Raw genomic sequence first — 125,294 nt, 5'->3', positions numbered from 1 at the left:
ATTCCTGTCAAGACCATCTTCCTTACTCTCTACACCAGCTTACTGTACACTTGGAGTATTTGTACATCTGTATAATTTCAATGAATTTAAGGGCTTTGATAATTAAAAATCTGCAAAATTAAATTAACTAATTAAAAATAATTTAAAAATCACAAAATATCATCTGCATATAGTAACAATTTATATTCCAGTTCAGATCCACCCATCCCCTGGTTATCTCCAGTTTGTCTTCTTGAACATGCCAGGGTCCCAAAATTTAATTTAAATTAAATATTTGGTGTTTAAATTAAATACTAAAGGAGATAAAGAGCATCCTTGCCACATTCCAAACTGCATTTTGATTACAGGAGAATTAATCCCATTTGTAATACCTGAGAATACAGACTGGAATAATAACTTTTATCTAAAAAACAGTCTATAGGCAATCCAAACTTTTTCATTGCTTGCACCCACAACTTATTTTCACACATCTTCAAGCTGCCAAGGTTGAGAAACACTGCTCTAATGCCAAACAATATCAAGGCAAAGTTTTTTCTCATGATTCCTTTAATCTCTGGCTATGTAATTTGTCTAAGTCCCTCTGTAACAGCTTGCTCATGCCTTCCCCAAGGTCAGTTTTAATTTCTTTACAACCTGGCAGTCTCTGCTTTTAAGTACCAAATTTATAATATCCTCCAGTATCCAAAATCTTTTGTTCAACAACAAAACTAGAAAATAAGTTAATTAAAGTAACTATTTCTCTGACAAATTTTGATTTGTATTTTATATATAAATGTGGTAAATCCAATGTCTAATCAAAATTATTTAAATCTTTATTTAAAAGGCATTTAAAATGGCTTTTCCTCAGGGAGAGTATGGGTTTCTTGCTTAAAAAGCCCTTCAAACATCATTATCTTCAATATATAAAAAATCCTTATCTGCTTATCTATGCCTCTCCTTTAACAGTCCATGTCACACATGTTCTTGTCATTAAAAAAAATTCCTGGAGTGGTGATTGAAATAAATCGAGGGTCTACAATACACATTTTCAAGTATTCATAAAACTGAAAGTCATCTTCGTTATCATTTGGGTGACTTTGGGCTAGTCATACTTTCTTACCCAATCTACTTCACTGGGTTGTTGTTTTGGAAAAGATAGGAGACAGGAGCATTTCATATACCACCTTAAAGTTACACAAATGAAAGGGGAATACAAATCTAATGAAATAATAATATTTTATCCTGCCTTTTTATATATTTTGGTCAACTCAAGGTGGCAAACACACTTAATGCTTCCACCTCCTATTCTCCCAGCAACAACCCTGGGAGGTGAGTTGGGCTGAGAGAGAGTGACTGGCCCAAAGTCCCCCAGCCAGCTTTCATGCTTAAAGGAGGCCTAGCACTCACAGTCTCCTGGTTTCTAGGCCAGCACCTTAAAGACAAACTAGGGGTGAGAAAACAGAGTGGGGAGGAAAGGATTAAAGTGATGAACATACAACACTGTGGATTTGGTTCCAGGCTCTTACGAGAAATGGAAACATCGTTTTCCCCAGATTTTCAATTTACATGTATAATTGGGTGAACAGTATGACTGTGACAGGAACTGAAGCCTTACTCTTCCCCCTATTTTGTTGTATAAAGATATGCAAAAGGGCTGACGAATAAGTGGGATAAGCTTAATGCTGATGGGGACCCATTCAGAAAGTCTCACATACATAATTATTTTAACTTCAGAGTTTAAAGGTTGCCATTACAATCACACTGGAAGGGTGCCTTTTTCAGTTCTGTTTCCAACAATAGCTTCCTGCTTTATTTGCCAGCCTGTGTGGAAAGAGATTTTGCCCTTTATCTTTTGTAGCTCAATAGAAAACCATCTAACTAAGCATAAAGTTTTCCAGCAGAATGTTACAGGGTTGGCAAAAGCTGTAATTACAATACTCTTTGTTAATTTTTAAACTGTAAGAATACTATTCTTTACATGATACAGCGGCCTTATGTCACAGGGCTTGTGCCACAAAGAGTTCAAAGTACTCAGATTACTTTTAATATATGGCTCTTCCAAGTGCATGCTAGTGCATACTTTTCTTGATTTGGGCTGGATGAGAGACAGCAAGCTGAAATTAAATGGAAGCAAAATGAAGGTGCTGCTAGTATGTAAAAAACAGTTGAGATTCAGCCTGCTTTAGATACTAGTGATAAAGTTCTAGGATACTGATTATATCACTGGATGGTAAGGAGTAGAAGAGTTGGGTGTCATTGACATACTGAGAGTTTCTCAGTCAAAGAATTGAATGACTTTCCCCCATCCATTTGTGTAGATGCTAAACAGCACGGGAGACAAAATGGAAGCCTGTAGGACATTATAGATCAACAGTCTAGATGTAGAACAGAAGCTCCCCAACACCACCTTCTGGATGTAGCGTGGTAGGAAACATTGGAGTCACTATAAAACACTCTCCCTAAGGATCAATCTAGCCAGAAAGATTCCATGGATGATGGTATTTGTTGAAAGCTCCCAAGAAATCCAGGAAAACTACCAAGGCCCCACTCCCCCCTCATCAGTTTCTGGCATAGGTCACCTGCTAAGGTACCAAAGCAGTTTAATATTATATATCAGCCAAGAGCCTCTGAAGTAGATTAAAAAAAAAGATATAACTCAGATGTGTCTGGAGCTGCAAGGCTATTTCTCTGTCAGTAATGGAATATTTGAGACTGGCCTACAATTATACAAAACTCCTGAATCAAGGGAAGGTATCATCAACATAAGTTTTTGGTACCTTGGTGTAGTGGTTAAGGCACCAGGTTAGAAACTGGGAGGCTGTGGGTTCTAATCCCACCTTGGGCACAAAGCCAGCTGGGTGACCTTGGGCCAGTCCCTCAGCCCCAGGAAGGAGGCAATGGCAAACCACTTCCAAAAAACCTTGCCAAGAAAATTGCAGGGACTAATCCATGCAGTTGCCAGGAGTTAAAAACTGACTCAAAGGCATACACATACACACAGGTAGAAGGGAACACATCCTGGTCATCTCTCTTAACTCGGGGGCCAGTTCCATCTTTAGCAGACTTAGTGAGCCAGGAGCAGATGAGAGCTGTCATCTCTCATATATCCTGTCCATATCTAAAAGAATCACAATAGGACAAGCTATTGCCAAGTTTACATCCTCATGAATTCCTCCAATACTGAGTTCAAATCAAGATGGATCCGATCATCTGATCTGATCAATTTTAATACATTGACAATTTATTACTAAATTAATTTATATGGCTGTCCAACTTGCAAATACAACTCTGAATGGCTAATACACATAAAAACTATTAACAAAGAGTAAAGCGTACAGTGGTCTAGAAGGGTAAACCTGGACAAAACAATCAATGAAAACCTGTCAGTGGCCATCTAAATTCCCAGCCCCCAAACCATGGAACACATCCCAGTCTTCAATGTTTTATATTTAATCCAGGGGGATATAGTGTTCCAGAGGGCATGTGCTGCGGCAGAAAAAGCATGCTTCCTAGGCCCCATTAGAGTGCTTTCTTTAATTGAGGGAATCCAGAGTGCACTGTCTTGTCAGTCTTAGTGGGATGGGTAAAAGCAACTGGGGGGGAGGCGGTCCCGCAAATAATCTAGCTTCATGCCATGGAGGGCTTTATAGGTGACAACCAGCACCTTGAAGTCTACCAGGAAGCACACTGGGAGGTAATGCAGCTCACAGGGTCAACATGTAACATGAATGTACCTAGGTGCACCTGTAACGATCTGTGCCACTGCATTTTGGACCAGCTGCAGTGTCTGGATGGTCTTCAAGGGCAGCCCCATGTAGAGTGTGTTGCAGTAATCCACTCGATATGGACAGAGTAATAGATATGATAGAAACTCTATGACAGAATGATAGAAACTCTTACAATGAGCCACCAAAAATAACTGCTCTTCACTCCACATCTTTGTCAAGCAACTGCATGGTACCAAAAAGAATCCCATGGGTGGTGACAAATTTAATGGATAAATAAATAAATAATCCCATCCTCTTCTCTACAGATAACAGTGAAGTGGGAGAAATAACCCCCCTTTGACTTAACACAATGTATGAATCCAGCCACTGACTGGTTTCACTTAATATGGTAAAACATTATAGTACTGTATTTGCTTAACTATGATTTATGGAATAAATCCACAATTGCCCATTCACATAATGAACCGCAAGCCATGCCTTACAAACCAGTAGCTTGGTTCACCCATTGCATTAATCCAAAACCAATAAACCACATTATTATTTAATGCAATAGACAAAGCTACACATGGTGGCTTATTTAAAAAAATGGTTTAAACAAACCATGACTTGGAGTTATATGTATACTCAGCTACTGAATTATTTGGACTTACTTCCAAATGTGTCTACAATTACTTTAAAGGCTAAATATTGTCTGTAAAGGTATAGTTTTCCGCAGCTGCTCTGAAACTCAATTCCAGTGAACGAAGCAGGGGAAACGTCGGAATAAACACGCCCAAGATTAGCTAGGGAAAAAAAAAGGAGCAGAAAATGGTACTTCTGTTTTAAAGATGTGAGTTAGAACCTGTGCAGTCCTACCACGAAATGCCTTGATAGTAATAGGATTGACTTCCAAGTAAACGTGTATTTGCTTGAAAGACGTTTTATTTTACTATTCTTTTTCCTTTGATGTCTACAGCACCCGTCCACGTGTTCAGACCATAGTTCCCAGAATTCGCAGCCAGCACAGGAAAGGCTGCTGAAAAGTGTGCTTGCAGAACTACAATACGAAGCACACTAAAAATACAGCCCTAAACATATCTATTTGATAGGGCATTCTAACAATGCACTGAAATGCATTATTAGAATATTGAAATTGGGGGGAGGGAGCTTATTTTGCAACTGAGTATGTGTAGAAAGAGGTTACATTATCGCCTCTCCCTTCCGAAAGACGACGAATCTTCGAATTAAGGCACGGGATCAGACGGTCTCCCGAAAGGCCTATTTCGCTCAGAACGCGTAGCAATGAGGGCGGGACTATTACGGTGGCCGAAATAGGTCGCTGTGTTCCGGATTGGCGGCGGGTAGAATGATCGTTATTTGCTGGCGGCACTGAGGTTGGCGGGCGATTTCAGCATGGCGGCCACCATAGACGCTTGCGTCTCTGCTCCACGGGAGGGATGCTGGCCTGAAGGCTCAGGCGCCGAAAGCGGGTTTATTCGCGCCGTCTTGGCGTTGCCTGCCAAACCGAATACTACTGTGAGGTTCTTCGAGCGCGGCGACTACTACACGGTGCATGGCGAAGATGCAAAGCTGGCGGCGGCGGAGGTCTTCAAGACACGAGCGATCATTCGGATGCTGGGCGCAGGTTGAGCTGAGGGGTTTTCGCGGCTTCTTCTTGGCGGGCTTACAGTAGCAGGGTTGGGTTGCTCGAGGGTGTGGTAACCCCGCTGCTGGAGTTCCCTATTTTTTTCTTCTTAGCGCTGCAGTAGCCGCCATACTTCGCTCATGCCGGCGAGCGAAACGCTCAGTCTAATTTCAGGTGGCGCTCGGAAAGACTTCTGTAGAGCTGCTAGCAATCAGTGTAGGCTGACCTTCTCAATTACAATCCCCATCTGTTCTATCTAGCAAGCCTGGGGTGGAATTTTTAGTCCCACGTGTCTGGTTGAGTACCAGACTGAGGAAAGTTAGTCTCAAAGATACCTCTCAAATCCAGTTGCTGGAGAGGAAGAGGAAGAAGGTGCCTTGTGTTCCAGAGTGGGATCGCTCCAGCACTGCTTTTAGAATTGCTGACTCTGAGTGTTTACAGAAGAGATTTTACCTGCCTTGTTGATGGATGATGATAATGATCCATAATGATTTATAGTCTAAACGTTGTCGTCTTCCATGTACAATATAAATGTCCTTTCTCACCACTTCATCTTTTTTTTTCTTTTCAGATTATCTATTAAAGACAAATATAAAGTAGCTGCACAGAGTAATATTTTGACTGAGAGGGCTAGGCTAGAAGCGGGCTGTTTAGAAGTACCTTGGTACTTGCAATCGTAGGGGTTGAAACTCTACAAAAACTTCTAGTCAGATTTTATTTATTTACAGAAAATGTATCAGCTGCCCACATGGTAGATTTAATATAAAACACAATAAAGAGAGTAGGGCTGTATTGAAAAGAACAAAACCAAGTTTCTGTATCACCCTGTTCAACTATCTCAAACCAAATTTATTTATTAGATTGTATCCCACCTTTGTTTTGTACAACTCAAGGTGGCAAGTCAGTGAGTTCCTCTTGGGCTGAAAGAGAATGTTTGGCTCAAAGTCACCTAGCTGGCTTCTGTGCCTAAGAGAGGACTAGGACATCTGCTCTCCTGGTTTTTAGTCCAGCACTTTAAGCAGTACATCAGGAGTACAAAATGATACAAATTGGAGTTGTAATAACATCCAGAGTGCCAGATATATCCAGCCTTTTTACAATTAATGTTCTGATTTATGGCTGATTAAGTCTGTCCTAGTTCTAGATCAGGAAGAAACTTTTGTTAACTTTTGCATATCAAACTTTTATCAAAGAGAGAGGGGTAGACCAGAGTGCATGTGTTCTTTCTGGACATTTGGCATTCCTACAGATAAAAGTTTTTAGTGCTTTAGGAAGACTTCAAATGATACCAATAACTGCAAAATAAGTATTGAAAAGCCTGCAAAAATGCATGTTAAAAAATTAAATAAGAACAGTTAACTTGTTTACACTTGTATTGATTGAATAGGGAATCAAGGCACTATAATGATTAGGGAGGAGAAACTCTTATTCAGGTTCATCCCTGATTAAATAGTTAATTATTGTTAATGAGCATTATCAGATGCATAGAAATAAAAATGGTTAATTATAAATGAATACATGGCTTAGACGGTAGCTATTTGAGGGACCACCTGTCTCCCATAATGTCTCTATAGTGTCAAGTTGTCCTGTACATTCCAAAAGTTGGCTTGCTCTGGGTCCTGTGAATTAGGCAATACCATCTAGCGGGACTGAGGAAATGGACATTTTCTGTTCCAGCTTCTGCCCTTTAGAACAGCATCCCTCCAGAGATTCATGCAGCCCCATCTTGCCCAACTTTAAGTGATATTTTAAAAACCATTCTTTTTTCCAGGCCTTGAGTTGAGGTGTTGGGTGGTCCCCTCTCTTTTGATAGGGGCTGAAGAGGCCATATTGTCCCTCAGATGTTGGATATAAGGCTGTTCAATTCTACAGTGACTCTGAGTACTGTACTGTAAAAACAAAGACCAAATGCCAGGAAAAAACAGCCATTAAAACACAAACATTCAGAACTTACCACCCTCTTTAACCCAAGGGCTGCAGAAAGAGCCAGATTTTCAGAACTGTTTTAAATGGTGGGGTGGGGGTGGGGGAGATGTATCTCAGGAGTGATGGTGTTCCAGAATGCAGGTGCTGCTACAGAGAAGGCATGCTTCCTAATGAGTGTATGGACGAAAATACCTCTGTTTGTCTAGTTTCTATGTTGTTAGACTAAACTTTCTTTTTTTACTAAAGCAAAATACAAAAATTAAGTAAAAAAAATCTCTTAGCACTTATAGAAGTATTTCTTAGTACGCTTATTCCTATCCAAGGTTGTGGGCTTTTAGTTGCATGGTCAGTCCAAATAAAGCCCCATAGAACACAGTAGAAATGGGTTTCAGTACAGTGTGGGAGTTGGGCCTGGGTCTACTCCAGGCAATGATGAAGAGCTTGTGGCTCTTAATCTACAAAGTCTGAACCTGACCTTATGTCTTCAGGGGTCCCAGTTGCCTTAGTCCTTTCATCTCACTTTGAAAGGATCATTCGGGACTCCAAGGCTCTCAGAACGTTCTAAAACAATGTTTTCACTTTCATTACATTTCTGGCATATGTCCAGCTATAGGTTTTGTGGTCCTTTCTGATCATATTTTTACCTTGTTTGTCCCCTTTATTGGCCTAGTCTACTCATTCTTAACCCATCTGTTCTCCTTATTTGGTATTAACTTTGCCTCCTTCATCCTGTTCTACTTCAATAGGTATTAGTCAAGGCCTAGTTTCTGTATGAACCCTGAACTCTTTGGTATACAAGCCTCAATTCTTAGCTTTTCAATTATATGCATATCAGAGGGTATACTTCTCACATCATCCCTTAGGCAAGGTTACAGTAGCAAAGTAATATGCACATAATAGTAGTCTCCGATAAAATAGTGCAGGTAGTCCTTGCTTACTGACCACTCGTTCAGCGACTGTTCAGAGTTACAACGGTGCTGAAAAAGATTTATGACTGTTCCTCAAAGTTGCGGTTGTTGCAGCATCCCCGTGGTCACATGATAGCAATTCTGGTGCTTGGCAACTGGTGCACATTTATGATGGTTGCAGCATCCTGCAGTCATGTGATTGCCATTTGTGACCTTCACAGCCAGCTTCCGACAGTCAGTGGAGAAGCTGGGAGGAAGTCGCAAGATGTGGTCACATGATGTCGTGCTTAACTGCCCATGGAGATTCTCTTAACAACAGCAGCCGGAACTGACATCATTGGGCATGGTCACATGACATTTCACTTTATAACCAGGTTGCTTAGTGATGGAGTTGTTGGTCCCAGTTGCGGTCAGTAAGTGAGGTCTACCTGTATCTCTAGCAGTACTGAGTTCTTGAAGTTTTGGCTGGTATCTATCCAGAATGGAGGGTTGAATTTCTGGAAGAATAAATATTGATAGCCATGTCTGAGCTATAATCTGACATCCTGTAACCTAATTTAAATATGTTTGACTTCGGCAGGGATTTTTTATGTTCCTTACTTCCCAATCAAAACCAGTAAGATTTAACAATGCTTATCTCGATCTAATAACTTTTAATTGTGTGTCAAACATGTTCCTTCAAGGTTTTTCTCATCTTTTAGGAACTCAGAAACTTGAGAGTGTTGCACTCAGCAAGATGAATTTTGAATCTTTTTTGCGAAATCTGCTTCTGGTTCGTCAGTACAGGGCTGAGGTATACAAGAACAAGGCAGGAAACAAATCCACCAAAGAGACTGAGTGGTATTTGGCCTACAAGGTATGTGATCATTGTGTTCAGAAATGTATATATTGCGCTGATTACAAATCTGTAAGTATTTTTCAATCTTTTATTGACAATTAAATTCAAACTTGTGCAATTGCAGATGTTTCTGTTAGGACAGCCCAGCCTAATGTTATATTCTATAGATCTGGTGAATAAAACTCTGTCATGGATGACATCTAGGGGCTCCAAGGTTGAGGAAAATTGCATTAAGGGGAATGTTCAGTTCTTTAACTGTTAGAGGTACTTTTCTATATGTTGGCAATGTTACTTCAGAATATTACTCCAAATAAAAATAATAAATTACTCCAAGTAAAAATTTATTCATGCATTCTATTTAACATATGGAAGAGAAGCCAGGTTAGAAAATTTCCATTGCGTAGCTCTTTTTGTTGTGTAGAACATTATTTGTACAAAGAGCTATTCAGTCATGAGAGCCCCCTTCAGCAGTCTTAAGAAGTTCAGCCCAAATACAGGTTTATGACTTCAGTGAGAACTAAACTTGGGATTTTGCTATTTATTTAATAACATAACAATGTCCTGTTAATATTGCAACACAATAAAATAATGGCAAAATCAAAATATTTCTTTAAACAATCCAAAGTAATATTAAAACTATTTAAAAACCAACAAAGACCCAGCAAGCAATTTAGTTTTACTGTGTAATAAAACTTAATAACCATGGAACTTACCCAACATTTCTCAGAAAGATTTTCCTAGTTGAGATGCTGCTACAGAAGGGGCCTATTTTGTATATCCATTTGTCTAAGTTCATTTATTACCCTAGGGGTGGGGCACAAAAGACTGTCAGATGAGAAACGTAGATTTCTCCAACTCGGTTCCCTGTAGATGCTGGATGTGATATGCATAATTCATTGGTTATACTGAACAGAGATTATGGGAGTTATCTAATACATCTAGAAGCACCAAATTAGGGACAGTGGAATGGGTTCTGGGTTTCAAGGCATTTTTCCAGTCCTTGGCACTACAGAGCATCTAAGTTCCAATCTAGATACTGTGTTATGAAATGTACTATCAATAACAGGAGCAGTCGGGTTTATTTTTCTTGTAAAAAGTCAAACTGTTTGCTTTTATCTATAATTAGATGAAAAGGCCAAAGGAGATGGAAGACTGTGTGGAAATCAGTTCGTGGGAAGTAGTTGATAAAATTGGCCAGATAACTTGCCTGATCAATTTTTAGTTTTGTTTTTATTTATGCATAAGAGTTCAGGCACTGTATTTAAATATTTATAGTTGTATGTTTTATCACATCAGAATAATGAATAAGGAATCAGAAATCTTGTAAATATTCCATAAATACTATCCCAGTAATGTTACCTTATGGTGTGACTCATTGGATTGATCTAGATTTGCCAGCTGAGCAAAAAACTTACAGCTCCAAATTCTGACTGCTAATTGGATGGTGACAATTGGCAAAAAAGGAATATTTTTCTCCTAGTTAGCCCATTACCCCATTCTTTCCTAAGAGGAAATAAATTGATAACAATTTGGCTTCATCTAAAATTTGGGAAATGGGCTCTTTTTCAGAGTCCTTTGCACAGTGTCTGCAAGCAACAGCTGCAGGAATCTCCCAACAATTACTTTTCTCTCCTGTGGGCAAGGGATGGGGAGGATGTTGGCTGCAATTGATGGCTGGTGGTGAAACTCATGTCCCTAATTTTGAGCAAAAGGCTGCACAGTTCTTCTTTCTCTGCTTAGTATCCTTGGAAAAACTAGGATGGTATAAAGTACATTAACCTTAAGACTGGGAGGAGAGTGGGAAAACTTCCGAAATTGAATAAAGTTATAGACTTGAAATATATATTTTTCTAGTCTAGCAGTTCTTCTCTTTGGGAAAGATAGGGAGAGAGAGAGCTGATGTGATAGTAGTACTCTTGATTGGCAGCCTCTGTAACATTGTATCAAATAATTTAAATCCACTTGAACCTTTTGATAGTTTCATTGCCATGTTGTATGAAATTTAATTCCTTCTAATTCTGTGTTATTCTTTTCTCAAATAGGGTTCTCCAGGTAACCTTGCTCAGTTTGAGGATGTTCTTTTTGGTAACCATGATATGTCCTCTTCAGTTGGTGTTGTGGCCATTAAGCTATCCTCAGTTGATGGACAGAAAGTTATTGGAGTAGGATTTGTAGATTCATTGGCAAGAAAACTAGAAGTATCTGAATTTGCAGATAATGATCAGTTTTCCAACCTTGAAGCACTGTTGATCCAGATGGGGCCAAAGGAATGCGTGCTACCTGTTGGAGAGACTGCGGGAGATATGGAGAAACTGAGGCAGGTAAGCCATAGAAATTCTGAAACCGTAGACATTGTTTACGTGAACTTAAAACTGGGGTAGAAGAGGGAGCAGCTCATTAATAATTGTGGAGGCAATGGCAAACCACCCCGCTATAGTCTGCCAAGGAAACGTTGCAAAAGCGGTGTCCCCCCAGAGGGTCAGACATGACTTGGTGCTTGCACAGGGGATCTTTCATTTTCACCTTTTTAGTGCTCTCTTAATAATCATTGATAATTATTTTTGAGTAGGTCTGCATCTGCAAGCTCTAATTAGCTTAACCAATGGATTAATTAACTAAAGCTTCACTTGAGTTGGTGACTGTAATCACTCATCATGCTAAGCTATGGCGTGGTTATCTATGCTTTTGGGTTCGCATAACATGTAAAGTAAAACAGGAATCTCACTGTAGATTAGTGCAACATATGAACCCAGCCATTAGCTAGGCTTATGCTTATTGGGCATGGTATTTATTTGCCTAAGGCTGGAAAAAAAACACTTTTCAGGAGCTGTTAAGACTTAACCATTCTGAAGGTCTTCCAAACACATAGAAGTATTTTAGTATCAGGAGTCAGGAAGGTAAAACAAATCCTGGTCACAGAACCAAAAAGATGACACAAGCACATTTTCAGAGATCAGAGTAGAATTGAAAGTTTCCAGGTTCAAGGAAGATAAATGAAGGCTGAACAACAGAACCAAGGCATTGGTTTCTGCAATGCCAGTTAACTGGAAAGGCAAATATTTAAATTGATACTGAGTCTTAAGGCAATCCCCATATTGTGCAACTGATAATATATTAATCTGCAGGAGTATTCCTGGAACTGCAGATCATCTTGTAAGTAGGCATGGTGTTTCTGGGCTTTCATTCCTTTGGAGGATAAACTCATCCTGTCCATTAAGATTAGGTCTATATTCACTGTAGTATCTTGGCCTGGTATTCTTTTCCAGTGGGAAAACTAAATATATAGATACCTCTTGGGTCTGATCTTCTACTGGTGCTCCTTTTCCTTTGGAAGAAGAGTCCTGTAGGAAAAGTATCTGGCCCCAAGCATGATAGTTTGAACTAGTAGACCTTGCTTAATGACTGCCCTGTTTAGCGACCATCCAAAGTTAGGATGGCACGGAAGAAGTAACTTTATGACTGGTCCTCGCATTTACAACCGTCGCAGTGTCCCTGCAGTCATGGGATCGAGATTCAGGCACTTTGCAACTGGCGGGCATTTACGACTGTTGCTGTGTTCCACAGTTATGTGATTGCCATTTGTGCATGTCATAGCCAGCTTCCAACAAGCAGAGTCAATGGAGAAGCCAGCAGTTAAATCGAAAGTCGAGATCACGTGAAGTCTCACTTAATGACTGTGGGTGATTCGCTTTATGATTGCGGCAGAAGTGATGGTTTATGTCTGGTGCAGTCACATGATTTTCTGCTTAGCGATGGAGTTGCCAGTCCCAATTGTGGTAGTTAAGCAAGGACTATCTGTATGTGGTGTCTCACTGTGGTTTTTTATTGATATAAAAAATGATGTAATGCTTCAGTGCCACTCCTGAAAACTATTAGATGATCAGAGAGCTCTAGTCTTTGCCATTACTGTTTGCATCTCTATCCATACCTTAAGGGTTCTTCTTTTTCTTTGTGGGTCAGTTTAGGTCTGAAATTCAGTCTTGACACAATGGGCTCCTGTTGTGATTCACTATTTTCTGAATTCTGTGCAGCAGCCTTTTCAATCTGATGCTCTCCTGATAAATACAGTACATTGTGTCAGACACACAATTTATTAATGGATATATCATCAACTCACTGAAATAAAATCAAACCTTACATTTTTTTCTGCATGTATTAAAGCCTCACAAAATTAAATTCAGATCTTCACTCATACTGCTAGCAATAGTTCAGTGTACAGTATTTATTCAACTTGAAATAAGGAGCAGATGGCAAGCATGTGGCTTCTCATTGGTCTCACCTTGCAAGTTGATCTACCCCAAACCCGGATCGTGTTATGATATTGAAGTAATAATTGATTATATGTGTGAGACTATGTCTGAATGAATGTGGTGAGCTGTTCCTTTTTTCCCCCTTCAGCTTTAAAAGCTACATCTGATCAGTAGTACTTTGACAGTCTCATTATGAAGCAGCATGATTATATGTGACAGTGATTGATTGATTGATTATGTGCCATTCAGTTGATGTTGACTCTTAGCAATCACCTAGATTTTCTCCAGGACTCTCTGGATATATGACAGTGAAAATTCTTAAAAATAAAAGTAGTGAAACTTCACTTAGGAAACTACTGGATTTCATAGTGCAAGTGGGGGAGGGCCGGATCAATCTATGTCAACAAAATAGAGTTTGGTAGCACCTTCAGGACTAACAACTTTATTGATCCAATTCATAGAAGGGTTTGCTATTATAGGACCTTAAATGCAGAGAGTTAAAAGGACAAGGTGGAGGAAAAAACACAATAGGTTTGTATAATAGCAGAAATTGAGAGGAGAGGACTGGGTGTTACCTTATGAATTGGTAAATGAGACATTTCAGTCTTCCAAGTCACTCCATCGCTAATTTCACTGATCTCAGCAATGGTGAAACAATGAAACTGCCAGTACAATAGAATTACAAATACATTAGAAAATTCTAATCTATTACAGAAGTCTTGAAAAAGGACAATGAGTTCTTAATCCACTACATTTGTTAATTAGTAAAATAATGCCTCCACCTTCCTCTCAGAGCTTTTTTTCACACACTACTGTTTTGCAAACCCATTTTCTTCTAACCTTATTTTTCTTCCTTCTCTCCTTTTAATTCTATTTAAAGTCCTGTAATTCCAAACCCAATCTATGTATCTGATGAAGTGAGTTCCTGCTCGCAAAGCTTATGCCTCGATAAAGCTGGCGAGTTTTTAAACTCTGTGTCTATTTTATTGTGTACAATTAACAATACTTTACCCTGTAACCAGAAAGAAGATTATTCCTAATCATTTTGTTTGTAAAGGTGGTTCAAAGGGGAGGAATCCTGATCACAGATAGGAAAAAGAGTGAATTTTCAACAAAAGATACTGTTCAAGATCTCGACCGCTTGCTGCAGTCAAAAAGGAAGGAGCATGTATCTAGTGCAGCATTACCTGAAATGGATAAGCAGGTGAGTGAGTTGGGAGTGGACGTGTGCCATGAATCAAAGGAGTGTGTGTCAGTTTTAGACAGATAACAGCTGGCTTCAGTGACATTGTATCCCTTGCATCCTTCACTAATTCCCACAATCCTTCATCCATCAGAAACAAATTAATCATGCTTTAGATTTATATTCATTTCTTTGCCGTGTGCATGTAATGAATGCTTAAATCATGTATTCAAAACAAGCAGATTTTTTCCAAGCAGAACTTCACCAGTCACCATTCTCATTATTGGGTCTCTGAATGGCTCAGTCACTTTCTCTCCTTCCTTCTTTTGTTCCCACTCGTTTATTTATGTCACCTAACTTTGTTCAGGTGGTCCTCATTTAGCAACCGCAGTTGGTTCTGGCGAAATGGTCACTAAGCTATATGGTCATTAAGCAAACCACGTGGGAGAGAGAGAGGAAATGAGACAGATGCTACAAAGATCCCTTGTTGCCGTCTCATTTAGATAAAGTTTTGTTGTGCAGCAATGCCAGCATTACTCTCACTAGCATGTGTTGTTGTCTGGTGCAGAAATTTGGTCGTAAGGGCATGCATTGGTCGGAAAATGATTTTTTGCTACCTTTTACTACTGTTTATTCCTGTGGTATTTGCGAACAGTTGCTTAATGAGGCCACTGCTAAATGAGGACTACCTGTAATTTTTTCCTCTTGGATTGCATTCATAATATATGCATGTTACATTTCAGTGAATTATGATAATGGAAAATCTTATTAAGTGATCAGTGAGCTGTTGGTTAAATTTCTGTCAGGTGATGAATCACAAAAATAACAGTGTACTTTGTAGATTATGTATGTGTTCATTTTAAAACTGCAGCCTACAAGAGAAGGGAGGAATGCTGCTTTTGGGAGCATAATTTCATAAATGCTCAAATATATGTTTTTCTTTCTAGACACAAACATAAAATTTGCTCCTTAAGCAGCATTCATTAATCACTGTCAATCTAAATGAAAAGTTCTAAATGAATGAAATGCTGCAAACCTTTTCCCCAAGCCTTTCCAAAATTTTGCAGCCTGCTATTTGACTGTTATAGGAACTCTTTATCGGCTGTTGTTAATACATAATGGCCACTAGGAGCCATCTTTACATAAGCTTGAGAAGGAACTGGCTTAACCTGATGACACTGGAGAAATCATTTTTCTGGGAGAAGGAATATTCAAGGTAGAATTCTGTGTAGGAATTTTGGAGAAATGTTTTCAGGCAAGTTTGTACTGAGTTTGCTGAAGTTTTAAAATGATGCATACCTCTAATATTTATTGCTATAAGATGTCTTAGAGGTTTCTATATAGAGGTAGTAATGGCAAAGCAGACACACAGTTTCACATACAATGATGATGTGTTTTTCAACATCAGCCTTCCCCAATTGGGTGTCCTTAGCTATGTTGGAACTTGACTCCCACCATTCTGAGCTAGCAGAAACACTGTCCATGTTGCTGTCTGGCAATGATGGGAACTGTACTGCAGCAGATTAGGGATTAAGGAAAGCCACTCTAGAAAATACTCATCTCTATTTTTTAGGTAAAATACAAAAAGTAACTCTTGTTGAATACCATGGAAAGTTACTGTTGGTTTCCCCCTCTTTATAAAGTAATGTTTGATAATGTTTATGCACTATTTGTCAGATCTTCCTTCCCCAGTTATTTCCCCTGTCTTTTTCAAGGACCTCTGGAAAAACAGCTGTGAACTGCTTACATCTCTGAACAATAATTTAACTTTGAAAAACTGTTGTTTAAGCACAAACCTTACATTGTCTGCATTGCATCCAAATTTAGTCCCAGCAATGCACCAGTGGCCAATTGTTAGACTGAGTACATCTGTGGTTACACTTCTGTTGGATTTTTATTCTCCAGGTTGCCATCTCTTCCCTGTCTGCAGTGATTAAATATTTAGAGCTCTTAAATGATGAGTCTAATTTTGGACAATTTGAACTCACCACCTTTGACCTTAATCAGTATATGACACTGGATCATGCTGCTGTTAGAGCTCTTAACCTTTTCCAGGTAAGATATTCTAGATGGGACTTGCCCTTATCTGATTTCTATCATCACACTGAGCAATTTATGAAATCTATGAGCTATCCATTGATATGGTCATTAAGCATAGTTCAAATTTATACATACTAAGGATTATGGTAACTTGCTTAGAGTTCTCAGGTAGTTTCCCATTCAAGAAGTGTAAAAATTAGCTTGATTTTTATTTGCAAACTGTTCTCTGAGCCAAATGGATCTATGTTCCCCTTTAACGTGAATTAAGAAAAGAGCCACTTTTTTAGAGCTGATGTCCTGACTTAAGCGAAAGACCATGCTGAGATGAAGAGATTGTCTCTAGTGTTTATTAACTGCTATAGTAGACAGAAAATCCTACCAAACTGAAGAAGCATGGGAAACCCAGACAGATATACCCCAGGCAGGTCTGCTCTGAGTCTCTTTGAAGGATAGTTCAAATCCTTTAAACTATGCATGCGTTTTCCCCCCTGGATAGGGGTCCCCTCCTGCTCACCATCCATACTCATAACAGCTGATCTTCGTGGCAACACTGATGAGATGGAGAACAATAGCAACCCTAGTGTGTATTTTTCTCATATTACTTACTGCATGGGAGGAGTTGTCATCACTAGCTGGATTTTTCCATTGTGTTGTTGGATGGAAATATCCTTTCATTCATTTGGATATCTAAATTCTGTTAACAAGTTTGTAAACCTTTCAGTAAAGTAAGCACTATGGTTGAGGCTTACTTTAGCCTCATCCATCTAGCCATTTCTAGATTATAGAGAAAAATATGATAGCTTATATTGAGAGCCTCTGTCTTAAGGAAGAGCCAGTCATGGTTTTTAAAGACATCCATGTAATGGAAGACATTTGGAAGCTGCATTTTTGTATTTGCTTCGTTTGCCAAGGGGCAGAAATGCTCTACTTGTAAAAGGGAAGTATTGAGTCAGACACCTGAGTTGACACCATACTCTGGTAGCCTGAATGCTGTTGCTGCTATTGTTATCATCATTGTCATCATCAAAGATTTATATCCCACCAATTGGATCAGTTCCTTCTACAGTGGATTACAGTTTAACATTTCTATTATTAAAATACAAACAATGCTTTCAGTTTTCCAGGTGTATACCCTCTAACTCTGTTTTAGTTCAATATTTGTTTATATGCATTTAAAAAAAGTGTTTAGTCTATCAGTCTTATAAAGAGCTTGATGAGTTAAATATTGAAGCTCTGTTTTTGAATGGTGTATATCTGTATATTCTGCTGCTATCCATTTCCTACTTAAGGCATTAAACAGATTAATAATTTCACTAGGCAGTGTACAATATATTATAAAGTATATACTAAACATGCATAAACTTGATAAAGTGTGCAGATCCTAAGCTGAAAGAAAACTGGGGATTAAACTGCAAGTGCTAAATCTGAAATGGGTAGAATAGACTTTAAATGTGAAAGCATTAAAATACGAAGAGAATGCCAGAAATTGACTCAGCAAAAATGTGAAGGGAATCAACAACAACAGAAAAGGTATTGCATTATGAGGTCATCAGAAGTATAAAAGAAGAATATGTTAAGAGAATAAACATTTTACCCATTCTATATGTCTGTCATTACCTTGATTTAAGCAGAGGCTAATGATAGAAGTCACATTATGAAGTTGCTAGGGATGTTTAGAGTGGTATTGATCTTGGAATATGTACCTCTGTGGAGCCTAGTGTTTTATTTCAAAGCTCTAAGGGATTTTATTTATTTAAAGAATAGTCTGTTCTTTGACTTCCTTTCAGTTGGCTTCTTTTTAAAATGGATATAGTGTATTTTCAAATATGCATGGAAAGGAAAGACACCTATTGTCTTTTTTCCTCCTGGGATGCTGTATTTATCTCTCTGTTCTGTTTATTCTTATGATGTCTTAAGTTAGGTTAGAATTAGTCAAATTGTTGACGAATTTAATTTGTCTACTAAAAAGAAAAAAGTATTGAGATACAAAATATATAACATTCTTCTCTGTTATTCTTCCTCTTGTTTTCTGAACAGTTTAAACAAGGTCAGCAGGTGTATGTATAATATGGGAAAAAAGTTTTGTTCTGAGCTTAGAAAAATCCAATTTAGAATATTCCATTAGAAGGTTTTGTGTGTGTTGGTTTGTCTTGAAAATAAATTCAAACATTTTAGGTTTTTAGACATGGGATAATGGAATCTTAAAACAAATTTCCTGTTGTCTCCTTTTTCATGAATGACTAGAAAAGGATTTATTTTGAACTCTTTGTAATCTGAATAATAAACCACTCAAAACAGCAGAGAATAAAATAATCCATCTGTGTCCCAAAGTTAAGACAGAACTATGGGACATGGATTGCTTTGTTCTAAGCTCAGAACTTGAGTCTGGAACATTTTGTACACTCCAGTGGTCAGGGTTTTATAAAGGAAGCTTCATTTTATTAATTGATGAGCAATTCCTATGACCAACCATGGTGTCGGGTTCTTTTGAACAAGATACTGAATTCCTTAAACTGAAAAAAAATATGGTAGAAGAAGAAGAAAAGGGTAAATGAGGCCTGGTATTAGGGCTAAGAGATTTGAATTCAAACTGCGGACTGATGATAGAGTTTGCAGAGAGAATTAATTGGTAGCCAATATATGTTAAGGGATCAGATTACATATGTGGTATTTTGGGACAAAGAAGCAATGCTTTGATCACCATTTCTGAAAACATGAAGACTAGCTGTCACTCAGATTCCTCTCTTCCCTTAGGTTGAATTACATGAACATACATGCTTGTTTCTTTTTTTCCTCAGGATTCTTCAGAATTTGCCCAAGGAACACATTCACTGGCTGGATTATTAAATAAGTGCAAAACACCTCAGGGACAAAGGCTAATGAACCGGTGGATCAAACAACCACTGATGGATAAGAACAAAATAGAGGAAAGGTAGTAAATTATTTATTTATTTATATTTATATTTCAAAATTAGCTACTGCCCGTCTCACTCAGAGAGCGACTCTGGGCAGTAACTAAATAATAATGCATTTCTTCTCAGTGCTAAATTGCTTGTGCTGGCTGGGGATTCTTGGAATTGTAGTCTTGAGATGCCCATGGGACACCAGGTTGAGGAAAGCTGATCTGGAAAGTGCATTGCCCTGTTCCCACCATTTTGGGATTATATTATAATCTTGAGCCCATTTAGCCATTTAACATTTGTGCTTCAAACCACAATCATGAAATATACGTTGTACAATATTTGCAGAAGACATATGCTTAAAATATTCTGCAGCATTTTTATTCTGAATAATTTAGTGTAAGTAACTGGAGGCAGACACAGGAAATTTGGTGATTGGGTAGGGGTGTTAACGAGGGCTTTTTAGTGACAGATAATGGAGAAGTAGCCTTTACTTGGTGGTCCAGCAAAACAAAGTTTTGCCCTCTCTTTCTCTTTTCTTGGAAACAAGTTAGTTGACAGAGGCAAGATGACAAGATATATGTCAACAAGACAGAGTAGATGGTATTTGCCTGAGGTCTTAGTTTCCTCCATATTTACTGGTTACCACTGTCCTATATTATGATAAAAATAATTTGGAGTGGGGCCTGTCACTGATAGTTGAAGAAATATGAGAAGTCCAAGGTACTTTTTGACAATTAAAAAAAACAAACCCCTAATCCAGGGTGATCTGGTAAGATTGGAAAACAAGAAGACAGGGATTAGCAACTTTTGGGGTATCTGTTTCCATTATACCTGAGGGCTTTTTAAAAATAGTTTCAAATTTTTCAAATTTGCAGTATTATTAAATTTCACAAAATTTGAGTAGTATCACTCTTGGGAATACTGAAATGACATGAGACTAGGCAATCTTTGATATTTCAGCTTTTAAAGCTTTTAACATCTTTACTTAATTTTAGTGTTCCTCAACTATTCTGATGTCTTGAATAAAACACTACAATTTGCTGTCTTTTGTGATGGTGACAGCATTTCTACTATTATAACCCTATTTTAAGGCATCTTTTGTGAATCTCACTATTTCTGTAGACCAAATTTATTTTGCGCTTAGTTTAGCTCTAACCTGTTTTCTCTTACAGTACAAAGTAAGTTGCAGTCACTGAATTTTAAGAGCAATTAATAGTCTGGATCCAAACTCCTGTATAAGTCAGCTGGTTCTACTATGATATAGTATATACCAGCCTTTCTCAACCTTTTGACCCTGGAGGAACCCTTGAAATATTTTTCAGGCCTCCGGGAACCCCTGCACATTCGGGCTCAAATATACATTTCTAAAATTCTGTTTTCACTTTGTCATCATGGGGTACTGAGTGTAGATTAATGAGAAAAAAAAATGAATTTGAATGATTGTAGTATCAGGCTGCAACATAACAAAATTGAAAAAAGTGAAGGGGGTCTGAATACTTTCCAAATGTACTGTATATATATATATATATATAGAGAGAGAGAGAGAGAGAGAGAGAAACAGAGTTGATTTATAATACCAGCCTTAAAATTGACAATCTGAATTCAGTTCAAAGCTATGTCATTATTTATGGGTAAAAAAAAGCAGTTAACAGCAGTCAGTGCCTTTGCTGTATATGAATAGCCAAGGGGCTCTAACTGATGCTTCCAGTTCTGAAATAGTTTAAGTGGATTGATTAATATTCTAAGTCCGTGTGCATATGTATCAATTAATTATTGGGCAAAGGGCATTCTGAATTTAATTAGGATGTACTTTATGTATCGAGATGACATAAATGAACACTTGTATCTGAAGTATGTTGGGCATTGAATGGTTTGGAGTCTTATGGATTTGGTGTGATGACATTTACATTTTCAACCCTTTATTTCTGAAAGAGATGACTGGAGGAAATGAATATACATAGATATAATCCCTGGATTCAGAATGTTCAATATGTAAGCAGATCTGTCTGTCTACTGGGTGTGTAGTTAACAATTACTCACTTTGACAGCACCTATTATTGTGATCAGGTTTGATTACTTCATAAGATGGTAGTGAGTGTAAATGAGAGCCTGCATGCTTTGTCCTGAGCTCCTTTGGAGGGAAAAGCTGAAGGTGTGCATCCAGTGAATACATTTCACTGGAAATGTATGCTAAAATGAAAAGTACTCGAGGCTTAGTCTGTTAGTAAACAAAACAGTCTCATGTACTGACAAATATTCTATGATTCTAGCTTGGGAAGAAGGGATAAGAAAGATTCATGACTATATTCTGAAAGTATCATCCCTAGAATTTTGCCTGATTGATCTAGCTGCTGATGCTGACCTGCTTATATTGTTGCTTTGATAGCATTTTATTATGTTTTGTGCTCAGTTGTTATCTTTTATTGCATTTTTAATGTTGTGTGTTGCTTTGAGGTGCCAGGCCAGGTCTGTGAAAGAGAATAATCTGATTAACCAAGTATGAAACGATCGATATTATGCAGTTTGATTGCTCCTAGCTAATAGCATTAAGAATGTACAGTAGCTCAGTCTATAATTCTTGGAGCAAGAATGTGGAGATCCATCCACATGGAAGTTCTGTTTTGTTTCATAGTAAGAAATTTAATCTTTCTGGTTTCAAAAAAGTTAAAAAAAAGTTAAGTTAGAGCAGCAGATAAACAACAAAGACCTAAAGAAAACTCTAAATTTAAGCAATCAGCAGACTAAAGCCTTAATGGAATATGAAGTTTCTATCCATGGCAGTAGCATGCTTAATAAAGAAGGGGCAAGGAATCCTCCCAGAGCAGGGAGTTCTATATTCTGGGTTCCACAAACAAACAAAAAGGTTGTGTCATGTGTCCCTACCTTAAGAATGGATTGATCTAAACCAGGGGTTCCTAAACTTTTTGCCATCACAACTCCCTCTGGTGTAGTCTTAACGTACACACCTCTGCTAAAATCCAGACACCAAAATGAACACAAATGAACAATGAAAACAATACAATGAAACTTTGGGAAAGGAGGATTTATTATAACCGTGTAACTAACAGGTTCTTCATACCTCCCCTGGACTCTGTCTACATCTCCCAAGGGAGGTACACTTCACAGTTTGGGAAAGCTTGATCTGAACTGTCAAGTGTACTGTGCAAACTAGAAAACCCAGTGTTCCACAGTAGTTAATTGAAAAAGCTTCCCCTGTTGTATTTTATGAAACTGCCCCTGTTTCTCATCACAGTGAAGCTGGTGCCCACATCTCAAGCTTGATTATTGTAATTCAGTAAAGTGAGATTATGGACATCAAGTGATATTTTGGTGCTTTTTGCAGCAGCAAATTTTAATGTAAATACATGTGATTTCTAAACAACATTAAACTGCCCATGCTGGCTACGAAATACACCACTTAAAATGAACATAAAATTGAATGATGCCACCTGAGGTGTCTTTTAATCAATAAACAACAGGCCAGCAGAACAACTGAAGTTTAGAAACAGAATACAGGTTAGGGACCCTCATCATTGTTTTACTCCCTGCCAAATTAGAGCAATATGCAATTAGCTTTTCTACAGCATTTGGCATACCTTTGCCTTAAGTAGTAACCGCCTTGCTAAAACGGAGTGCTTTGCTTCAGTATCTCTTACAGCGTCAGGAGTGTGCATCTGACAAAAAGCTACCCTTGGCCCTTAAGCAGTATGTGGGAAGCCCCTCTCCAGAAGGAAGGTGGGGCCTGGATGAAAGAAGATTTGATTTAATATTCATCTAGTGACATGAAATATAATTAATATGATTATTCTCCCCCACATACACATATTAATAGTTTTAATACTTTTCCTCATCATATTAAAAGTTATAATTTGGCAGAATTCACCTCACATAGGACCACTTATTTTGATGGCCTTGCTGGTTAGGTGTAATTTATGGCTGCATTTGATCTTGTTCCTCCCCACAAATCTCTGGCAAATTCAAGGGCAAGATATAGTATTTACCACAGATGAAGAGTTGAAGCCATTCTGTGTTTCTCTGAAATGTAATATTAAGTAGAAACTAAACTCTTGCTCATAGAAAAAGGGTCAGACAGGTGATGACTTTAAAGTAGCCATTAAGATCAGTCTTCTGTGTAGACCTCACCCCAATACAAAATTGCATACTGCTATTTTTTCTGATGGTTGCCATAACTTCTAGTATATTCTAGTACAGTTACAAAGTGCAGATACACAACCCTTTTCAGGCTGAAGCTGCATAAGGCCTTTTAGTGACTTCCCTGGGGTCACATACAAAAAAAGCGGGGAGGGGCAGGACAAAAAGGTAATAAAATGTAACCCAGACTAAATATGATTGATCTCTTATATTTAATAACGTTTGCTTTCTGAGACTTTATTTATTTATTTACGTGATGTAGGGATGATCTGACTCCAAATGACTCTAGGCAGTTTACACTTTAAAAGCAAGAAACAGGTGATATGTGCACAAAGGAAAACAGGCATACAAACAAACCCAAAATCGTACAGGAGCTCAACAGCTTCCTTACCCCAAGGCCTGGGAGAAAAGCCAAGTTTTCAATGCCTTCCTGCACATCATCAAGATGGGAGCCCCACAGGTCTGAGGGAATGCTGTTTTGGAGGGCAGGGGCCATGTCAGAGAAGGCATGCTTCTGAGGTCCAAATCGATGACTTTATTTGATTAAAGGGACTTGGAGTGCACCCACTCTGCCAGATCTTATGGGCAATTTCATAAAGGTAATATCTATCTATCTATCTATCTATCTATCTATCTATCTATCTATCTATCAAATTTATCACTGCCCATCTCCGACCGGAGGGACTCTGGGCGGTTTACAATACAAAATATCATTGAATTCTATTAAAGGAGCTTTGCCGTAATTACTACCCCCCAGTAATTTTATTAATTTTAAAATTAATTACATATTCCTAATTGTTCTAATAATTGTATAATAATTACATTTCTAATTATGTAATTAGATATCACCATATAGTGGCAGTCTTTGGAGGCGCTCAAGGAACTGATCCCAAAGCTTTAGCAGAACAACAGGTTATGTACCTTCTTATAGGGAAATATAGTAGCTGAAACTGGGCCCCTGTAATCACCACAAGCTTCAGGTGTATAGAGCACCAGATGATAATATTAAACAATAGGCAACTGTTGGAGATTCCATGTCCAAAAATTCCTGGAACTTTGCTTTCTGACCCAAGTTTGAAGATGTCTATGATGTTGATGTAATTTCCTTATTATAGCACTTGTAAGTCTTAATCTGCACTGGAAGTAACTGGAAAGGACAGATAGGTTCCGAGCAGGGCTTTGTCCCAATGAATTACAGTACATGATTTGGCGTTAAATAGACCAGTTTAGTCTAGTGGTTAAGGCTCCAGGCTAGAAACCAGGAGACTGTGAATTCTAGTCCTGCCTTAGGCATGAAAGCCGGCTGGGTGACTTTGGGCCAGTCACTCTCTCTGTCTCCATTGTCAGGCTTGGGCAACAAGCTGAATTGGTCAATTTCTGTTGCAACCAATGGATCAACATTCGGTTGATCCAAAAAAAGCGGATCCTGCACATGTGGGAAAAATGCTAGGAAGAAAAAAAAAGATGTTATATAACTGGGGAGTAGTAATTGTGGAAAAGCTTTTTTCTTTTTTTTATGGAATTCAATGGTATTTTACCTTGTTGCAACCAATTAGAGCTGCTTGTATGTTATGACATCATTTGTTTTTATAATTACAAGAATAACTAGCCACTGTAGGCAAGATGGTGTCGCGTCGCGCGACCAGTCCTTCGTCCTTCGGTCTATGGGATTCCCTGGGGGGGAATGAGCCAACGATTCCCTCGCAAGGGTGAGGTCGAAAAAACAACGGTAGGTACAGGATTCTTTTGTGGTGAGAGACGCTACATCTCAGGAGGATGCTGGTACTGCCTCCTGCGTGCCACGCCCCCACCTCCTTTTATTCAGCAGTTCTATCAGGGCGGGGGAGTGAGTACAAAGAGAATAGGGAAATACAAGTCATGCCCTTATAAGGGAATATACAGCATTCTGAGGCTACGTGAGAGACGTGCAATCTAGCTGTGCAGTAATGGAGTCAGGTTCGTCACATTTCTACCTTTTTTATTTAATTTAGTCCTCCCCCCAGAGGGTCTGAGTCGGGGAGCCAGGGACTCTTCAGTCCAAGGAGACCCATCCCAGCTTCCTCTTCCGGGGGGTAGTGTGACTGGGGGTCCTTGTCCATATCCGATTCACTATCAGAGGACCATCCCAAGAGTGGTGTTTTCTCCATACCTACAGCAGTGACCAGGTGTTGAACAGCAATCTTTGTCTCGGATACCTCTGAGTCCAATGTATGAAGTCTCTGCTTTAAGAAGCGGAGAACGCGACCCAGCACACAGGGGCCTATGGTGCATACGAGAATCAGTAAAAGGAGGGGCCCCAACAGAGTGGACAGCAGTGTGGTTAGCCACGGAGAAATGCTAAACATATTTTGATACCATGACATGGATTGTTGGCGCTCCGATTCCCTTGCTTTTAAACGGGAATCTAGCTCTTTCATAGAGTCCAATACTACTCCTGAGTTGTCGGCATAAAAACAGCAGTCTTCCTTTAGAGCAACACACAGTCCCCCTTGTCTGAGGAACAGAAGGTCGAGACCCCTACGATTTTGCAAAACCACTTCGGATAGAGAGGTAAGGGAATCTTGTAGCGCCACAATAGATTGTTCGATGGCGCGAAGGTCAGCGTCAATGGTAGCACTAAGGTGACGCAGGTTCTGATCATTGACAACAAGGGCTGACACACCGGTGGCGGCTCCGGCCGCACCTAAGCCCAGTAGGACTGATAAAGTTACAGCAGTCACTACTTCGCGCTTAGCCTTGAGGGGGTAATGAGGGGGCTCTAGGATGGAGATAAGTTCGTCAGGGGAATAGATGGAGATTTTGGGGAGTAGGAGCACCTGAATACAAAAGGCGTTAGTTCGTAACAAGGTATCGCCATATACACATGCGGTGAGGCCAGAAGAACATGCCCAAACAGAGTTGTTCCCAGGGATGAAGTATTGCCCTGTCAATCGGGCAGAGATATTACCAGAGGCAGTGTAGAGTACACCGTAGCCACCATGGCCGATGTAACCGTTGATGTTCAAGCGATTATTTGGAAGATAGAGGGCACAGTGATCATGAGAAGAATTAAGGCAATATTGAGTATAGTTAGCAGGAACACGGCCAAGGCAGCAGCCCTGCCCTATTATAGAGGTGATAGTCAACGTGGTGTTTTGCCAGCGGCAGGAGGAGGCTGAGGTAGAGTTTCGGATAGGGTCAGGAGAACCGACTGCTTCATAGAATGGTGGAGAGGAAGACAAGCAAAGCCAACATTGAGATGTGTTAGAAGCGGTGTGAACGAGGGAAAAGGAGGAGTTAAGAAGAGAGACAAGGGGGTTTATTTGTTTGTTGAGGGGTTTAAGAAAGGTGGAGTGAATGTCGTCGGCATTGGGCCCAACAGGTGGGGACTGAGGGAGAGTGACCTGTCGTTGGATGTAGAATATGTTGCCACGATGAACCCCGGGCCATCTGGCATACATACGACCTCCCCATTTTACACCTGAGTCCCAGGCATTCCCCAGAGCTTTCCCTGCAGCAGTGAATTGTACAATAACCGGATTACATCTATTCCAACCCCCCTGTCCTGCCGCACCCTTTCTGGTTGCGGTGCACCTAATGTCCTCTCTCAACCGAGTGAGAGTGATGTAATCAGTCTTATATGGAGGGGTCCAGTCGATGTGGCCGGTGGAAACGCAGGACCAAGACTTGCAAAAATAATCTGCTAAGCCTCCGCAGTCGTGCACGTGATCAGGGCGGGTGTCATGTCCTGGACACACATACAGGGGCCACCTTTTAACGATGGAGTGGCTGGGCGCTGGGGTGCCGTCCAGCCTCCTATAGGCTGTCACTCCTAGAAGCATTTCTGCAAAGTCAAAATACAGGTTAGGGAAACAAGATGCAATTGGGCTATAACAGGAGGAGGTATTCAGGACCTGACCCAAGGCATCGCGGATTGTCCAGGTGATACTGTAAGGGCGATGCGATTCCTGGGCGTCGGATGCCAGCAGGCGTCGTCCCCGCCAACGGGCGGGCTCAGGAAGGGAGAGTTGAAACAAGGTGAGCGTAAGGCGAGATGAGGTGGCGAACCCCTTAATTAACTTTGTTATTTCACAGTGGTATTGTCCTAGATCGGTCAACTGTACGTTGGTGACAGCAAGGGTAGTTTGGCGGAAGTGATAAGTGATGGAGTAGGAATCGCCATCTTGAAGAAGGGTGTTGTCGCGGAACCAGCGCCAGAAGGTGCCTTTGCTTTTGATGGGAGAGCGCTGAAGACATTCCATGGCGTTGGATGCTGAGCTGCGGCCGATGATGGCAGGGTAGCGTAAACGATGGGTTCGAATGAGAGAGGTTGTTTTAGGGTTCGTTGTGAGGGGAGCAGAGATGGAAGAGAGATAACAGAGAAGGAGGATCAAGGAGGTGCTTGTCAGGAGGCTGCCCATGAAATGGCCGGATACAGCGAGCAGGAACCCAGAGCACTCGATCAGGAAGTTGCACAGCAGCGTAGCCTTTTCCCCAGGTGACGAGTTGCGCAGGGCCTTTCCACTCAGGGCTGGGCAGTTGCCTAAAATAAACAAGGGGACGGGAAGAGGGAACTACTGGCTTAGAGAAGTGTCGAGATGCGGCCGTAGCAGAGGGGGTACCGGTAAGATTAAGGAAATTTAAGGTAAACAAGGTGAGGTTAAGGAGATTTTGTAACATCGGGAGGTTCGGGGGGCCTAAGGCCTTTTTCCCCGTTTGCCGATCAAGGGCATTCTTTAGAGTCTGGTTAGCCCTTTCCACAATAGCCTGACCTTGGCTGTTGAATGGTATACCGAATCTGTGGGTAATGGACCACTTACGGCAAAACTCAGCAAAGGGAGTGCTGACGTAAGCAGGGCCATTGTCAGTTTTCAAAGTTTTGGGACATCCCGATGTGACGAAAGTGCGAATACAATGATTGATTACGTTTTTCGTGGCTTCTCCTCTTTGCAAAGTTGCCAGGATGAATCCCGAATAAGTATCCACAGATACATGGATGTACTTCCAAGGTGCAAAGGAGGGATAATGAGTGACATCCATCTGCCATGTGTCACAAGCTTGGACACCCCTGGGATTAACACCCTCAGGGATGCACTTTGCCTGCAAACTGCAGGTTGGACATTGTTGAAGAATGGCGGTAGCTTCTTGATATGTAATGCCAAATTGGCGCACCAAGGCCTTTCTATTTTGGTGGAAATAAGCATGGCTGTCCCCTGCTAAAAGCTGCGGAGGAAGAGGGGAAGAGGCCATAATTTTGCAAGCCTCATCTGCCATGTGGTTGCCTTCGGACAGGAAACCGGGTAGCTGTTGGTGGCTTCTAATATGCGCTACAAACAAAGGGGATGTTCTGTCCTTCAGGAAAGTTTGAAGCTGCAAAAAAAGCGTCATGAGAGAGGGGGGGGTAACAGGGGAAATATATGCATCAAACATGGCCACAGCTATTTGAGTGACATACATACTATCTAATATAACATTCAAAGGCTGTTCTGGGAAAAGAGACAAGGCTAACAGAAAAGCGGCTAATTCAGCCTGTTGGGCGGATGCTTGTGGGGCTGTTAGGCGTTTTTGCCATTTGCGATTATTTTGCCATATGCAAGCCCCTATGGTTTTGGAGCCGTCTGTAAAAACAGTGAGGGCTTCCTTGAGTGGCTGCTGAACGAACGGTGAGGTTAGTGTGAAGGGTACTGTTCGCAACAGTTGCAATCGAGGATCAGGGGGAAGATGGCATGACACCTGGCCACACCAGTCCTCCAAGGCATCCTGCAATGCAGTGGAGTTTTGTAGGAGGGGTTCCCATTGAGTAACCTTAAGGGGAATGTACAGGGTGGAAACATCCAGTCCCATTAGGGCTCTAATCCTCTTCCGGCCTTTCTCAACAAGAGAGGCCATTTGTGCTGCTCTGGTGATGATGGATGTCTTAGGTGTGTGTGGCAAGTGTAGCCATTCTAAAATATGTAGATGTTTTTTATCAGACGTTTGGACAATGATGGCAGTCAGTAATTGATGTGTTGAAAGAATGGCAAGAGAGGGTGGTTTGTCAGTGAGCGCACGGTCCACCCATTGGGTCGTAAGGGTGGCATTAACCTGTTGTAGGGCATGCAATTGTTGTTCTGTAAGGTACACCTTGTCAGCTGGATTTGTCAAACCCACTAACGCTTGGAATAAAGGTGATAACATGGGTGTAGTTAAAGCGAGGTATGCGCGGGCCCAGTTAATGACCCCCAGACATTGTTGTAATTGGACCAAAGTGGTCGGCTGGGGAAGCGTGAGCATAGGTAGAAGTGGGGCAGCTGTGGAGGCTAAAACTTTGTGGCCTAGATATTGCATTGGGTAACGAGACTGGACCTTTTCTGGTGCAACGTGTAACCCTGCCGTTGCTAGGGTGGCTAAAAGAGTAGGAAAAGTTTTTTGAACTGTCCCTTTCGGGCCCTCAGCAGCGACTAAAATGTCATCCATATAATGATACACAAGAAAATGCGGAAATTGGGATCTATAGGGTTGCAATGCTTTATCAACAAAAAATTGGCACATTGTGGGTGAGTTCAACATGCCTTGTGGGAGGACCTTCCACTGGTACCGAGCAGTAGGCTTTGAATTGTTGAGCTCCGGTACCGTAAATGCAAAAATAATTCTGTCCTTTTGTGCCAAAGGTATGGAAAAAAAACAATCCTTGAGGTCTATTACAATGAGGTCGTGCCCTTCCGGAATCAAGTTGGGGTTGGGAAGTCCACACTGCAGAGGTCCCATGGGCTGAAGGATAGTGTTGATAGCCCTAAGATCCTGTAGGAGGCGCCATTTGCCAGACTTCTTTTTGATGACAAATACCGGAGTATTGTATGGGCTGGTGGAGGTTTCGACATGGCCTTCAATTAACTGCTGCTGGACCAGGATATGTAAGGCGTCCAGTTTCTCTTTGGTGAGTGGCCATTGATCAACCCATACCGGCACAGAGGTTTTGAGAGAGAGAGAGAGAGACCCTAAAGGGTCCTGCAAAGCCATTAGGGAAGTTGAATAAAAGCGTGGAACTGTGAAAGCAAGTCACGGCCCCATAGGTTGCAGTGCAAAGGCAGGATATAAGGCTTTAGATAAGCTGTAATATTAGAATGAGCAGTCGCAGCAGAAAGCCAATGAGAGCTGACCTTAGCGGCCTGTGCTCCGCCTACTCCTTGCACCGAGGAGGCTTCGGCGAGAGGCCAGGAGGAGGGCCATTCAGCGGAACGAATGACAGAGACGTCGGCGCCGGTGTCAATCAAGCCTTCGAAAGAGCGACCATTTAGTGTGACAAGGAGGGTGGGTTTAGAGGTTTGGACTGGTTGCTGCAAGGCAAACAATGATGGCGTATCAGGAGAAGGGAGAAGTATGAGCGTGGCGACAACTGTTCCTTTATCTAAGGAAAAGCACCTATCTCCCACTCCTGCCAGAGCAATTCGTGTCAGATCTGACGAGTCATACAAGTAGGGAGCAGCAACCATTCCCTCAAGCGTGAGCGAGGAGTTGGGAATGAGCAAAGCAGGGGTAAGAGGGGGAAGGGGTTTATTCAGCGTGACAACGAGAGGAAGGGAAAGGACAGCCCCCGGATCGTCATACAAAAGATCCTCTGCCAACTCCACAGGGAAGCTGGTGATGGGTAATTCAGCCTTTGGGGCGGGGTTAGCTGACAACCCCCGATCTAGTTTCCCGAAGGCTGGTGAAGGGAGGAGTTGTTGCGACATTGCGAGGCCCAATGGTAGCCTTTGCGGCACCGGGGACAAGGAGTTTTGGGTTTGGAAGGGGGGGGCGGCCCCCTTTGAGTGGAAGGGGGCGCACCACCTCCCCCGGGTGCACGGCACTCATTCTTAAAGTGGCCCGGCTTCCCACAATTGAAGCAATTTCCATGACGAGTGACTGCGAGGGCTTCCGGGGAATGGAGCTGAGGGGAGGGGTTAGTAGAAGGCAGCGAGGTGGTAATGGCGGCAGCGAGAGCGCTCACTTTGTGAGAGGTGGTACCAACGATTCTGCAAAGTTGCAGGAAGTCTGCAAGTTTTATACCCGGTTGATTGACTGCGGGTTGCAGAATGGTCTGGCAGTCATGATTAGCGTTAGAGAAAGCAAGTTTCATTAGCAGCTCTTGTTTAGCCGTGGCATTATCAATTTGTCGGTCTAAAGCAATCTGAAGGCGACTTATGAAGGAAGCGTATGGTTCATTTGGTTCTTGCATAATTTTCAGAAACGTTTGGGTGGATTGAGAGTCGGAATCATCCACTCTTTTAAGAGCATTCATGGCGCACATGTGAATGATAGCAAAACTACGACGGGGGGAGTTCTGTTGCTGGACTAAGGTTGCGAATTGTCCCTTTCCTAATAATTGATCTGCGGTCACCCCTGCGGGAAGACCTCTTCTAATTTCTACTTCCACCCCTTTGTCGTATTCAGATTGCCACACAACGTATTGCGCCGGGGTCATAAGCATAGAAAAAAGCATTTTCCAATCATACAATAACATAACAGTGTTAGCAGTAACTAAAGAGTCTAAAACTCCCCTAGTAAAAGGAGAGTGCAAGCCGTAGGTGGTTACAGCATCTTTGATTTGTTTCAAAACTTTAAGTTCAATATTGTTATACAAATTTCCTCCCGCCGCCCCTAGGCCGATGGTCATGGGAAAGGCAGAGGGGCTCTCCATTTCCAATGAGAGGGGGGAGGAGAGGAGTTCAGTGATGGCGCCTCCGAGGGGGTGGTGTTGAGGGGAGTCGGGCGTTGGAGCTGAAGGGGGAGGAGGAACGGCTGGGTATGGAGGGGGTGGTGGTGAGGCAGCATCGAGATGGGCGGCAAGAGGGGGTGGGATTTTTGGGTCGGGAGGAGAAGGGCAAGTCTCCGGGGAAGACGGGGGAGGGTAAAGAGTGTTGATGGCCGCCATGACAGCCTTCCAGGCAGTCAGAATAGGCACGGGTGCTCGTGGGGTATCATGAAAATATTTTCCTATCCTTTCCCAAGTGGATGCTTTGAGCGACCCCTCTGAAGGATAGACAGGGCAGTGTCTCTCCATGTACAGTAGGAGTTGAGTCACCGATTTTTTTGAAATGGGAAAGATGGTCGTACCGTTAGCCTTTTGACAAGAGTTAGCCTTCTTCACTAAATCATAAAGTTCGTCCCTATGAACTGACGAAACTTTGGAGAGTGGGGAGCCCATTACTTACGATTGCAGAGCCTTTTCCAGGTGCGTAGTAACGAGAGTGAAGGCAGTGCACCTCTAGACAGAGATCACACCGTGAGACCGAAGGAATCCCGGACGAGCCCCCAGTTGTCGCGTCGCGCGACCAGTCCTTCGCCCTTCGGTCTATGGGATTCCCTGGGGGGGAATGAGCCAACGATTCCCTCGCAAGGGTGAGGTCGAAAAAACAACGGTAGGTACAGGATTCTTTTGTGGTGAGAGACGCTACATCTCAGGAGGATGCTGGTACTGCCTCCTGCGTGCCACGCCCCCACCTCCTTTTATTCAGCAGTTCTATCAGGGCGGGGGAGTGAGTACAAAGAGAATAGGGAAATACAAGTCATGCCCTTATAAGGGAATATACAGCATTCTGAGGCTACGTGAGAGACGTGCAATCTAGCTGTGCAGTAATGGAGTCAGGTTCGTCACAAGATGGCAAGACAGTTTTCTGAACTTAATTGCAAATATGTTAGAGGAGTGCAGAGTAGGTTATATTTTGGGGCATGTAGGCATATTTGGATTTCTGAGGAAGTTTTAGGAGACTGCTGGCTGCTAAAAGGGATGGTTATTCACAAAATGTAGGCCTACCATATCTGAGTTGTAAAAATCAGACAGCCAGTAAATGACAGCAAAGAATCAGAGTTTTCTGCATCTCTTTGCTAATGTTGAGTGGTTGTCTGAATGTTTACAGGCCAAATATCTATCTATCTATCTATCTATCTATCTATCTATCTATCTATCTATCTATCTATCTATCTATCTATCTATCTATCTATCTATCAAATTTCATCACTGCCCATCTCCCCCAGAGGAACTCTGGGTGGTTTACAATGAAGCTAAAAAAGATTAAAATACAATAAAAACAAGATATTTTACATAAAAATAAAAATATAAAATAGCATCCAAGATGGCGATATTAAAAGTTCTGATTCAGATTCCTAAGTACACGGGAACCACTTTAAGGCGCTAGCTACCCCCAGGATTGACTACCCCCTTCCTGCCCCAAGGAAGATGGCAGAGCCAGGTCTTTAACCCTTTCCAGAAAGCCAGGAGAGAGGGGGCTTGCCTCACCTCTGGGGGAAGAGTGTTCCGCAGGGCAGGGGCCACAGCAGAGAAGGTCTGCTTCCTGGGCCCCACCAATCAACAGTCTCTCATGGACAGGGTCTGTAACATGCCCTCTCTGGATGATTGGGAGGGGCGGTTCAATGTAATGGGGATGAGATGATCCCTCAGATAACCTGGACCCATGCCATGTAGGGCTTTAAAGGTGATAACCAACACCTTGAATTGGACCCAAAAGCAAACTGGCACCCAATGCAGCTCCCGCAGCAAAGGTGTTATATGCGCCATCTTTGGGGTACCCAAAACTGCTTTCACGGCCACATTCTGAACCAGCTGTAGCTTCCGGATACACTTCAAGGGTAGCCCCATGTACAGTGCATTGCAATAGTCTATATAGGAGATGACTAGGGCATGAATGACTGACTGGAGGGCCTCTTGATCCAGTAAATGGCATAACTGGCACATACTACGAAGTTGAGCAAAGGCCCTCCTGGCCACAACTGCCACCTCCTCTTCGAGCAGGAGTCGTGAGTCCAGGAGGACCCCCAGATTCCACACTGGGTCTGTCTGGGGCAGTGTGACCCCATCCAGAACCAGAGATGGTAAGTTCCTGGATACAGAGGAGCCCCCAACCACAACCACTTTGTCTTACCAGGGTTCAGCTGAAGCCCGTTGTTCCCCATCCAGACTCCTACAGCCTCCAGGCACCGAGAGAGGGTGGTCACAGCATCACTTACATCACCCACGACAGAGATGTGTAGTCGGGTATGATCTGCATATTGATAATACCTCATCCCATAGTGATGGATGGTCTCACCCAGCTGTTTCATGTAGATGTTAAAAAGGAGTGGGCAGAGTACTGAACCCTTTGGCACCCCACAAAGGAGGGGCCGTGGGCCAGATCTCTCGCTCCCTATCAACACCGATTGGGACCGGCCCTGGAGGAAGGTGAACCAGCACCAAACTGTGCCAACCTCCCCCAACTCCCTTAGCCGACCCAAAAGGATACCGTGGTTGATGGTATCGGAAGCCACTGAGAGGTCAAGAAGAGCAAGGATGGATACACTGCCCCTATCCTGCCAGAGATCATCCGTAAGCGTGAGCAATACTGTTTCTGCCCCATATCCAGGCCTGAAACCTGACTGGAAGGGGTCTAGATAATCTGTTTCATCTAGAATCCTCTGGAGTTGCAACGCCACTGCTTTCTCAACCACCTTCCCTAAAAAGGGAAGGTGGGAGACTGGACGAAAATTGTCCAGCACGGTGGGGTCCAGTGACGGTTTCTTGAGGAGGGGGTGTACCAGCGCCTCCTTAAAGACAGCTAGAAATACCCCCTCTCTCAAGGATGAATTCAGCATCACCTGGACCCACCCACACGTTACCTCCTGGGCTGCCTTCACTAGCCAGGAGGGACAAGGATCTAATTGACAAGTTGTGGCATTTACAGTCTGGAGGACCCTGTCCACTTCCTCAGGCCCAACAGGATCAAACTGCTCCCAGATAACCGGGTAAGTACATCCCCCAGGTATCTCCACAGACCATGCCTCATGCTTGGAATCCAACTTGGAATGGATCCGAGTGATTTTATCCTGCAGATGCCCAGGAAACTCTTCTGCACGGCCCTGAAGGTGAGTCACTGAGCGCAACTTTCCCAAAAGGGATTGAGTGACCTTAAACAGGGCCGCTGGGTGGCATTCTGCAGTTGCAGTAAGAGTGAAGAAATATTGACGTTTCGCTGCTCTTACTGCCACAAGGTAGGTCTTAATAGCGGCTGTAGCTTATGCTTGGTAGGGTTTGGTCCTTGTCTTCCTCCAGCGACACTCTAGATGTCTCTTAATCCTCTTCAGAACCCTCAGCCCCTCTGTAAACCATGGTGACATAACAATATTATGTAAGGTAGAGTGGAAAATTCTGGTTCAGAATCTGGAGATTAATGAAAGCACTATAAGTAGAAAACAAGAATGTAAATATGTTAGAGAGTAAAAAGAACAACTCATTACTGCAATGATGGAACAACATTCATCCTTTTCTCTGTTCCTTGGAATGTGTTAGCCTTTCCTTTATAGGAATGAAGGGTTTTGTTTTTTTTTTGTAAAAAATAGCTTTATTCACATTTCTTGTCTATGTTCTTTCCTCTAATTTTTTGGCTGTTAATTCTGTTGGTTAGCATCAGCATATAATTCTGTTGGTTAGCATCAGCATTGGGTTCAATGGGGTAGGAGAGGTTGCATGGGCTCAGTCCTGTCCAAGGCTCTGGTTGCCTCCCTATGCCAGGTGGCAGCCTTGGGTATAATCCCCAGCTCCCTCTGGAACCCCATTGGGTCCATCAGTCTCCGGGGGCAGACCAATCAAATGGGTCCTGCCTCTCTGCAGAGGGGGGGATCATAGGAGAAACTCAAGGCCACCAGGGTGTGATCTGACCATGACAGAGGGGACAGATGTAGCTCTTCCTTCAGATCAACTTGCCACTGCTCTGACAAGAAAACCAAGTCTGGGGTGAGGCCACTGTCCTGAGTTGGGTCCTGAATAATCTAGGACAGGCCCATGGCCGCCATGATAGCCATGAACTCCCGAGCTGCCTCCGAGGCACGCCACAGGGATGGCAGATTGAAGTCCCCTGGAACCCTAAGTCTGGGGAACTCCACCACCAACCACGAGACGGCCTCTAGGAGTTCAGGCAGGGAGGTTGCTACACAGCAGGGAGGCTGGTATAGTAGCAGCACTCCCAACCGTTCTTGGGAGCCCAACTTCAAAAACGGTTTCACAACTGGCCACTTATGGAGCAGCACTCCTGAAGGCCAGCAGAGATTCCCAGATGACCACAGCTACCCCTCCTCCCCTGCCCTGGGGTCTTGGCTGGTGCCATACGGTAAACCTGTCTGGGCATATTTCCAAAAGGGGCACCCCCTCTTCAGGGCCCAGCCGGGTTTCAGTAATGCACACGAGGTCTGCCCCCTTCTCAGTGATCAGGTCACATATGAGGGGGGCCTTGTTGTTAACCGATCTGGTGTTAAGAAGCAACAGCCAGAAGCCAGAGCCTCCATGAGTCTGCTGTTCAGGACCTGGGTCTGAGTACAGAGGGCTGGAACACACCACCAGTATCAAACACCGGGGGCATCTTCCCTGAAGATGGCCTGCCCTCTGACTCCCATCATGAGATCGCCTCCCTGTCACCACCTGAATAGCATAGTTCGCCCTAAATTCCCCAGAGCCTCCAGAGTCCCTGGTTAGGGGTCCCTCCATCTAATCATGCATCCACAGATACAGCCAATCAACCATGGGGTGCTGGTGGGCTCCCCAGACTTCAGCTCACGCTCTCAGTGCTGTTGGAACCCAACCGTCACCCTCACATCCACTGTGCCCCCTTCCCCGGCTTCTCTCACTAGTCGGCAAGGGGCACTATATCCGCTACTCCTCACCCCGTCTCTCACTCAAGGGGTGAGTGTCCTTACATACAAACATCCACTCTCGGACTTGCTTCCCTGTCTCACATCCAGGAAGGAGTACTCCACTCACTACACTGGAGGGACCCCAGTGCACCTCTGCCCTTTCTAGCCAGGCTGGGGGGGTGATCAAGTCCTCAAAACTCAGGTCTCTCCACCACCTGCTCAGTCCGCTGCGCTGTACCACAAAGTTCAGTCCTTGCTGCGCTGCTTGTCGCAGCCACTTCTTAACCCTCTCCAGGGGCTCGCTGCACCCCTTGGCTGCGACGCTGCCCAGCCTGGTCCCTCTGGGAAGCTGCCATGCCACTCTGCTGAATCGCTTCAGGGGCTCATTGTCCCAAGGAGCTCACCACCAGGCCGCTAGGCCACTTGGCTGCTTCAGGGGGTCGCTGCGCCCCTCAGCTGTCGTACTGCACTGCTCACTTGCTCCAGGGCTCCTGCCCAGCTCTTGCTGTCATGGGGGGCTCACCGGCCACCCATTGCCAGGCCACTCGTGTCTGCCGTTGTGCTCGGTTCTCCACTCTGGGGGGCTCGCCAGTCCATTCAGCTCTTTGCTCTGAGGAGCTTGTTGTCATGCTCCACTCACTGCAGTGCTTGGCTGTTAGGCCACAGACCCACTGAGGACTCACCACTGGGCCACTGCACTGCTCTGCTGCTGTGCCACGCCTTGGTTGTTTTGGGGGGCTCGCCACTGGGCTACTGGGCCACTCCTGGAGCTTGATGTGCTACTCAGCTGCCTCCCCGCAACTTGGTGCCTCTGCTCCGGAGAGCTGCACCCAGCTCTTATAAACTTTGTGTCATGAGTATGGATGGTGAGCAGGAGGAAGCCCCTATCCAGGGGGGAAAAAGCATGCGTAGTTTAGAGACTTTGAGCTGTCATTCAAAGAAACACAGAACAGACCCGCCTTGTGATTTGGGGTTATCTGTCTGGATTTTCCCACGCTGCTTCAGTTTGGTAGGATTTTCTGTCTACAATAGCAGTTAAATAAAACACTAGAGACTTTCTCCTCGTCTTGGTGTGGTCTTTGCTTAGCCAGGACACTTTGTTCTTCCACTGAGCTCCCCCTTGCCAGGCTGCTCCCATCTGCCGTGGCACTCAGCTCCTCATATTGGGGGGCTCACTGGTCCGTTCAGCTCCCTGCCGCAGGAGCTGGGACTTGCCACATCGCTCAGCCGCCGGGGCTTGCTGTGCCATGCCGCTCAGTGTTCCAGCCACTCTGGGGATTCCGTCCAGCTTCATTAGCCCCCAGTATGAACACGCCAGACATGAGGGCCAGGAGATCCTAGGAGACTGCCCCCCCAAGGCCACCCTCTGGTAAGGAGGGGGTCCACAAGGCACCTGGCAAATATATTAGGCCTAACAAAATGCTTCCATATTAAAGCAGCAGAAAGAAAGTTATGAAATGGTAGCAAGTCAGGAAAAACATTAATAAAGCCTGCCCCAATAGTAAAGTCCATGTTTTGTAGGCACTAGTTTTAAAACCTGGCATCTTCAGGTAAGAGTCCTTTGTATAACCCTGGGTTGCTGTTGCCATCCACTGTACATTGGTAATACTGAGCTCAGTAGAACAATGATCTGACTTGGTGCTTGGCAGCTTTCTATGCTAAGAGCCCTGAATTAAAAAATCATGTAGAATTGAGTTTGTACTTCCAGCGGGTTTAGTCCTGTGTAGTTATATCAACAGATACTGCCCCTGAGTGGTGCAGTGGTCTCACACTGAAGTGAATCAGAGCTGGAGCACTGGAACTTATTTCCATTTGCTGCTCTTTTCTTCCCGCACCTCTATTTTCAGATCAAATGTAGGGCATAATGATAGACTCTTGATTAGGTGTGCATTTGTTTTGAACAGTGTATGTAATCATTCTAAGTTAACAACAATATTTGAGTTTTGTTGAGTTGAGTTGCCCTAATGTGAAACACTAAATATGATAAGTTGGCAACAAAATTCTGTGCATTGTACTAAGAACACTGTTGATGCAAATGGGATGTACTGCTAACCTTTCTTAATCTACTTTTTGCATTTGGATTTTAAATGCTCTTGGTGGTTGGAAATGTCTTAAATTTTGGCTGCTTCAGAGAAAAAAATTGCATCTTTTCAGTTTTTCATATGTCTCAGGTTCCAATCTTTTAACAGAATGACCAGTTGTAAGAAATCAAAGCTATGTTCCTTAGCAGATTCAGGAAATACTATAGGGCAGCTTTCGATTATTCTGATTACTTAAGCTATACATGTACATTCTTATATTCAGCTTCTTAATGAGGGTCTGTTTGTTAAGAAATGATCTGCACTGCTCTTGTTACAAAAGTAATACAGATGAATGTTTCAGTTAATTGGAGGAACACATTAAAAATGAATACAGAACCTATTTATTTCCTTTGTTGTAACAGGAAAGTGAATATGATATTCCCCATGGCTGTTGTTTCAGTGTTTAATAATTTGCAGTAATAGATTTGCATCTCAAATTGAACTTAAAAAATGTAATCCAGAATCTACGGGAGAACTTTCTACTTTCCTAGGACATTCAGCTGCTGATATCAAAGTTGCTGTGTTTCAGCAAAAGGTCTTTACAGGGAGGCTTCAGCATGTTATCACTGAATGATTTGTAATCAGAACTCTGATTAGTTCTATCCTTATGAACTAATATTGTCACCAGAAAATGTGGCATCAGATATTGATGAATCCTGAACCAAATTAGATTGATTTGGACAAATTATGGAGATGTTCAAATTGAGTTGTCGTCGTCGTCATCATCATCATCATCATCATCATCATCATCATCATCATCATCTATTCAATTTATAAATCCACCTAATAAAAAATGACTATAGGATACAAAAATTATAAAACAAAGGAACCCAACAGAGCAATAGGAGTGCATTGGGGAAATGCACAGAAAAGGAAACTTCCAGGAACCATTCAGGCAGGATAACAAACCAACTTTTTAATGCTTTTCTGAAGGACAGCAAGGTTGGAGCCCATTGGATCCTGGGGGTGTGTGAATGTTATTTTAGATGGCAGGACTGTGACAAAGAAGGCATGACTTTGGCATATGGCATTGTTTGATTGATGTGACCCAAAGTATTCCCACATTGTCAGAATTTCACTGTAGGATGGACAAAGGCAATTAGAGAAAGGTCCTGTAAATAACAGAGCTCTGGCCATGAAGGGCTTTATAGATGACAGCCTGTCCCTTGAATTTCATCCAGAAACCAACTGGTAACCAGTGCAGCTTGCAAAGTTGTGGTGGCACATAGGCATAATTATGAGGTGTGCTCATAATTTCTTACACAGCTACATTCTGAACCAGCTATAGTTTCTGAATGATCTTCAAGGGCAGTTCAATGTAGACAGCATTCAGTAGTCCATTCAAGAGGTGGCTAAGACATGAGGGATCATGAGGAGAGTCTGTCAATCCAGGAAAGGATACAACCGGTGCATATGAGGAATATTTGCAAAAGCTTTCCTGGCCACAGCTACTATTTGCCCTTCAAATTGTTTTGCCTGAAGAAGTGCAACCCCATCAAGAACAAAAGGTGGAAACTACCCCTTCACAACCAATCCATGAATCCAGAGCCACTTGGTCTTGCTAGGATTGAGCTTGAGTCTGTTCTTCCCCATGTAGACTTTAACAGCCTTCAGGCAGTGGGACAACGCTTCAGCGACTTCACTTAGTCAAGCAGCGGTTGAAATATACAACTGAGTATCATTATCATACTGCTGATATTTGACCCATGCTGTCAGATGTGCTCTTCCAAAGGTCTCATACACATGTGAAATAGGAGAGGGGAAAGTGTCAAGCCCCGAGGAACCTTGTTGAGCAAGGGCCTAGGCTCAATTTCTCTTCCCCACCAACACTGCCTGTAAATGATTTAAGAGTTCCAGTAAAAGGGTGTGAAGACAGGCATTTTCTAAAAGGAAGCATATATCAGCTAGATGTTACAGGCAAAGTCAAGACATGAACATGCTTCGTTCAATTTTTTAGTTTTTAAAAAATTTAATATTTCTAAAGAGAAAGAATGGGCATTTCTATAGACCAGCTTGCTAATAAATATCAATAAGGTCCTTAGATATTAGAGTGAGGGTAGAGACCCAATGAAGTTTCTGAACCCCTTTTTTGTGGCTCTTCGTAGCACGATTTCTTGGCATTTTGATGTGGGAAATACATGAGTGCTGTTCTTAGATTTAAGGTGCTTCACAATTTTTAATCTGATTTATTATATTGTGAATTGCATTGGGAAGACCACAGCCTTGGAAGACAGCTCAGAAATTCAGTACAGTGAAAGAGGACAAGAGGGGAGATGTTGCTCACAGTAGAAAAACTTGGAGAAAATGGACAATTACAGTTGTGTGACCTTTATCCTCACATAACTTATTACATTATATTTGTATATACATTCCCATACGGTAGTTCAAAGTCTTGAACATATTTTGGTTTGTTGCTTATGAAATGCTATGTACTCATAAATGGTGAGGACACTAAAGTTGTGTTGAGGTTTTCCTACTACTAGATTAAGACTGCTATTGTATCAAATCATTTTGGCCAGGTGAAGGGGTTGTATTAGATTGTCTCCTCTCACGTGCTTCATGCAAATGACCTGGGGGAGGAACCCTGCCTGGACTTGTTCTCACTTCCTCTTTTTCTCTCTGCCGGCAATGTAGGCAAGCAAGGCTTGCTCCAAAGGGAGCTAAGTCCTTTAAATATGTTTTGTTTTTGTTTTGCTTTCTGTAAATAAATTATTTTTATAGAAATGCTTGGTGTATGACTTTTTTGACCTCTCCTGGGCTAAAGGCTTTCCCAGCATCTGCCAACAAGTTCAGCAATAGATTATTGGACAGAAATTCAGTGGCGATTCCGAGTATTTCATAATTAGTCCTTTGGCAGTCAGCAATGGACATCTAGGCAACTAATTAAAATTTTTGGGTTTGAGAGCCAGAGTGATACCATGTTCAGATGTTCATATGCTGTCTTTGAAAGGAGAAATTAGTGTGTAATAATGCAAGGGCAAAGGCAGAGGAGGAGTTAGCAGGAGTGATTTTAGGATGAAGTTGCAACCAGGTCAACAGAGCATTGCATGGAAGAGGGGAAGCTTTTTATAGGGTTATATGAATCTGTTTGATTTTACAGCAGTTTTGTTGGATACTCAGGGAGATTATACACACACATGTGCAGTATGCATGTGGGTACCTACCTAGATATATATGCAGTCCATGTGAATATGTATATATGTGCAACACCTAAAGCAAGAGAACACTAATGTGCTGAAGAATCTATGGTAAGACTGGCAAAATAAATGGTGCTAAATATAAAACACTAAGTCATTGTTAATATATGTGTAATGTGTATTTCATCCCTCCTTTTTGTTTTTGTTTGATGTAAGGCTGTTTCTGTGTTGCTGAATATGGAAATATTCTTTCCAGAGTAATAGTATAGTATTTAAATAGTATAGTGTTTAAGAGATTATGGTTTGTTTGTAAAATCAAGAGTCTCAATTTGTTGTATTATAAGAAACAGACGCTAGTTCCCATTACCTCTGTCACCAGTTGATTTGTGGAAGGATCGGGCAAGAAATAGGGACAATAGAGGAATTCCATTAATATTGCTGTTATTCCCATTCTGTCATTCCCATTTCTAATCATTCCCATGACTGGGGTCTGAAACTGACTTAATTATTTCAATGCAAGATATGTTCTGACATCCTTTTCCTTTAGAAAAGAAACCAATACTTTTCACTCTTTACTCTGGATAGTATATTAGTAAACATGGAACCAAGGATGGCACAATCAGAGAAAGAATTAATGATATTGATAATGAAACAAGATACATCTAAATAAAGAAGCGGTTTTGAATTATGTTCTAAATAATGGCTTATACCCAAACCCTAAGTGAAATGAAGCCCACGATGAGTGCAATGGTCTCACTCTATTCTATGTTTTCTTCCTATTTATTAAAAATGGTAATTTTTTGTATCTGGGATTTAAGTAAAGGTGTGTGGGAAATCTCTGTAGTACTACATTTTCTCATGATGATTTACATCTGCACTCAACAGATTTGTCAGTTGTCTTTGCTTATCACAGAAATGATACAATTGTGATTCTGTAAGTATAGTAGAATGCTGAAATAATTGTTATGCTTATTTTTCAGGGCTCCTAGGAAGAGATTCCAGAAATAATGCCTGTGAGATATTTTAGCACCTAGGATGTGGTTTATAAATATCAATCATTTTCAAAACAAACTCCTTATACATCTCTTTCTTGTTTTCCTTAAGTTCCAATCTCCTCCTTGTTTCCTTTTATATCTTGTTGGAATTCTCTCTAAAAGCAAAGAATCCACAGTTGCTAAGACCTGACTGTTGCCTAACAACTATTGGGCATATCTTAGAATAAGATGGTTCTCTTAGCTAACTAAAATAATATTTTCCTTTTTTTAGCATTAGAGCTGGATTTAGTTGTGATTCATGAGTATCTCTTGGATCTTGTCCATAGTTCTTTGCAATACTGCTGTCTGGCTTTATTTTCTTGTCTCGCTTTTTCCCTCCTTATTCTATGTGATGTTCCTGTAGTGAATACTGCTTTGCAATTAAATATTACCAGACTGTTGACTTCCATTTGCTGACATGGAAAGGAGAGGGAACCTTCTTTTCACTTCCAAGTTTTCAGGAAGTGTAGAGGGGAAAGAGCAGTAGTGAGCAAGCCAGAAACAGGCAAGGATATTTTTGGGAATTAGATTTGCTTCAGCCTCACAGTTGTAGATCTTGATGTTTCGAAAGCCTAGACTGAATCTATGAAAAAGACGATTGTAAGCACTTGCTATGCTACATTTGCTCTGACCAAAACAAACTTAAAAGTTTGTCCTTATACAGTACTGCAAACATTTATCAGGGTACCAGCCTTAAAAACTGTCTGCTTACCAGCAAGCACATTTTAACAAGACAATTGCACTGAACTGAAGCAACTGTTAGAAGGAATTCTTACCAGGGTTCGTCCCGAGCCTGGAATGAAAAGACGCAGGTAGTTGCTGGAACAGAGGTTGAAGGTTTATTTTCCCAAGAGCATGTACAAAGTATGCTGGTTGGAAGGTGGCCACACGTGCATCTTCTCACCAGCCCCTTATATAGGGATGTGGCCCTTTGATGGAAGAGGAGGCGAGAAGTGTTGCTTGATTCACACCTATTTGTTAGTTTCAGGGATCTCTCTCTCTCTAGGGTTTTCTGAATGAGCCTTAAAGAACAAAGGCATTCTGTCCCCTGCTATCTCTGCCAGATCGTGGGTTCTGTCTGACAGGTGTTTAGATCCTTTGATCGCTTGATATTCTAAAAGGGGAGCCCTTATGCTAAGATGTTTGTTGCCTTTCTACCTTTCCTGTGCTGATCAGTTTATGGAAGCAGGAAGCGTCTTTCAGCGTGGGTTTTGTGGAGAAGGAGAAACGGGGGGGGGGGGGGTCTTAAATTATTCTAACACAGCCAAAGCACAGTGGGCTGAGATCTGCCATCAAAGCATACATTAATTTGCTTTCCTTATTAAAAACAAAACAAAAGTTGGACTGAAAGAAAGTAAGGTATAGACACAATCCTTTTTATTGGAAGAGAAGCAATAAAATGCAGAAGTGTTCTTCTTTTCTGCTGGAGCAGGAAGAAATAAAATGTTAATGTTTGCAGCAGTGGAAGACAAATTTTCTAAAGGAAGCTGTAGAAGAGACTGTTCTTTTTTTAGAGAAAATATAATCCACTATTTGTAAGACTGACTTGTCATCCAGCAGTGGAAAGTCTTTGCTCAGTGGTGTTCTTTTAAGATCTTGGGTTTTTTTAAAATGTAAATTGCTTCATGAAGATAAAAATGGGAAGGAGAGAAATTACAAAGGGGTCAAATTTCTAGAATTCATCCTCTCTGATTCAAGTCACTGAGGTATTAGAGAAGACTGCAAGTGACATGTGTTCTTTTAATATTTTCCTTGATGCTGTATGTTGCTCTTTAGTTTTTATGGTTTCTCTTTGGTTTTATAGTATGTTCTCAAATTATATACCACCTTGAGTTGCTTTGCAGTTTAGGCACTGAAGATGTTGCCTAGTCTGGCAATGAAATGTCTGCAAGAAAAGAAGAAGGCTCAGAGAGCACCAAGGACTCCACTACCTGTAAAGTCATAAACTGGATTTTTCTAGTGACTAATACAGCTCCTATTGGTCTCTGTTCCCTGGATGTCTGAACCTCCCTCCCAAAAAAGAAGTACCCGAATTGCCTTGAGTCTCTAATAGCTATTGTTGCCCCATGTCGGTGATCAGATGTTCTGTCTCTTTAATGACCTGAATGAATCAGGAATACACAGAAACATGTTGTTCTACTGTAGAGAGCTTGTTGGACATTAATACCCCCCCCTTTTTTTGGCTAGAAATAGAATACTACTAGTGAGGATGAGAGACCTTGCTATTGAATATCTTATTAATGCCATTTGTCCCATTATGTTTCTCCATTAGGCAAAATGGAAAACAACTACAGTGTATGTTTAAATTAAAAGTGAAAACAACATTATCACACCAATGCAATGTTATTGAAGCATCGTATTAGTTAGGCAAAATCTTGCTAATGCATTGCCCACAAAAAGGTTGCTTTGGAAGAGAATTTTCAGTGCTTTGCATATGACAAGTTTTGGCTTCAATCCTTGACATTTTCAGGTAATAAACTCTGGAAGCTGTGGCCAGTCAAAATAGGCAATCCTGGCTAGAAGTGCTAGTGTCTGACTTTGTGTAAGATAGTTTCATATGTTCATATATTCACATTCTCCAATCTAATATCTGTTTGAGATGTTCCTATCTTTGGAGGGTTTTTTTTGCAGTCATCTGAATAATTCCAAGTAAGTCAATAAAGCCAAAAACTATCCACCTGTGGTTGCAGATGTATATCAGTGGTAAACAGTGTGTCTTGGAATTGCCTTTGCTGTAAACTTTAACTGACTTTTAGCAAAACCCACTGTTAGCCTAGTCTTCCTCAATCATATGAATTAACTTCACCTGAAAGGTAACCTAAAATAATAACTAAAAATAACCATAAATAACACACATGCCTGAAACTGTCAGCATATGGTACATAGAAGAACCTGTGTAGTTTAGGAGCAATCATAAAACATGAGCACTTCCTTTGTGTGCCTGTAACTACTTTTATGCAGTCCTTTCTAGGGTGGGCCTGTTGGGTCACCTGAACATGGAGCCAACAAGAAAGCAAACGATTGTAGCAGTACTTCAAGGGGAGGTAGTCAGGATGATTTACAGCTGGATGATCACCACCAGGATGGTGGACCTAAAGGCCTGTCCTTTAATGCTTAATGAACGTAGATGACTCTGACCATATTGTAGCCTTACAAATGTCTGCTGACAGGTCTCTTGTAGTGGCAGTTCCCTTGAGCAAGTGGACTGTGATGCCCTGAGGTAAATGGTTTGTTGCTAGCCGAATGGGCCATATTCAGCAACCAGAACAGTACTGATTTGAAAAATGATGTTAGCTCCATTGCCTTTGTTCCCCAAACAGGTCCTTGACAATTAAGATCATTTGTTGCAGAATTAAATGTTGATTTAATGGATGCTGACATTTGTCTTTCCCTGATCTGTGAATCATTTTTGCATTTTTAATTATTGAGTTTTAACATTTTAATTCTAGTTTGGCTCTTTATTTTAGTACTGGTTTTTTTGGGTGGCAAAATGCAGTAAGTAAACTAAATAAATACTCTTCGAACCTCATAAAACACCCTGAAGGTGATTATTGATTAAAGATAATTTCTTTATAATTAGAGAAATAATTTATGTTGCTGGGAGTTGGGCAGCATATACATTTAATACATTTATTATGATTATGATTAGAGTGTGATTTTGGGGATGCTGCAGCTGAATCTTTGGAAGGATAATTTTTTTCTTTCTCTTTGAACTTCTGTTGTTGAAATGATTTATGGGTTGTGTGCTGGTTATGCCAGTTCCTGGAGCGAGAAGGCCTCCGAACAGTCAGTCATGCCCTGGTCATCTCCTATATAGACTACTGCAATGCACTCTACATGGGGCTACCCTTGAAGAGTATCTGGAAGTGCGGGCTATTCTTGGTGCCCCTAGATCAGCACATATAACACCTTTGCTGTGCGAGCTGCACTGGGTGCCAGTTTGCTTCCGGTCCAATTCAAGGTGTTGGTTATGACCTTTAAAGCCCTACATGGCATGGGCCAGGTTACCTGAGGGACCGTCTCATCCCCATCACATTGACCCGCCCCAACCGATCATGCAGAGAGGGCATGTTACAGACCCTGTCTGTAAGAGAATTTCATCTGGCGGGGTCCAGGAAGCGGGCCTTCTCTGCAGTGGCCCCTGCCCTTTGGAATATCTTGCCCCCAGAGGTGAGGCAGGCCCCTTCACTTCCGACATTCAGGAAGGCCCTGAAGACTTGGTTCTGCCGTCTTGCTTGGGGCGGGAAGGTGGGTAGCCATTCTTGGGGGTGGCTTGTGCCTTGGAGCCCCTCCCACCAGACTGAAATCTTTAGAGCCACTTGGATTTTATATTTATTTATATTATATTTTATATTTGTAACTTGTTTTTATTTTTATGGGATTTTAACATGTATTGTTATTGTATTAATTTTATTGTAAACCGCCCAGAGTCCCTCTTTGGGGGAGATGGGCAGTAACAAAATGTGAATAATAATAATAATAATAATAATAATAATAATAATAATAATAATTTATAGTTATGGTCATTGACATCTTAGAATAGCTTTTTCCAGCCTAGAGCTCTGATTAATTTTAAGCTCCCATTTTAAAAGTTAAGTTGAAAACATGTCATGATTTTCAAAATTATGGAAGTCCCACATGCTTAACTGTCTGTTTTAAACTTATCTTACACTTAGGCTAAATTTGGTAGAGGCCTTTATGGAAGATGCAGAACTAAGACAGTCTCTTCAAGAAGATCTTCTCCGTCGCTTCCCAGACTTCAGTCGGATAGCAAAAAAATTTCAGAAGAAGGCCACTCTGCAGGACTGTTACAAAATATATCAGGCAATTAATCAGATACCTAATGTGATACAGGCACTGGAAAAAAGTGATGGTAATTTTTTTTCTTATTCTGAATGTGATGTTTCCAGGTTCATAAGCTTGAGAGGCAATCTGCAGTTGTACCCAGCTTCTAAGAGGACTCTTATAGCATTCAGGAGAATGTTTTACTACTAGCGTAGGTGGTATACACATGTGTAAAAGCTAAGCATTCAGGCTTGGGGTGCCTTATCCTCTGACATTTATATTCTTTTGTTCATTTTGATATAAGAAGAAAACAGTGTAGGCAAAATGGAAGAAACCCCAATTTTGATTATTGAACTGACTTGAAATCAGTATTATGCTATTCGGGCTGCAGCCTCTATCTCTCAAGTACAGAACAACCAAAGAACTGAAGCGATGAACTTAAAAAAATCAGTGATCAATGGAAAAAGAAAATGACAATTAAAATATGCTAATTGATGAAGTGAAACACTTGGGTAATCAGAAATTTCTAAACTGGGCAGTAAGCAAAAAACTCTGGCTAGTGTGTTCCTGAACAGGGCACCATTACTCAGGATTGTTCATCTCACTTCTGAAGTAAGAACTGCTTGGATATAACAAATTTGGTTACAACAAAGGAGAATTAGCCACACTTTTCTATGATATGTGTCAGAGCATTTTCATGAATTATGACTATTATTGCATGAACTTATTTACATATGCATATGAAGTTGCATGTATGTTCAATGAACCTGTAATTACAGTATAAGCATCTTTCCTAGAGCTGTGTTACATACAGTATGTATTTTACCAAATTAAGAGTTTTTCTTTAAAAGGGTCAGTCAATATAAGTTTCCATATGCTGAATAAAAAAGCACTCAAAAGTATACAAAAAAGCATACAAAAAGTTTGTATGATAACTCCCATTATGTGGTGTGGCATGCTAATCCCAATTATGGTAACAGAAAGAGAGAAAGACAGATTGTTAATTTGCTAAATAAAAAGTAAAGAGAACTCTAGAGTAGTAATAAAGCAGGTTTGAGAGGCTAATGTTCAAAAATTGTGATTCAGGATTGATAATGTGAGAACTAGGAAGGATAAATAAAAATAGGAGAAAAAAGAGTAAGATATATATTGGTATGTTTGCTTTAGAATAAGAGGAAGCCAAAAGATACCACTCCTTGGTTGGTCATGATAAACATTAGTTGTCTTTTGTTCAAAATGTAGTCCTCACCCTGGCTGTCTAGAAACCCTTGTGTCCACAAAGAACCAAAATTATTTGTTATAATAAAAATGGCTTTGAGCAATCTTGAAGTGGGCTGATATGGTTAGAATCCTGTTCATAGAGGAGTAGCCAATGAAGCAGTGACCAACTGATTAAATTATACATAGGGACCTGATCTAAAAACAATTTAGTTGTGAAAGTAGAAACATTTATTTGTGACCAAGAGAGCATGGGTTAGTGCAAATGGCTGAGACACTAAAAATCTTGGCATAACATCCCAAATTTCCAGCTTGTATATCAAATAAATGAATAAGCCATATAGTCAGCAGCTCCTAAGAAATGGCACGATCTTCCTGCATGAATGGAAGAGAACTCACTATGTTGTAGAGCTAGACCACATAAGAATGCTAGCTAAAGAGTCATCTCTTTATATTCTGGACTATGCTTGGTGATCCAAGGGATCAGATCTACATGGGCAAAGTGGTTTCTGGCTGAAGGTAAGTACAGAAGTTCTGGCTCTGGAAAAATCTTTCCTAAACTAAACACCATCTGGATGCATGGATTTCAACTCATGGAATTCCCTGACTAGCATGGCCATTGCTGAGAACTCTGGGAGTTGACGTCTCCACATCTGGACAGTGTCCAAATATTTCTAGTAGGAAAGGGAGACTTTCATGAGGAATGTGCTATTATCCAAGGGAGTCCTGACTATATTTTGGAATTGCTTGTTGTGGAATTTCAGTGTTGAAAAGAAAATAGATTATTCAAATTAATTGATAAGTTTCAAACAAAGGCTCAGTAACATTCAATGTCTATAGGATGGGGCAAACCAAAAATATATGTCAGCCTTGCTTTGCTTGCCTGCCATGAAGTGTTGCACATGTTTCAGATGCTAGCTGCTTTGCCAACGTGAGAGCAAACCCGTGTCAACCTAGCAGCTTCGCAGACAGAGACGATTGTTAATCACATTCCTTCACAAGAAGTTAGCACCAAGGACAAGCTGATAAGACACCTGGACTCTAATTAACTCTAAGGAACTGGGAGGAGGAAGATCAGGAGTGAGAATGGGCTGACTTGTGAGACGGGGAGACGCTTTGTAGAGGGAACGGTTTAATTTGAATGCTTTGGCACCAAAACATTATTCAGAGCTTTGCGATTGTCCTGTGTAATCGGATTTTAATAAATGAATTCTTTAAGCTTCCTAATAGACTGTCTGGAGAATTTCTAAAGTTAAGATCCTGGTACTGGGACCATCACAAAAAGCAATGAGTCCTGACACAATGGCAACCTGCCCTGAGGATGCTAACCTATCCGAGGAAGCGGTACCTTCTGTGGATCCAGCGCTGTCAAGCAACCTTGGAGAACTAACTGTACTGGATGAATTGGCAAGACAAGGAGCTCATTTTGGTAGCTGGAGGTGTCCTCTCAAAAAGGGTGAGACTTTCCCAGTTGCCTGGAACAGAGTCCCTGGTGATGATTTCTGAGACAAAGGAAACAACAGAATAGGGTAATGCTGGAAATGACTTTCTGAGGGAAAGGAGGCTTTCCCAACAGTACCCTGAAGAACTTGAGGATTTACAACAACCGATGGCGAGCATTACTACCATGATGGATTTACTGACAGATTTTACGAGGAGTGAGCTGACATCCAACATGAGAGTATTCCCTTTCCGAGGAGCTTTGACATACGAGACAAAGAGCCACAGATGAGAAGAAACCCACTGGAGAGATCTGAGTAGAGAGGATTTTAACCATCCCGTGACTGGACTACGGAGGCTGGGAGCCCAACCCAAAGCCCGATTCTCAAACCCGATTAGTGGGTTTGAACAGACCCACTAATGTGGGATTTGCAGGACAGCTGGTCACGTAAAATTGGGCACAGTGTGGAGCCAGAACCAAGCCAGCATGTAACCATGGAAAGAGGGTCCTGGTCCAAGTCTGGTGAGCAAATTGGAAAGGTGGAACATGAGGTGTCGGTGGTCAGGAGTCTCATGTCCAGTCTGCAAGGCACAGTTGAGGAGATGAGCTAACAGTTGCAGCAAATAGCCATAGCGACTATTGGCCAGAACGTGTCAAGGAGTTCGAGGGAGGAATATTCCCACGATTGACGAAGCACCACCTCTTTTGGGCCCCAACCTGCAAATTACTTACCAGGGCTGGGACAGCGAGCCTGTGGTGGAGGCTTAGGAGTATGAGAGCTGAAAGTGAAGTTTGGAGGGAATCTGAAGCAGCTGGTGTGGTGGTTCCTGAACCAGGTCCGTGGATTCATGAATGAATGGGGAAGAGACTTTCTGGATGATGAGGCTAAGATCTGGTACGTGACAGCACATTTAGAAGAGGAAGCAGCCAATTGGGCTGTGGACCTATTCAAAGCAGAGGCCCCGGAACTGGATGACTTCAATGAATTTATGTTTGTGCTTCGAACCCAATTTGAAGATCCCCTAATCGCAGTGCGGGCCAGAACCAGTTTGCAAACACTCCGACAAGGGAACCAGTCAGTATCGGAGTATGCCTCCGGGTTTAAGAAGCTAGTGGGTAAGGTGACTGATTGGCCAGAATCGCTGAAAATGGAGTATTTTAGAGCTGGCTTGAGAACTGGTGGCGCTACGGGTTAAACCGCTGAGCTGTCGATCAGAAGGTCGGCGGTTCGAAACCGCGCAGCGGGGTGAGCTCCCGTTGCTAGTCCCAGCTCCTGTTCACCTAGCAGTTCGAAAACATGCAAATGTGAGTAGATCAATAGGTACCGCTTCGGCGGGAAGGTAACGGCGTTCCGTGTCGTCATGCTGGCCACATGACCCGGAAGTGTCTACGGACAACGCCGGCTCTAACGGCTTAGAAACGGAGATGAGCACCGCCCCCTAGAGTCGAACACGACTGGACTTTACGTCAAGGGAAACCTTTACCTTTTACCTGAGAACTGAATTCTTGGAATGGTCTTTGGTGTGTGACAAGCCAAGCACCTTATGAAGGTGGATTTGCCTGGCTGGAGAAGTAGAGGAGACATGAGTGCAAATCAAGCTGCAGCAATGCCTTCATGCAGCGGAGAAGCGCATCCCCACTGCTATGGCAAGTGCAGAACAGAAGGAGACGCACCGAGCTTGGGAAAGGGAAAAGGAGCGACGTTCCTGAAGTGGAGCTTGTTTCAGATGCGGCAAGGAAGGTCATCTCATTGCTGAGTGCCCCTTAGCCCAGGGATCCCAACCCCCGGGCTGCGGACTGGTTCCGGTCGATGGCCTGTTAGGAACCAGGCCTCACAGCAGGAGGTGAGCGGTGGGCGAGCGAGCAAATTTACAGCCGGCTTGCATTACCACCTGAGCTCTGCCTCCTGTCAGAGAAAGCAAGCCCATTGGCTGCTATCTCCAAACAGTGCGAAGAAAAAAGAATAAAAGGTTGGGAAAAAGAGAAAGCGCTTGAATCATCCTGAACACCACCACCACCCCGGCTCCATGGAAAAATTGTCTTCCACGAAACCGGCCCCTGGTGCCAAAAACCACCTAGCCAAAAGCCCAAGTTACCAGCTAAAAATGTCTCCAGCACCGGTTCCCTCAGCGCTGAGCTCACGCCAGGCAAGGGGGGCGCTGAGTTTGTGCCAGTTGGATTAACAGAGGGTGGAGAGAACTCGGCAGACGAAGAATTCCAGATGCTGAGAAACTGGGATTGCCTGCCCTGAATGGCACCCAAGGGCAGGCAGCGGCAACCCAATGTAACGGGCACCCTGATCCAGTGATGAGTGGACCATGCCCCATTATGTTAGTGGGGACTAAAATCCCTACGAACTGGCAGGGGTTCAGACTACATTGGACTGATAAACTCTGGCTGTACTCGCTGTTTAATGCACCCTGCAGTAGTAACAGGATTAAGACTGGGGGTTGGCAGATTGAAAAACCCCGTAACTTTTACCCAGCTCGATGGGTTGTATGTGCAAGGCAGGCCCGTACAATTTTATACTGAAACAGTGGAGATAAGAGTGGGGACTCATACCAAGACTTTGAGATTCCTGGTAGGCCCTCTAGCACATCAATCTGTCATACTCTCCTTGTGTGGCTAAGGCAAAGGAATCCAAAAGTGGATGGGGGCCACGGGGCAATTGCAGTTCATGGATGGGGCATATGAGTGTTGGAAAGAACCTGAGCCTCCCCCAGACTTAGAAATGTTAGCTGGCATGGCAGAACTAACGAAGTCCGACCTAGCCCCAGGGGAATCTCAGATCCCGCTGCCCTATAAGGATCTAGAGGTGGTATTTGGAGAAGCTGAGTCCAATCAACTTCCCCCTCACCAAAAATCTGACTGCGCTATTAAATCGGAACCGGGGGTTTCATTACTAAACCTAAACTCTATCTGATGAGTCTGGAGGAAATAACAGCTTTAAGGGAGTTTATTGACAAAAATTTGAAGCGAGGTTTCATCTGACCTGCCTCTTCTTGGCTCTCTTATATTTATCCTTTTGTTCAAGTCACTATTCTGTAGCCACTGAGTATACTCTGTATATTATTTACTTACTGAATAGTTTTAAAATTTTCTCTCCTCTGGATTTTTTTCTCTTAATTTCTATTTGTTCCTCTGCAAATGTTAGCTTTCACTGTTAGCCCCTTGATGTCTCCATAATTTATATGGGTGATTTTGGGGGGTTATATTAGCACTTGGCAAAGTGCGTTTGATCTAGGCAAACATTTATTTAACAGCATCAGAGAAACCCCTAGATTTGAACAAAAAGCTAGATTGCCTTATAATGAATGGAGAAGGGATATTCTGTACTGATACTAATGCCTCAGTTTATGTCAGCCCTACTAGACAGACCAGACCAGAGAATCAGGGAGGCATTTGCTTGAGCTGCTTTCTGAATATTATCTTGTTTCCCAGGACTTAAAGAAGGTTTTAGCCCCCTTTGCCTAGGTAATGGTTATTGCATATTTCTGCAAAGGTCACCTCACTCATACAGCTTGTGCCTTTTGTATTGAGTGTCTGGCTGCATATGGAAGAACTCTGGAGTCTTGACTGTAATTCCTGTTAGGAGGTCTGACTAAGGCAAGTAAAACAGGCAGCTGCTTAGGGAGCTAACCTTAGAGACAGGAGAATGCTAGGGAGAGTGTGTATGTCCATCAGGGGCCATGTACTTGGTATCTAAACAAATGGTACACATTTTACTGGTAAAACAAGTGGCAGTAATATTTGATCTTAGGTAGATTTGCCTTCAAGAGCTTTGCGTTATGGAGACAATGCGATTCTCTTTGCTGAAGCAAAACAGCAACACAATTTGCCTTGATGAAGCCCTTCTTGTTTGCTCTGTGTTGACAAGAAAGAAAGAGAGAAAGAAAGAAAAGAAAGCCTTTTGCATCTGTTTGGAGGAGAAGGCTTCCTGCCTCCCCATCTTGTAGCTCCATTGACAATAATGTTACATAGACGTGTTCAGGAAATTACCAAGAGTCAAATTAAGCTTGAAATATACTTTATCTTTACTTGGGCTCACCATTCCACATTTATCAAACAGTGAAAGACTGATAGATGGGCTTCCTCAATGCAACCTTTGGTTGTACTGTTTTGCAGGGAATACTGTAAGCCCTAGGAAATATTGCTATACTAACTGAGGGACGCGGTGGCGCTGCGGGTTAAACCGCTGAACTGCCGATCGGAAGGTCGGCGGTTCGAAACCGCGCGGCGGGGTGAGCTCCCGTTGCTAGTCCCAGCTCCTGCTCACCTAGCAGTTCGAAAACATGCAAATGTGAGTAGATTAATTGGTACCGCTTCGGCGGGAAGGTAACGGCGTTCCGTGTCGTCATGCCGGCCACATGACCACGGACGGGTCCTTACGGACAACGCTGGCTCCAAGGCTTAGAAACGGAGATGAGCACCACCCCCTAGAGTCGGACATGACTGGACTTTACGTCAAGGGAAACCTTTACCTTTACCGTAACTTTTTCTGTGGGCTCTGTTACTCCTGTGATAAGGAATAGTTGGACTTACAGTGAGGTCACTTCTGGTCACTGAATGATCAATAAAGAATCTGTTAATTGTAAATTATAAGGTCCATATGGGGGAAGTCAGTTTCTATGACTAAAGGGGAGTTTCCATCTAAGGGCAGAGGAAGAAAATTTCTTTCTGTCCCAGCTTCTCACCTGAATAGGAATTATCCCTTTTCTGTTGGACTATTATCTGAACAATATGTTGCAGTAAGTTCAGATATGTACCTGTGCCATAAATGGAGTAACGTGAGTAATTTACAGTATTTACAGTGCTACACCGTGAGAACAAATTATGTGTCATGTTCACTGTTCCAGTGTTACCGTTACATCGTAACGTTTTGCATGTCATTTGGCTGATGCGTGTTTCGTCTGGGAAGGGAGGAGGATTCCATCTCGTGGGATTGTTATATGTTAGCAGCTGGATTGGAATGTGTTTGGGTTATCTCGTGTGTTCAAGGTTCCTTTCCCAGGACATCAGCAGAAATGGTTACCAGCACCGGGGGGGGGGGGGCAGTTTGCAACAGCAGGGCGAGGGGAGGGATTACGTTTGAGCGAGGGTTTTTAGTTGTATTTGGCGCGCTTTTGCTCATTCTCAGCTTTCTCTGTATTTGCATACTATCCTTTAATAAATCAGATATCATTAAGTTCCTGCTTGTGAGTCTGAGTCTATTAGGGTAGGCAATCCTTACATTATGTCTGCAGGTTTTGTGTCAAAGTTGTGAAGCAGACTCCTTGTGTAATAATAGTAATTGAAAAAACAATTTGAACTTTTCTAGCCTTTCCGTCCAAGATCCTATTTTACGAAATACAATGAAATATGGTCCAAAATATCTATATATAAATGAAATTCCATGTTGGGTTACTAAGGTAGGGTTGTATTCCAAATGACTGTATTAAAGGGTTTGATTTTGCTCGTGTTAGAAATGGATTCAGGACTCCTTATGAAAAGGAAAAAATTCTACCGAGATCAAGATTCTGGGGATCCATGAGAGTATTAAAATTCTTACTACTACTGACTATGTAGTTAAATGTATATCTTGGTAAATTACTACTTTTTTTTTTTTTGCCTTCAAGTTGTTGTTGACTCCTGGTGACTGCCTGGGCTAGTCTCTGCAGTTATTTTGGCAAGATTCAGAAGTGGTTTGTTAGTTAGTTAGTTAGTTAGTTAGTTAGTTAGTTAGTTAGTTATTTACTTACTTACTTACTTACTTACTTACTTACTTACTTACTTACTATCCCGCCTTTATTATTTTTATAAATAACTCAAGGCTGCGAACATACCTAATACTCCTTCCTCCTCCTATTTTCCCCACAACAACCCTGTGAGGTAAGTTGGGCTGAGAGAGAGTGACTGGCCCAAGGTCACCTAGCTGGCTTTCATGCCTAAGGCGGGACTAGAACTCTCAGTCTCCCAGTTTCTAGCCCAGCACCTTAACCACTTGACCAAACTGGCTCTCTTTTTTTGTCATTGTCTTCTTCGTAGGGCTTTAGAGAGAGGGACTGGCCCAAAATTACCCAGCTGGCTTCAAGCCTGAGGCAGGACTAGAACTAACGGTCTCCTAGTTCTAGTTGGTGCCTTAACCAGTACACCAAACTGGCTCTCAAGTTACTATTTAGTAAGTTGATATATAGCTACTAACCCATTTTAAAAAACCTGATACATTCATGTAGGATTGTCAGTCTATTTACTTATTGGCAATTCTTAGCTATGTGTTTTATCTTTTGGCAGGAAACAGTGATATGCTACTGGCAGCTGTATTCACAAAACCTCTTAAAGAGCTACTCTCTGATTTCTCCAATTTCCAACAGATGATTGATGAAACTTTGGACATGAATACGGTAATCTGTGAAAGTAGAATGATAATATGGTTCTATCATATATGTTCTATGTCAGTTTATAGCACAGTAGCACAATTACTCATGAATTTATATGTCAGATGTTCTGAGGAAGAAATTGCAGAGACATGATGCCATACCAGAGATGTGCAGGCTTAGATCTCTCTTTCCGGGTACTAAAGTGGGATCTGTTCAGGAGACTCAAAGGAGCATAGAGTTCATATGGGCAGACACGTTTGCAGTGCTTCTAGTTGCCATATTGATAATTCAAGATGCTTTGGTATTTGTATTACAGAACTGAATAAAAACAATAAGATCTTCCCTATCCATGGATACATGCATACATACATACCCATCATGTTGTTACCTTTCAGGTAAGCGATGTTATGCTTACCATCTCCATCATCAAGAATGATGATGATGATGACTCTTACATTCGTTTTTTCAACTAAAGCCTCTTACACTTCCACCAGCCACTCCCATACTCCAGTGGTACTCAGTGACATAATTCTTTTCACTTTTCCAGGAAACCTTTATATTCCCTTTCTTAATGTCCACTTTCTATTTATTCAGTTGGGAGAGTAGCCTATTCTCTAATATCTTTTGATTGGTGCTTTTTCTTCCTGAAGTAGCTCTATATTCACACTTACTTCTTACATCTCTTTCCTTCCATGTCTATTTTCCCCAAGATTCACTCTTGACTGGCAAAAATGGTCTGTCTCATATTCAGAACCTCTTATCACATTGTATCCTTCACTAATATTCTGTCTTTCTTCCTAAACAATCAAATCAATTCAGTTCTTTTTTTATCCGTGTGCATGCAGGAATAGACTTATGCTTAAATGATATATTTGAAATAGAGCTTTTTCTAAGGAAATACAAAGAAGTCATCATTCGTTCTTGTGTCTCTGAATGTTCCAGTAGTCTTTTCCATATTCTCTTCTCTTGTTCCCACTCGTCTATTAATGTCATATAGCAAAGCCTTTTTTTTCCTGGATTGCATGTCACAATCTTGCATATGTTATGGTTATCACCTGGTGGGCCCGTAGGTATTAACCTCTGCTGCCCATCATGACTTTGATCAATCACAGTTTTCACATAGTGCTCTTTAATACAATAAAATTACCAGGCTTACTCATACCTATGCTACATGCAGTATTCCCTGTTAATGATGAGAACAGTACTCTCAGTTCTGGCACATTTTGGTCAATATGCTACAAGAATAGTTTTATCCCAAACATGATCACACACTTCTCTGGAAGTTAGGGTTTCTAATTTAGAAGCCACTTTGCAAGTCCATGTCTTATCAGTGAAGAGGTTCATGCAGAATAGTAACAGACACTCAGAACAACAGATCAAATTGTGTAACTCAGAACCACGTGTACTAGATGGACTGTAGTACCCATTGCTTAGATTAGTAATAGTCACATGTGATAGAAAGAGCTTGTGTATTTTTGTGTGTGTGAGCGTCTGTATGTGTTAGCAATGAACAAAATTTTGCAGAGCTGATTGAATAAGCAATCTTTATTTCTGGGAAGACCCACTCAAAAAGAGATAAGGAGAAAGTCATAAGTTAAAAGCAATATTTTTTCCAATAATTTTATTAATGATTATATTATACAGATAAAACTAATTCAACTACATAATACAGAAAATACATTTACATTTTTTTATTTAAGAAAGTGCAATAAAAGAAAAAAAGGAAAAGAAGTATAGAAAAAGAAACCTCCCCTTCATTCCCAGGAAGTATAATCAACGTTAACAACTTATCACTATCTCTTAAAATACAACCAAACACCTCTTCATTTCATACCTCACCCTATTCTCTATACCGCCTTGGAAACCTCATCTCTCCGTATTAATCAGCAAAGGCCCAGTAAGGGTTGTCAGAAATAACAACGCAAGTATTACGAATTATATTTATTCTACCCAATTTGAATCCTTCTTTTCCATTTAAACAGATCCCCCTATTTCCTCTCATCAAATAATCCAAGTCCAGCGCCAGTCAAAAAACAAACATTACCAGAAATAACATCATCATCCAGTCCCAATGAAAAAGCTGTTAAACATTACCAGAAATAGCAACCCATTATTTTAACCCTGATCAAGTAAACCAATTCTGTTTTCTTCTTTCTCCCAACGATCTTTAAATTCCTCAAAGAAAGTCCTAACATCTGCCTTCTCATACTCATAGTTTCTTCCCTCAAAACTCTTGTCGTCATCTTTGTTGTCAGACCCCTTTTGTAATTCCATTGTGACAACTCCAGCAAATCCCTTCTGTAAATCCAGTAAAAGAAAATAATCCACATCGCTCTTCTGATTTATTATTTGTATAACTTTTTAATTTTTAAGTCATCATTCAATTTCATTTGTAAATCCATTATTTCCATCTCTTTCTTCCAGGCTGTAATTTTAAAATCCACCTGTAAGTCAATTTCAGTTTTATTCAGTGTGGCTTGTTCCTCTTCAATAAAATCAAACATTTCTTTTAAGCTAGCCATCTGGTGCACTCTAGTGTCCAACCTTCAAAGTTGTCTTATCAGTTTCAGAGTATAAACAGAAAAAATTTCCCATGAGAAAGGATCCTTTCAATTAACTTCAAAGTCTTAAATCAAGTCCATCTGAGCCCTTAATCCATTTAAAACTTTCTAAATCATTTAAAGATGACCATCCTTTTGCTGTATATTCCAAAAAGTACAAATCTTTAAACTTATAGTTAAACTTTTTTTGAAGGATTGAAGGAGACTCACCTAGTGATTTCAATAAACTTGCCAGTCTGAAGATTCTCAATCTTTAAAAAAAAAACAGCCAAGGGGGGGAAAAATTAAATCCAAAGTGATTAAGATACGAGCCTCAGTCAAGCTTAGTCCATATAGGCGACATTAGCGGCTATAAGCCGAATGGAATCCCGTGACTCCCAGCCAATCGCAAGCTGCCCACAAAAATGCAGTTCTTGCCAAACAAACAAACAAACAAAAAGCTAGCTGTAGGGACTACATGTGGGTAATATTGTGACTCTCTTTACTCTAGAGAGATTTCAGCAGCCCAAAGCCTGCATCTGGGCACCATTTTTGGCTGCAATGGGTTCCTTTATTTTAGAGGAACATCGGTTTGCCATAATGGCTCACCGGAAGTCAGAAGTTAAAAGAAATATTGAGTGTTTTTTGCCTCCGCTCCTATCAGATGCTTACATCAACTTTCTCCACCCTCATGCCTCAAGCTGTATTGGATATCAACTCCCATAATTTCTACCCATAATAAAATAAAACTATATCTTATTCCAGAAATATAAAGGCTTATGTTAAATCAATCAGATGATTAAAAGTTCCAAATATATTTGGATCTAAAGGGATGGTCTGTATTATCATTTTTAAAAGGTTAAATTAAGATTTTACTGTGTTATGCTGGTAAAGATATAAATAAATTATTATAGATTAGAACTCAACTCTTGAATTACTTAGGACTCTCTGTTCTTGCTCTTGCAGCTAATGTTCCCTTTTGTCCTTCCATACCTTCCAGCTAAGCTGTTTTTTCTTTAAAAGCAAACAACAAAATTGAGACAGTGATACGAAGTGGTAGAGCAGGGCATAACTTTAAATAAATGGAGCATTCTGTGCCAGGCTTTGTTAGCATTTTCACATTCATGGACAATTCACTTGTGGTTACTGGGATAGTAAACTTTCTGAAGTGTAAAAAACTAGACTCTTATGGTCAGAGATTTTATGAGCTTGAGTTTAAAACCTTTATGAATCTTTTATTCCCCTCTTTGCAGAAGGTGAAGCTACAAGTCACCATGGCAACCAAATTACTAGCCTTTGCTGAATAAATTTTCTGTGTACGGATTGAAGTTTTTAGAGCCCACCAATATGTCTCCATTATCTCTGTTATATAGACCCCCCCTTTCTTTCTGTCCCTTCAAGTCTTTTTTTTTTTTTTTGACTGCTGGCAACTGTCTGGACTAGTCCCTGCAGTTTTCTTGGCAAGGTTTTTTTTGAAGTGGTTTGCCATTGCCTTCTTCCTAGGGCTGAGAGAGAGATCAAGATCAACCAGCTGGCTTTGTGCCTAAGGCGAGACTCACAGTCTCCTGGTTTCTAGCCTGGAGCCTTAACCGCTACACCAGACTGGCTCTCATATAGATCCATTGTTAAGAATTATATTTTACAGACAGCCTTCAAGTATTGGAAGATGGCTATCAGACCAGGTCTCCCCTTAACCTTCTCTTCTTTAGGCTATGCATACCCATTTCCTTTAACCATTCTTTGTAGGATTTAGCCTCCAAGCCTCTCAGTCCTAGTTGCTCTTCTCTACACTCTTTCTAGTTCTTTAGTGTTCTAAATTTAAATTTTAAAATTCAAGAAAAGTTAACATAGTGATGTAATCAAAGCAGTCAGTTAAAACTGTGGCAAACCATTGCCCTATTAGCCATTTAATCAGCTTTGATTGTCAACAACTCCCAAAAGTCAGGGACAATTGTACTATTAGTTATCCTTATATAATGCATAATGGGCCAGATTTGAGCCAAGGAGTGTTTGCATGTGTGCTGTTGTTGAGTTAAGAGTCCCAAGAGGAAGGAGTCTATGTATCTCATAGGAAAGAGAATTGGCATGCCTTGAATTCAGTGCCTGGTGGAAAAGAAAGAGGAAGTTTTCTTACTTTACCTGGCATTGTTAATTCTTTGGAGGTATTACACTTTTCTGAGAATCTTAGGCAGTGACAGTATGGAATCAATGCAGGACTCAAAGCAAAAATAAACAAGGCTGACTGCAGTATTTATTGATTCAGTGCGTTCTGGAGGGGAAATCTGCAAAATGATTGTGGGTGCTTCGTCTACCAACAAAAGGAATGCACTAGTACTTACACATTTCAGAAAAGGGGAAGGGACTGGTGATGCATGCATACTAATGAGCAACAGATCTCTCAGGTTGCTTCCTGCCCCCTCTGCTATCTACTTCGCAGAAAGCAGTTGTCTTAGTGAAGAAAATGAACAGGTCTGTAGGACAAGGGAGGGAGTAATTTAGGGGTGCCAAATGCAGGAAGGAGGATACATTCTTCTTGGGCATCTGGCATGGGTTGATGTGGGAATGTCCAGATGAGGGTTGCCATAAGTTGGTGTGAAGAGCTAGTTTCAAGGCTGTTGTAAATTTCTTACGTCACACAATTTGATTTAACCAATTTGATTTAGCCTTTCCTACTCATCTAGAAACTTATTTTCCTTATTTTCCTCAAAATGGCATTCCATTATTCCTACCCCTGAAGAAAATGAAGGGTTTCTCTATAGGAGTCAATAGTGCAGTATGATTGTAAAGCTTCATCTTTTTTTTTTTTTTTTTGCTGCAGTTAAGGTTTGGATAGCTGTGGAAAAAAAGGCACGAAAATCCTTTTCCGGATTTCACAAGTTGCTTTTGTCATTTTTTCACAGGCTTGGGAGTGAAGGAAAAGAACTCATGGGGTGTAAGAGTTCCATCCCCTTTCAAAAATTTCCTTCCAAGTTTCTAGTAAAAGTAGGATTCTTCTATTAATATTCTCCTGTCCATTTTTCAGTGTGGCTTAGGAACTGATTGTGGAAGGCTTTCTGATTTGTTAACCAGTACATGAACTTGCAAGCCAGGAATTTCATTTAAAAACTTAATAAATGCAGAATTGGTGAATTCATTTAAAGGGCATTCCACCTTGAGAGGTAGGATCTTAAAACAGGAGAAACATGTTTTCATTTAAAATAATTTTATCTTGCTTTTTCTATTACATATCCCTCCTTTGTACTAAAAACTGCCCAGGAATGCTGAACCTCATATTATTAACATCACTGGAATCATTTTCAAGAAATAATTCCTCTCTGGCTGGGAACTCTGAATATTCTCCATCATAGTGGACTTCCAGCCATCCGTAGGACGCATTTTTGCATTCATCTTCAAAGATGCCCAGTTGTGTTGGAGCACAAGAATCCTTGCAAGCTGTGTATGTTAGCAGTAGCCTTTCTTAACTATTGCTTTTCAACAGTTAGGCTATGTGAAAGCTTCACAGCCCTAGTAGCTAACAGCCACAAAAAGATCTGTAACTTTGTCGTCTATTTAGAGCCATCTGTATTAGTGACCATCAATGCAATTTATTTATTTAATCATATTTATATGGCCACGCATCTCACGAAATGTGACTCTAGGTGGCATACAATCAAACCATAAAAAACAAGTACAAAAAATATTATTATTAAAAGGCTAGGAGGGAGTGTCAGACTTTACAAACAATGGAGCTATCTTGTGACAGTCAATTCCATAAATCAGAGATAGGCAACACATGGTCAAACTTTCAACCTTCTTCTTCCTCTTCTTGACAATTCTCCTTTTCCTACATAGGACTTTTTTATAGGGTTTATTTCTCAGTCCTTTCTCTGTCCTCTCGTTTCTAACTATTAATCAAGATTATGCTATTGAAGACTGAGCATTGCTTCTTTAACTGCTGTATTTTTCTCTGTGATGCATCACATCTCTTCCCCCTGAGACAGGCATGGTGGATTTGAAGCCTGTCTGGTTGACTGGTCCTTTGTTGTTGTCAAGGAAAAAAAATTGCATTAGCATGTTGCAACGCTTTCTTATGGAAGACTAAGAATTGAAAGGACTGTAGTGACAGGTACTATGGCATAAGCCAAGGATTTGGTGAAGTCATTTCATGGTTGGGGGATCATCTGTAACCAACTCAGTGGGAGTCTCCATAAATAATACAACAGTTATTGAACAACCCACTTGACAGTTAAGGCTTTCTTTTCAATAATGGAATGTTCAGTCATCTGAGAGGCTAGATGTTACTAGCTGCTTTTCTTTACCTAGGCATTGTGGCAAGATGTTTCTGGATGCTTTTCTTTACCTAGGCATTGTGGCAGGATGACTTCTTTATTGTACTTGAAGCATCTGTTTGAACTATAAAAAGTCATTGAAAATCTGTTGCCCAAAGGTATGCCCTTTATATAGCAAAACCGTAAGCGTTTGGAATAAAACTTCTTGCCATGGAGACTAGAGAATCTGTCTAGGGGAATTATTTTTCATCAGGTCAGTTGCTGCCATTGAAAGCTGTTCCCCCACCCCACCCCACCCCACCCCCCAATGATGTATTTACCAGTAGCTCTTGAGGAGGTCTAGGGGTTGTGATGTAGCAGGCCTATTGTACCTGATCCATACTTGGGGCATGGGATAGGTGTCAGACTTGGGAATTTGCTTTATTTTCTGGAAGTCTATCAAAATTGAAAAACTAATTCACTAAAATAAAAAATAAACTTATTAAAATAAATTTAAATTCATTAAAATAAATCTAAAAAACTAAACCCAGCTGATTCTGGGTGGGGTGTGGAATTGTCTTAGTCATACCCAATTCTTTCATTACTTTTACCACCTGAATAATTTTATGCAACTATGACAGAGTGAGGAGTTCATTACTGGCCCCTGGTTATTGAGCTGTGCACAATTCCTAATACTGCCTCTGATTTTCTCCACACTAATAACCCTGAGGATTTTCACTAGTAGTATGTGATGTCATCAATCAGCTCTGGCCCTCAAACAGTGCTACCAACTCTAGCCTCAGCATATGATTTTCTTCAGCATTATGGCAGTCCCTGACTCCTGCCCTGGACTCTTCCTTCAGATCCCTGTCCAGTTGCTATGTTAATCTTACATAAGAGAAGAAACAGCCACTTATCACTGATCAGAGTAGTTCTCCTGCTCAATGGCAGGACTGCCCGTGGGAAGCCTTAAAGGGTCTCTTTAAAACCAGGTCTGCCTCACCCAACCGGGACAGCTTGGGGTGATATAGCAGTTACTTTGGCTGTTACTTGCTGCTACTACTTTCTTGGCAAGGCAAAAAGGAGGAAAATGCAGTTCTCTTTCTGTTAATTGTCAAACATAAGGGCACGTTAGGCCCAGTATCTGGTAGGTAGACCACTTGGAGAGGCCTAGGTCTTCTGAGGCATGTTAAAACTCCACATGGTATAAATTGGCAAAATAGTTACTTAAAATATTATCTGGATGTTCTGTATCCGGGAAGACTTCAACCCACAACTTATAGTGGGCTTGGGTTCTTTTGTTCCTTTCTTTCCCCAGAGCTAGCTACTGCTCTTAGGGAAATTCAAAAGCAAAAAAGCCTTGAGTAAATTCCTCTCTCATTATTTAATCTCAAGGTCAAGGGGGTTCTTGCTCAGGGCAGTTTACTTTATAAAAGGTAGAAGGAGATTGGTCTATAGGTCAATTGTGGATGCATTCTGGGGTACCTGTTACAGGCCTCTGTTAAGTAATGATTGAGTTTATGCCTGAGCATTTGTCTCAGGACTCTTTCAGACCTGAAGCATCAGTGTTGTTGCTATGAAAAGGGGAATGGTGATTTATAAATAAAAGTTCGAATTTCTGTTGAGGACAAATTCAATTGCTGATACAGCATTGTGATTAAGAGGCTAAGATTTGATTTAGTGTAATTAAGTTACTCTACTTCATTTGCAGATGGGGAGGAGGAGTTGTAGGTCTCCACTATAATTTTTAACAAATTGCATTCTAATTTTTTTTTTTTAACGATGCAGCTTCAGATTGTTGTTTTGGTGAATGCATGGAAGGAATAATAGCTTTTCACATGAAGCAGATCCCTAGATTATTGGTGCTTCTAAATAGAGCTTTTATTGTGCAGACTTCTTGCCTTGTTCGCACAATTGAATGAGGCATTTCAAACCCTCGTTTTTCTGTTTATATTTTTTCTAAGTACTTCGTTATCTATTAAAGAAGGAAAAATGGAATATGAATATAGTAGCTTTGGAATGATAAAAATAGAAGCTCTTTAGAAGAGGGAAAGTTGAACAGAATTCCCAGAGTAGCAAGTCATAGTGGTTTTCTTTCCTAGGTAAAATGAGATGCATTACACGACAATCATTCCCTAATCCCCTGCTTCTATCATGGGTGTAAGAAAAACGGTTTGGCCTCACCTGCTGCTGTGTAATTTTCTGTGAATAAGGAATTTATGAGGGGAGATTCCAACACATGCTTTGTAGTGGTAGGAAATCATCATTTTTGCTGAAAGCTCTGATTGGCTCTTTGGCTGCAAAATTAAATGATTTTTGTGATTATTTTTCCAGACCCTTTGGATTAATGAAAGCTTTAGTCAATCTATCACATTCGTTAGCTGAGTTTGTAATATGAGTGCAAATTTTGTGGAATTTGTTTCCTAGGTGGAAAGTCACGAATACCTTGTGAAACCTTCCATTGACCCCAGCCTTGCTGAATTGAGAGAAAATATGGATAAGCTGGAAGGAAAAATGCAGGGTGTGCTGAAAACTGCAGCCAAGGAACTAAGTATGTTGGAGGGTGGGAATTATTTACCATGAAGTATTTTTAACTTTTTGTTTTCCTTTGAAGTTACTATCAATATTGACTTGCTCAATATTGACAGTGCTGCATGTCAGCCTTCTTCAGCCTGGGGATTTCTGGGAGTTGTAACCCCAGTCATCTGGAGGCACCAGGTTAGGTAAAGCTGCTGCAAATTGCTACTTTTAATCTGTTCTTGGAAAGTTGTTAGGGTTTCTTCAGTAAGACAGACAGACGTGCTTCCCACTGCTACTAATATTCACTTTGAACTTTAGTCACTTTCCAAGTTCAGTTAGTCCTTTTATTCACTGTGTACATACAGTGTATCCAATGAATACATAAGCTTTCTTAGGCATATCTGCAGTGGTCCTTGATGTGGAAAAGGTCCTTTGAAGATACAGTTCTTGAAGATTATTGTAGTATTCAAGGATGCCCATGCAGTGATGTTGTAGCTTTTCCCCCCCATCAGTTTCCTGACATATCACTTCTACTAAAAATTTAAAAACTGCAGAAACTGTGGAGTCAAATGCTCCATACTTCTGAAGTGCATCTCTTCTTAGGCTTGCTATATGATGCCAGTACATTGAGGAGTTCCACGTTATGCAGATTTGACTACTAAATTGATGTGCCTTTATAAGGATTATTATATAAAGAATAAATAGGCTGTAGAAAACAGGCATTCCTAATCTTAGGACATTTGTAATTTTGAAATGAAGAAAGGAGGGATGAAGAATATGCATTCAGTGATCTGGTAAGATTATGCTGTTGACAGACTAATTATTAATTTCCTCTGAGAGTGCTGTCCAAAGCAATTAAGTAAGTGGCCTTATTTGAGGCACCTGCATCTTATTTGTCTCAGCAAGTGGCAGCACCTACTTGTCTGAGTTTGAAGCTAAGCAGGATTGGTCCTAGTTACTCTTCCCTAGAGACTTCTAGGGAAGTTGAAAAACATCCCAGAAGAAGCCAGTGACAAATTACTTCCATACTCTACCCCCACCAATTGTTATTGTTGTTGAGATCAGTTCAAGGTTATCTTTATCCTTACCTTAACTTTACCTCCCCTTAACCAATTTGGAACATAGATTGAGGTGGGCATTTTTAGAACTGAAGCTTGCATAATTCTTGATTGTAGGCTTTTCTCACTGTGGCTTAAGGGGATTTCTAATACAAAGCATTAAGAGCTTATTTCCCTTACCACTGTTTAGGTAATGTGATGTTGCAAATTAGAAATCCCTATAGTGTTAGGAGGTCCACTAATTAAAATTCCTCTGATGGTTTTATCTGGCCAGCTTGGTGCTAGGACTTACTCCAAGCCCTATGTCTGCTCAGTTGACTTTTCAGTAAGGGACCTGGCACAATTTTGAGCAGCAAAACTCAGCCAAGAAAGAGATTTGATCACTGAGTGAGGCTAACGCAGGAGTGATTTGTGTGCTTTTATAGTGCCATAATCAGTCATACACGTTATTTCCTCTTTCCTTCCCAAATGAAAAAAGGTTTGGAAGCTGGCAAGAGTATCAAATTAGAATGCAATGCACAATTTGGACATTTTTTCAGAATTACCTACAGAGAGGAGAAGGTTTTGCGGAATAATTTGAAATATAAGATCTTGGAAACCCAGAAGAATGGGGTGAAATTTTCCAACAGGTAATATCAAAATCACAGGTCAGTTCTGTTCTTGTCTTTAGCCCTAAATAGCATCTTAAGTGTGCTGCTTGGAAAATGAACAAGAAATACAAAAAGGTGTATGTCATTGTAGTTCCTGAGAAAACAGTGGAATGTTACTGTTCAATGTGAAATGTTACAAGCATTTCTGGCTTTTTTGTTGTGTCCAGTGCATTGAAAGAGATTAATGAAGAGTATATGAAGAGCAGAAAAGAATATGAAGAAATGCAAGATGTTGTAGTTAAAGAAATAATCAATGTTGCATCGGGTAAGACTGTGTGCATTTTTTTCTAAATTCATCTCTTCTATCATACGCATTTATCAATATGTTAATATCCCCTCTTAAGCAGAACTTAATTTGGTTCAATATTTGGTGTAACAAAAAGTAATATCAGTTATAGAGTAACAAAAATGCTATTCAAGAAACAGAAGGCATATAGAAACTTCCCACAACTAATTTCTGCTGAAACACACTGTCATTCTCAGTCTCCATTCCCACCAAATTGTATCCATTCTCCTTTTAAACTAAGATAGACAGACAGACTTAAATTTGTTGTGGCCATCCACTCCAGCAGACTCTGGTCGGCTTACAAAATCCAATACATGGTTATAAGAGTTTAAACATAAAACAGCACAAGATAGCCTGGTCTGAAAACAACCACAACAATAAAAACCCAACAAGGGCCTGACAAACACATTAACCCCAGGCCTGGGAGCAGGGCCAGGTTTTAAGGGCTTTCTGGAACCCTGAGAAAGTAGGCGCCATCTGTGTCAGTGATGTTCCATTTTTTTATAGAAACTAAACCAATAGTGGATGATCTTGTTTCTAGAAAGAGAATACAGGCATCTTTGAATTTCTGCCTTCTATAAAGTCACAGCATTAGCTAAAGAGGTTTTAGCTCTAGCAGGAATTGCCAGATTGTGAGTTTTAAATCCTAATTTTGCCATTTTAAAAACAAACTTGCATCATGCTTGCCATAGACATAGCTGAGTTTTGGCAAATGTTCTTGGCTATCTGTACCTCTGCCCTTGTGTCTGTAAATGAATGATAAATCAAAGTGCCTTTTCTGATCATGTCTTGCAGGTAGAGCAGAAAAAGCTTTTTCCTGGGTGGTAGGGAAGTGATGAATAGACAGCATAAGCATGAGTAAGATTATGACACAAACAAATAGAATAGCTTGTAGCTTTCTCTTGCAAATGTTCCAGATTGCATGAGTGCTCATGACTAGTGGCTGTCTAACCATTTGGTACATAATGTTCCAAGCAATAAGCAATACTTTAAATTCATTGGTCTAAATAGTAACTTCCAATTCTAGACATTGAATATATGTCAGAACAGGTTTGTGGAGATTAGCAAAATAGATTCAGTCCACAAAGCAAGAATTTTTTAATGCTGCATTTTTCCATGTCTCTTTAAATGTGCTGGGTAACATAAACTTCTATGGATTTTTTTTTCCTAAAAGGGATTTCAGAGTTCATTTACAGTCTTCAGCCTCTTTGTCAGCTGATTCTTGTATTCACTATAAAATGGAGTAAAGCATAATTAGATGCCATGAAGCTCTTTTATCAGTCTGTCCACTAAATGCTGGAAGCCTTCAGACAACCATGTCTTTATTATTCATTTTATTTTTATTATTCAAATTTTGCTACCGCCCATCTCCCCCAAAAGGGGCGGTTTACAATAAAATTAAAACTATAATAATAACAATTAAAATCTATTAAAACAATTACAAATATAAAATGCAATATAAGTAAGTATGCAATCCAAGAGGTTAAAAATTCTGATCAGGTGGGAGGGGCTCTAAGGTGTGAGCCAACCCCATGGATGGTTGCCCATCTGCCCACCCCATGCAAGATGGCAAAACCAGGTTTTCAGGGCCCTCCTGAAGGTCGGAAGTGAAGGCGCCTGCCTCACCTCTGAGGGCAAGATGTTCCAAAGGGCGGGGGCAACTGCAGAGAAGGCCCACTTCCTGGACCCCGCCAGATGGAATTCTCTTATTGACAGGGTCCGCAACGTGCCCTCTCTGCCTGACTGGGTGGGGCGGGTCGATATTATGGGGATGAGTCGGTCCCTCAGGTAACCTGGCCCCATGCCATGTAGGGCTTTAAAGGTCATAACCAACACCTTGAATTGGACCCAGAAGCAAACTGGCACCCAGTGCAGCTCACGCAGTAAAGGTGTTATATGTGCCAATCTAGGGGCACCAAAAATAACCTGCGCGACTGCATTCTGGACCAGCTGAAGCTTCCGGGTACTCTTCAAGGGTAGCCCCATGTCGAGCGCATTGCCATAGTCAATATGGGAGATGACGAGGGCATGAGTGACTGTTCGGAGGGCCTCTCGCTCCAGGAACGGGCGTAACTGGTGCACAACCCGAAGGTGAGCAAAGGCCCTCCTGGCCATGACTGCCACCTGCTCCACAAGCAGGAGTCGCGAGTCCAGAAGAACCCCCAGATTACCCACCGGGTTTGTCTGGGGCAGTGCCACCCCATCCAGAACTAAAGATGTTAATTTCCCAGAAACCAAGGAGCCATCAACCCACAGCCATTCCGTCTTACCAGGGTTCAGCTGAAGCCTGTTGTTCCCCATCCAGACTCCCACAGCCCCCAGGCACTGAGACAGGGCAGTCACTGCATCACTTACCTCACCTGAGATGGAGATACACAGTTGAGTATCATCAGCATACTGGTGACGGATGATCTCACCCAGTGGTTTCATGTAGATGTTAAATAAGAGAGGGGAGAGAAACGAACCCTGTGGCACCCCGCAATGGAGGGGCCGAGGGTTGGATCTCTCACTCCCAATCACCACCGATTGGGAATGGCCCTAGAGGAAGGAGGTGAACCAGCGCAAAACCACACCACCCACCCCCAACTCCCTGAGCTGTCCCAAAAGGATACCATGGTCGATGGTATCTTTAACTTATTAATGTATTAAAAACTGTGTAGTTACTTATTTGCTGAAAACAGAAGGTCAGAGTAGGTCCCACTGAAAGCAAAGAGATGACAGTTCCTTTAAAATCAAGGCAGCTAATTATAAAAATCTTGAGTGGGGTTGCTGGTCCTTTCTCACATTCTTTGTTGCTGCGTTATCTGCATCTGATAGAACACACTCATTGCTTAGTATATCATACTAAATTTGGCTGAACCATAGAAGGCATTTTAGCTTTACCTGCTCAGAGCCAGAGGTGTACATAGCCATATTTGTAGCTCTGTGTGTAAGCATTTGTAGATGTGTTCTGCTGATCATCATGAGATGCTCTTTCTTTGACTGTTAGTATGCCTAGACAGTGAGGTTTCATGAATATCTGACTGCAAAAGTTAGAGCAACGTTATGACTTTGTGTTGTTTTGTGTAATTAAATGGTAATATTTGATCCTTATAACTGAATTGATTTTAATGGTTTCTGTATTATTGTTAGCTGATAAAAAGGCGTTTGTGGTAAAATAATTACAGTGGTATCTTTACTGCTTGCATTCCTAGCCTTCAGTGATTTAAAACCAATGAATCTCAGACTTTGATATGGGGAAGGGAGGGAAAAGGCAAAGGCTCATTTATCCCTTCTGTTCTTTTTTTGTCTGAATGTTGATTGAATATTCAATACAGCAAGAATCTACTTTTGCCCATATAGAAATCTGTTTTTCAAATATTTTTTCTTTTTAACCAGAAAAAGGAAATCATACAAAAGATAAAAAATGAGAAATGAAAAACCACATAGTTTTATTAGCATGCCTTCTGTAAAATATGTTTATATACAGTATATTTGGCATTTTTGATTTTTAAATAACTCTCAAGGTATTTACTAAGTCATATCCAAAGTGCAGTTGCAAACATTCAAAAAATAGTTCTCAACATTTTTGAAAGCAAAAAAAGTAAAATGAAACCAGAGTTGATTATATGTCATCAAGTCATTGTCAACCCTAGACAGACAGACAGAAAGATATGCATAGTTAAATTCAGTCAGTCACAGTTTTGGAAATATCTTTACTGAGTGAACGTGCCAGGTCTACACTTCTTGCTTAACAAGCAACTGTCAGATGAGTCCCACTGGGAAGATCATTCTGTTGTATTGATGTCCTCACACAGAGTCCAAGCTGTATGTTTTTATCCCTGAGAGGGAAGGGAAGAAGAGACTCCTCCAAGATACTCAGGTTTGACATGTCACTGGAAGAAACATGGTAGCCTCTGCAGTTGACTTGAGAGTATGTTGTCTGCAACTTCCTCTTTGAGAAGATGAACTGAAATATTCTGTACTAGCTACTGCTTACGAATATTCTTCAAAGGCAGCCCTACGTAGAATACTCTGATTTATACGCACACACAGACACTGTATATATGTATACACACACACACACACACACACATGCGTGGGTGTGTTTGTATATGCAGTGATGACTGAATGAAACCCTTACCTAAAAGGAGGCCTAAGCCCTCAAAAAATATACATATTTACTGAAGCCACCAATATCAAGCCGGTGTTCAAAGCTACCTTGTATTTTATACAGGTAAGCAACTGGGCTAATTGAGCACTGAGAATCTAATTTCTACATGAAGGAATAATGGAGCCATTTCCCATGCCAATCTGCAGCAATCCAATTTTAATTTTAGTGGGAGGAGGCTAGTAGCTTTTTTTGGGTTTATTCGCAGATCTGGCTCAGAACCTGTGTCATACTTCTCATATTTCAGGGAATGAAAGTGTAGTGCCACCACTACCATACTTCCCTCTGCTAGGTTGTTAAACGTTTAATTTGCCATTCTTCAACAAACGCATAGTTACATTCAAGCATACCCTTAGGCAATCCACTACCAGACATAAAAACAAAACTTACTGCTCCTGACATGCTGTTTTTCAGGATCATCTAGGCAAGCATGAATTTGACTGGAGTTCCTCAGACACTTGAAACAGCATAGCTAGAAACTAAATATTTTAACACTGGAACTGACAGTCACTGAGGGACATAAGTCTAATTCAGAACTTACATCTGATCTTGATTCAAATCCAGTGCTCTGTTTTTCTATTATTCCTTTGGTGTAATGGACTTTCTGTCTTCCATTTTTCACTCAGTTGTAAGTGGCAGGTTTGCCTGTTTACAATCTGCACATCCTGCTCTGGGAGTCTGTTACCATTAATGGGCTCTTGATACCTACTGAAGACACTACCCAAACTTCAGTAGTATATTAGACACTAAGCTGGAAGAGAAGGACTAGTTGAGTCAGCTGGACTCAGCAGCCTAAGCTGCATAGTTGCTGGAACTTAACTTTGACAGTGAATTTGAATCCAACAACCGAAGGGATTCTGAAACTGAAGCATACAAAGCTGAGACCATCAAGCTAGAACCCCTAGTGACCTTTTCTCTCTAGGCTATAAAAAGTCAATTTGACTCCTGATGACTTCATAAATGGGGCAACAATATGGAAGTGGTTTCCTATTACCATATTCTGGGATTTTTTTCTTTCTTTAATTTCCAGTCTAGCCCTCAGCCTTGGTATTCTTGTTGGTTTCCATCCAAGTACTAAACAGGACTAACATTACCTGTTTAGTACATTAACATTAAGATCAGTCTGGTTCCTCTGGGTTATAAAGATACAATAAAATAAAAGTCCAACTCTAAATGAAAAGAACATATTTAGTGAAATTCTATGTCAAACTGACTACAGTCGGTTAAAGAGAATGGTACTAAAATAATACTAGGAATTCCATTTGATTTTCTGTATAATGGGAAAACTGTGTTTGAATATATTTTCTTTTCAATAGGGTATAAAGAACCCATTCAAGTTCTCAGTGATACCATTGCCCAGCTAGATGCCATTGTCAGTTTTGCTCATGCATCAAATGCAGCACCAATACCTTATGTGCGCCCAGCTATTCTGGAAAAAGGGCAAGGAAAAATTATCCTGAAAGCTTCCAGGCACCCTTGCATTGAAGTTCAAGATGATGTTGCTTTCATCCCAAATGATGTTACCTTTGAGAAGGGCAAGCAGATGTTCCACATCATTACTGGTGAGACTTACATTTTTATACCACGTTTATGGTCTTTTCCCCACTGCCGCACTGTCTTTTGAGCTGAAAAATTTTATGAAGATGCTCTTAAATGGCTTGAAGCTTTGCCTTTGAACAGACAGAAAAAGATAGTATAATAGTTGTTCCAAAAGAATATTTTGTGTTTAGGTGTGCAGTCAATTTTAGAGTCTAGAGGAAGGCATTTTCAGGCAAGCCTAATGCACCTAGATTTCAGTTTTGAAGAGGGAATTGATGCACTGCTGCTCTCCAAATTAGTGGGGGTGATTTTCATGATATGCAAACAAAGCAATAAACATGGAGCAGCTGTGGCTGCCTGGGTGGTGGTTGTGCATTCTGTGGAAAAAGTCTGGAGCAAACCCACATCCTCAGTTTGTTCCCTCTTCTTGTTTTGTTCCTCCCCCTCATTTCCTCTTCCAGGAAGTCCCAAATAGGAGTAACCTTCTCTCCCCCAGCTCAGTTGTAAATCAGTGTTTTTTATTTATTGTTTTCTATAGCAACTCTTCAAATTTAATGACTCATTTTGAAAATGATTGAAATGGAGGACTTTAATCTGTAAAATACTTTAAAGTTTTTAGGTGAGGGATATGCAAGCAAGGGCAGAGATCACCAGTTTGGCCCTTGATTTTCCCATTCTATTCTAGTGTCTCCCTATGTATTTGAAACATCCACTCTCCTTTATTTTCCTGTGACAAAGCCAGACTTCCCCACTCCCCTGTAGAATACTATCTCAGCCAAGTGCCCAGGTAAAACCAGAGGTTTTAATTCCCTCCCTTATAAATAGGCACATGGAAGTCTGAAGGATGCACCATAGGTTATTGATCACGTTCTCAGTTCTTCTCTAGGCATTTCCCAGCCTCTCTTTTCCCACAACACCTTTGGTGAAACAATTTTGATGTGATTTTATGGTTGCTGGTGGAGAGCTTTTCTCTTTCTCACCAACTGGCCATACCTATACTTTCCTAGCATTTGCAAACTCTTTTGGTGAATTATTCTTTAGATTTAAGGTAAATGTACGATGATTTCTTGGCAACAGTATAGAAATGGGTTCCCACTACTGCCTTTTGAGATGTTATTTCAGCTTCCTATAGTAATTGATTCTGTATTTTGTTTTATTTTAAAAAGAAACTGACAATTTCTAATTTTGACTTATTTCTTAAATGTATTTATGTCTGGGGCAGGGAGAGGATTACATAGCCCAAGGCTAGGCTTTTTTTTAAAGTACTCATTAGTTTCAAGGGATTTACACAAAATTCTGTACTTAAAAAGAAAAGTTCTGCCCTTTTTAAGGAAAACCCATATGTTTGATTATCTCTGTGTTCAGGCATAATCACATGAAGCTGTAACTCCAAAATGCACACTCTGTTTTACTTCATAGAACTAAAAATGCAGACTCCCATTTGTCACAGTTCTTCCAAGCCAGGCTGTGGGCAGGGAGACCTCTCACCTCCTAGGTAATCTTGGCAAAGCTATCTCCTTTCATGCATCAGTTGGTCATGAACCAAGAGGAGGCAAATGGGAGTGAGCAGCAGAAGCTCATAGTAAGAGGAAGGGCATTGCCAAAGGCTCTGTTGCTTTCAGTGCTGGGAAAATAAGTCCTTTTGCTGCTGTCTGCATGTGGGTCTTGAGTGTGAGTCAGCAGGAGAGTCCTGGCACTCAAGCTTTGTTTATTCAGAAATGTTGCCTGTTTTAAAATTCAGTTGCTTACTAGACCCTTGTGCAAGAGCAAAGTACCATTGGTTCTCTAGATGCTCCTGAGCTACAGCTCCCAGCATCCTTTACCACTGGCCACATTGGCTGGAATTCTGGGAGCTCTGTTTTCTGGGCAGGGGACATAGGCTTTCTATCCCCTAGACTTAATGGGAAATAATCACTGCAGATGATAGCAGATATTAAAAATAGTTGTCTGTAGAAACTGGAATAAGGGAGATGCCTGAGTTAGCAATAATTGTGACATATTTCTAGTTAAAGAACTGCAACAATTTCCAGCTAATTCTCCCCTTGAGGATGAAGAATAGGTTGAGTTGCTAATTGAAGAGAGGCTGAGTGCTTCTCTTCTGCAAAAGAACATGGTAAATATGAAGTTGCTAACAAGACTGTCTGGTTTATAGTTCTGAAACCCTGTGCAGCTTTGCTTAACTTTGGGGGAATACTTGCTCTGCAGGGCCAAACATGGGAGGAAAATCAACCTATATACGGCAGACTGGGGTGATCGTTCTTATGGCCCAAATTGGATGTTTTGTGCCATGTGACTCTGCAGAAGTGACTATTGTTGATTGCATCCTGGCTCGAGTTGGAGCTGGAGACAGTCAGCTGAAAGGTGTATCTACCTTCATGGCAGAAATGCTGGAGACTTCCTCGATCCTTAGGTAAGAGCCATGACAACTTTTGTTGAGCAGGAAGTGTGAAAGGTAAGACCGTTCTTCCAGGCTTAATGATTTGCCTCCTCCAAAGAACATACAGATAACTGTAAGACCTATTCTACCTTCACATACCTATTGCTACTGCCATCTTTCATTGGGCCACTTTTTTTTCTCCTAGCTATGTTGGTCCAATGAAGTTCCTATTTGCTTTTGCTCCTACAGAAATCAGTAGCTTTTTTCTACTTTTCTGTGCCCACCTTTAGAATTTCATTCCCTTCTAAGTCCAATTAATTGGTTGCACAACTGATTGCTTGCACAAGAACTGCCCTTTGGAGAACAAAATTTTATTGGGCTAGGGATATTTCAAGGGTTTGTGACAGAACCACAAAATCATGGAAGCATCTCACTCAAACAGCCCACTAAGCACAGAATACTGGCTGTTGTGGGAGAAATGGAAAACCTGGGAATTGAACAAGAGAGAATGGAATAGGGCTGGAACTCAGCTCTGCAAACTAGACTTCATTACAGCTTTCCCTTGTCCTGAATATGGCCTTCTGTGGTCTGCTTGTACAAACCTGTCTGTTGGTTTAGATCAAGTATGTAGAAAAACTCTGCCTTCTATATAGAGATGGAGGAGAAATTCATCTGGTCACATTTTAGTGCAAACTTAAAAAATGTGTATTTCCAAACTGGCATGTGAACTGAAATGTAAATTTCTTGTGCACACTCACACACACACAGAGAGACAAATGTGTATATGAGGGGAAGGTGCAAACAAAAATGCACATATTGCAGGATATTATGCACACAAATGTGTTATGAAAAACTGCTTCAAATTGTTCTGCTTTAAAAGTAGAGTCTAATTAGTATCTTTTTTTCTTTTAGGACTGCAACAGAGAATTCCTTGATAATCATTGATGAGTTGGGGAGAGGAACATCAACATATGATGGATTTGGATTGGCCTGGGCAATCTCTGAATATATTGCCAGCAAAATGCAAGCTTTTGCTATGTTTGCTACTCATTTTCATGAACTGACAGCCCTGGCTGATCAAATACCCACTGTAAATAACTTACACGTTACAGCATTAACTACAAAGGAGACCCTGACAATGTTGTACCGTGTGAAAAAAGGTAAAATACATTACTGTACTGAGACAGAGAAAATCTGCTTTATTTTACTGTAGAATGAGTGACTGTTCCTTTGCAAAGCTGAAAAATTGTGTCAGATACTGTTCTTTATAGGCTGTAAAATGTACAATTCTATATTTCTCCTTTCTTTCTTTGATTTTGTGCAGCTATAGCTCTTAGGTTGTGATCTAACTTATAGTATCTTCATGAGAAATGCCAGGATTTGAGCTACACTGATTTCAGGAGATTCAAATACAGAGTAGTTGATATTAAGAACATATATTAGCAGTGTTAAAAATATGAAAATACAGAAATTTAGAATTATCCTTCTTCAGTTAGTCCCATTTTTAATATTCAACTTTTTGTAAGGAAAGACATAAATTTATAACAGCTTGGAAACAAGTTAATCCATATCAGCTTAGATTTTATATCAGAATAACCAATCAAGTCAGTAATAATTTGAAAGTTAGAATTTGTGCAGGATTATAGTTTATCTTGGCTGTGTACTGTAGGACTGTATATGCATTTGATATTTATTATTTATAATTATTTATCATCACTAAATTTTGAAATCATTAGATGGTATTTCCGTAAAAAAATTGTACAGTAAAGTATAGAAAATTGTCCAAAATTGTAAAGATTGACTTATAAATTACATTGCACTTTATACATTGTACCAAAATAGAGAAGATGTCAAATTTAATTTCTGTCAGTTTGGAATGCATTTATCAACTATAAGGAATCTGGAGACTGTAATCTTACCTAACTCTTCAAAGGCTTGATTATTGTTGCCATAGACCTGTATATATGCCAGTATCTTGATTTCGGTGCATATTCTGCTCTTGTGTTGTATGGTCTTAGGTTATTAAGCTAACATTAAAATTAAAGTGATTTCCTCATGATGCTCCTTCCAGGGGCTTGTGATCAGAGCTTTGGTATCCATGTAGCAGAATTGGCTGCCTTTCCCAAACATGTGATAGAGTGTGCCAAGGCCAAGGCTCTGGAACTGGAGGACTTCCAGAATATTCAAGTGTCTCAGGAGGAGGATGAAGAACCAGCTGCCAAAAGATGCTACAGAGAGAAGCAGGTTTGTTAGATTTTGCTGTTTGTTAAAACATTCGTATTCTGCTTTCTGTAATTCTTGGGGAATGATTGACCAAATTCATATATCACACTATAATATCATTTTGCTTTGGCTTAGTGTGATGTGTCAGCTCAACCATTGTGACTTGACAAGAGATTTGTGCTTTTGAGACGGGCAGCCATACACATCTTTTGAATAAAATAAATAAAATTGTTAAATTTTCTAATTTAAAATTAGTAATCTTGACTTGATCAAAAAGAAAAAAAAGTGCAACCCTGAGTTGAAAATAAACATAGCTTATCATTATCTGTGAATTAAAAGTAGTTGGGCCTAGAGAAGGCAGGGTGTATGAGAGGAACATTTTGAAACAGGGAACATTGCTAAACAGGGATCTGGATTCTGGTTTCAGACTGTAAGGTTTCTTTGAAGGAAATCTTAGGGAATCAGCAGTTATTTCAACTTGTATGCTAATTCTGCTGCTTACCCTTTATTGAAAAAAATATACGCTTGGCTGTTTGGCATAAGAATAACTTTGTAGGATCACTCTAAGACTCATTTTAATCCAGTATTTTCTTAGAACCAGATGCTTCTGGCGTGCTTGCAAGCAGGAGAGGCACGTATTTGGAGGCAGCTTTGAATCTTAAAACTAACAGCTTTTGATATACTTGTTCTCTACAAATTTATCCAGTCCTCCTTTAAAGCTAATGGCCATCACCACATCTTGTGGTAGAGAAATCCTGAAGTTAATTATGTGTTGTGTGAAGTGCTTTTTGTCTATTCTAAATCTCTTTCCAGTCAGCTTCATTGGTAATTTCTCTGTTCATTTTCTCCATGCCATGCCTGATTTTATATACATTAATCATGTCTTGTTTCAAACACCTTTTTTTCTGAGCGTCCCAAACATTTTAGCCTTTTCTCATAAGGAAGGTGATTGAGCCCCCTGATTATTTTGGTTGCTCTCTTCTGCACTTTTTCCAGTTCTCTCATAGGCTTTTTTAGATATGCTTCCTGGAGCGAAAGGCCCTTCGAACAGTCACTCATGCCCTGGTTATCTCCCATATAGACTACTGCAATACGCTTTACATGGGGCTACCCTTGAAGAGTATCCGGAAGCTACAGCTGGTGCAAAATGCAGCCGTGCAGGCGATCTTGGGTATCCCAAGATCAGCACATGTCACCCCTTTGCTCTGTGAGCTGCATTGGTTGCTAGTATGCTTCCAGGTCCAATTCAAGGTGTTGGTTATCACCTTTAAAGCCCTACATGGCATGGGTCCAGGTTACCTAAGGGACCATCTTCTCCCCATCATATCAATCCATCCCTCCTGGTCATGCAGAGAGGGCATGCTATGGACCCTGTCTGTAAGAGAACTCCATCTGGCGGTGTCCAGGAGGTGGGCCTTCTCTACAACAGCCCTGCCCTTTGGAATATCCTTCCCCCGGAAGTGAGATTGGCTCCCTCCCTCCTGGACTTTAGGAAACAACTAAAGACCTGGTTCTGTTATCATGCCTGGGGCGGGAGAGAGAGTAGTCATTCCCGGGCATGGTTAGTTTCTTAGAAGGACCCTGCTCTGCTTGCAAATCACAGAGAACTTCCAGCCATCGGGGTTTTTATCACATTAATTTTATTATGTATTATAGTATTTTATAGTTTTAGATTTTTCTTATTTATTTTGTAAACCGCCCAGAATCCCTTTTGGGAGATGGGCGGTGATAAATTAGATAGATAGATAGATAGATAGATAGATAGATAGATAGATAGATAGATAGATAGATAGATAGATAGATAAATGACACCAGAAACGTTCACAGTTATGGTAGAAAAATTCATCTAAGATCATGCCAACAATTAGAGATGATCCAGCTATTGTTTTTTTTTATTAGAATTTTATTACATTTCAAGCAAAGATAAAAGCTACCAAAAAAACAACAACCCCAAAAACTACCAAAAAAACCTGAAAAGGTGTGAAAACACAAGAGAAAAAAATTTCAAAGTTACAGAAAGATGTGACTTCCCACTTTTAACAGCAAGGATATACAAAAATTTTCCATAATCAATCCCTTACTCTCTATATATGTATGTATGTATGCTTGTTTGTTTGATTTCTATAGCCGCCCATCTCAACAAGTGACTCTGGGCGGCTTACAACAATAAAACCATAAAACAATTATAATTAAAACAGTTAAAATATAAAATAAATACAAAATAAATATATATGGCTGCCAAGTGAGCAATGCATAGAGATTAATACAGCCAAGAGATGGGACCATCCACACGCTCGAGGCCCCAGGCCCGGGTACAAAGCCAGGTCTTTACGGCCTTACGAAAGGCCAACAGGGTTGGGGACATCCTAATTTCTGGAGGGAGGATGTTCCAGAGGGCAGGCGCTACAGAGGAGAAGACACGCCTTCTAGCTCCCGCCAGCCGACACTCCCTGGCTGACGGGACCCGCAGCATACCCAGCCTACTAGATCGAATTGGACGGGCAGAAACAACTGGGAGAAGGCGGTCCCTTAGGTAACCCGGCCCCAAGCCATGAAGGGCTTTAAAGGTGACAACCAGCACCTTGAATTGCACCCGGAAGCACACTGGCAACCAGTGCAGCTCACATAGCAGTGTTATTACATGTGCCGAGGAGCCAACGCTATTTACTATCCGTGCAGCTGCATTCTGCGCCAGTTGAAGCTTCCGAATGCTCTTCAAGGGCAGCCCCATGTAGAGCGCATTCCAGTAGTCCAGACGGGAGGTCATGAGGGCATGAGTGTGAGCAAAGCCCCTCGGTCTAGGAATGGGTGCAGCTGGCGCACAACCCGAAGGTGTGTAAAGGCCTTCCTAGCCATGGCTGCCACCTGCTCTTCGAGCAGGAGCTGTGAGTCTATGAGGACCCCCAGATTGCGCATCGGGTCCGTCTGGGGCAGTGCAACTCCATCCAAGACCAGAGGTGGAAAAACCTTAGCACCTGGAGACCCACAAACCCAAAGCCACTCAGTCTTGCTTGGGTTGAGTCGAAGCCCATTGCACCCCATCCAGGCCCTCACAGCCTCCAGGCACTGGGTCAGGACATCCATGGCATCACCCAGGCGGTCTGGGGTAGAGATATAAAGCTGAGTATCATCAGCATTATTGATGGTATCTTACCCCAAACCGTCGGATCACCTCCCCCAATGGTCTCATGTAGATGTTATTAAACCAAAACCATATTATTTCTATAAATCATTCCACATTGGCACATTATAAAAATCACTAAGCACAGTTACTTTCTCCCCTTATATTAAAAAAAGAAAAAGAAAAATTTATATAAACCTCTTAAACAGCTTCCCCTCCCCAAAGATAACATCTATTTAATTATTCCCTTCCTACTACTACTCTATACATTTCTGTCTACTATAATAAACATTTCTATAATAAACATTTCTGTCTACTATAAAGGAACTAGGGACCAAATTGCCAGTATCCGCTGGATAATGGAAAAAGCCAGGGAGTTTCAGAAAAACACCTATTTCTGTTTTATTGACTATTCTAAAGCCTTTGACTGTGTGGACCATAACAAATTGTGGCAAGTTCTTAGCGGTATGGGGATACCAAGTCATCTTGTATGCCTCCTGAAGAATCTGTATAACGACCAAGTAGCAACAGTAAGAACAGACCACGGAACAACGGACTGGTTTAAGATTGGGAAAGGAGTACGGCAGGGCTGTATACTCTCACCCTACCTATTCAACTTGTACGCAGAACACATCATGCGACATGCTGGGCTTGAGGAATCCAAGGCTGAAGTTAAAATCGCTGGAAGAAACATTAACAATCTCAGATATGCAGATGATACCACTTTGATGGCTGAAAGCGAAGAGGAACTGAGGAACCTTATAATGAAGGTGAAAGAAGAAAGTGCAAAAGCTGGCTTGCAGCTAAACCTGAAAAAAACCAAGATTATGGCAACCAGCTTGATTGATAACTGGCAAATAGAGGGAGAAAATGTAGAGGCAGTGAAAGACTTTGTATTTCTAGGTGCGAAGATTACTGCAGATGCTGACTGCAGTCAGGAAATCAGAAGACACTTAATCCTTGGGAGAAGAGCAATGACAAATCTCGATAAAATAGTTAAGAGCAGAGACATCACACTGACAACAAAGGTCCGCATAGTTAAAGCAATGGTGTTCCCTGTAGTAACATATGGCTGTGAGAGCTGGACCATAAGGAAGGCTGAGAGAAGGAAGATAGATGCTTTGGAACTGTGGTGTTGGAAGAAAATTCTGAGAGTGCCTTGGACTGCAAGAAGATCAAACCAGTCCATCCTCCAGGAAATAAAGCCAGACTGCTCACTTGAGGGAATGGTATTAAAGGCAAAACTGAAATACTTTGGCCACATCATGAGAAGACAGGACAGCCTGGAGAAGATGTTGATGCTAGGGAGAGTGGAGGGCAAAAGGAAGAGGGGCTGACCAAGGGCAAGATGGATGGATGATATTCTAGAGAGGATGGATTTGTCCCTGGGGGAGCTGGGTGTGTTGACGACCGACAGGAAGCTCTGGCGTGGGCTGGTCCATGAAGTCACGAAGAGTCGGAAGTGACTAAACGAATAAACAACAACAAATAATAAAATTCAAACTAAAAAGCACATAAATTGTCTGCCATTATACTTGATAATACAACAATTTAAATAATCATATTAAACCCAAAACGAAACATTTTTTTCATTATACCTTAATAATCTTAATCCAAATTGTTAAAGATGAATGAAATTAGCCAAACCCTAAAATCAATCCAGATAAATATTCGGTAACCCTTATCCCACTTCAAAATAAACCAGAGCATTTACGTATCCCCACAATACGCAGAGCTTTTTTCTTTAAAAAATTGAACAGCCCAACTGCCCCCCTCAAAAACTCTTGACTTCTCTTCAAGAGACCTCCCATACATAAAACCCCCTTCTTTTCCATGGTGTTCCATCAGAAAATCAATTTTACTTATGTCTTGCAACTCACTCTCTCCCTTTAATTTCTTCAACTTGTCTATCCGATCTTCATCCAGCGTTTCAACAGAAGTCCTGATCTCACTCTTAGAAGAAACATTTCTGCCACTGTTAAATTCCTCAGTTTCCTCCACAACATCCCCAACCAGATGACACATTTTAGACCTCATATTTTCCACAGTGTCCTGGAATCAGAAAGAATCTTTAAAATCTTGGTGAAAGTCAGAGAAAGTATGCTTAAACTCCTCCATGTCTCAAGCAATAGATTATGGTGCCCCCTAGGAGCTTAGCCAGTGAAAGTTGAAGATATGAAAGAATTTTAGAATGTGTTTACAAAAGTGAAAGTGAGATAACAGACAGTTCCCCAGGAAAGTAGAAGCAGAAAACTGAAAGTTCAAAACACCCAATTCAGTGTGTAGGAAAATGCTGATATCTTCAAATTTAGTACAAAAATAATAAGAGGAAGACAATTATTTATTCTCAGTCCTCCTTAATATTTGGATGGAAAACAAACTCCAAAACTTAAAAAGAATTTTTAAAAAATTAATCCCAGAAATAATGATAAGCACCAAACGAACCCACTTCTCCTTGCTGTAGAAAGCCTCTCTTAGGGTACACATACTTAAAAATATATATAAATTGGGTGATTCAGAAATGGGGTGGCCAGTCTTAGTGTCCCTTTAAGGCTACAGCATGGCTTGGAAATGGTGACGTCCTAGTCTCCTGGCTGCTTTTACCAGTTGAGCGTGAATGCTGTTTGCGATCTTCTGGCTGCAAGCAGCCATCCAGAGGAAAGATAGGGTGATTCCAGGTGTTTTCCTTATCTGGAAAAACACGCCTGGGCTTCAGGAAAATCCTGCCTGAGCCCAAAAAAGCTGCCACGTTGTCAGTTCTGCCTGCTGAGCCCGCGGGCACAGCTGTTCAGTCCGCCATATCCCCCTGGAGGTCCTCTTCACAAGTTTTCTAATAAGCAAAGGCATCAGGCAAGGATGCTCACTTTCCCCCTTACTTAGGAGTTTTGGCAAACAAAATTCAGAAAGACAAACAAATATTTGGAATCAAAATTCAGGGAAAAAAATACACCTTGAAATGTGATGCTGACTATGTATGCTGAACATCACACAACCTGAGAGTGCTATAAGACAGCTGATGAAAACCATCAAAGACTTTGGTGAATTCTCTTAATCCAAACCATTGAAAAGAAAACAAAGATAATAACAAGATATTTAACCCCAGAAGAAGAAGACTTTGTGAAAAAAGAGTCTGATTGTGAGATAACAACAAACCCAGTGTAATATCTGGGACTTTATTTGACAGGATGCAACAAAAGCCTATTTCAGAACAGTTATAATAAATTATGGAAATAAATTAAAAAAGATCTTGAAAGGTGAAAAAGTTAAATTTTTCTTGGCTCATTTTACACATGAGAGTAAAAATGAACATACTACCCAAGATGCATTTTTTATTTCAAAGGGCACCGATTCCTGTCTGACAAAACCTTGCAGGATTGGCAGAGAACAGTCAACAGATTTATATGGAGCAGGGGAAAAATTGAGTAAGAGTTAAGATTTTGCAAATTCAAAAGACAGAGGTGGCCTTGCATTTTCTAACCCTAAATTATATTAAAATCATGCAAGCTATCTATCATAGATATCTGAATGGATAAAATCCCCAAATAGAAGATCAATTATAGAAGGAACTGGCTTAGTGAATGGACTTCATAGGTACTAATGGTATAAGGAAATAAAAAAGAGAAAGAAGAATTTGAAAGGAAATACTGTAAGTCAAAGATTTATAAAAATATGGAATCTTCTAAAAACAAGAATAAATCCAGCAACTTCACCAATATGTACACTGTCAAATGCCTTTTACTTTGGGAATAATTATAGTAAGAAAGATTCAATTACATATGCCAACATGGTGCATCCAGGTTCAGGAAACATACTAAACACATAGCAAGAACTACTCAACAAAGGCAGGCATTTACCATGGTAGATGTGTTAATTGTTGGAAGAATGAAAATGGTGTCAAGAAAAAAGGAGGAACCTTGAGAAAGATGACAGAATTTGAAACACGTACAAAGCCAAGATCACCTATTAGGTCATATATATATAAATTGTTATTGAAATATGATGCAAAGATGGAACAAATCAAAAACTACCACAAAGTAGATACAAAACTTCAAAGAAATAATCACAGTACAACAACAGGAAGAGCAATGGGAAAAAAATCAGTAACGTTTATTCCAAGCTCCATATTGGTCTAAAATATTTTACAGCTGGTCAATAATTACCAAGATGGACAAATCATGTAACAATATTACAAGAGAGTACATTAGTTGCCTAATAGCTGGCAAGTTTTGTCAAGACTTTGCTAGGAACAGTTCAATTAGCTTATATATTTTTATTTATGTTTGTTTATCTCTTTTACTGTTAACAATTTTATCTCAATCTTATTTTATTAATCTTATTCTGCTTTGTTACTCCAGTCTGGTCAATGATGAAATAAAGGACTTTGATTTTTTATTGTGACTGCATTAAAACTTAGTGGTTTGATATGTTTTCTTAAGTAATTGACAAGGACATTTTTTTTTCTTTTCCAGGAGGGGGAACAAATGATTCAAGATTTCCTTTCTCAAGTGAAAGCAATGCCATTGTCAGAAATGTCTGAAGAAGATATCCGCAGCAAACTAAAGGAGTTAAAAGACCAAGTTTTGAGAAAAAATAATGGTTTTGTAAATGGAATCATTTCCCGCATCAAAGATGCCTCATGATACATACGTAAAATCACTTGAACTTGTGATTCTTTTCTGATCATACTTTCTTGAACAACTACATTGCCCATCTCACTCCTTTGCAATATTAAAGAAAAAGCCTCAGGAACTGGCATATTCCAATTTCTCCTTCCTGTGCATAAAGCAGTCCGAAGAGTAGAGTTGGGGAATATATAACAACGATTAAGATATCTAGTCTACACCTCTGAAGTGGGCAAAAGAGCTTAAGAACTGACATGGGCATCTTTTCCATGCCAGATCCAAAGTGCCTTTACCTGCTTTGGATCTGATTGCTACACACTGTTTTACTTTACTTTACCAGATTTATAGCCATAAATCTGGTGCTGTTGAGATTATATGTATGTATGTATGTATGTATATGTGTGTGTGTGTATATACACACACACATACACATACACACAGAGAGAGAATCTTGTGTTGCATATTGCTCCAATCGCTAAACAATTGTTTCAGTTTTTGAAAAATACGTATTTGTTGTATCCTCTGAAATACTTTCACGTATATGATAGCCTTGGAATGAATTATACTTCTCCATGGTTAAGAAGCATGTTGACAAAAAGAGACATGACATTTTGCTATTTTTGGTTAGAGGCTCATAGCTTGTGCCAATATATTTAGCCCTGAAGGCTAGAACAAAAACAGCATTTACTAAGGACTGGTTAATTTGTATGATTGTGACTGGTGTCATTATATGACTTCAATGGTATTCTGAACTTGAAATGGTTATCTTTAATGTAGCTAAAGTTTCACTGTAGTATTTTATTCCTGTTTTATTCAAAATGTTTCAAACAACTTGAAGTAAGAAAATAAAATTAGTTTGCCTTCAGTGTTGCAGGAGACCCTGAAACTGTCCTTCAATGGCATGTTATACCCATCTTTCTTCAATGCATCTTTGTGGAATTTGATCCTACATTTTTGTTTTGTTGTATTAAAAAAGAGTAATATGTTCAACAAATCACAAAAATATAAAATAAGAAAGCTTGCTTCTAATATTTTATAGCTAATAATTTTGCCACTACCAATAAAAGAAGGAGAATTAAGGAATTATTTCTATCTAAATAAACAGAAATAATATTCTTGTTCTAATGAAAACTCATTATCTTGTTTACTAATTTACTAATTACTAATTTGTAATTTGTTAACTTATTTAAATTGTAATTTATTAACCTGTTTAAATTAGAATTGACGAAACTGGTGTATTTAGTGTTGTAGTCTGCTATTTGAAAATAATGCTCACAGATAACGCAGACATTGGGATCCTCCAGAGGCTATATAGTGGTGCTTGATTTTCTAAGAAACCCTTTATAGCCAGGTAAACTAATCCACTCATTAACACTCAAGTACCTTTTTTAAAAAATTACTTTCTTTCCCTCCTTTTTCCGATGTACCTGTGAGCTGAAAAAGAAGCTGTGATAGGGATGCAGCAACAGTGAAAACTTAGGAATGTAAATTGTGCTACTGTTGAGAGAGTTGAAGTGACGTTTAACTGTCAGACCTTTTGTGCAAAAGAAATTTTATTTTCTCTGCTTAGTTCTACCAGAACTGAGTGGTTCTAGTGCAAGCAATATGCATGGTGGCTTTTCAGTTAAGGGGAGAACAGCATTTGGAAGGCCCTTTTCTGGAAAACATGGATCGTGTTGTCTTTATTTAGAGGCACCCTTTAAAATGTTTTCTGTTTCCACTCAGCACATAGCACTTTGGGATATATTGTAGAGCAGCGTATAACATGCAGGCTTGTGTATTGTTGAGGCAGAAATTATTATCTAAAGGACTTCCTGGCCCCTCTATTTTTCATTAATAGAAGTGACAAAACAGCTGGGTTCACACATTGCACTGAGCTATAGTGTGGTTTGATTGTTTATGGCTTAGTATTATTGTGTGAATGAGGCTGGTTTCAACAGTTACAATTAGCGCATGATTTATGTTCACACCACTAGCTAAGAAGCTGGTACATATAAGGATATTGGTATACATATTAATATACATAGTGGTGTCCATAGTGGTCTGTCTGGTGTATTCTGTGTTACTTCTATTTTCTTCATATTTTTGAACTGGAGATGCCAGAAAACATACCTGGCAGTTTTTGAATGCAAAGGTTATAGTCTTACTGTTGGGGTCATGTTCTCTGAAGGACATCTGCTGGGAAATTAGTGGGCTTCCTTGTGCAGTTGCTTGGCCACTGTGAGAACAGATTGCTGGACTAGATGGGCCAGGGGTCTGATTCAGCAGGGCACATAGCCTCTTACTATTTCATATCCAAGTCTTTGCTTTAATTACATGTGGAGAGACTCAAACTGCCATGGTCATGACTTTGACAGGCTGTAATTAGACTATTGCATGACTTGCTAAGTCAAGGGCCCCTAATCATTTTGGATCAGTGAGTACATTTTCAATGTTGCAAAGTTGTAATGGGTACTCTTAGAAATTGCTGTGTGAGAGGACATGGTGAAAAAGGACAAAACATCCATTTATTAGAAGGCAAACTAGTAAGGTTGTTCCCAACTAGTCTTCCAAAAATGCTTTCTACCATTCGAGCTTATATCTGTCTTTTCTGCAGATCAGGCAGGCACAGTTCCAATCAGAGAACTGGGCTGAAGTTCCCTATTTATATTTCTAAAGATCCCTCCAAGAAATATGCAGGATCCATAAGCAATCTTGAAAATAAGTACTCTGTTTGAATTAGTGATTGGCTTTGCAGCATGCTAGGTTTCCATTTTTTTCAAATAAAAGAATTCAAATAAAATAACATCTGATGAGGCATGACACCTCAGGCACTGTAGGAGATGTCTAAGGTGCCATGTTGGGACCCAACTTGGTTAAGAATATACAAATGCTGCCATCTCCCCTTCCATCTCCATTGTGCACTGCATTCTAATTAAGATGTAATGCTTAATATGCTGTCCAAACTCAAAATGATTTAATTGATTTAAGAGTTTTCTAATTTGAATATACTTTAGTTAGTTAGTTGGTCTGACATATTTACATTGGTTGGGATATTTTGAGTCGTAATATTTTTGTTACTGTTTTAGAGGTCCTTAACCCATCATAATAAAAGTTGTCAGGCTACCTCAATAAAATTGCTCATCCAAGCAAATGCTGCAGTGGAGCAGCACCAGCAGATGACATGTCAGCAGACGTGTGTGTATGTTACATTTCCATTTGTGTAATTTTTACAGAAGTGCCCAGCTTGGAGAGGTGTAGTAAATGGTTGGTCTAAATTAGATTTAGCTATATTTCCTTCTCTTTTTCTTTCCTGATAACTGAATCCTTTTGGCCTACTATTTTTTACATATTTTCTGTGCTTTGCATAACATTGCTTACCCCCAAAATAGCATATGATGGGTAATTGTGTGTGCATGTTTCTAATAGTTTCATAGCCATAAGCAGGGGAATGGAAGGGGCTCACAGGGAAGATTGCACAGAGATTATTGGCCATTGCTCATACTTGTAGTGGCACTGAATGAGGGGGACTTACAACCAGTCTTTGGAGTTCCAGCTGTTGCAGCATCCCTTTGGTCACGTGATGGTGATCCAGGCACTTGGTGCCTGGCTGGTGATTGTGACGTTTCAGTGAGCCATGGACACACGATCTTGATTTCCGACATTCCCTGTTGGCTTCCCAGAAGCAAATTCAACAGGGAAGTCGGCAGGAAGTCAGAAGTCACGGTCATGTGAGTTCTTCACTTAATGGCCTGCGCGGTCCTTGCTTAATGATGGCAACTGGGACTTCCGGGGCTGCCATTGCTAAGCAACACAGCCATGTGGTGTCATGCTTTATGACTGTGTTGCTTAGTGATGGCAATTCCAGTCCCAAATGCTGTCGTAACGCAAGGACTACCGGTACTTTCTGCCTGATGGTGTTTTGCAAGCCCTTGTAGAGTACAATCTGGCAGGCAGGAAAGCTTAAGTTTAAGTTCAGATTTCGAACCTCGAATGAGAATATGCTGTAAATAAACCAACTAAGATTTATTTATTCCAGGAAAGTGTTGTAGATTCAAAAGATGGAGCACAGCACTGAGGAAAAATATACTTTATTGCAAGCAATGACCATTGGATTCCAGTTCACAGGAGAAAGAGAACAAGAAGAAAAGAAAGGGAAGGAATTTTCTATGAGTTGTGACTCGGGGAATGAGGAATTCTAAGGCTCTGATTCACTGGTGGGTTTCTGTGGCTACAGAGGGTGGGTCAAATTATTTTTATTTTATGAGGAGGGAGGCTTACACCTTTTCAAAGGAGAGAGCAGTGCTTGGAAATATCCTTTGTTTCCCATGCTGAAGAGTGGTGGGAGATTAGGTGCATGCCCTTAATCTAGAAATGGAAAGTCTTTGATTTTCCACTCAGCTACATCGTTGCAATTTCCATATTGGATCTGCTGCTGGGCAGTTGCAAAGGCTGAGTCCTATTTGTCTTTTGTTGGTTTTGTCCTGGTGAGTGATAACTTCTTTTCTTCTGGCTTGACAGGATTAAGGGGCCTTAATTTCACAAACTATCAAAATAACGCTTAGGATAATCCAACACAGGTTAGAGCCCTACATGGAAAAAGAGATGCCACATGTTCAAGCTGGTTTTAGAAAAGGCTGAGGAAATGAGACGTTATTGCTGATGCATGCTGGATAATTGAGAAAGCCAAAGAAGTCACTATGTGCTTCATTGATTATAGAAAGGTCTTTGTGTTGATCATATCAAGCTGTGGAATGTGCTCAGAAAAAGGGGAATCCCAGAACATCTCACTGTCCTCATGAAAAACCTATATACAGGTCAGGAAGCCACAGTCTGGACAGAACATGGTGAAATAGACTGGCTCCAGGTTGGCAAAGGAGTGCAGCAAGGCTGTATAGTCTTCCCTTATTTATTCAACCTATATGCTGAATATCTATTAAGGGAAGATGAATTGGTAGAAGATGAGCGTAGTTTTAAAATTGGAGGAAAAATAATCAATGCTCTGCACTATGCTGATGACGCAACCTGCTAGTTGAAAATGCAAAGGATCTGCAAGCCCTAGTTCTAAAAGTCAATTAACATAGTGAAAAAATGGGACTAAAATTAAATATAAAGAAGACCAAACTAATAACAGGTAAACAACCAGCCTTAGAACTGACAATGAAGATATGGAAGTGCTGGAGAGCTTCTGCCTCTTAGAGTCAACCATCAACAGCAAAGGAACAAGTGATCAAGATACACCACTAACTAGCACTTGTTAAAGCATCCATGAAGGCCTTGGAAAAGATACTCAGATGCCATGATGTGTCTATACCTGCAAAGTTCAGAATTATGCAACCAATTGTATTCCCTATGACACATATGGAACCCAAAGTTGGAGTTTGAAGAAGCAGGATAGAAAAAGAATTGATACTCTTGAATTTCAGTGTTGGAGAAGATTCTTGAGAATACCATGTGCAGTCAAAAAAACAAATGGGTCATCAAACAAATCAACCCAGAGTTCTCACTGGAGACACACATGACCAGGCTCAAATTATCCTACTTCAGACACATTATGTGAAGACCTAGCTCTCTAGAGAAGGCTCCAATTAATGGGAAAGGTGAAAGGAAAGAGAAGAATAGGATGACCAGCAACAGGGTGGATGGACACAGTTATAGTGGTGATTAGTGCACCACTGGAAGACTTGAAAGACCAGGTTAGGGACAGATGTCAGAAAGAAAAATATGTGGTTGCTAAGAGTAATTAAACCTGCTGCTACAAACCTTTCTCATAGTTAATCTTAAATGGAAGCCCAGTGAAACTTAACCCAATACGTCATATAAAATAAAGCATACTATGAAATAGGACCATTTGATTTAGCTTTGATTTGGTTGAGAATCATGGGCATTGTGGTAACAGTATGTTAAAGGGACCATGTTGGGCTACATTAGCACCTCCAGCAGTGTTGCTGCTTCCTCTGATTGGATTGTTCAGGGTAAGCTCCTGAACTCTCCTCCCACACTTGGACTGTTTTAGATTCTTCACCACTTGGATTCTTTATTTTTACTTCTATTTATATTATTTTTTACTGTATTTTACTCTTTGTATTTATGGTGATGGTTTTAATCGATTGTTGTAAACTGCCCAGAATCCTCCGACGGGAGGAGATGGGCGGGGATAAATTAGATAAATAAAATAAACATAAATAAGCAAATAGTGTTCTGCCTTTATTCTGAATGGCTGTTGGGTCTCTTCAGATCTGTGGAATAGTCTAAAGGTGCATATATATCACCATACTGATCCAAAATTAACTCAATGGAAGAATGTTTTGGAGTTCTGTATGTCCTACTTGAAGCTCTTTGCTTATAAATATTATCTAGAGATTATAACACAATCAGGCTTTGTTTCTGAAAAACAACAGTACATACCTTCCTCTTACATTTTTTCTCAGCTTCCTCACTTCACCCAGCATTTCTTTAAAACTCCATTTTAATGTCCAATTTCTAAATATATTCTCCCATCCATGTGTTTCCATTTGGTATTTATTTTCATTGGGGGTTAGAGTCAGTAGGAATGCATTCTGACAAGTCGTCATACTGATGAAAATAAAATGACATTTACATGTCTCGTTGTGCCTGGGTGCACAAAAAGTCACTAGGAAGAATACGGAAGGTGTATGTTCCAGCACATTGGCATAAGCATTTCAGAGATTAGAATTCGACATTGTCAACTTCACAAAACTGTCTTTTCCCCACATTTTCTGCTTGCTTCTTTCTTACACAGCAAACATTTCCAGGAGTGTAGGTGTATTGTGGGTGATACAAAGCAACTCACTGTGCATGCAGGGGGGGAAAAACCCTCTCTATCTCATGCTTTAGGGTGTTTTTTGTTTTTTTTTTTGGTGATCATGGAGTCTTTTTATATAAATACAAAAAAAAAAAAGGACTTTCCCGTTGCAATCTAAAGGGTGATATTCCAAAAAGAATCCCATTACAGCATATGGTTTTACAAAAGATTAAACTATACATTACTAAAGCATTCATTATTGTCCTTAACATGATACTGTATTTCTTTACTGAATAGCAGGTACGTTGGAGATGTAATGGAAAGTGATCCAGATCTGGGCCATGGCATTCTGGTCCTGATTCAGACTAATGTTCTCTTCAGTTGATAAATAGGAAAGAAAAAGATGCAGTGACTAATTTAACATCCTGTATAGTTTGGTCCTTAATGGATCACTCAGTGTATTTGTTAGAGTTTCTGGCTACTGAGTGGAAGACAGGTAAGCTTTCAGGTATCCAAGTATAATGAATAGAAAGGCACTTTTATTGGAGTGAGCTTTGATAGTTCCTAGGTCTCCATAGCAGTAGTTACGTATTCTCCTCGGCTTGAATAGGATGGTGCACTGGAAGAAACAAACTAAATTTGCCTTTGTGATTACTTCAACGTTACTACTACTCTGAAGATAATAGCTGTGAATCAAACAAGCCTATAATCAGCCATTCTAGGATCACAACACAACAGCTGCCTGGTTATTTTTTCAAGATCCACCCCTCTAATGAGAATTGTTTGATAAGGCTGTTCTATTCTTGCTGTGCACCCCCTATTTTTGATGGGTTTCCAGTGTTGGATGCCAACAAGCTGCTTTAACAATGGCAAAGAAATCCTGCAGGAAATGTAAGTTACATAATTAAAGATTCTGTTGCCTCAAATGCTACCAGTTGGTTTTGCGTGCCATACATGAAAGGAATGATAACAGAATAAGCAAAATCTGTGTTGAGAGTGAATTCAACGCAAGTCTTGCATAGACTGTTCTCAGAACTACAGCCTAACATGCAAAAAAAGAAAGAAACAACCTCTCTAATAGTCTGAAAACCTAAAGGATGGTAATATTACCTTCCCACTTCTAATAGCACTTTCTCCATTTCATTTGGTGATTTACATTCTTTCCGGATTGGAACAGGTACACTTCAATTAACATTACCAAGTTTATACTTCCTTGTTCTATTATTCTGATCACTATTATGCTAGATACCAATCCTGATTTTTATTTGCTTAATTTTAAAAATGGCAAAGTTGGTAATTACAATAACAAATCAGATGCGGAGGCCATCATGCACAAATGCCTCTTGGCAGCAGCCTTGCAAAGAAGAGAAACAAAAATAATTTTGTCACTAACAAGGCAGCATGCCCAAATGGAGCAAACTTGTAGTCTCCCACACACAGAACATGCCCAGCCCTGCCACAGAATGCCTAATGAGAGAGGGGAATTAACAATGTTAATTGTTGTTTTTTCCTCTAGAGAAGAATAACACCCATGAAGCAATGCCAAGTTTCTCATAAAAGCAATCAGCAGTTCTTTAGTCTAGAAGCAGTAAGTTTTTTCTAAACCGAATATTTGCTCCTTTCCAAAAAGAAGGTCCATTTTTTTCCATATTGAGCAAATGCACTTGTCCTTGGTGCTGTTCTAGAACAGTGTTTTTCAAACTTGGCAACTTTAAGACGTGTGGACTTCAGCTCAACTCAATCTGTGGACGTCAACATGCTGGCTGGGGAATTCTAGGAGTTGAAGTCCACATGACTTAAACTTACCAAGTTTGAAAAACACTGTTTTAGAGGGACATTCCAAATAGCCACTCACCAAGAGCTCCCACTGATGCTGCATTCTCCAATCTGACTGCTCTTTCTGTGATTTGTTGTATTGTTGGGTATTAGTGAGGTTTTGTGGTGTACAAAGATAAAAAATCGGGTGCACTTTCAGATCTCAATTAATTTAGATTACCACCTAAGGTTCTGAGTAGAGCTCTTCAGAGGTTTTGTAGACAGTAGACACAAGGACAGTTTTTTCAGCTCGCTGCTTCTTAGCTGCCTTATCTAAAAACTTCTGGATATCTTTCACCACATAGCTAAATCTTGGTGCTTTAGCAGCCTTTGGTCTAATGCTGGGTTGGCATTCCAGCTTCTCTTATTTGCTTGGGGCCCTGAGAAACAAGCCTGCCTCAAAAGGAGGAGCTACAGGGAGTTTTCCGGCCCTATTGCTACGTGAAATGAAGTAGTACCAGTCAGCAGGGATGAGCAACAAGTTGGGCTGAACATACACCTGTAGCAGCTGCTTCATTGCATCATGCTTTCTAGAGTAGCTTGCTGCCCTGTGGCTGTTACATGTGTTGGTCTGAGAGAGTCCCCAGAATGATGCATTGTGAGGCAGTGGTAGCCTGAGATGACAGTTTGCTTGCTGCTATCTTCACAATTTCCTCCTCTAGCCTTTTCTTGGTGGTACCAGCCTTATCTTCCAGCCAGCAGCCCATATTTGTACACACATCACTGAGGGACATTGCTGGGATGTTACACCTTTATAGCTATTGGCCAGTGGGTGAGTACTAATGCTGCCAGGGAAGGAATGCACAATGTGAAACATAGTCACAGCAATAGGATGCTCACAGTAGGGATGCACTACTAGATCCTCCTTCCACATAAGCACTGGGCCCTTTTGGCTCAGGCAGCACGTCTTCATGGGCCACTGGTAAGGCTTCCTTCCAGCTGTCCTTCAAGCTATTTGGCTCTAATTGCCTGCTGTCCTGGACCTGCAGAAAGAAGGGAGGAAAGATATTCTGTCCTCTCCATCTGCCTAAGAGCCACTGATTGCTGTTACACAAAAACACCAGCAAGGAAATATTAACTTGGATCAAATTGGAGATACCCCCCCTCCCGCAACTTTATAGCTCAGTACTTTATTCTCTTCTTTTGATCCTATGCTTGATGGAGATGTATCCCCCATGGATATAAGTTGCTGTGGGAGACAATCATCTGAAAATTGGAATAAGAACATAGCAATTAAAGGAATCATTAACATGTTAAGCCACAATAATCAGAAAATTGGGATAAAAACATAGTAATTAAAGAAATCATTAACAGGTTTCTTTTAATCTTCAGCAACCACATTAACTTATCCACCTATAACTTAAGCTTGCAAGAACCAATCCTATCCTTTGAGGAAGCAGAGAATGAGTAATTTCCTTTTGTGTGGCAACCCTCCTATATCTAGATAGAATTGATAGGCATGGTTTTGACTAGCAGCTGGTCATTATATTACCAGAAATGAAGGACTTAGAAAATGATGCTTGTTTCTTTTTCCTGGCATTTCATACAAACTGGATTATCTCCATCAGCTCATGTCTTGAAGTAGATCTGGGTTGATCCGGGGTAACAGCACCAACCATGAGGTCTTCACAGTTATTTTCCAGCTTCAAAATGGAGAAGTATCCAGTTTAGCACTGCAGAGTTAAAGTGACAACATGTTGAGCTATCATGTGGGCTTTGCTTTCAGAAGAGGGAAACCTGGAGCCTTCCAGATATAACTGAACTCCAACTCTCATCGGATCCTGAGCTTCAATAATGCAAATTTGTCCCCAATAAACAGTTCTGGTGGAGTGGTGTTTTTATCTCTTCAGTTCTTAAAAAAATGAAAAATATTTATGATTTAAAGATTATGTGATCCTGAATATAAGCATTATAGGAAGCAGTGAATATCAGGGGTTGGCCAGTGGTCTAAATGCCTCTTCCAACACTATAATTCTAGGAAGGCAGAATCAGTCAATTGATAATTAGTGTTGGAAACAAGTAACGGAAACACAGTTAATATTAGAAATGCTGTATTGTACAACACTGGGATATTCATGATCTCTTCCAACTCTTTGGTCTTCCCCTAGTGTGATTTGCTGCCTATCAGGTACTCATATTAGAAACTGTCTATTGTTATGTGCTGATAGAATTAAGAGACTTGCTGTTTAAATTAAGATGTTTCTGCCACAGCTTGCAAGATACTCAGTTGGGAAGGCAGGCTACCATGTCCTCCCATTGGACAGTTCCCCTGCTGCTGTGGGAAAACCTTTCCCTTCCAGGAAAGTGATTGCCAATTGTTTTCCTTCCTGTGGGCAGGTCTTACTGGTCATATAAAATAGATACTGTGCAAACAAAGTTAAACAGAGTCTGTATATATGAACTTAAAGCATCAAAATGCGCAAACATGCAGGTGCAACCGCAGCTTTTTAAAAAAATCCTTCCTTACCGTTGCTTCTTACTGTGGTGCTTCTTTCTAATGTCTTAGATCCATCCTTACCACAAATAATGTAATAACACAAGGGCTATAATTCATGTCTCATAAATAGAAGGCTGCTAGCTTGAAGCTCAGTAGAAACTTTTAAAAATTTTTTTCTTTTCCTGAGTTTCTTTCTTTCCCCTGTGCTTTCTTTTCTAAACAAGGCTTAGTGGTGCATCGTTTCATTCTTTTTCCAGTCACTGGAATGTTTCTTTTGTCAGATTTTGAACCACAAACTATTACAAGACAAGAATTAAAACCATTGTACTATTATAGTACTTATCATAAAAAGGCAGCCTTAAAAAAGCACTGACTTAGTTGAAGGGGCATTTCTTCCTTTGCAAAGTAGCCAAGAAGCTGCTGGGGTTAACCTGCAACAAACAAGTGTGCTGTCCCAAACAGAGAGTAACTTGGAGGCAATATAACATGGAAAAGTGTACTTTGGAAGTACAGGAAAAAAAATGTCCTGAAGTTGCTTTGATGTGAGTAGGGGGATTAATAGAGCTCCACGTCATCTGTTTCTGATCTCCAGAAATAGTTGCCTGCCTATTCCGGCTATTGGGCAGCGGAGATAAGGCCTATGTTCCCTCATGACCATATTTAAGGTTTCCTTTTTACTAACTCAGTATACAAAGATGTTGCAGTCTATTTAATAAAATTTCAGTTTAAATCTTAAGCAGAAATCTCTGCTTTGGTGGGACAAGAATGAGGCAGAAAAGAATTAAACCTCTTAAATAACATAGAATCAGTCCAGCTGTCCACTGACTGCGGATTCTTTTTTTCCCCACTAGAAAGAGGCTTCTTGGAAGCCATCAAGCAGTATATGAAGGCACAAGTCTTTGATCATTGGTTCTTTTTTCCTCATCTCACCCCAAATAACCAGTTGCCAGCAGCACATGCTCCTTCCTACTTGAGAATTAAAAGGACACCATCAACTGCCCTCTGTGGGTTCTTTTCCCTTTTAAGGTCATCTCAACATATATTTAGCACTACATCCTACAAGAATCACTTCCATTAAGTGGGTGATGGATGAAGTTATTTCTTTTGCTTGTCTTCCAGTTTCCTGCCAATCAGTTTAATTGGTTGACCTGCAGTTCTGTATCATGAGCAGCAAGGAAGGTGGGTCACTGCCAGGAATTTTGAAGGATGGAAACATTCCTTCTTCTTTTTCTTTAACAATTGCCTGCCATTCAGCAGCTTTTCTCCCTAAAGTTCTTTCTGAGGCTATTGAAACATTATTGTCCCTTAAGTAATGATATAAATATTTATCTTATTATGGATTGAAATCAAACATAATGCCTGGGGAGTTTATTAAGTTGTGATTTAATCTTGTAAGCAAAGAGCTTATTGCTTTGATCATAATTACATTCTAAATTGGTCCTTCTCACCCTTTCCTTCTGTAGGTAACACATCACTATGCGGCCAAGAGTTCTTTTTTTTTCATGCATCCTACCAGAGGAGGCATGAATATATATATGCTTTTGATGCTTTTGGAGGTGAATCTCAGGACACCAAAAAGAACAAGAGTTTCTCAGCTCTCATGCTATTGCATTAAAGATCCCATTAACTAGGAAAAGCAGCACTTGCTTCTGAATACAACTGGTCTCCTGGGCCTCAATTAATCCTACATTTTTCTCAGAGAAGTCGAACTGTGGTTAAAAGAGTGGTTGAATCAGTCCCCCCCACCACCTTATTTCCCTAATTTGGATTCTCATGTTGTTTTGATAAGGAAAGGAAAACTAGGGGCCTGCATTATGCAGACTTATCATGTGGGGTGAGTTACAGAAATGAGTTTTATGGGTTATAAAAAAGAAAGTCACATTAATCGGGGTGGGGGGGAATAAAAAACTGCATTTGAACAAAAGTTCCTCAGCATTCTCAAACGTTTGTCCAAAAATTTGCAACCTTTTCCCCAGCATTTTCCTTGTTTCTAGTAAAACAGAAATAGATAACCTGATGCCCAAGAAGCTTATTTTTCATTGCATGCTATGGTCCCTGACTTTTCCTCTTTTTTTTTTTGCACTTTTAAAATTAAAAATGAATGTGAAGCTGGTATCCTGTAAAATGACATCGTCTACTACAACCATGATTCTTAGGGATGTTCTGAGTCCCACAGAAGTACCACATCCATGCTTGGAAATAAATACAGTGGGTGGCTGTGCCCTAGTGCTATGTTTGCAAGTGTATCCTCTATGTTAGGAAGCTGGGATAGTAAAGAGCAACCTGGCTAAAGAGGATGGTAGGCCGTAGGGATGTGCACCTTTTCAGACCCAAAGTGGAAAAGGTACTTTGCTGGACCTTTCAGCTTCTCCTTAAAGAAGCCATATCTCTTCCTGGGTTCACATGGCAGCCACATGGTGCCAGGAAAATGTGTGTTTGAGTTCAGGAGGCCTTAAGGAGGGTAAAATGGTCTTGTTGCATCCTGTCAGATGCTCCTTAAGTCAAATGCACATTTTCTGTGCAAGGTGCCAAAAGATGGGGCAAGTGCACCTGCCATCCTCTCCAAAAGACTATTTTGGCTTTGGATCTGAACAACTGCATGTAATCGGAACAGAGCAATCTTACCACGCTTGCTGTCAGGCAAGTGGGGTTTGTGTGTGTGTGTGTGTGTGTGTGACTGGCTATGGCAAGCTTTTTTTTTTTTGAGAATTTTATTAAATTTCAGAAAAAGATAAAAGATACAAAAGAAAACAAAAAACTACAAAAAGAAAAAAACTAAAAAGTGTGAAAACACAAGAGAAAAAAATTTAGATAGATTACAGAAAGAAGTGACTTCCAACTTTAAACATCAAGAATATACAGCAAATTCCCATAATGAATCCCTTACTCTATATTAAACCAAAATCACATTATTTCTACAAAATCACATTATTTCTACAAATCAACCCCTTAGCACATTGTAAAAATCACTAAGTACCATTGTTCCCTCACTTTAAATTAAAAAAAAAGAAAAAATATAAATCACCTAATCAACTTCCCCCCCAAAGTAACAATTACTTAATTATTCCCTTCCTCCTCCTCCTACTATCTAAGGGATGCGGTGGCGCTGCGGGTTAAACCGCTGAGCTGCTGAGCTTGCCGATCGGAAGGTCGGCGGTTCGAATCCGCATGACGGGGTGAGCTCCTGTTGCTAGTCCCAGCTCCTGCCAACCTAGCAGTTCGAAAACATGCAAAATATGAGTAGATTAATAGGTACCGCTTTGGCAGGCAGGTAACGGCGTTCTGTGACTGTCATGCTGGCCACATGACCACGGAAGCGTCTACGGACAAACGCCGGCTCTTCGGCTTTGAAACTACTATTCTATACATTCCTGTCTACTCTAATAAAAATCAAAAATAAAAAAGCATATAAATTGTTTACCATTATAATTAACAATACAAAAGGCATGAATACAAAAAACATGAATAAGAAAAAACCTTAATAATCATAATCCCAGTCATTAACAATAAGTAAAGTCATCCAAAACCATAAGACCATCCAAATAAATATTTTTAGTCCTTTCACCCACTTCAAAATAGACCAAGACATTTACACATCCCCATATTAGACACAGAGCTATTTTCTTAAAGAAATCAAACAGCCCAACTGCTCCCCTCACAAACACAGACTTCTCTTCGAAAAACCTCCCATACATAATAATCCCTTCTTTTCCATAACATTCCATCAGAAAGTCAAATTCACTGATGTCCTGCAGTTCAATTTCTCCATATAAATTCTTCAATTCAGCATTGCCAATTTCATCCAGGATTTCAACAGAGGCCCAAATCTCACTCTTGGGAGAGACATTTCCATCCCTGTTAGATTCTTCAGGTTCATCCACATCATCCCCAACCAGATGGCACATTTTAGACCACATATTTTCCACAATGCTCTGAATGTCTTGCATAATAGCTTGGCAGGAATCGGAAAAAATTTGCTTAATATCTGCTTTAATATCTCAGAGAAAGCCTAGTTAAGACCCTCCATTTCTGAATCAGTAAATTATGGTGCCCCCTAGATACTTAACTGGCAGAAGTGAGACTCAATGGAAAATTTCTGAACTGAGTTAAGAATACAGACAATTCCCAGAGAAAGTAGCAGCAGGAAAGTAAAAGGTCAGAAAGGCAGATCCAACGTGTAGGGAAAATGCCAAAATCTTCAAAATTAGTGCAAAAATAATAACAGGGAGACAATAACATACTCTCAACCCTCCTTAGTGTTGGATAGAAAGCAAAATCCAAAACTTAAAAAAAATTAAAAAATTAATCACAAAAATAATGATAAGCACCAAGAGAGATTGTTTCTCCTTAATGTAGAAAGCCTCTCTTAGAGTACAAATACTTAAAAAAAATAATAAATTGGGTGCTTTAGAAATGGGGTGGCTGGACTTAGTGTCCCTTTAAGGGCTGCAGCACAGCTCAGAAATTGTGAAATGCCAGTCTCCCGGCGAAGCCTTACCTGTCAATCACGCACGCTATCCATGATCTCCTGGCTGCAACTCACAGTCCAGAGGATGAATGGGTTGATTCCAAGTGTTTTCCTTAATCTGGTAAGGTACTCTGGGCTACAGGAAAAACCAGTCTTGACCCCGAAGAAACTGCCCGAAGAAACTGCCATGATGCCGGTTCTGCCCGCAGAGCTCGCGGGCACAGCTGCTCAGTCTGCCATATTCCCACCAGAAGTTGCTATGGCAAGCTTTTGATGAATAGGCAATTCTCCTACTGCTCCCTATGGCAGCCAATCTTCTCTCAACATTCCAGATATGCCTGCCAGTCCCAAACTATATCCTTATAATTCAAATATTGCCTGTGGATTGTGGAGCTTTTTATGTGCTATGTATAGCTGGACTGCCATGTTGTGGTGCTGGTGAATGTAGGTCACTAACAAAGAACCCCAGCAATCCAATAACAATACGTTCTGAGCATAATAATACATTGAAAAAGAAGAACTGTAATTTTGGCAATTGCTGTTGGCTGACAGATGCAGTTGTAGCAGACACAGGCTGATGTGCCACATTGCTCATGATTGATGGCAATGGTTTAACAGTTTGAATGTGCAGGATAATTTGACTGGGTGAATTGGAACAAAATTGGAGGGTGGGTGGAATGTAAATTTGATCATCCAAAAGCTTCCTTATCGTTTGGTGGTAGGTCAACATGTGACTGAAATGTTGGAGGAGCCATTAAAAAAAATATGTGAGCTAGATTTCTGGCTTGGATGCAAAAATAACCAGTAAGTAAATCTTGTAACTGGCAGAGGGGTGAAATTGTGTGTGCACATACACAAAGAATGCTCTGAACATGCAGTGCCTGTTTCTTTAGAGTTTATGGTCTCCATAGCTATGTTGTAAACATTATCTCTCATAGTTTAGCCCTTTCTACAGAAGGGAGGTGGGACATTTACTTACACTGTAAGTGTGTCTCTTGAATATCCTCACATGGGGAAAAGTTACCATATACTATGTATTGTTATTTGTGCTTTATGTATTAATCTTGGATCCTATCTGATTGGCTTTCTCCTTCTTCCATGTATTACTAAGTGATCTTCTCCCACAGAAATGTAGGCTGACCAGAAAGGCAACAACCAAATGGCAGAAGGATCTATGAAACATGTCAAGTTTTTGTTGTTGGTTTGCTTGTTAAAATCAGGTATTAAAACAGCCCGTGTGATATAGTGGTTAGTGTGTTCCACCAGGACCATGGAAACCTTGATGCAAATCCTATTCAGCCCATCACTATTGCAGCCTAATCTACCTTACAAGAGTAATAGGAGGGTGCGGAGAGAAGCCAGCACAAGAAGGGTGGGATAAAAATATAGCAAGATAAAAATAAAATCCAATATAGCATCTCAGAATGCTTGCATTGGAGCCAGTGGAATTTACTTCCAGTAAATCTATGTAGTATTGATCAGCCATTCTCATCAAAGTGGCCCACAAGGAGCTTTGCTGGATGTTTTCAAAGAAGCTCAGATAGGCTTAGCAGTGACTACTTTCAGTAGGTTTTATTTTTATCCTTAACTGGACATTCATTCAAGGAAGACACATTGCTGGGAAGAGGGAAAACATTTTTATTCTTAAATAAAGCTAGTTAGCTGACTTGTTTTGTCTCGTCCTCCTTTACAAAGTGTCCGGTATTTTAATGTGTACTTTGGCTAGTTGCATCCTGACCCTTTTGTTAGGGTGGCAGAGGAAAATTTGTATTTGGATTGGTCACCGGGGTCTTCTAGTGGTCTTACAAGTTGCTGCTCCCTCACATCACTGATTTCATGGCAATGGAGATTTTTCAGATGCATTTGACAAGATGACTCCAGTCAGATTTAACTTTTGTTTTCCTATTTTCATTTTTGATACCTCACATTACTGCAAGTATTTTGAGTCACAATCATGAGGTAAGATAAACCAAGAGGCTTGCCTTTCAAGGAATTATGAAAGAAAGAGCAGACTATAGGGCAGGTTATCAAACAAATTGTCAGCCTCCCTAGGTAGACCAGACTAGGGAATCAACTCCACAGGATGGCTAAAAGTACTTTTATTGAAACTGGGTGTAACAACAGAATCTTGCAAGATTGTGCTGAACTTCCTCCTTCTCCTTACACTTCAGTGAATTAGGGAGGTGTCTGTCTGAGTTACTTCCAAACATTATCTGGACATTCTAGACTTAAACAATGCTTTAGACCTTTTTGCCTAGGCAAGACTTTTTAAAAATTATTTTTATTGCTTTTAAAATAATAACAGAAACAGAAAGAAAAAAGGAACAACACACAAAGATAATCATGATAGAAATACATACATTGTCAAAGAAAAAAAAATGTATAACAAGTGCTTTAAAAAGGTGAAAAAATACAACAAAAAATAAAATATAATGTATCAGTATAACAGTGAACCTCCGCAAAGGATCGTTACCTTGTCGTGGTGCTGGAGCTTGAGCACCTCAATGATGCCATGAGCTAAACCGTGAAGGGCCACCCAAGATGGGAAGGTCATGACAGAGAGGTCAGACTAAATGCGATCCCTGGGGAAGGTAATGGCAACCCACCCCAGTATTCTTGCCGTGAAAACTAAATGGATCAGTACAACCAGAGATATGTCGGTATACCATCGGAAGATGAGACCCCCAGGTCGGAAGATGGTCAAAATGCTACTGGGGAGGAACAGAGGATGAGCTCAACTAGCCCCAGTCGTGATGACGCAGCTAGCTCAAAGCCGAAAGGACGGTTAGCGGCCGACGGTGCTGGTGGTGAACGGCGAATCCGATGTTCTAAGGATCAACACACCATTGGAACCTGGAATGTAAGATCTATGAGCCAGGGCAAATTGGATGTGGTTATTGGTGAGATGTCAAGATTAAAGATAGACATTCTGGGCGTCAGTGAACTGAAATGGACTGGAATGGGCCACTTCACATCAAATGACCACCAGATCTACTACTGTGGACAAGAGGACCACAGAAGAAATGGAGTAGCCTTCATAATTAATAGGAAAGTGGCTAAAGCAGTGCTTGGATACAACCCCAAAAACGACAGAATGATCTCAATTCGAATTCAGGGCAAGCCATCTAACATCACAGTGATCCAAATATACGCCCCAACCACAAATGCTGAAGAAGCTGAAGTAGAGCAGTTCTATGAGGATCTGCAGCACCTACTGGACAACACGCCTAAAAGAGATGTTATTTTCATCACAGGAGACTGGAATGCTAAGGTGGGCAGTCAAATGACACCTCGAATTACAGGTAAGTATGGCCTGGGAGAACAAAACGAAGCAGGACATAGGCTGATAGAATTTTGCCAAGACAATTCACTCTGCATAACAAACACTCTCTTCCAACAACCTAAGAGACGGCTTTACACATGGACTTCACCAGATGGACAACACCGAAATCAGATTGATTACATCCTTTGCAGCCAAAGGTGGCGGACATCTGTACAGTCGGTAAAAACTAGGCCTGGAGCTGACTGTAGTTCAGACCATGAACTTCTTCTTGCACAATTTAGGATCAGACTAAAGAGATTAGGGAAGACCCACAGATCAGCTAGATATGAGCTCACGAATATTCCTCAGGAATATGCAGTGGAGGTGAAGAATAGATTTCAGGGACTGGACTTAGTAGATAGGGTCCCGGAAGAACTCTGGACAGAAGTTGGCAGCATTGTTCAGGAGGCGGCAACAAAATACATCCCAAAGAAAGAGAAAACCAAGAAGGCAAAATGGCTGTCTGCTGAGACACTAGAAGTAGCCCAAGAAAGAAAGAAAGCAAAAGGCAACAGCGATAGGGGGAGATATGCCCAATTAAATGCAAAATTCCAGAGGTTAGCCAGAAGAGATAAGGAATTATTTTTAAACAAGCAATGTGCGGAAGTGGAAGAAGACAATAGAATAGGAAGGACAAGAGACCTCTTCCAGAAAATTAGAAACATTGGAGGTAAATTCCAGGCAAAAATGGGTATGATCAAAAACAAAGATGGCAAGGACCTAACAGAAGAAGAAGAGATCAAGAAAAGGTGGCAAGAATATACAGAAGACCTGTATAGGAAGGATAACAATATCGGGGATAGCTTTGACGGTGTGGTCAGTGAGCTAGAGCCAGACATCCTGAAGAGTGAGGTTGAGTGGGCCTTAAGAAGCATTGCTAATAACAAGGCAGCAGGAGACGACGGCATCCCAGCTGAACTGTTCAAAATCTTGCAAGATGATGCTGTCAAGGTAATGCATGCTATATGCCAGCAAATTTGGAAAACACAAGAATGGCCATCAGATTGGAAAAAATCAACTTATATCCCCATACCAAAAAAGGGAAACACTAAAGAATGTTCAAACTATCGAACAGTGGCACTCATTTCACATGCCAGTAAGGTAATGCTCAAGATCCTGCAAGGTAGACTTCAGCAGTTCATGGAGCGAGAATTGCCAGATGTACAGGCTGGGTTTAGAAAAGGCAGAGGAACTAGAGACCAAATTGCCAATATCCGCTGGATAATGGAAAAAGTCAGGGAGTTTCAGAAAAACATCTATTTCTGTTTTATTGACTATTCTAAAGCCTTTGACTGTGTGGACCATAACAAATTGTGGCAAGTTCTTAGTGGTATGGGGATACCAAGTCATCTTGTATGCCTCCTGAAGAATCTGTATAACAACCAAGTAGCAACAGTAAGAACAGACCACGGAACAACGGACTGGTTTAAGATTGGGAAAGGAGTACGGCAGGGCTGTATACTCTCACCCTACCTATTCAACTTGTATGCAGAACACATCATGCGACAAGCTGGTCTTGAGGAATCCAAGGCTGGAGTTAAAATCTCTGGAAGAAACATTAACAATCTCAGATATGCAGATGATACCACTTTGATGGCTGAAAGTGAAGAGGAACTGAGGAGCCTTATGATGAAGGTGAAAGAAGAAAGTGCAAAAGCTGGCTTGCAGCTAAACCTCAAAAAAACCAAGATTATGGCAACCAGCTTGATTGATAACTGGCAAATAGAGGGAGAAAATGTAGAAGCAGTGAAAGACTTTGTATTCCTAGGTGCAAAGATTACTGCAGATGCTGACTGCAGTCAGGAAATCAGAAGACGCTTAATCCTTGGGAGAAGAGCAATGACAAATCTCGATAAAATAGTTAAGAGCAGAGACATCACACTGACAACAAAGGCCCGCATAGTTAAAGCAATGGTGTTCCCTGTAGTAACATATGGCTGCGAGAGCTGGACCATAAGGAAGGCTGAGCGAAGGAAGATCGATGCTTTTGAACTGTGGTGTTGGAGGAAAATTCTGAGAGTGCCTTGGACTGCAAGAAGATCAAACCAGTCCATCCTCCAGGAAATAAAGCCAGACTGCTCACTTGAGGGAATGATATTAAAGGCAAAACTGAAATACTTTGGCCACATAATGAGAAGACAGGACACCCTGGAGAAGATGCTGATGCTAGGGAGAGTGGAAGGCAAAAGGAAGAGGGGCCGACCAAGGGCAAGATGGATGGATGATATTCTAGAGGTGACGGACTCGTCCCTGGGGGAGCTGGGGGTGTTGACGACCGACAGGAAGCTCTGGCGTGGGCTGGTCCATGAAGTCACGAAGAGTCGGAAGCGACTAAACGAATAAACAACAACATAACAGTGAACAGTTTTAATTCTATATATACTTATCTAATGCAAATATTATGCAAGAATGTATATATTTACTTCTAATACACTTATATAACTATCATGCTTTTCTTTTTAACCTACTGTATTTTGTATAAATGAGTCCCATGTTTCATGATACTTGCCATACAAAATCTACGTCTATAGGCAATCCGCTCATAAGTGGCAAGTGTAATCAGGTCTTTAATCCACTGAGTGAACAGGGCCATACATTTATCTTCCCAATGCTGCAATATCAGTCTTTTGGCCACAGTAAGGGCACAGAGAATCCATTTACCTTTTCCAGTTGTCAAATTCCATGTACTAGGTATGTAATTCAAGAGACTATTATCCTCTGAAAATTTTAGCTTTTGTCACACAGTCACATTTATATAATCCCCTACTTTCTCCCAGAACTTAGTAAGTATAGGACATTGTAAAAACATGTGTTTTAAAGAAGCATTATCCTTATTACATCTCCAACAAAATGCTGTCTTAGTCCTTTACTATACAAACAGTGGAGTCCAATTCTAAATACTATTTTTTGTTATTTATGTCGTAGTTTAAGGTCCACTTACACCCTTGTTATAGAAGTTAAGACACTGTCCCATTGTCTAAGCAATACAGAAACCTCTAATTCTTTATTCCGCTCCTTTCTTAGCATCTGCATATTAAATTGATTTATTGATAACAAATATCTATAAAAACTAATAGTAGGTTTTTTTAGTTTTAAAGGATTTAACAAATTGTTGTAGTATCTCAGGTGTCTCCGAAGCTGAAAATGCTGCTGGTCGAAACAATGTTGTTAACAAATGTTGTAGCTGTAAATATTGCCATTGGGTTACATCTGATAGATGATATTTATCTCTTAACACATCATATGCTTTAACATTGCCTAGGTAAAATTTGTACTATTGGCAAAGCAAATATTAAATATGAAGAGATTTTGCTCAAAACAAATGGTACAACCAGCATTATGTAAAATTACATAATTTGAACATGTTTTTTAAAAAATTTTCATGGTTCTGAGGCATACACCTGACATAATCCTTGTATCATGATGTTTAATGCATTGTGCTGAAGTATTTAATAGTCAGTGGCTGTTTTCCTTTGATATAAATCTGCAGATATTTTCTTGGTGATGTTTCTGCATTATGAGGGTAGAAACATTTATTTCATCTAAACTGTTACATCCCAATGTTTGAGGATTTTGTAGTACTTTGCAAAACTGAGCAAAACCATAACAAATTACTGAACAGCTCAATAAAAGACAGTCAAAGAAACAAAAAGGACTGCAAAGAATCAAGACAGACTATTTACTAACTCTTCTCAGAATTGACACAAAAATATATTTTACTTGCCTCTAAAAAGCCAGTTCCACTGAGCTGGATCTTGACTGTGTGGTACCATTTCAGGTCCTTGAAATGTGGCATCATGCATACACGTAGTCATCTTTTCTTAAGATTCCCTCAGTTTTTCCTCATAAAACTTAGCTTCCAGTGCCCTGATCATCCTCATTGCTCTACTATGGTCCTGTTCTAGTTCCTCTGAATTTTTCAAAAATGTACCCAGAACTGGATACAGTACTCAGAGTCCAATATTCAGTTACTTCTGTACTAGAGCCATTGCTGAGGATTCTCACACAACAGAAAGACTATTAAGTGGTTAGGTAAAGTTGGGATAAACTTATTTTTTCTCTGGAGATGGAAGTTAGAGTAAGAGCTTCATCAGAAAATCCTAACTATCTTGGAATTCATACTGGATGTTCCTTAAAATACAAATTGGGTCTGAACTATTTAGGATTTTCAAGAATGGAACCAGTAGTTTGATGAGACCTAGAGAATGAAATGGCAGACTGCACAAAGCTGAGAAATCATGATGGGCATCTAGCCCAATCCCATTTTAATACAGGAATTATACTTGATACATCTGCACATCAAAAACCACTAGGAAATCGGCTTCACTGAGAATCTTTCCCACCTTTTAACACCGTTGAAATTGGAAGTGTGTCTTTTACCCTTCTTACATTTATTGGCTTTTCCCTCTTCCAATAACTTAGACTTACTTTTATATTTTTTTTGGTTTTGGGATTTGCCAAGTTCACATATTATTCAATTGATGCCTTTTAAAAAAAAAGGATTCAGGCTCCCCACTTGTTTTTCCTGTGTTATCATATGTACTTACACTTGTTGCTAAATTTGTTTTCATCTTTCCTACACTTCTGTTATCAATTTCCAGGTTTTCTGTGCAGTTGCTGAGGGACTCTGAAGACTTTGAAGCTCAGTCAAATAAAGCAGCAGCTGCTGCCCAGGGCTGTTGTATCCTGTTGTTATATTACAGTAACACAGGATGTATCTCATGAAAGACCAGATCTAACTTGGTTCTTTTGTAGATATGCTGTACATCCATCTGCTCTTACTAAAATCAGCAAGCCGTTTTCCAGGAAAAATAGGTTGGTTCCAGGTAAACTTCACAGAACTGAATCTCAGTGGAATCAAGACTGCCATTCTTGGCTATCAAAAAAGGAGGAGGCTAATTAACATTTAAATGGATGCAGGGTTTTTTCTTTTTCACAAAAGTCTGATTTGCAAGCTTCTATAGGAATGGGATATCTTTTTTTAAAAAAAATCAAAGGTCTGTATTTTCTTTGGGTTAATCTGATATGGGGACACTTGGCCTTTTTAAGATTCTCAGATGGCAGGAGCAGAATGTGTATTTGAGACTTCTCCCTTTTCTTCTTGCTGCATCCTATGAAAATGTATGTTTTCTCTATTGTTTTTTGCCTGCTGACGTCCATGGCCCAGTAAAAAGGAGTGTGTGGGGAATTCAAACACTAAAATAACTCTTGAGATTATAACTGATGGATTTTACTGCAGTGAATGAAAAGTATTGATCCATTTGATCATTTTAGCTTTTGAGGTGCCTGGCTACAATAAAAGTAAAAATGATGACATATTAAAACAAAATAAAATGGGTGTACATATGAGTGTGGGTGTGAATAATATTTAAGTAAAACAAACCAAGTGCCTAAAGGTGAGGCTCCATGTCAGCTTGAGGCTCAGGACCCACTTCCCAGTTGGCCCTGGTTGGCAATGACTTCCACAGGCCCCACTTTGCAAACCCTCTTGTTGTGAGGGTCTTTCCTTTAACTATCTTTTTGTTCTGCTGTCCCTATTAAAGCTTTTTGGGCTTAGAAATTCTTTTAAACTCTGGGGCAATGTAACAGGATAGACTATGGGAAGATACAGGATAGCACTGATAGGCGATTAATAGAAAGAAAGGAATAAATGGACTTTTATTAAGTAACTGAGAAAAATACTTGTAAACAGGTACACTTTTACAAAGTTTCTTGATCTTATCAATACTTGTGTTCTCTGCACTACAAATATTCCTAGCCCTGTCTCCCTGACAGTGTGAGGTATGCCCAGGTTTGGATTCTGAGCAACCCTTATACCAATCCTTCCAGCTGTACTTCCCAAATCCCTCTCCTCCAGTTCCCTCTTCTTGCTGGAATATAACCCCAGAAGAGATGCCCTCCTTTGACTAGCAGTTCATCTCCAATCATCACACCTCTCTGAAAAGGTATTACCTGGGGACGTGATAGTTGATCAGATCCTACCCAGCACTGGAGTGAGCCAAAATCAAAAATAGGTGGGTCGGGTTTCTCGCTTTTCCCCATTTAATTAGGTTCAGTAGTGAAGCCATTAGTGGACAGCTAGGACCACAGAATGGAGCAGAGTTTAATACAGCAGAGGAGCTGTGCACAGAAAAAGAATATTATCTTAAATAGCTTCAATGAGCACGTCAGAGAAACAGTAGGTTATTGATCTTATACACTCAGCACTCCCAAGCATAAAGAATTACATACTTAGACAGAGTAGGTTCAAAGTAAAGTAAAAAGAGTCTTACTGACTTTATTCTTTGGTCTGGTTACATTCATCTTCAGTGGTAAAATGAGGTTCCTTGTTTCTTCTGTTCTTTACCTATACTTGGTGATCTCTTAGCCCTATAGCTGCCAAGAGCTGCATGTAGAAAGGGGAATTCCAGGCCCACCACATGGCACCCAGAGATATGGAGCAGCACTCAGCCATGTGCTTAGCTCCTGGTGGAGAAGGAGGAAGAGAGAGAGAGAGGAAGTGGGAGTGGCAACAAACAGCTTCCTCAATAGCATGGAGAATTGCATCCTAAAGCAGCCATCCATATGCTAATGAGGCATGCTGGATTTGCCAGGACTTCCAACAAGTAGGCTGCCAGGGAGGAAAATATCTAACATCACTCAAACAGGGATTTTGAAATGAGGCTAGAGGCATAGGTTGAAAAATCCAGCAGGATGGTGTCTGCCCACTCAGTGTAACTTGACTTTTTTGCTACTGTACTTGATTGGCCAGGGCTGGGCAATGGTGCCTAAACTGAATAGCCACTTGGCACCTTTCAACTCTTCAGATTCTGAGATCAATAAATCAAGCCTGTGTTCCTTTGCTCCTGTGCTCCTTTCTCCTTCCCAGCAGAGGCTAATCAACCAAAGTAGACTAGGTTAGCCCCACTCATCCTGGCAGTATCATTTTCCATGCAGGCAAATTCAATTGGTTACATTTCTTGGGAATAGATGCATGATCTCCTGCTCACAGATCTAGAAGTAGCTAAGATAAACTTGGATAACCCACCTAATCTCCTCTCATAACCATAAGAAGGTGGGGTTCTTTGAGAGATTCTTCAAAGATGTAGGGAGCCCTGGAGATGACCTTGGAGAAGGCATTCAGAAGACTTTAGGAGAAAAACAGATGCAGAAGAAGCATGTGTTAAGCGGAGGGGTGGGTGGGAAAGTATTAGAAAAAAAAACTCAGATTGGCTCCTCCTTGACTCGTAGGGATATAAGAGGGAAGAAAGGGAAAACACAGGCAGATTTGCAAGATTTTGTTACTATAGCCCAGTGTTTCTCAACCTTAGCAACTTGAAGATGTGTGGACCAACTCCTAGAATTCCCCAGCCAGCTAATAGACTCTATTAGACAATAGAGTCTAATTCTAGTTTTCCTGTAGAGTCAGTTTCCTCATCTGGTCTATCTCACAGGACTAAAAATAACCATATCTCTCCCCCATCTCATTACACTATGTAGTTAAGTAGAATCAGCAATACAAACTACTCTGTTTTGATCTGGCCTGTATATATCCTCTGGATCAATTGTTCTGCTACATAGTAACAGCTTCTTTCAGCAAGAGGCATTTGATAAATGGCACAGCTCTTTTAGACCTGCCCTTTTACCAACACAAGGAAAGTGCTTCATCTATGCCAATGTGTATCTAGACTGCATTCACTGCTAAGCTGCCAAGACTATTAGTTTGGCACCACCAGAGCTAGATTTTGTTGTTGTGTTGTTGTTGTGTTATGTCAGGGCAGCCACGCTTCAAATAAAACACAGACTCACTTAGAGGGTCTAAGGATTTCTGGCTTTATTGAAACGGAATGCATGCAGAGCGAAAGACGGGAATCCTTATGGGGTGACAGGTTGCCCTGTTTATACTTTGTTGGCGGATGTTGTGCTTCTCCACCCTCAAGCCAGGACCAGATGGGTGCTTGAGGCTGTGATGGGTTAGTTGATGGGTGATTGCGCCGATCTTCTTTGTCTCTCTGCCTTGGTCCGGACCAGATGTGTCCCCTGGGGAAATGGGAAGATGTTTCCTCGATCTTTCGTTAGGTGTTAAATTCTGTCTGATGGGCGCTCCTTTTGTGTGGGATGTGTGAATGTATCCCTGGGGGAATGGTGCGTTGGTTTTCCTGTCTCTCGATGGGTGTCTGAGGTGCTTACCTATTGTATAGTGGATTTCCTTCTAAACGTGGGTGCTTAGTGGATGCCCGGGTGATTTAGGGATTATAGTTATCCTTTCCTTTTACCTAATGTGCATGTTCCCCGTTGTGATGCCCATAGGCCTTGCAACGGGGGACATGACATTTTATAGTGTTTATTTCATTATGGCAAGATATTGATCTGGGAAAATTTATATTAACCTGTCTATATTTGTGAAGATCCATAAGTCTGACATTTGCAATAAATGGAAGAAAAGTACTTTATAAACAACAAGGTGAACAGTTATGTTAAAATATAAAGGCAATAAGCAGTATAATAGCAATTAAAGAAATACTGCAAAAATAAATGTACCAGTTTTATAGAACAAATTTACTCTGTTAAAAGGATCTTATTTTATTTGTATTATTATTCTCATTTTAGATGAAACTTTGTAACCTCTTTAAAAAGGAAAAGAATATGGAGATGTTGACAGTCAACTATGCCACTTAGGAAGAATGGATATCACCAAACATAAGAGATTAGGATTTTACATTTTCAGGATTTCCCAATATGTGATTTTTATACTTTTTGGCTTCAAATAAAGTGAAAAAAAAAAGAGTATTGTGAGTAACAGTGGTTTCATTCTGATGCCTTGTTAGAATGGATATTTTTATTGCAGCAGTAATATCTTCCTCATCCCACTTATAAATTCAATATTTGTAATATATTACAATTTATGAGGATCCTATGACATTGTAGCAAAGTTTCTTCTGTATGTAATATCAATGAGCCCTGTTTGCTGGCATGATGGATATTAGACATATTTTCTTGAATTAGCTCTATTTATTACACAAGAGAAGAATAGAGCATTACTTGAATAGACTGCACTTGCTTGTCTCCAGATTTATAAACTTTTCTTAAGTTTTACAATAGCTGATTACTTTTTTTTTTAATCTGTTCAATCGTGTCCAATTCTTGGAGATTTCCTGGACAGGTCCTTTCAGTTTTCTTGGCGAAGTTTTTCAGAAGTGACTTGCCATTGCCTGCTTCCTAGGGTTGGGAGAGAGGGACTAGACCAAGGTCACCCAGCTGGCTTTGTGCCTATGGTGGGACTAGAACTCATAGTCTCCCAGTTTCTAGCCTGGTGCCTTAACCACTAGACCAAACTGGTTCTCATAGCTGATTACTATACAGTGTTAAATATGCCTGGGAAGCTTGTCAGGCAATGCAATTCATATCCAATTATGGCTACTATGTGCCTCTCCCTTAGATACTGGATGTCTGGCAATCAGAGAGAGAGAGCTTTTTGGTGATGCCACCTCACCTTTGGTACACCTCCCTGGGAGGCTTGCCTGGTCCCTCCTTTGCTATCCTTTGGCCAAAGACTTTTATCAGGCTAATTGTTGAACTCCTTTAATACTGCTGAAATTATTGATGTGTATTTTTATTAGATGTGCAATCTATTTCAGTCTTATTTTTTAATCCTTTGCAAACTAAGTTGGATAGTGCCAATGGGATGTTGAAAGTTGAGGTAAAAAAATCCTCATAAAAACATGCTGTTGCTGTCAGTACTGGATTTAGGCATAAAGCAAGCAAATCACCACATAGGGCCTCATGTTTTGAGCAGTCTCTAAGCATAAAAGAGATAATTAAGAAGACCTCTTTCTCTTAAATAATCTTTCATATAAACTCCACTATCAACATCCTGAAACTTGAGCTCTCAGTTGTAATCTAAAATCAATCCTTAAGTTTCCTTATATTACCCTGGCTACTGGGTTGCTACCATGCTGGCTTGACCCTAATAATATGTTCAGTCTCCATTCTTCCCCACAACATCTACAATATAACAAACTTGAATATTCCCCCAACAATGTATAGTTTCAACCAAGACTATTTTCAGCTGTAACCTCAAGCTATTGACTATATCTCAACTGTGTATGAACCCAAAAGTGGTCAAATCATCTGAGGATGGAATAAGCTGCCAGAAAAACTGCCTCTGCATATCATTAGAAAATAATAAACTTTGTAGCTCATCACTGGATGAAGTCATTAGGGATTATGCTCCCTTAAAATCATGATGTTACAAATCTGTTATGTGCTGATAAAATGCAGTGAACTAAGGTTATATTTTGTAGCTGAAGAAGAATGAGATGGCACAACAGAAAGCCAGCCAATTTTTTCTCAAAGTTACTTGACAGATATTATTCATCCATCGAAATGACCTGTGCCAATCTGCCAGTCATTCAGTGATCTGTCCTCCTCTAGATCAGTGTTTCTCAAACTTGGCAACTTTAAGATGTCTGGACTTCAACTCCCAGAATTCCCCAGCCAGACATCTTAAAGATGCTAAAGTTGAGAAACACTTCTCTAGGCAACCCCATATACTTTGTTTTAGATTTTTTAAAATCCCGCCTTTATTATTTTTATAAATAACCCAAGGTGGGGAACATACCTAATATTCCTTCCTCCTCCTATTTTCTGCACAACAACAACCCTGTGAGGTGAGTTGGGCTGATGAATGCAGTTCCTGAAAACAACAAATAATGATATTAGTAAAAGGCTACTGAGATGGGGAGAAACTAATTTTCAGGACACATTAGGCAAATTTAGGCAGTTCCTTTCTCAAAGAAAATTTGGGAGTTGGATACTATGTGATTATCAGCTTTATTACTGAGCTAAAGTTCTCAGAATTCTTTGGGGGAAGCAATAACAATTAAATATGTATAATACCAATGGTATTGGTATTTGATGCTGATGCTAGGGAGAGTGGAGGGCAAAAGGAAGAGGGGCCGACCACGGGCAAGGTGGACGGATGATATTCTAGAGGTGACGGACCCATCCCTGGGGGAGTTGACGACCGACAGGAAGTTCTGGCGTGGGCTGGTCCATGAAGTCACGAAGAGTCGGAAGCGACTAAACGAATAAACAACAACAATACCAATGGAAACATGTAGTGTATAGGAAAAGACATTTCAGATCTAAGCTTCAATATCTAGGGTGGTAAAATAGGGATGATACCAAGACTTTTCTTTACAGTCTTTGAAGACCAAAAAGTAATGCCCATAAACAATTCACTCATCCCTTTGGACACTTTCAGATACAAACCACCCTTAAGTTTGGGATGCAAAAAGTGCAGGAAGATATCATGTTTTCTGAAAGTTTTCTCTCTTTTCCAGGGGAGGTTTTGCAAACAGAGGTGGGACAGTAATCTATCAGGGATGGTGTAGTGAATCCTGCAGTGTACAGGGGGTTGGACTTGATGACCTCACAGGTGCCTTCCAACTCTATGATTCTATGATTCTTGAATCCATGGACTAATTCTGATTCACTTTTTGCACTGGAATGCAATAAAACATATTTCTGAAGGCTTCTTTTACTATAAAGCTAAAGGATGTTTCTCCTCTGTTCTAACATCTGCAGGAGCTTTCTCCAATATAGATCTGTCTAGATGACTCAACTACAACTCCCATAATCCACAGAGAAAATAATCACATTTGCTGTGGGTGATATTTGGCATGGGCCAAGTTGAGAAAGGTTTATATAGATACCAGAAACAAAGTTTTGTTTTCTCATCTGACCAGAAATGTATTAGATCGACTTTTTGGGTTTGGTTTTAGAGGTTGCTGACACTGTTTAATGCAGGGGTGGGAAGACATGGCCCTATCTTAGTCTTATTTTAAAAGCATTCTGCAGATAATTGCTTCAGACTTGTGCCAAAAGTAATTTGTCTGAACTTGCTGTGGGGAACAAGGAGGGAGAGAGATAGAAGTCTCTTTCTCACATACATTTTACTAAATTGAAAATGGGGGCATCCCTTAGGTCTGCCTCACAAGGCTGTGGACTTGAGGAGAACTTGAGAAACTGAGTGAATGAATTAGCTAACTAACTGTCAGCTCAGCTCCTGCTCCAGAATGCATGCTGCAACAGTTTTGCTAGGCAGCATTTCCCTTGCAATTGCAGTGTTTTCCTTGTTCCCAAAGCCAAAGCTATGTAGCATTTTGTCACCATCCTCCCCCTACCATTCCTTCTGTGCATCCAGAGCAGTGTTTTTGAACCTCAGCAAATTTAAGCTGTGGGGACTTCAACTCCCAGAATTCCCCAGCCAGCTAAGTCCCAGAGAACACCAGTGAGGAAACTTGTGCAATGGTTTAAAACTGCTACAGAGGATGGATTGACCAAAGCTGGTGGCTGTTGTCAAAAAAGGAAGGAAGAAGGGAATGTCAGGAAGAGAAATAATGGCTGGCCTCGCTTATTGCTTGCTCAAGCCCAGCTACCACTGATATGGAACGTTCTGCCCCCAGAGGTAAGGCCTTCCAGAAGAACTTGAAAACCTGGTTCTGCCTCCTTGCTTGGGGTGGGAGAGGTAATAGCTCATCTTGGGGGTGGCTAGTACCATAGATCTTTCCCACCAAATAAGAACGTTGGCCCTTGGGTTTGGTATTTATCTTATTCTTATTTATTGGCTTATTTATTGTGATTTATATTTTATGATTTTAATTCTGGTTTTATTGTAAACCGCCTCTTCTTGGGGGAGATGGGCTGTAATAGAAGTTTGAAAAATAAATAAATAAATAAGCAAGCAGGTGACTTTCAAGGAAATGCAGTTATCAGCCATGGAAAGTGGCCCGCCTGTGCTGCAGTGCTTTGTTGCAGTGGGAACAAAGGGCTGTTGAAAAATGAGGATGTTATTAACTGGGATGCCTATCTGGAAAAATGAGTTGGTGTTAAAAGAAATGACACAAAGCAACGGTTAGATGAGTGTAGTATTAGGGCTTAGGTTTAACTGAAGATCTTGCTGGGTGCTCTTGTACCCACTTCAGATTCAAAGTCCCTGTGATCGGAATTTTACTCCTTTCCTTATGAATTTATTTTTGTTGATTTCCTTTTTCCTTGTACTCTCTAGCTAACCCCCCTGCGCACCTTTAAATCTGTTCTGGCACTGAAAGGTTGAGGGACTTCTAGGAAAGTATGGGAAGTGGTACTCATCATAGTGGAAGGAAATGGGAATCAGAGAAGATTGCAATCCTCAGCAGAAGTCTCCGGTGGATCCCATACCTTCCTCTGAATGGAAGGGATACAGTACTCTCTGGGCACAGAGGAACAGTTCAAGGCCATGTTTTATCTATCAGTAGCAAATTTCCATTATTAAGGAAAAATCTCTGTCTGTATGGCAGGGCTGGGGTATATTGCCAAGAGGCTGCGGGGTGGGGGGTGGGTTGCAATAAAATGGCTCTGCACACAAAGCCACACTGCAGTCCACTGTAGGAGTTACATAGGAAGAACTTAGCTATCCAGAGATAGGAAATGAAGGGCAGGAGTGCAAAGAAACCTTTTCCATGTGGATGAGCTGTGAACATTCACATAGATGGGAAAAAGTAAGGGAAGTAGCTTGCTGGAGAGGGGAGCTGAATTTGCCTTGAGTGGCCCAGGAACTGTATCTTGTGGCCCCTGAGTATAAGAAAGCTTAACAGCAGCACAGGGCTATCCTGCATTCAGCTTCATGATCATACCCCATTTGTGAGAGGACTTGGGAAACTGGCTTTTATGTAATGTGTCATGGTTGCTGGTTGGAATGAGCAAAGAGCTACAGCCTTTCCCCATCCCTTCTCATTCCAGCATCTCCCACCATCGCTTGGCTTTCCCCTTCTGTCCTACCCCACTGGCCCGTGACTTCCTAAAGATGTGGCTGCCACAGCATCTTGTCTCTAGGGGGTGCTGCAATTATTTTAAGCATGCCATGTTATAAAGATGGCACTCGAGAGGCCACAGTGGTTCCACTCCGACAAAGCAGCCACATTTCTATTCTGTTTTCCTGGCAAAGGAGGGTGAAATGTTAGAGATCCAGTGAGAGCTTATATTAAGTCTTCAGATAAACAATTCTCTCCTATAGTTTTCTAACTGAACTGTTGAAGAACTGATGTTCACACAGAAGTCTGGGAATAAAATTTGGTTAGCAAAGAATAAAGAAGAGACAAAAAAGGAGGATCATTAGTGTGACCTCAGTGGCCATGAATGACTAGTGATGGACAGTGATCGCAGAAAGAAGTCTGTTTGATTTGTTATAAGTATTACTTCCAGATTGAAACTGAGCAGCGTTCTTAATTTTGAATGTTTGTAACAGAGAACATAGTTTATGGAGCCAGCAAAAGAGAAGCAAGTCCAAAGTTTGCAGCCGATTAGAGAAAAGAATCTGTGAGTGCTTTAAGTAGATGCTGCCAGACCAGAATGCTCTTAGGTGCATTTCTGCACCACCATGCTTAAATATGTATAAACAGTTTGTGTCATTAGTATTCATGTAACCAAAGGGAACTAAGCTCTTATATGCCACCCCTGGATTTTCTTACTACTGTATGGCAGATAAATAGACAGGCAAGCAGTATGGAATCTTTGGGTTGCCAAACAAAAGATTGAGAAAAAAAAAAAGGAAACAGCAGGATATTGTATCAGACATGAAACATATGCCAGAATAGTAACAGCATTTCATTAGAATATTCTAAAAAAAAAAACAACAACCCAGCCCTTTTCATTTTCATATTATTGTAAAAGAACATTATAATTTAATATTAAAGGCAAAACTGAAATACTTTGGCCACATAATGAGAAGACAGGACACCCTGGAGAAGATGCTGATGCTAGGGAGAGTGGAAGGCAAAAGGAAGAGGGGCCGACCAAGGGCAAGATGGATGGATGATATTCTAGAGGTGACGGACTTGTCCCTGGGGGAGCTGGGGGTGTCGACGACCGACAGGAAGCTCTGGCGTGGGCTGGTCCATGAAGTCACGAAGAGTCGGAAGCGACTAAACGAATAAACAACAAACTTCCTTGAAATAAGGTAGAGATGGGAAGTTGAGTATTGGGTATGCTTGTGTTTTCCTTCTAACATGTTATAGCACATCTTTCCAGGCCAAGGGAAGTGATTTCATATAAACAATTTCTTAAACAGAGACAAGGCTGAGTAACACATAAGGAGGGGACACAGAATAAATCCTTAGCTCTCTATCTGCACCTTACATCCTTTGTGGTCAATAGTACATGTGCTAGAAAATCAGTGCCACTGTATTTGGACCTCCAAAGTTTAGCAGCTATATCACATTGCTATTTCATGTTTAACTTGTGGTCAACAGGGACATCCAGATCCTTTTCACATGTACCACTGCTGAGCTAGGTGTCCTCCATCCTATACTTGTATCTTACATTTTTTCCCATTCAAATGCAGAACTGAACATTTCTCCCTTTAGATTCCATTCTTTTCATTTGATTCCACTGTTCAAGCTTGTCTACTGTAGATCTTTTTGAATGTTCTCTTTCATCTAAAATATTAGCTACCATGCCAGCTTTGTGTCATTTACAATATTATTTAGTATAATATTGTCCCCTCAAATCCCTTAGTCAAGTCGTTGATAAAAATGTTGAGCAGCACATGGTCCAGAGCCCAGGTCTGACTGTGACATTGCACAGTCATTTTCTTCCAATGTTCCTGCTACTTCCACTTTGTTGATTAAATCCTTCCTTATAGTTACAGTAGAACCAAGTCAGGGATATTTGATCCCCATGTGTCTTGCTCTAGTCTCAGAAGAAGAATATTATTAGCAAGAAAAGTCAGGAATCTTGCTGAGAGAACATGCTTGGCAGAGTTTATTTCCCAGCAGATTTTGAGATACTTAAAACCCCATCATACTACTACTCATATAGATATGTGATTTTCTGTTAATCTTGGTATTTATTTACTTATTTTGAAAAATTGAAATTCCACCTTTCAAATCCAAGTCTTTTCAGGGTAGCCTACGACAGAATAAAATCACCCACTAAGATTCTAAACAATTAAATGCACAGTGAAACGCAGGAAGTAAAACACATAACATGAAGCTGACAGAACAATCAAACAATTATAGCAAAATTCCAAGTAGTTAAAAGTTTCTAAATATCAAATTTGTTTAAAAGCAACCCATTAATTGATTGAAATGTTAGGGAGGATAAAAATATCTTTGCGGAGTGCTGAGCAGTCAATAAAGTTGACGCCAGGCGTATCTCACTGGGAGGGGATGCCACAGTCAAGGATATGCTGGAGGGTTGAAAATGCCAACTTGGTAAGGTTGCAGCCAGTCAACCAATTGAATATAGCTCATATTGACCAATGACCACACTAAGTGAGAATGATCATGAAAGTTTTTGTTTCTTCAAAGCAACTGTTTTTAATAAGAGCTTGAGAAATCAGACTTTATCTCTTCACCCAGAAAAGTGTTACTTGTAATATGTCGGGCATTTATATGTAACCTCAGGCTTATGCTAAATGCATGTGAGCAGACCCAGTAATAAGTTGCCAAACCGCTTTTGCAACTGCTTCCCCGCCACTTAGTGTTTTTGCATTTCTCCCCACGTAGAAAAACTCTCCTCCAAACCAGGAGGTAAGAGTCATTTTGCAAGTAACCTCCTTTTGACAGCTTAAAAAAACTGGTTTTTGTGTGGCTTTGTTGAAAAATGCAGATCGCTCTTAGGCTTCTCATAGATCAGTGTATCCCTTTGCTTGCTCAGCACGTAACCAAGGTTGGAAACGGCTCTCATCAAAAGGACAAATTGAAACTAAGCTTCTACAGAAATAGATGCAGCTTGGGCTCTGCGGTGGGATCTGGCCTACCTGCTGCCATATTTTTTTCCAGTCAAAATGGTGATGAATGCTTGTAATTCCAAGCAAATTTTGACAGCCAAAGCAAGATGTGTGCAAATAACTTCTCAAAAGGCAAATATTTAATCTTAGCTTTAAGATTAAAGATACTGTGCAGAAGATAAGAAATAAATTGACCAAGAATCCTCAGTAAGGCTGAAGAAGGTTGGTAGGGGCCTTCTAAGCAACCAAAACCAACAGAGAGGGGAAACAAATAGAAAGTTAGGATAGACAAGCTTTGTCCACAGTAAGGCAATCTGCACCATTGCACTGGAAAGTCTGTAGATCTATTTGCTGTATGAAAAAATGTGTCCTGCCAAGACTGCTGAATGCCACAAAGGAAATAAATGGGTCATTTTGCAGTTATTGATTATATCTAGGAGGTGAATGAAATTGCAAAACATGGTTATCCAAATAAGTACAGTAGTTCTTTTTTGGACCAATTGTATGCCCTGATAACTGCCACATTATAGAGAGCATCTTTGCAAATAATAGCTATGCATTGTGCTTTAACATTAATAGATAATGATGTGTTAATGCAACTGTGAGCTCAGAATTTGCCTACAGAAGCTTCCAGAGCCTGCCTTAACTCCAACTTAACTGCATCTTGCAGGCACTGGAGAATAGAAGTTAAAGTACTCCATGGTTGGGTAAGCAGTCTTCTGCGCCAAGAGACATCTGTTGTAATTAGCTGTGTGTAAGAACTCTTCACAGAGTATTAAAAGAAATAGGAACCTTAAATATTTCTTCAGTGAAGATAAGGCTAAAGGAAGGAGCTGTTTCCCATGGGGGCCATACAGAATTAGGGAAGATGATTCAACATAGAGTGATCACTGAACTGAAGCCATTAGTGGACAGCTTAAGACTACAGAGAAGCCGTGCACTGAAAAAGAATATTATCTAAAATAGCTTTAATGAGCACGTTAGAGAAATACAAGTTATTGATCTTACACACTTAGCCGTCCCAAGCATAAAGAATTACACACTTAGACAAAGTAGGTTTACAAGTAAGAAGAAGAGTCTTACTGATTTATTTGGTTCAGTTACATCCATCTTCGGTAGAAAAATGATGTTCCTTGTTTCTTCCATTCTTTCCTAAACTTAATGAACTCTCAGCCCTCATTGCTGCCAAGAGCTGTGTGGAGAAAAGGGGGAAAAATCCTCATTCAAGGCCCAAGCATGTGGCCAAGACGGAGGGAGGACAGCAAAAGACCGCCCAGAGACCCTCCTTTGTGGGGGAGATAGGCGGTAATAAAATTTGACAAATAAATAAAAGCATGCTGCCTCCTCGGATGGTGGAAAGAGGAAGAAGGAGGAAGTGGGAGGGACAACAAACAGCTTCCTCGAGAAGCACAGAGAGATGCATCATGGGATCAACTCATCTATATGCTAATGAGGCATGCCGATTTGCCAGGATTTCCAACATGAACTAGCATACTTCTGTATACCAATAAGTCAGTTGCCCAGGAGAAATGACATCAATAATTACATATTTATAGATCTAAAACAACTATACAAAGCTATGAAAAAGAAAGAAGATTCTTCCTCCGATAGATATCCTGTCATGACAATTAGATTCTGGAATGTTCACACAGCTTAAAGCAGTAGTCAGTGTTTAAATTCGGCTAGATTCAAATTGTGACAAATTTTATTATGAAGACTCAGATGCAACTTAACATTCTTCAGAACCTAGCACCATAAGGGGTTTGTTTTTCTGGGTAAGATCCAACAGAGGTGCTGCATGTCAATTGTACTTTAGCACAAACATCTAACCCCAAGAATGATTGCACTTCCTTTTCCTTGTAGGAATAGGCCATTGGTAGGTATCCAGTGCTTCAGCTTTCAGAAGTGAAATAGTCCCATGGCCTACTTGATGTCCAAAGTAGACAACCTGATTTAGGACAACTAGACATTTCTTGGTCTTGAGTCCAGCCTCCCTGATATATTACAAAACCACTTCCAGATGCTGTTTGCAGGTAGTTGAAAAGGTTGTGTTTGTCTCATGGGAGCTCTAGGATACTACCAGAACAGTGCCTCATATGTGAAGGGGGTTCCAGTATAGCTCTTGCCCATGATTTACTTCTAGAAAGGTTGCCTGAACTGAGAATAAGCTTTACAGTGATTTTGTTCATACTGTACTTTTTTGGTCATTTTCTTGATGGGGATTTCAGCTTAAATCCCTGATATTTATGCTTCGGGCTATATGTTGTCCTCCATTTCATTGATATCTACAGAATATTACTGAATGAAATAACTCAAATATTCAGAGTGCAGCACCATGACTACATGGAAAATACTGTCTGCTTTAAGCATTGTCTTCACCAATCTAAGTTCCTATTTGACTGTGGAGCACATGGGTCAGCCATTCTTCCTGAGCCCAATCTATCTCACAGGATTGTGACAAAATGATGGGAGACTTCCATTTATGCTGCCTTGAGTTCTCAAAAGATAAGGTGGGATATAAATGCAATGCTAAATAAAACACAAACTAAGGAACACATTGTAAGATTTTAATAAAGTAACATGCCATATTTATCAAAAAGGACAGGCATAAATTTCAAATGATTCCCTCCAAGAATGGCTTTATAAGTCAAAATTAGCCCTTTGAGTTGCATCTAGAAACCCAGGATGGAAATACAAAACTGAGTATCCTCAGCATACTGGTAGCATTGCACCCCAAACCTCCTGATGGTCTTTCCCTGAAGCTTCATAAGTATGTTAAACAGCGGGGGGGGGGGAGGACCTATCCTGTGGCACCTTACAAGGGAGCAGCCACTAGGCCAACTTCTTTGCACACTTCCTGACTGAAACCACCTGTTGAGGTAGAGTTGGCACCACTGCAGAACAGAGTCTGCAATACCCATCATAATCTAGAAGTATACCATGATCAATACTACTGAAGGCCAGTAAGAGGTTCAAAGGAATCAGGCAGGGCACACTACTTCCTCATCTTGTTGGTTTCTGTGCTAACTAGCACGTTAATCAATGCTAGAAAAAAAATCTCCCACAAATGTGAGTATGTGACATGCTTATATATGTCTGTTTATGTACACATACATGCACCAGTCAGTGGTGACACTTCACAAAAAAGCAGGACCAAGATGAAAAAGAAATGATGCAATTACTATTGATTAAAATTGATTTCCTGCAAAATAAAGCCTCTC

General features: G+C 40.6%; 1 protein-coding gene across 2 annotated transcripts; it reads left to right on the top strand.

Moving 5' to 3' along the window:
• Positions 1 to 5,019: 5,019 nt before the first annotated feature.
• Positions 5,020 to 87,329, top strand: MSH2 (mutS homolog 2). 2 transcript variants are annotated; one of them, XM_063301783.1, is made up of 16 exons: positions 5,020 to 5,331; positions 8,867 to 9,021; positions 11,046 to 11,324; positions 14,311 to 14,457; positions 16,342 to 16,491; positions 19,275 to 19,408; positions 48,077 to 48,273; positions 57,115 to 57,224; positions 66,415 to 66,538; positions 68,044 to 68,194; positions 68,383 to 68,480; positions 73,968 to 74,213; positions 76,396 to 76,600; positions 77,480 to 77,727; positions 78,639 to 78,811; positions 86,381 to 87,329. In XM_063301783.1, the coding sequence occupies exons 1-16, from the start codon at positions 5,100 to 5,102 to the stop codon at positions 86,549 to 86,551; spliced, it is 2,820 nt and encodes a 939-aa protein (XP_063157853.1). In that variant the 5' UTR covers positions 5,020 to 5,099; the 3' UTR covers positions 86,552 to 87,329. The 2 variants fall into 2 exon arrangements, with proteins under 2 accessions (XP_063157853.1, XP_063157863.1); XM_063301793.1 differs by lacking the exons at positions 5,020 to 5,331; positions 8,867 to 9,021; positions 11,046 to 11,324; ... (1 more) ...; positions 16,342 to 16,491; positions 19,275 to 19,408 and adding an exon at positions 41,523 to 41,546.
• The last annotated feature ends 37,965 nt before the right edge of the window (positions 87,330 to 125,294 follow it).

This window comes from Candoia aspera, chromosome 1 (assembly GCF_035149785.1).
Source record: "Candoia aspera isolate rCanAsp1 chromosome 1, rCanAsp1.hap2, whole genome shotgun sequence".
NCBI lineage: Eukaryota > Metazoa > Chordata > Lepidosauria > Squamata > Boidae > Candoia > Candoia aspera.
The sequence above is the reverse complement of the archived record's forward strand: the minus strand, read 5'-3'. Positions and strand labels throughout refer to the sequence as shown.

Excerpts from the sequence above, each read along its gene's own strand:
- MSH2 (XM_063301783.1), top strand. The coding sequence starts at position 5,100 with ATGGCGGCCACCATAGACGCTTGCGTCTCTGCTCCACGGGAGGGATGC. Across the intron at positions 11,325-14,310 it reads ATATGGAGAAACTGAGGCAG|GTGGTTCAAAGGGGAGGAAT; the intron begins GTAAGCCATAGA and ends TTGTTTGTAAAG. Across the intron at positions 74,214-76,395 it reads GATGTTCCACATCATTACTG|GGCCAAACATGGGAGGAAAA; the intron begins GTGAGACTTACA and ends CTTGCTCTGCAG.